General features: G+C 39.2%; 3 protein-coding genes across 3 annotated transcripts in view; 1 reads left to right on the top strand and 2 right to left on the bottom strand.

Moving 5' to 3' along the window:
- LOC126256592 (serine-rich adhesin for platelets-like) overlaps positions 1-22,810 on the top strand; it is a 529,214-nt gene extending 506,404 nt beyond the window's left edge. The window contains exons 11-14 of the mRNA XM_049955534.1: positions 8,012-9,276; positions 17,134-17,161; positions 19,633-19,651; positions 19,735-22,810. Of these exons, the coding sequence (XP_049811491.1) occupies positions 8,012-9,276; positions 17,134-17,161; positions 19,633-19,651; positions 19,735-21,671 (3,249 nt within the window). The 3' untranslated portion in view covers positions 21,672-22,810. The remainder of the gene's footprint in view (positions 1-8,011; positions 9,277-17,133; positions 17,162-19,632; positions 19,652-19,734) is intronic.
- A 558-nt stretch (positions 22,811-23,368) lies between these two features.
- Positions 23,369-43,451, bottom strand: LOC126242006 (ribosomal RNA-processing protein 7 homolog A). Its single transcript, XM_049948054.1, has 6 exons — positions 43,297-43,451; positions 43,026-43,165; positions 39,763-39,888; positions 39,522-39,645; positions 29,246-29,408; positions 23,369-26,288 (listed from the first exon to the last, which is right to left on the bottom strand). Exons 1-6 carry the CDS (start codon positions 43,328-43,330, stop codon positions 26,072-26,074), a joined length of 804 nt encoding a protein of 267 aa, XP_049804011.1. The 5' UTR covers positions 43,331-43,451; the 3' UTR covers positions 23,369-26,071.
- Positions 43,452-81,356: 37,905 nt separating this feature from the next.
- Positions 81,357-134,648, bottom strand: LOC126255036 (protoheme IX farnesyltransferase, mitochondrial). The gene is made up of 8 exons (XM_049955404.1): positions 134,516-134,648; positions 128,568-128,674; positions 124,143-124,413; positions 108,376-108,571; positions 104,573-104,748; positions 91,751-91,930; positions 83,392-83,526; positions 81,357-81,850 (listed from the first exon to the last, which is right to left on the bottom strand). The coding sequence occupies exons 1-8, from the start codon at positions 134,646-134,648 to the stop codon at positions 81,657-81,659; spliced, it is 1,392 nt and encodes a 463-aa protein (XP_049811361.1). The 3' UTR covers positions 81,357-81,656.
- Between the last annotated feature and the right edge of the window lie 9,531 nt (positions 134,649-144,179).

Here is a 144,179-nt window from a genome sequence, read left to right as displayed (position 1 = left end):
CCCTTAAGATCAGGAGAAACAGAACTGGCATTCTATGAGTTGGAGCATGGAATGTTAGATCCCTTAACCCTCGTCTATGTATCAAGCTTGCCAAGCACAAGTAACACTGTTTTGTACTGTTCCATTGTTGTTTTCAGTTGGGAGTCCATCTCTATTCCTTCATTTTTGTTTCATCTAACACTGTGATAAGTTGTGTTGTCATACACACAAGTGAGCAGCAGTAATATGAGATAAACAGCAAACTAGGTAAGAAAAAAATTATGATCTGTGTAAAAAAAATTACCCACATTCTGAGCTAGCAGCACAATCCCTCTTTCAGGCAATTTACTATGAGATAATTAGTAATCGAATATTTGGTTGGCTGGGATATAATGCAACTGTGCTGTTTAATCCTATGAGTGAGTAATTACTGTGTCGTGACACTTGGACACAGCAACAGAGTGATACAATGAAAGTTTATTTTATTGTTGTTTAGTTAAACAGTGATTAGCTCATATAATGTAAGTTTATTTTTATCATTATTTAATTAAACTAAGATTAAATTGTGATACTGGTCACAAATGTTTCCCTTGGTAACATAGAGACAGCTGTTCTTGGCATGTGTACAAAGTACGCCATGTGCCCAGTCGTGTTATAAAAAACAGCGCACCCTCTCAAGGGTTAATGTGGCCTTAAGGATAGAAATTTAAAAAAGGGAATGGATAGATTGAAGTTAGATGTAATGTAGTTCAGTTGCAGGAGAAAGAGAACTTTTGGTCAGGTGAGTACAGGGTTCTATATACAAAATCAAATTAGGGGTAGTACAGAAGTAGGTTTCATAAATATTAAGAAAACAGGAATGCCAGTAAGCTACTATGAACACCACAGTTAACACACCACCGTAGCCAAGATACACAATAAGCCCACACCCACCACAGTAGTACAAGTTTATATGTCAGCTACCTCCACACCTGATGACGAAATTGAGGAGATGTGTGATGACACAGTTAAAGGAGATGAAAATTTAATTGTGATGGGGGACTGTAATTTGATAGTAGGAAAAGTAAGAGAAGGGAGAAATAGAAGGTGAATGTGAAATGGGTAAAGGAATGAAAGAAGAAGCTGCTTAGTAGAGTTTTGCACAGAGTGTAATTTAATCATTGTTAACACTTGGTTTAACAGTCATAAAAGAAGGTTGTGTACATGGAAGAGACATGGAGACACCAGAAGGTTCCAAATTGATTATATAATGGTAAGACCAAGATTTCAGAACCAGATTAAATTGCAACATATTTCCACGGGGGCAAATGTAGACTCTGACCACAATGTATTTATTATGAACTTTAGATTAAAACTGAAGAAACTGCCCAAAGGTATGAAATTAAGGAAATGGGACCTGGGTAAGTTGAAATAACAAGAGGATGTTGGGAATTTCACAGGGTGTGATATGCAACGATTCACTAGAACAATGGACAGGAAAACAGCAGATGATGAATGGGTAACTTTGAGAGATGAAATAGTGAAGGCAGCGGAGGACCGAGTAGGTAAAAAGACAAGACATACTAGAAATCCTTGCATATTACAGGTGATATTGAATTTAATTGATGAAAGTAGAAAATATAAAAATGGGGTTGATATGGAGAGAACAATGGCTAAACAGGAATGGCTAGTGGACAAATTAAGGATTTAGAAGCATATTTCACTAGTTAAAAGAGAGATACTGCCTACAGGAAAATTAAAGGGGCGTTTGGAGAAAAGAAAAGCAGCTGTATGGACGTCAAGAGCTCAGGGGGAAAATTAGTCCTAAGCAAAGAGGTGAAAGCTGAAATATAGGAGAGTATGTATAAGGAAGCCTGCCAGGTTAGCCGTGCGGTCTAATGTACTGCTTTCCGGGCGGGAAGGCGTGCCAGTCCCCAGCACGAATCCGCCCGGTGGATTAGTGTCGAGGTCCAGTGCGCCAGCCAGTCTGTGGACGGTTTTTAAGGTGGTTTTCCATCTGCCTTGGTGAATGCGGACTGGTTCCCGTTATTCTGCCTCAGTTACACTATGTCAGCAATTGCTGCTCAAACACTTTCTCCATGTATGCGTACACCATAATTAAATTACTCTACCATGCAAACATGGCGTTACATTCGTCTGGTGTGAGACGTTCCAGGGGGGGGGGGGGGGTCCACTGGGGCCGAACCGCACAATAATGCTGGGTTCAGTGTGGGGTGGCGGTGGGGTGAGTGGACTGCTTTAGCCTGTTGTGGGCTTGCGAACCACTGAGGGCTACGGTGGGGACGAAGCCTCTCCATCATTTCTAGGTCCCCAGTTCTGTACAATACAATACAATATATAAGGAAGATGAACTTGAAAGTAATATTATAGAAAGGGAAGAGGACACAGAAGAAAATGAGGTGGGGGATATGATACTGCAAGAAAAAATTGACAGAGCACTGAAAGACTTAGTCAAAACAGGTCCCTAGGAGTAGTTGACATTCCATTAGAACAATATCCTTGGGAGAGCCAGCCATGACTTCTATGCAGTGTGCAAGATGTATGAGACAGAAGACATGAAGAAGAATGTAATAGTTAAAATTCCAAAGAAAGAAGGTGCTGACAAATGTGAATATTACTAATCTATCAGTTTAATAAGTCATGGTTGCAAAATACTGACACAAATTCTTAAAAGAAGAGTGGAAAAACTGGTGGAACCCAAGCTTGGGAAAAATCAGTTTGTATTCTGGAGTAATGAATGAACATACAAGGCAGTACTGACCCTACAACTTCTGTTAGAAGACAAGTTAGGTAAAGGCAAACCTATGTTTCTAGCATTTTTAAACTTTGAGAAAGCTTTTGACAATGTTGACTGGAATACATTCTTTGAAGTTCTGAAGGTTGTTGTTGTTGTGGTCTTCAGTCCTGAGACTGGTTTCATGCAGCTCTCCATGCTACTCTATCCTGTGCAAGCTTTTTCATCTCCCAGTACCTACTGCAACCTACATCCTTCTGAATCTGCTTGGTGTATTCATCTCTTGGTCTCCCTCTACGATTTTTACCCTCCAATACTAAATTGGTGATCCCTTGATGCATCAGAACACGTCCTACCAACCGATCCCTTCTTCTGGTCAAGTTGTGCCACAAACTTCTCTTCTCCCCAATCCTATTCAATACTTCCTCATTAGTTATGTGATCTACCCATCTAATCTTCAGCATTCTTCTGTAGCACCACATTTCGAAAGCTTCTATTCTCTTCTTGTCCAAACTATTTATCGTCCATGTTTCACTTCCATACATGGCTACACTCCATACAAATACTTTCAGAAATGACTTCCTGACACTTAAATCTATACTCGATGTTAACAAATTTCTCTTCTTCAGAAACGCTTTCCTTGCCATTGGCAGTCTACATTTTATATCCTCTCTACTTCGACTATCATCAGTTATTTTGCTCCCCAAATAGCAAAACTCCTTTACTACTTTAAGTGTCTCATTTCCTAATCTAATTCCCTCAGCATCACCCGACTTCATTAGACTACATTCCATTATCCTTGTTTTGCTTTTGTTGATGTTCATCTTATATCCTCCTTTCAAGACACTGTCCATTCCATTCAACTGCTCTTCCAAGTCCTTTGCTGTCTTTGACAGAATTACAATGTTCTGAAGGTAGCAGAGGTAAAAATGCAGGGAGTGATAGGCTATTTAAAACTTGTACAGACACCAGATGGCAGTTGGTTGAGAAGGGAGTGAGACAAAGTTGTACATATCCCCAATGTTATTCAGTCTGTATTATAGGAAACCAAAGAAAAACAGGAACTAGGAATTAAAGTTCAGGGAGAAGAAATAAAACTCTAAGGTTTGCTGATGACATTGTAATTCTGTCAGAGGCAGCAAAAGGCTTGGAAGTGCAGTTGAATGAACTGGAAGCAAGTTAGATGAACATCAACAAAAGCAAAACAAGGAAAATGAAATCAGGACATGCTGAGCGAATGAAACGAGGCACTAAAAGTAGTAGATGAATTCTGCTATTTGGGCAGCAAAATAACTCACGATGACCAAAGTAGAGGGGATATAAAATGTAGACTGGCAGAAGAAGAAAAGCATTTCTGAAGAAGAGACATTTGTTGACATCAAACATTGATTTCAGTGTTAACAAGTCCTTTCTGAACATATCTGTCTGGAGTGTTGCCACGTATGGAAGTGAAATGTGGACAGTAAACAGTTTAGACGAGAAGAGAATAGAGGCTTTTAAAATGTGGTGCTGCAGAAGAATGCTGAAGATTAGATGGGTTGATTCCACAACTGAGGGGGAGGCACTTAAGAGAATTGGGGAGACAACAAATTTGTGGCTCAAGTTGACTAAAATATGGGATCAGTTGACAGGACACATTTCAAGACAGCAAGAGATCACCAATTTAGTGCTGGAGGGATGTGTGTGTGTGTGTGTGTGGGGGGGGGGGGGCAAATTGGAGAGGGAGATCAAGAGGGTAATACATTAAGCACATTCAGGATGTAAGTTGCAGTTATTCAGAAATGAAGAGGCTTGCAGTGGGTAGAGTAACATGGAAGCTGCCTCAAACCAGTCTTCAGACCACAACAAAAACAACATTTCTCTGAACTCCAATTTCTTGGAAGTTATGCTAAAGCAATATACTACATGCTGTAGTAAACAAATTATTATTATTATTACTATTATTATTATATGAGTGCCATCCATGACGTAAGTTCCATTTCTATCTGCGGCAGCACTACCATCACAGTTCCGAGCATGCGCGGCAGTTACTCTGACTCAAGGAGAAGACATGTACGCCATTTTCAGATCACTGCTGCCGACATGTGCTTTGTGGTGCTTCTTTATAATATCTGCCATAATTGAAAATGCTGCCGCATGTGAAATCAGATCTGTGATTTGTTTCCTAAATGCAAAGAAAGTTAAATCAAAGGAAATTCATCGGCAAATCTGCGAGGTTTACAGACAAAAGCTATGAGTAATTCAATGGTTAGAAGATGGATCAGACTGTTTGACTGTTCAATGAAGGATGTGATCAAGTGCACGATGAAGAATAAAGTGAACACCCATCTGTGGTTACTGATGAACTGGTTCACACAATTGAAGAAAAGATTAAGCACAACTGTAAGTTTACGCTTAGTGCCCTTGCTATGGAAGTTCCGCAGATCTCATGATCACTAATTCGTGAAATTGTTACTAAAAAACTGAAATTTTGAAAACTTTACTCATGTGGGTACCCAAAATTCTTACTGAACAACACAAAAACAACGAATGGGCAATGCACTTCAGTTTTTGACATGCTACAATGAAGAAGGTGATGCGTTTTCTTTCTCGGATAATCATGGGGGATGAAACTTGGGTATCGTACGACACCCCTGAAACAAAACAGCAATCAATGGAATGGAGGCACACTTCATCCCCAACGAAGGTTAAGCCTAAGCAAATCTTGACACCTTGAAAAGTCATGTGCACCATTTTTTGGGACAGAAAAGGCATTTTGCTGATTGTTTTCTTACCACGGGGGCAAACAATCAATGAACGTTTACTGCGAGACCATTAAGAAATTGTGCTGTGCAATACAGAACAAGTGCCAAGGATTACTGTCAAAAGGTGGTGGTTTTTTTTCTACAATAATGCCTGACCTCACTTGGTGAATGTGACCACACAACTCTTACAGGAATTTTACTGGGATGCGTTTGATCATCCTTTGTACAGCCCAGACCTCGCTCCTAGTGACTTTCATCTCTTTTTGCACCTAAAATCTGTCCTTAGTGGTCAAAACTTCATCAGTGATGATGAGCTCATGTTACCACATGGTCGAATACACAGACGGCAACCTTCTATGAAGAAGGCATACAAAAACTTGGGCCACGCTGTGACAAGTGCCTACAAAATTTCAGACACTATGTAGAAAAGTAGTTTAACAGTTGTAGATTTTTGTACAATAAATATTTTTTTCTGTATCTGTACACATTTGTTTTATGTAACCGAACGGAACTTACTTTGTGGACAAACCTCGTATTAAACATTTGAATATTCTATTGATTTTATTATAATAATTGTAGGCTTACGTGACACATTAAAACTGAGACCCCCAAAACTCCAGCTGGTTCTTGAGCATTGCTTATCAGTCTGAGAGGGGTAAGAAGTTTGGTATATATATATATATATATATATATATATATATATATATATATATATAACAGAGGGAAACATTCCACGTGGAAAAAATATATCTAAAAAGAAAGATGATGAGACTTACCAAACAAAAGCGCTGGCAGGTCGATAGACACACAAACAAACACAAATATACACACAAAATTCAAGCTTTCGCAACAAACTTGCCTCATCAGGAAAGAGGGAAGGAGAGGGAAAGACGAAAGGATGTGGGTTTTAAGGGAGAGGGTAAGGAGTCATTCCAATCCCGGGAGCGGAAAGACTTACCTTCGGGGGAAAAAAGGACAGGTATACACTCGCACACACACACATATCCATCCACACATACAGACACAAGCAGACATATTTAGAGACTCTGTCTCTAAATATGTCTGCTTGTGTCTGTATGTGTGGATGGATATGTGTGTGTGTGCGAGTGTATACCTGTCCTTTTTTCCCCCGAAGGTAAGTCTTTCCGCTCCCGGGATTGGAATGACTCCTTACCCTCTCCCTTAAAACCCACATCCTTTCGTCTTTCCCTCTCCTTCCCTCTTTCCTGATGAGGCAACAGTTTGTTGCGAAAGCTTGAATTTTGTGTGTATATTTGTGTTTGTTTGTGTGTCTATCGACCTGCCAGCGCTTTTGTTTGGTAAGTCTCATCATCTTTCTTTATATATATATATATATATATATATATATATATAATATAGAGGGAAACATTCCACGTGGGAAAAATATATCTAAAAAGAAAGATGATGAGACTTACCAAACGAAAGCGCTGGCACGTCGATAGACACACAAACATACACACAAAATTCAAGCTTTTGCAACAAACTGTTGCCTCATCAGGAAAGAGGGAAGGAGAGGGAAAGACGAAACGATGTGGGTTTTAAGGGAGAGGGTAAGGAGTCATTCCAATCCCAGGAGGGGAAAGACTTACCTCAGGGGGAAAAAAGGACGGGTATACACTCGCGCACACACACACATATCCATCCACACATGTACAGACACAAGGAGACATATTTAAAGACCAGTTTCAGTTAACGTGAAGGAGAATTGCTGTGTTGGTTGTAATGGTTGATGAGATGTGATTAACTGTCACATGAAATCAGTTTGCTGGTTCACATATAGTTTAAATAGGGAAAAAGTGTGACAGAAATATCCTACTGTTATTCCGTCACATGCACTCTACAGATTATCTTAAACATGTATTTAGTGAAGATGGCTGGGGCATGATCCATGAAGGACAAGTGTTTAAAACGCCACTTCCTTTATGATTGCACTGTTTCCTCTTCCCCAAGCAATCCCACCCTGGGTATCTGCTTTTCATTTGATTTAGGCAATGATTCCATTTTAGGTCACTCTGGATGGTATTGTAATCTCTCATGTTCAGTAATTTTTCATCAGTAGGGTAATCGAATAGTGGGAATCAGTTAACATGTAAGATCTTCGAATGAAATCACATTTTACCTATTGTCTGTCTGTTAACTGAAGAGCAAACAGAGCTTGTGGTGGATGGAAATGGCCATTCCCAGAAGAATGCTACAAGGATATGAGATAACTAAGAATAAGTTTCCCGTCAACGATTGGCATTACAGGGATTCAGGGAGATTCTGGTGGTCTAATGTTCTTCCGTATTTGACATTAGCTATTAATTCTGTGAATTGTTAACCCATTTCTTAGAAAATAAACACTCTTCTGATAAGTTTGTACATTGCATTGTCAGTGGTTTAAGATGCACTGCAGAAGGTTCAGCATAACTGAAGTTCCTCCTTGGGATGTAGTGGAATAGAGAGAGTAGGGACTTGTCTGCTTGCTCTTGAGTTTAGAGGCAGACTATATGCGGATTGCCTACAACATAACAGAAGTTATGGCTCTGTGCAGGTTAAGGACGCCTTCACGGGAAAGAAGTCGCCCGAGTCGCAGCCTGCTCCAGCTCACACGCCGGCACCAACAACGGCCACGGCCACGGCCCAACAGGACGCGGGCGACTATGTGACCATTGCTGACGTGCGGCCTCACACCAATTACAAGCCAAGCTCGCCGCGTTTCTACTCGAACACAGCAGTGGTGGCAGCGTGCCGACCGACGGAGTACGTCTCACTGAACGAGCTGCCACCACCTGAGACGACGAGGTCCGGTGCCCCTCTGGCTGCCTCTCCACCGCCAGGCGATTCCCTGGAGCGACGGCGCCGTCAGGGTGCCCGAGTCACGCTCGACTCTGAAGGCCGTGTCGTTTACTCCTCAGACAGCCTTCGGCGGCGTGGCAAGACGGGACACACGACCTTCGAGCCGGGCCCGTATGTCAAGGAGCCGTCAGCAGCGGGCAGCCCCATGATGGGCCACCGCACTGCTGCGACCACCAGCCACCCGCCACCCACCTCTCCGCAGCTGGGCAAGGTGATCATCAGAGCAGCCACACCCGCCACTTGCGTCTCTGCACAGCGTCCGCTGTCACCGCCACCTGCGCAGCAGCAACAACAGCAGCAGCAGCCACAGCAGCAGAGGCCTGGGGCCTACGTTAATGTGCAGTCTCCTACGCGCAGTGCACCAGACAATCGTGACACCGAGGAAGGTAAGGTCCCTCCCCTGCCATCAGACCCCAAACTCCCACCCTTCCTGCGCCACGCAGATCCAGCACTGTACGACCGCATCAGCGGTAGCGCCCCGGGCAGCTCGAGGGTTAAGCGCAGTGACAGCTACCGTCTGGCCAACTCGCCCATCCTGCTGCCTGCCAGAAAGGTAAATCGCGATATTCTTCTGAATTCCACATTCGAGGCTGGAACCCGGAAAGAACAGGCTGGCAATGGCCGCCTACCTAGCAGCAGGGAACAGTCGACCACCCTGGAAATGACACCACACAAGAGCCAGCAGCACGAGTTCTCCCGGGCACGACAGCAGGTAGCTAGAGTCCAGGACTCGCCGACCCTGTCGAGTGGTCGGTCCTCTCCAGCAGATGTCGACGTCAGGCAGGTATCAAATCCCAACTTGTTGGGGCGCAGGTTCTATGGTGCTCAGGTCCGTGTCGATCCTGAGTTGCTCTCAGGTGTGCGAGCTGCAGGAAAGCGGTCAGTCGTTCCTGTGCCAGCTGACACGGAGCGTGCAAAGGTGCTTTCGAATAAAGGTAATGACCATGACACTGAGATATGGTAGAGGCACCCCACACTTGACACCAGCAGCTCTTACAAACCTTGTGCTTGTCTGACAACAGGTGAGAACAGTTCTTCTGCTGCCCCCCACCCTTACTTCACATTGCTCTTGCTTCATATAATATTGCTTCTCATCTCAAACGAAGTCATTTTATTCACTTCCTAGAACTTCTTTGCTTTTGCAAATATTTTCTTCAGCTTTGCTTTTGCATTCTGACAGGAAAAGGTTCCCACATGATCAAAAACAAAATTTTAAATAAGTCTCTTAAAGAATTTTCTCTGTTCGAATATTATGAGCCTGCACAGCTGGTTAATGTACAGTGATGGCAAACAGCTAAAAAACAGAACGCTGCAAAATTGCCACAATGTACACAAAAACAATTTTGTAGCAGTGTGTGGCACAGAAAAAACAAGTGTCTTCTGTACCATGTTTAAGATTTTATGTATAAGCTTTCCCTCTTCTTCGGTCTTCGTTAAATGTGAAATATCTTAACAAAACTTCTCTCAGGCTTTGCTCTCTTTCCAGACGCTACTGGAATTGGTTTCATATGTACCAGAAGCTGTAAATTAATGTCACAAATGCTAGAGGACTATAACTAGTGGATGAATGCACAAGCTTAAAATATGTGATTGAATGGCTTGGGTCCTTCATGTAAATCATGTTGCTTACACATTTCTGTTTAATTCTTCAAATGATGTGGATATTGTTAAAACAAGTACATGCTTATAATCATACGTTAAAATTCCCCAAGCTTAATTTCTTATTAATTTCAGATTACCTTTCACTAGATGATGCTAATTCTTTCGCATTTTATCTATAAAAATGTGGGGGGGAGAGAAATTGGTGACAACACAGCACTCGTTTATCCATACATAGATTACATAAAATATTCAAACTGCTGAATATAATGAATAAGCAGTCTTTCATGAATAAGCAACTCACCAGATTTGCTTCAGTACTGTCTAGGTTGCTTTCAAGAGCTTCCTGCAATGTAGGTTCTGTAAATCCCCCAAAAAATACACTTTTCAAAAGAGGTAGAAGGCTCCTAGCTAGTAGAAATAAGCATGCATATTAGAAGAAATTTCTCCTTTTGCATTTTTACATATTAAAATCTGAATGTATGCATGTTGAGAGTAGTCTGGTCATAAATGTGCCAAATAAGCAAATACTTTTAGAGTAATGGTAATAACTGAGTCATAGATTTCATGTTTATGCTAAACAAAATGGAATAGCCATTTTTGTGATCAAATATCATTCCAGTCATCACATTTCACCACATTACTTAATAAATATGGCACAAATAAGTAGTAGACAATGCTTAAAGAGTAGATGTGATTGTACAGTAACAAGGTGCTTAATTTGAAAACACAGCTATTTAATTTTTAAAGCCTGGTATATTTTATTAGTTAGTATTTCTCCCAGACTCTAGTTTGAATATATTTCATATATGGTAACTGACCACCAAGTATCAATGTAGTATCAATTATTACACTGCTGAACAGCAGGCACACTTACTCTTTACTAAATCAGTGAGAAGTTTCTCTTCTTATCCGATGTCATTACCCAAATTTTTCTTTGAGATCCTTACATTGCTACTGATTTGTACAGAAATTTGATTTGATTTGTTTGCTGTGTTATAACGCACATTGCTTTTTCACAAGGTTCCATTGCATGGCTGTATATAAAATCCCCTCTGCTTATTTTTTCCTCTGCTCTCTTTCTCAACTTTTTTCTGTTTATTGTTACATTTGACTTACTTTCACTGTAAATGTTCAGTGTATTTATCATCATGATTGTTTTAATGCACATAATATCAATACTGATTTTTGTTCACTGCCATAACTGCAGGTAGTTGCAATGTACATTTTAAGTGTAATTATGATGACTGTCTGTATATTTTCAACTTCTGTTTATAGCACAGTTTGTAAACCTTCATAGCTTGCACTTGTGTGTTCTTTTTGCAACTTTCACCATTTTATTTGAATCTTGCTCATAGAACTTTGTATGAAAAAACAGTTGTTTTCATTTAATTACTTTGTGTTGAATGTGATAACATTTTGTGTTGTAGTATGTAAACTGTTGCTGTTGATATAATTACCAAACATATACCTCATACAGATTGTGTATCTATGAATATATCTCTGGCACGAGACTGCTGTAACTGTCCAGTGTGAAATAACTACATGAAAAAAGTTTGTATATAGTACATTAGGAAGTTTCTTCAGCATGATATCATTGTCACTGTTTATACATTTCCCTTTAATATAAGGTAGCAAAGACAATTTCAGATAAATAAATTTTTGACAGGAAATTAAATACAAATACTTCCACAGAGCCACAAAGACACTAAAAGTTTTGAATGTTGATAAGTTCTCACGTGTTTAAATGAGGCGCACTAAAACCAGGAAGATGTTTATAAACTTTCTGAATAAAACCATCTTTCTCATGAAAATTTAAAGTTAAGAGTAATGAAATACATTTCACGTACCCTAAGCCACTAAAAAAAAAGATGATCTGTTCACAGACAGTTTTTGTTTGTTTCTTTAGTCACATCAAAGAAACACATACATTAAGTAGTCATATATTACAAATTCCCATAAAATATATGGCTAATTATAATCATGGCTAATTATAATCATCAAATACTCATATTTTTATTCATTAATTACTGGAAGAACAAAGGCTCAAATTAACAGTACATATCACATAAGGACGAGGAAGAGGAGGGAATATGGGTGAGGAATAGTGGATGTGGGATAGTATATCACTTCTCAATATATAGCCGTTTCATTTAGAGTGATGATCGTGAGTACTTACAGAACTGAATGTAATTCAAATTAGATCATCAGAGTAATAGAATCAGGTCAGAGGAAAACTAATGACAATAACCAGACACATGTCCCACACATAGCTGTTTATAAAAAGAAACATTTTCGTTGTATCCAAATAGAGCAAGTGTGTGTTGCATGGAACGCCTAAAAACATTCACTTTCTGATACACATTTAACTATTAGTGTGTGTGTGTGTGTGTGTAAGTAATAAATTCCTTTAGTATCAGTCTGCTTGTTGCATCACACTAATTATGGGCACAATGAAAAGACAGGAGTGCTAACTTCCATATTTTGAATTTACTTTTGGCTTTTTGGTTTTGATTCTGCTGTTACCAGTAGTATTTTTGCACGTAGTGTTGTCAGTACTTTCACCTTCCGTAACTACGGACCCCAAGGCAGAATGCGTGTTTATTTTTTATTTTAATTCATTATTGCAGTATGCATACATTTCCTGTGCACATTTGGTATACTGAATTTTTGAAAGGTTTCTTTATTTGCACCCATTATATAAATTTTCTGTGAAAATTTAATTAATCAGCTGCAAGTAATATGAAAAAAAAAAAAAAAAAAAAAATGTCGAGAACTTGAAAAACATGCCTTAGTTAATCTGTTGATTCTTGGAGACAAATTACTTTTCTCATTACCCCCCAATCATCACCCCGTTTCAGAGCTTTATCATCCACATCAGAATTGTACTCTTTTGGATGTATTCTGAAATTATTCAGCAAAAGCCACAAGAAGGTTTCTTAAAAGTTCAAGCTGTGAACTTATCACACTGAACAGTACATGGCCTTAAATACAAACAAATGAATAAGAATACATCCCTAATAATATTTACAATGAGTTACATGCCTTTTTACGACCTATCACTTAAATGCCTTCATTCAATATTTATTCTCATCAGAAAGTTTAATAGAAACTCTTCACCTTCATCAACAACAGGTTTATAGCAACAAGAGTTTCAAGAGACTATTCACTATTGTGATGTAAAATAACTTCCTCGTAAGGACGTTCTTCATGGCATGAAATGAAATGGCAGCTCCAACTCAAGATTTATGAACCTGCATTCTTAAATCTTCAGTTCTGAGGGTTCATTTACAAGGGCTGTTGAAAATGCACCCGAACTTATTTTTTATGGTTGAAGTCAACATTGGTACCAGGCTGCACATGCTCTTTACCGGTTTGTTTGCAGGCACACATAGTGTCCATGCTGGATTTTTTTTCATGACTATGGAAACAACCAGTCACTGTCTAGCCATTGACAAGTGAATACGTGTAAGAGGCAGTCATCGGATTTTGTTTGGTGGTAAAAGGGGAACAACATTGGAAATGAAGTCCCATGCTTCTTGACAGAGCATAGGGGAACGATGTGGGAGACCTGCACCGCCATACTAGGCAAGGTCCTAATGGAGGTGATTTGCTGTTGCCTTACTCAGACCATAATGGGGATGAATGAATGATGATGAAGACTCAACAACACCCAGTCATCTCAGGGCAGGTGAAAATCCCCGACCCCACCAAGAATAGAACCCGGGACACTGTGCTCAGGAAGCAAGAACACTACTTTGAGACCACGAGCTGCAGACGGAGCAACATTATTGCATAAAATTTTGTTTTAAGCGTGGTGATTCTCAAGTCAAAGCAATCTGCAAGATTTGACAATGTTTGGAGACAAGACCGTATCTGAAAGAGATTTAAGGAACCTGTTGATGCAGAATAGACGAATCATGATCAGAGAACTTGCAGATAATGTTAAAATTAGTATTGGATACATTCATTCCATTGTAATGGAAAATTTGGACCTCAGGAGGATCTTAGCAAAATTTGTGCAAAGTTGCTAACAACTGAGCAGAAGAGACTTCATTCAGATTGCACAGCACTTGCTGGATACTGTGAACCATAATTGCAACTTTCTAAACACAGTGATAACTGTGATGAGTCCTCGGATTATGGGTATGGCCCAGAAACAAAGTTCCAGTCATCGCAATGGAAGTTTCCAGCATCCCTGGGACCTGTGTCACCTTTGTGAAGCAGTGATATGCAAATGGCCAGACTTGGGGACAGACGGCAGTTGGCACCTTCACCATAGTAACTCATTTGCTCATCATTCTCAATTAATTCAGTTTTTTGCCCAAATACAACATGGTTGTGGTTTGTCAGTCTCCCTATTCCCCTGACCCAGCACTAGGTGACTTCTGGCTTTTCCCTAAACTGAAAACGGCTCTGGAAGGGACCAGATTTTAGGGCAGGGAACACATTATGCAGAATTCAATGCAGCAGCTGTGTACTGTACCAAAAGAGGCGTTCTAGCTATGCTTCCAGCATTGGGATAGGTGTGTAGAAGCTGAAGTTGACTGGAGTCAAACAACTGTATCTTAATAAAGATTGATTTTATAAATAGACGTTGGATACTTTATCAAGAGCCCTTGTAAATATATGGGTAAACTTCTTAAAGGACTAATGGGAAAAGCACAACAGGGGCCGAGAGAGAGAGAGAGAGAGAGAGAGAGAGAGAGAGAGAGAGAGAGAGAGCAGGGCAGGAGACAAATCTGAAATAAACACTTGAGTTATAACGAATATTATTAATAAATGTGTGAGTTTAGCCTGGTACTGAATCAGAGAAGTAACAGCTGAGAACCTTGACTGGTATTCCATCGTTATTAATGTCTATTTTTACTAACCTGCTGTTCTCTTATTTCCCTTTCCCAGTAGCTCTCTGTTTAACCCATTAAAAAATTATGCTCATGAAGGAAGCACTGATCTTTGACACTTAATGTTCTGACAGACCTGTGTGACACTATGGATGAGCTGCTGTCTTTCATTTTTACCTAACTTCATTTGGCAAAAAGTTCAAGTTTCCTGTAATTCTGTAACTATTTACTGCAAATATTCCCACAAATAAAGAAAATATGAAGCTTTTAAGTGCTATCTTGGTTTAGCATATGATGGTACTGCATTTATGAAGTCAGTATCAGCATGTCCATAATCTCCAAACAATGTTCATATATCCTACCGGTTGGATAGTTGATAACAAGAATAGAGTCCAGGTTTTATTTCAGCAGTGACCCATGTTATATACAGTACAATATTCCAGTAAGAAATTATAATGTAGTGAAAATGGAAAGTTGAGATACAAAAAGGGAGAGATGTAGGACTTGGGCCAATTAATGTAGCCAAAAAAATTCAAATCAGTCAACCACTGTAGTATCTGTATGTCATTTCTTACTATGAGAGATAAAAGGGAGAATAACACAAAGACAAAGCACACAACTCTTTCTTATGCCTTTATCTTAATTGTTCTTCCCTATTCACTTGTCTTCTGTTTCAGGAATAAATTTTCAGTATTCGTAAGCACACAGTAAGTTTTCATTGCCTGCATTTCTTACCATTTTAATGAAAAACAGTAGTCAACATACAGCCTCGCAGCTCATAAATTTGATAAAAGTCAAGCCATGAACATATATAAGTTGCAGTTATTGTTAATGTTGGTCATCTAATGTATTCACTACATTGCTACACTAATTTTCGGCTATGATCTACATTTGGGTATCTTATTATCTGGCTTTTGGTTGGTTGCACCTGTGGGCTTTGGAATCCTGGGCTGTCACAGAAAAAATACACTTCACATTATGCAAAACTAACTACAGTGCACAATAGTAAACTGATTCCCTTTACACTGTGTTCCAGCACTTTGGTAGTTTTTATAAACAATCAGTGTTCTCATACAGTTACAAAATATTAAAGGACAGACTCTGCAAAACCGTTAAGAAGCAGTACATCAGAAAAGGTAAGGCATCACTGCTGCAAAGGACAGTGGAAACTAATAATCACACCTTAAGAACAGCCATAAATATCTGAAGTTGTAGAGTTTTACATTGAAATATGAAAATTCAAAGGTAAGTGTTATAATGATTATTTTACTTAACTCAAATCCTCCAAGCTTGGTAGAGCATAATGGTTATAAAAAGAAATACTTTCTTAATTTTCACAATATTTTATTTATTCACTGTGTCCTGTCAGACAAACAAAGCTTTTCCATTACTTGACTTTCTCAAGGCAGACAAGTAATGTGTTCCATTTGTATTAGGTTAAGCAGATGATGTTACTGAATTAAAATGAAATTTAAAGAGCATGCAATATGACACTACAACTAATCAAAAACAGTAATGATGAGACACATAATATTATATTTTTTAAGCCTGAGTGAAAACAATCTGTGACTAGAAATACTGTACACCCACAGATAGCATACATAGCTGTGTTACAAGAACTAAGCATCAGAATAACTATTTCACGAAATATTTATTACTGATCGAGTGCAATGAGCTGGTATTATCCATGATTTTAAAACAGGGCACTAAACATTTGTAAGTTAAACAGCAGAAATGAAAAGTCTATGATGACAAACAGAAAATGTTCCCACGAACAAGAAACATCACTGCTGACCACTTTTAAGAACTTCAGAAAAAAATATTTTTTTATCAAAAATATGTTCAGGTACAAATGTTCCACTGTAAAATTGCAGTTTAAGGTTTGTTCAACAATATTTATCATTTCAAACAATGGAAAATCAAGAATAATGACAATATTATGAAAAGGATAGATTGCTACTCACCATACAGTGGAGATGCTGACTTGCAGACAGGCACAATAAAAAGACTACTAAACAGGTAGCTTTAGCCAAAAGGCCTTCTTCTGACACACACACACACACACACACACACACACACACACACACACGCAGTCTCTGACCACGGAGGCCAGACTGTAAGCAACTGTGCATAATGAGGTAAGCAATCTTGGTAGTGGGGCTAAGGAAGCAGCTAGGGTGAGGAGGGAAAGGGATAGAGGGTGGGGGTGGGGGATGGCAAAGTCTGCTTGTGGGAGCATAGAAGGACATTGTGGGGAGAGGATAGGGCAGCTAGGTACAGACAGGAAGTTAGTGGGAGGGGGTGGGGGCAGGGAGTGTAAAAGGGGATAAGTAAAAAGACAGTGAATGTTATGGTGAATTTTTTTTTTTTTAAGGGCATTTGGTGCTGGAGTGGGAACATGGGTAAGTATGAGGCTCCGTACTTGTCCCCTTTTCCACTCTCTGTTCTCTCTCCCCCCCCCCCCCCCCCCCTTACTCTGACCAACCTCCTTTCTGGAACTAGCTGCCCTACCCTCTTCCCATCAAGTCCCTGTATGCTCCCACAAGCAGCACTTCACCCTCCCCCACCTCCACCCTGCTATCCCTTCCCCTCCCTGCCCCGGCCTTCTCCTTATCCCCATGGCCAGAAACAGTTTCTCTCTCTCTGTGTATGTTAGTGGGGGGGGGGGGGTGCACATGTGTGCGTTGTTAATTCAGAAAGCCTTTTGGCCGAAAGCTTACATGTTTGGCAATTTTGTTGTTGTGCCAGCCTGCAACTTAACGTCTCCACTATATGGTGAGTAGCAATCTATCCTTTTCGTAACATTGTCAGTATTTACCATTTGTGAAATTTGAACCACCTTGACTTTAGAGAGAGAGAAGGACCAATGACTAAAAATTTTTATAAACTGATATCGCAGGTACTTCACATTCTGACATACGAAAAGCATATGCTTCCTCTATGAAATTAGTGGTCAAAACAGGTAAACTATAAACAGGGCTGTTCGTAAAACAGTGATACTGATTAAGAAACACTGTTTCCTTTTGGACACATATTACCCAGTGAATATGGATGTATACATCCATTGAGTAAGTGAATATAATGACCTGAAGTAACAGAACAGAAACTTCTTTTTAATAATTCGTTTTGGGACACTTGATGTTCATGTTATATATTAATGACCTGTCAGAGAGTATTAATAGTAACTGCAGACTTTTCATTGATGCAGTTGTGTATAATGAAGTACTGTTTGAAAGGACTGCACAAATATTCAGTCAGATCTTGATAAAATCTCAAACTGGCGCAGAGATTGGAAACTTGCCTTAAATGTTCAGATATGTAAAATTGTGCATTTCCACAAAAAAGCTATAATCAATATCAATGAGTCATAATTGGGATCAGAAAACTCATACAAGTATGTGGATATAACAATTTGTATGGAAGAGAAATGAAATGGTATAATCACATATGCTCAGCCACAGTTGAAGGTGATGAAGACTGTAGTTCATTAGCAGGGTTTTGGAAAAATTCAATTAGTTTACAATTAAGATTGCTCATATAATACTCATATGACCATCCTACAATGTTGCTGAAGTGTGTGAGACCCACACCAAAAACGGCTACAGGGATACTGTATGTACACTAAGAAGAACATCACGTACTTACAGTCATAAGTTTGTTTGACCCTTGCGAAAGCGTTCAGAGATGCTAAAATCCCCGTATAAGCGGTGGCTTGAAGATAGATGCTAACTATTCTGCAAAAGCCTAATTACAAAGTTTCAAGAACTTGCATTAAATGAGTAGTCAAGCAATACACAACACATTGCTCTTGTAGAGACCACAAAAAGAAGCTAATATTACTTACAGTGTGCACAAATGCACTTCGGCATTCATTCTTCCCATGCTGCAATGGGAAGTACCCTCTGCCACACTCTTCACAAAGTCAAATGTCAGAGTATGTAGATAAGAACAAAAGAGGAAGGGACAGATCTGTCTCAGTAACAAAGGAAATGGTCTCTGTTGTTCCCATATCAATGAATTTATCTGTTTTACAGAGTTTAGACAGTTATTAACTGCGTCTAGGAACACAATTTCACAGTTTTATCAAATTTAATGTGAGCAATAAAATTATTTGTAAAAACAGTGTACAGGTGATGTAAAAAATGGCAGCTTTCTGAAGCCTAGCCACTGCCCTGAGCCATCACATTGTTCACTGTGACAGGCAATCTGCCATTGCCTTTCTTCCATATTTTCTTGCCGAATTGCTGCAATAGCTGGAAAGCACAAAAGTGACCAGTCTATATGTGCCTCTAGTCTGCAGACATTTCCCATAATTAAATGTTGCCTGCTAAATTATTTTTTCAATAGTACTACTGCCTCATAATAACCCTACAATTGTACATTTCAGATAACCAATAATGCGTAAAACAACACAACAGTTCCCTGAAAGCAAGTATAATGAAACCTGAGACAGCCAAATATTTTATTGTCCATAACATAACACAATCACTGCTACAACTCCCTTATGCAATGAAAGATCTGGAACACTGCAATATTGATGTTCTGGAGCTAGGGACCTTTTGCCTATTGCCTGATGGAGTTCCTAGAATTTGAATTCTCAGAAAATAGGGAGTCAGTGATTCCTCAAAGTGGAAGATGTCATACGATATTCCAAATTACCCTGTGTGCATAATAATCTTACTACTAGAAGTCAATATAGCTTAATCACATCAATATTTGTATAATAAGCTAAAAATTCTACCTCACATTCTACATACTGGAATAAAACAAGAAATGAAGACAGTGATTTTTTCAAAAATAAATTAGTTACACTCTCATTTAGTCACAAATATTACAAGTGGTTCCATTTTTGTGACTTTTATTTATTCTGCAGCCTAACAAAACTAAAGAAAGTACACATTATCTATAAGTGGCAGGGGGATTTTATCATCAACATAGCTTTTTAAAATGTTAATTTTGTTGTTTCTGTTACTAGGACGAAATCCAACTTATGGTAAGGAACCACCAAGGTACGGCTATTCTCCACATGCAGTGTGGTCTAATACCACTGATCACACACAGCATGTTCCATATTCAGCTCCTCCTTACTGGACACTACCTGCCAGAAGATCACAAGATAAACTGGACATGGAGAGTTCAGGAAAACAAATCAATCCAATGCAGCAAGATCCAGGCAGCAGACGTTTCAACACTATAGCTACCAGTAGCTGCAGGAATTACGTAGACAGTCAAAGAAGTAATGAACACAAAAACACGATGCCATATCAGTACAATGTGTGTGCAACGCAACTTTACTCAAATATACACAGAGTGCCAGTGGCAACAACAAATACACATTCTGCATGTGGCATGCCAGCTTCTGTTCCTAAAGTGCCTGAAACAATGCCACAAAATTCTCACCTTGCTCTGTCTAATCAACAACGGCAACAAACAGAGAACACAAGGCAAGCATTCTTCTCTTCTACGCCAACTAAGAGTGGAACAATGTCCATGGACATGAGTACAAATTTCTCGCCAATTCCAAAGCAAAGTTTGCAAAATGACAATGGAAACACATTCAAGGCATACAGCAACACACATTTGCAAGTAAACCAGGTGAGAGTTGGGTCTCCACGCCTTATATCACCACCTCGAACATCCATGACATCAGAAGAGATCTTTGCTGCAATTCACAAATCAAAAAAGCGTTTAAATATAAAAACAGATTCAGACAGTTATAGCAGGAGTGCTTCCCCATCTTGCTCCTCTGCAACTAGTCTCTCACCTGGAAGTTCAGAATCCTCTCTCTGTGGACTTCAGGGAAGAGCTGCAAATAGGTACACACCTGAAACAGGGACATTCAACAACAGAAATGAAAATGGTAGAAATCGCCACAGCTGGTCACCAAATGCGAGTGAAGAAGAAGTTCTGCGTCAATCGCTGAACTCGAGATCACCTGTGCAACTTCCTGGGTCTCGACAGAGTTGGGCCTGTGACCGGTTGGCTTCTATCCAGCAAACATCTAGAAATGATTTTAAGAGACTCTTACTGCAGCAAAGCAGCAAATCAAATATTTCCAGCATAACAGGCTACCCTGGGACCAAACTATCTGCTGTGGAACAGCTGAGGTTGTCTCGTCAGAAGATGGTTTCTGCAACAATCAACACTAATGGCTGCTACTCATCCAGAAGTCCTGTGGAGAAGCGTAATGGTGGACCCAAGTTGTTATCTTCCCCTAGGACATTAGCAACATGGAAGTTCTCTTCACCAAGAACAGACGTCCTCTCCTCTACAATACCAGAAGATTGTGCAGAGGACGAGGACACGTCAAATTCACCACAAAATAGTCCCTCAAGGCAACAGCAGTCAAAGTTAGCAAGCACTGCAACAAGCAGTCGTGGGACTACTTTGATGAATCCCTCAGTGCGGAGGCCTTTGAGTGACTCTTTTGGCACAGACAGATTTACTCAACCATCAAATGTGGAAGCCAATAAGACTGGAACATTGAGGTACCAAACTAGTATACAACAAAAATCAAATCTTCCAGGACAGAGTGTATTGAACACTAATGCAAAAAATTCCACAGCAAGTAATAGGCTTTTATTTTGCAACTCAAAAGTTCCTCCAGTGAGATCACCAGAAATGTTTTCAAAACAAAATATTAAGGAAAATGTGAATTCAAACCAGGTAAATAATGTAAGGACTTACGCTAATAATCAGATAAAAACAGATAACCATAATCGCATGTTAAATACCGAGTTCAAATCACCACAACTTATTATGCAGCAACAAAGCCTGTTGAATGCCTGCACCCCAAAGAGCAAATCCAATGACAAAACAAAAACAAATTATTATAATGGTTCGCCAGGCAGGTACATTTTAGGAACTCTTGAATCAAAGAGCCCCTCACCGACTCTGGAAACTGCCCTGTAAGCATTTTCCAGTGTTATACTGAGTCTTACTACCTACAAAACTATGGTGAATGCACATGACAATTCTGGTTAGTAGTTAATCCTCCTGTGGAAATGAAATTAGGTATGCGACCACCATATTTATGAACTTAAAGCTGTTGCTCAGATGAACCATGCCTTGTAACATTGCTGCTGTATAAAGTGTAGGATAATCAGACCCGGTTTGGAAATGTATGATACTTAGCACTGACCTACATTATATTGCAAACACTGTGTGCTGGTGATTTAATTATGTGATATGAATATCTCTCTTAAGAGTGTTAAGTCATTTAAGCAGTCAAATTTACAGAAGAAAAAAATTGCTGGACTGTGCCGAACTTGTAAAACAAGTTCACCATTATGGTAATAATTATATTTGTGTATAAGTAAAACTTAGTCTAGTCCAGAATTTAAAATCAATTCTGCACATTACCATGCACAGTTTTCTTTTAAATTATTTTGTACAATGAGAATATTGTATTTCCTATTTTTAATGTACAGAGAAGCAGCAAAATTTACTTGAAATCATTTTTTATATTTAAACTGGACAATGTCAATTTTTAACAATAAATGTTATCCACAATATTGTAATATCGACTGTGCCTGAAAAAAAAAAAAACTGCAAACACTTTGAAAGTGCACAACAAATACAAAATATAACTTTTATGTTACAACAGAAACAATGTATTTTCATAGTAAAAGTCTCAAGAATGCAGTGATTTCCAAAAATGTGAAACAAGTTAATATGGCACTGTTTTAGTTTTAACACCGTGCAATAATTGCAAATATATAATCAATTCATCTTCAAGAATACATTAGTCATACAGCATTGATGAACATCAAAAACTTTTATCACATTAATTAATTTGTATTGTATACTAAAAAAACTTCAGTACAGAACAAACAGTGCCTATTATCACTTTTTTGTACTATGCAAGAGAAGTAATTTGTGAATTCAGCAAAGAGTATGTAACTTCTAAATTAAGATGAATTTACTGCTTCATCTGTGCTCAGAGAACAGAGTAATATATTATATAAAAATTTTAATATATACATGATACTGTAATGATGATGTAAAGAGAACTGACTAGAAGAATTTAATTTTCAATGGGTCATGGCTTAAATACAAACAAAAGAAATATAACAAAATAGTTATTAATTTGATGCCCTGGATTTCTAAGCTCCCTCTGCAGTGGATTCTACTGTGCTTATAAACTCAATAAACTGAACAACATGTGCCCCTCAGCATAATGTCCCTTTCTAATGGGGCCTTAGAGGTACTGATGTATGTCAAAATTTTGACAGCAATATCCTTATAAATAGCATAAAATGAGTTCACATCACTTGAGAAGCGGCTTTTGTGTAACATACCTTCAGCTGTTATATGTTTCTAGAACTATAGATACTTGTACATGTAAGCAATACCCTGCTAATGTTATTAGTTGTACAATGAAGTAAGCTCCTGTGGTTATGAGCTACAAGTAAAACATTTTTAAACCCGTAATGCAGAATGAAATATAAATGAATACCAAGAAAACTACTACGCACATTGACAAAATGGTAAGAAAGTGTTGACAAATATATAGGCACATGAACAACATGCTAAATATTGTAACTCATGGTGTGAACTTGTTTTCTTCAGCATACAGACTCAGCAGCTACATTCTTCTGATGCTGTAATGTGTGTGTGTGTGTGTGTGTGTGTGTGTGTGTGTGGTTTGTAGTGACTACAGTTATCGAGTTCAGCTTCTATAGCTAAGACCGTCTATTATACGGTTTGAGGCTATCTTGATTATCTGGATCCATTCAATTATTTTATTAAATGAGAACTAGCAAAACTAGGAAGGACATGGAGATTTTTACTTGCCAGCTGAAACAAGAGCAGGGCTGAATGTTGAGTCTTTCCGTGCTAGTAACTAGATATAAAAATTGGGACAGGCAAACAATAACATACTACTGAACAGTGAGTGACAAATGGCACATGCACAAAAGCATACATGCATGCAAAGAGGGAGAGGGAGAGAGAGGGAGAGAGAGAGAGAGAGAGAGAGAGCGAGAGAGATTATACTAAAACCAGAAAAAAAATTTAAGTTAGAAAGCTAGTGTATTTACATCTCACTCAGCAATATTTTCAAGTGAGGGGGTTGTCTGTCTGCAATTTTTTGTATGATTTCCAAATGGAAAAAAGAAAAATGACTTGATGGAGGAAAGAAGTTATACAAATCATTGAATTATGACTGAAATATGGGATGGCAAAAGTGAAATCAGAACTTCTCATTATTCAAATCCATCCTACATTGCACAATTTTTTGACTTCACATTCATATGAGTCATGTGATTAGCTGTTGTGGACTTGACCACTTCTGGCACTAAATTGAGTACAATTCCATGATTTGAAATTTTTTATTTCAAAATGGCTCTTATTATCACTGTTCCAACTTTTTCATTTGTCACGAAGTATAAATAAAAGTATTTTCACATCATCTAAATTTAATAATTATAGACACAGATACACAAAAATGAGTCATACTCAGCAATATACAGTTGCAATATTTGCATTAAAAAGGTAAAAAAGTTGCAAAATTAATACCACCATGAAGTACTGACTAATGAAATATAAACATCCGTAGGTAGTTATACAATCCTATAATGATACAAATCAGACCAAGTATTTACGTGTGCATGTTCAGAACTAGGCATCATTTGAGAGGAATTTTGATTAGAATATTCTCTCTTTATGTGCAGCATTAGAAAATGGAGACACTAAAATTGCAAACACTTCATCATAGCAAGACATCACTGGTCAGCTGAGTGAACACATGATAAACTAGGTACCAGTGATATTATAAATTCGGCTTGCAATACATATTAATTTACAAAATTATTATTTTATATAACTGAATTAATATTGCCTTAAAAATATCTGGGAAGAACTGATCCACTAAAAAGAAATCCTTCAAAAAATATATCTACTGCACCACAATTCGGCTATTTGCATCCCACTTTGATTTTTTTTTTGCTCAGATATTATGGAGCAATGGTCAAATGTTTTCTAGCGATATCTCTTACAGGCACAGGATGCACTGGACATTATAAAGCAGTGAAAATACAGAAGCTGTTTTATGGGAAGACGAAAGCAGTAATCTATACATAAAAAAAATTCTTTGTTAGTCCCACACTGGCCAAAGCAGTCTTTCATCAAGAACTTGCAGGTCATGACTCTCTGAGCAGCCACCTCCAGCTTCATCTGTGAAAGATCACACTAACTACTGAAGCTAACACAAGTATTGTAATTTCTGGAATCAATTACTGTGTAAGTATTTTGATATTCTACATTTAGTATCACAGTGGCCAAGCAAATACAACCACAATACTGTATATACAAAGTGAAGAATATTCTACAACAGATAATCAGTGATTGCAGACTTATAATACACAGGAAAATATTCTGAGACTTATCAGAATTATTTGCTGTGACTTGGCAACTTACACACCTACACAAGCGTAGCCAGAATCTGACAGGAGGAGGAGGAGGACAATTTCGTCAATTTCTTACAAAATGAAACTTAAAACTATTAAAAAAATTGTGTTCATTAATCACCAAATTTGCTAACGCTATCACTTTAATATATGTACCTCCTATCTACAATGTTCGTAAACAAGGGTTTATAGTTTGTATGAGATCTGGACACAGTATTAAGCTGTCACAAATGGAGAAACAGTTTTGAGAGTTCACAACAAATGGCTCTTGGAGCACTTCCTACAATTCAGTATTGATTACATGACTTTTTTGAACACCAGTCTAAAAAGCCTATAAAGTAGCCAACCCATTGTGCAATGGGGGTACAAAAAGTTGCTTCTCCTAAAAAACCTGTCAATGATATTTGAGTCATCAGTTAAAATACTGTCTGTTAACGTGGAATATTGAACTTTCCTGGACACCTCTAAATATACCATCTAAACATGAAAAGAATGCAATAAAAAATTAAGGCATAGGGACTGGAATATGAATGCATCATCATTTTTACAGGATGTTAAGGTTGATGTTGATGGAAATCATCACATCAGTCTGTCTAATTACTTCAAAGTAACTGCAGTTTCAAATAACAATACATATAATAGAGTCTTCACAGCCATATCAGAGAACATGCATCATAACAGCTCTAATATTAAACAACTTCCTGTAATTAGCATTTCACTTCCTTGGGAAATGCAAACTGAAAATTGTTATTTAAAGCGAGAGGTATAGTGCGTGCACAAGGTGCAGATAATCGTAGAATGAAACTGAAGTTATTTTCCACCACTGCAATCTACAAAAATATCCCTGTAACTCTCAAAAATTATATTCTAAATTCACAATTTTCACAAAATAATTTTTGAACATCAGAAAGGTTTAAATCTTCTTGACTGTTTTAACACATTAATTCGCTTCTTATCTTCTTCAAATTTTTGTCTCAATTTTGCTAAGTGTTTCATCTTTGACTCTCGTATCTGAAACGTATAAAAATTTAAGAGTTCCTTTTTCGAACGTTTTTGCTTTTCTTTGCTCATAATTTTCTTTTCTATACTTTCTTTTCTCGCAAATCCTGGTTTCTTTCCCCTGCAAAGAAATTGGTAATATTCATAAATTATGCACAAAACATACATGTCAAGAATACACAAATGATGAATCAGAAAACAAGGCTAGTTTTTAGGACAATAGATAGCCATGGTAATCACTTCACTCTATTCAACAACATGCCACATTGTGATGACGAGGTAAAAAACCTCTACAAACAATATGGAAAGGATATATTGCTACTCACTGCACAGTGGAGGTGCTGACTCACAGACAGGCACAATGAAAAAGAATGCTACAAATATTTCAGTTTCTGGACAAAGTTCTTCTTTAGAAGTAGAAAAAAAATGCACATTAACACAACCACAACTCACATACATGTGGTATCTGTCTCTGGGCATTAAGGTTTGACTCTGGCTGTGATTACATACAGTTACAGAAGTTGATAAATGACAGCAAATCCCATTACAAGGTGATCATAATGGATTTTAAAGCGAAAGTAGGAAAAAACCTAAAGAATGATTCCTTGGTGAAGACTTTCGGATATACACTGATGTGCCAAAGAAACTGGTGTAGGCATGTGTATGAAAATACACAGATGTAAACAGGCAGAATATGGCGTTGTGGTTGGAAAAGCCTATATAAGACGACAAGTGACTGGCGCAGTTGTTAGATTGGTTACTGCTGCTACAATGGCGGTTATCAAGATTTAAGTGAGTTTGAACATGGTGTTATTGTTGGCACACGAGTGATGGAACACAGAGTCTTTGAGGTAGGGATGAAGTGGGAATTTTCCTTTATGACCATTTCACTAGTCTACCGTAAATACCAGGAATCCGGTAAAACATCATCAAATATCCGACATCGCTACAGCCAGAAAAAGATCCTACAAGAATGGGACCAACAATGACTGAAGAGAATCATTCAACGTGACAGAAGTGCAACCACTCTGCAAATTGCTGCAGATTTCAACCCTGTACCATTAAGTGTCAGTGTGCGAACCATTCAACGAAACACCATCGATATGGGCTTTCAAAGCCAAAGGCCCACTCATGTACCCTTGATGACTGCACAACACAAAGCTTTACATCTCACTTGGGCCCGTCAACACCAACATTGGAATGTTGATGACTGGAGACATGTTGCCTGGTCGGACAAGTCTCATTTCAAATTGTATCGAGCAGATGGATGTGTATGGGTATGGTAAAAACCTCATGAATCCATGGACCCTGCGTGTCAGCAGGGGACTGTTCAAGTTCGTGGAGGCTCTGTAATAGTGTGGGGCATGTACATTGGAGTGATATGGGACCACTGATACATCTAGATACAACTCTGATGGGTGACACATACGTAAGCATGTCTGATCACCTGCATCCATTCACGTTCATTGTGCATACCGACCGACTTGGGCAATTCCAGCAGGAAAATGCGACACCCCACATGTCCAAAATTGGTGCAGACTGGCTCCAGAAACCCTCTTCTGAGTTTAAACACTTCTGCTGGCCACCATACTCCCCAGACATGAACATTATTGAGCATATCTGGGATGCCTTGTGATATGCTGTTTAGAAGAGATCTCCCACCTCCACTTATTCTTACAGATTTATGGACAGCCATGCAGGATTCCTGGTGTCAGTTTCCTCTAGCACTACTTCAGACATTAGTCAAGTTCATGCCACGTCGTTCTGTGGCACTTCTCCGTGCTTGTGGGGGCCCCACACGATATTAACTCCTCGGTGTAATACCAGTAATAAGAGCCCACATGCAAGTAGTATTTAACAAGAACATTTTTTGTGCTTTACATGTTCTTTCGAAAGAAAACTAATAGAAAATAGTCTAGGAAAATTCCAAATGGAATTAAAAATGAAACTGTTACAAGATGTGAAAATCTTAAACTACTTCTGAATTACAAGTGATCACAGACCCATAAGCTACTGATCAAAACCAGACACAAAGCCAGGAAGAAACTGTCATCAGATAGAAAGTCAAAAATGCAAACTGTGAGAATTTATTTAAGAACAAGACCGATTAAATTAAGTAAACAGCTTAACAGCTTAGAAAAGAGAATTATAGAAACACAGATGAAAGATACTAATAATAACAGTAAAAGGTATTGTAAGTATGAAGAGAATACAAGAAAATAGTCTCAAATCGAACAAGGGAGCTATTAAACAGAAGGCAAGAATTTAGCACAAATGATAATCGAAACATGATAGACTAATTAAACAAATTCAGAAATATCTTCCTGAGAATATGAAAAGAGAATAAAAATTTTATAAGATAAACTATTAAAAAAATATGAGTATAAGGACAATAGAGAAACTTATATTGGGTAGACATATTTCATCAGTGCAAACGGCAGGGCTCAGAGAAGAAATAGTACAAGCATTCTACAATTTCTGTAAATATTTGTATAGCTCAGGTGGTGTATTTGGAAAGCAGGCAATTAACAATGAAAATAAGTGATTCTGGAAGTCGTGTTAGATGAACTGTATAAAATTGTTACAGGTGATTGAAAATTGTTGTGTGGGGGCAAACACAAAAACAAAAGTGTTTACAGGATGCGTGTGGAAGAAGAAAATTGGAACAAATTAATTATTTGATTTAAGAAGAAAGGAACCAGGTTAAACATGGATCTATGAGCCTCCTAGTTGTAATGTATAAAACATTCACTAAAATTGTTACCAACCATACAGGAAGAAAACATAACATTTTTACCAGGCAAGGGAATGAGCTGCTTGTAGAAGTGGGTACAGCAAAATGGACAACTGGTTGTGAAAAAAGTTAACAAATAGAGGAATGAGTATGAATTACCACTTTGTACGCCTGAAAATTACATACAATCTGACTCTCTAGAGATTGAAAATGCCCACACATGACTATTACTACAACTAACACAGAAAGAAAAAACTGAACAGAAATGAATGTAAGCCATTACGTTTGCTGCTACAGAAAAACCTAAGTATGCATACAGAAGAAAATAATAACAACTATCTTACTTCCTTGTAACAGTAATCCATCCTTCATCATCTTCCTCCATTGCTTGCTTTTCCAACCTAGCATTTTCAGCCATCTTGTGGTCAAATTTTTCCATAAAATCATCTATTTCCTTCTGCATTGCATCGACATCAGGAATTCTCATGTTGTACTCCGAACACCACTCTAAAACAATGTGTGAATCACAACTTCTGCATTTAAAAAATCCCAAATATCAGATTTTCTTCACAGGTAAACAAAAGAGTAACAAATAAATAATCTCTCTCTCTCTCTCTCTCTCTCTCTCACACACACACACACACACACACACACACACACAAAACTACTTTTGAATGAAATTCTGCACTGCTGATAATCGTCAAATAGTCCATTCTGGCAGGACTAGCACCCACTCGATCTAAGGCTCGTTTTGTCTCCATCAAATACATAACCAATTCTCCATAAAGCTCTTCATGGAAAAAAATAATAATAATAAAACCTGACAAGACAGTACCAATTAACTGCTTAGTAAATTTAAATCCATCCAAATACTTTGCGCTTTTTGCCCTCAGTTTGCACAAAAATGATGTGGTTTCGAAATCTTGATTATATTGAGTTTACCAAAGAGGACTTTACAACTTTGAAAACTCACACTGACCTATTCATTTAACTTAGAGGTACAGTTTTGGTGTCATTTTATACCATAATACATCAAGTCATTTTACCTTGTACTTCAACAGGTTCAATGTGACTTCCATTGGTTATTCAGCACATGTCCCACCTGAAGTCAATTTCTTGACAAATTCACTGCAGCATGTCGGGTGTGACTTGTTAGACTGCAAGATAGATTTTAGCTTTGAGTTCTGGTAGAGAAGCCAGTAAGGGTGAGACTCATACAGTATCCTTAATGAATGCCCCAAAAAAAAAAGTCAAGAGGTGTCAGATCCGGTGAACATGGGGGCCATGCAATTGGTTCACCTCGGCCCATACACTTAACTGTAGGCAGACATTTAGCAAATCCTGGACATCGGAGGTAGTGTGGTGCTGCATCATCTTGCATAAACTGTACACTGTGTTCTTTGTCCTCAACACCAATTTGGAGGATTAAAAAGTTATCCAGCAATCTACATACCGTCAAACCGTCAAATGGGGTGATTTCAGACACCGGGGTGAATTCGGACAGTATGGCTTATTTGCTCTTTGCCGCTGCATAGAAACAAAGAGTTACTAATTTTAACGCCAGTGCGCCATTTATTTTAAGCGCACGATTGCATTTATTGCTATCCACAACTTTTATTTCACGTCAATTGTTTCCCTAGGTGAATAATTGATGAACAGTCTCAGTGTTAAAAATCCATGCATTATCGTAAAGTGGAAACTTTCTATTGTTGCACCGAGCGGGAAGGTATTGTAACCGTAATTGTCAACGCGCTCAGTAGCTAACAGCATTGAGACAATTTCTGTACAAGTTTGTCGAGTTTCTTGTGCAAGGTTATAAAATAATGATGGTTTTTGTAAAACTGTGTACTGTTTGGGGTGATTTCAGACAATGGCGAGAACATACAAAAGCAGGAGAGGTGCTACACACGGTGTAATTGAGACCCAGAACTTTTAGATAAAGCTGTTCATGATATTCAGAGTGGTAAATTATCGTACAGAAAAGCATGTGATTTGTATGATATACCTAAATCAACCCTACAAAATAAAGTGCAGGAAGCACATCCGAAAATAAAGAAGAAATGTTGAAGCAAGGTATCTTGAGGGCTACACACAGGGGATTTCCCTTCACTAAATTGGATATTAGATATTTAGTTAAAGGCTACCTCGATAAATCTGGCCGAAAAGAGAAGAAATTTCGTAATAATTTGGCAGGAGAAGCATGGGTGCATTTATTCCTCAAACGACAGTCAGAAGATCTTTCCGTTCACTTAAGCGAAAATATTAAACGAGCTCGTGCAGAAGTGAACAAAGAGACTGTTAAGATGTTTTTTTTCCAATATCAAGGCAAAGCTGGAAAATCTCCCACCTAGCAACATGATCAATGTGTAAAATGTCAGCAAAATTAAATAAAAAGCATGTTGTTGTTGTTGTTGTCTTCAGTCCTGAGACTGGTTTGATGCAGCTCTCCATGCTACTCTATCCTGTGCAAGCTTCTTCATCTCCCAGTACTTACTGCAACCTACATCCTTCTGAATCTGCTTGGTGTATTCATCTCTTGGTCTACCTCTACGATTTTTACCCTCCACGCTGCCCTCCAACGCTAAATTTGTGATCCCTTGATGCCTCAGAACATGTCCTACCAACCGGTCCCTTCTTCTTGTCAAGTTGTGCCACAAACTCCTCTTCTCCCCAATTCTATTCAATACTTCATCATTAGTTATGTGATCTACCCATCTAATCTTCAGCATTCTTCTGTAGCACCACATTTCAAAAGCTTCTATTCTCTTCTTGTCCAAACTATTTATCGTCCATGTTTCACTTCCATACATGGCTACACTCCATACAAATACTTTCAGAAACGACTTCCTTACACTTAAATCTATACTCGATGTTAACAAATTTCTCTTCTTCAGAAACGCTTTCCTTGCCATTGCCAGGCTACTTTTGATATCCTCTCTACTTCGACCATCATCAGTTATTTTGCTCCCCAAATAGCAAAACTCCTTTACTACTTTAAGTGTCTCATTTCCTTATCTAATTCCCTCAGCATCACCCGACTCCATTCGACTACATTCCATTATCCTCGTTTTGCTTTTGTTGATGTACATCTTATATCCTCCTTTCAAGACACTGTCCATTCCGTTCAACTGCTCTTCCAAGTCCTTTGCCGTCTCTGACGGAATTACAATGTCATCGGCGAACCTCAACGTTTTTATTTCTTCTCCATGGACTTTAAGACCTACTCCGAATTTTTCTTTTGTTTCCTTTACTGTTTGCTCATTATACAGATTGAATAACATCGGGGACAGGCTACAACCCTGTCTCACTCCTTTCCCAACCACTGCTTCCCTTTCATGCCCCTCGACTCTTATAACTGCCATCTGGTTTCTGTACAAATTTTAAATAGCCTTTCGCTCCCTGTATTTTACCACTGCCACCTTTAGAATTTGAAAGAGAGTATTCCAGTCAACATTGTCAAAAGCTTTCTCTAAGTCTACAAACGCCAGAAATGTAGGTTTGCCTTTCCTTAATCTATTTTCTAAGATAAGTCGTAGGGTCAGTATTGCCTCACGTGTTCCAACATTTCTGCGGAATCCAAACTGATCTTCGCCAAGGTCGGCTTCTACCAGTTTTTCCATTTGTCTGTAAAGAATTCATGTTAGTATTTTGCAGCTGTGACTTATTAAACTGATAGTTCGGTAATTTTCACATCTGTCAACACCTGCTTTCTTTGAGATTGGAATTATTATATTCTTCTTGAAGTCTGAGGGTATTTCGCCTGTCTCATACATCTTGCTCACCAGATGATAGAGTTTTGTCAGGACCGGCTCTCCCAAGGCCGTCAGTAGTTCCAATGGAATGTTGTCTACTCCCGGGGCCTTGGTTCGACTCAGGTCTTTCAGTGCTCTGTCAAACTCTTCAGCTGTATCGTATTTCCCATTTCATCTTCATCTACATCCTCTTCCATTTCCATAATATTGTCCTCAAGTACATCGCCCTTGTATAGACCCTCTATATACTCCTTCCACCTTTCTGCTTTCCCTTCTTTGCTTAGAACTGGCTTTCCATCTGAGCTCTTGATATTCATACAAGTGGCTCTCTTTTCTCCAAAGGTCTCTTTAATTTTCCTGTAGGCAGTATCTATCTTACCCCTAGTGAGATAAGCCTATATATCCTTACATTTGTCCTCTAGCCATCCCTGCTTAGCCATTTTGCACTTCCTGTTGATCTCATTTTCGAGACTTCTCAGAGCTACCCTTCTTCTTCTACTGTATTTCTTTCCCCCATTCCTGTCAGTTTTTCCCTTATGCTCTCCCTGAAACTCTGTCTTACAATTTAAAATCTGGTTCCTAAATCTCTGTCTTATCATTATATAATGTAGGAAGTACCTTCTAGTATCTCCAGGATTCTTCCATGTATACAACCTTCTTTTATGATTCTTGAACCAAGTGTTAGCTATGATTAAGTTATGCTCTGTGCAAAATTCTAGCAGGTGGCTTCCTCTTTCATTTCTTAGCCCCAATCCATATTCACCTACTATGTTTCCTTCTCTTCCTTTTCCTACTGTCGAATTCCAGTCACCCCTGACTATTAAATTTTCGTCTCCCTTCACTATCTGAATAATTTCTTTTATCTCATCATACATTTCATCAATTTCTTCATCATCTGCAGAGCTAGTTGGCATATAAACTTGTACTACTGTAGTAGGCATGGGCTTTGTGTCTATCTTGGCCACAATAATGCGTTCACTATGCTGTTGGCAGTAGCTTACCCGCACTCCTATTTTTTTATTCATTATTAAACCTACTCCTGCATTACCCCTATTTGATTTTGTATTTATAACCCTGTATTCATCTGACCAAAAGTCTTGTTCCTCTTGCCACCGAACTTCACCAATTCCCACTATATCTAACTTCAACCTATCCATTTCCCTTTTTAAATTTTCTAACCTACCTGCCTGATTAAGGGATCTGACATTCCACGCTCCGATCCGTAGAACGCCACTTTTCTTTCTCCTGATAACGACGTCCTCTTGAGTAGTCCCCGCACGGAGATCCGAATGGGGACTATTTTACCTCCGGAATATTTTACCCAAGAGGACGCCATCATCATTTAACCATACAGTAAAGTTGCATGCCCTCAAGAAAAATTACGGCTGTAGTTTCCCCTTGCTTCCAGCCGTTCGCAGTACCAGCACAGCAAGGCCGTTTTGGTTAGTGTTACAAGGCCAGGTTAGTCAATCATCCAGACTGTTGCCCCTGCAACTACTGAAAAGGCTGCTGCCCCTCTTCAGGAACCACACATTTGTCTGGCCTCTCAACAGATACCCCTCCGTTGTGGTTGCACCTATGGTACGGCTATCTGTATTGCTGAGGCACGCAAGCCTCCCCACCAACGGCAAGGTCCATGGTTCATGGGGGTAGGAAAAAAAAAAAAAAAAGCACGTAGACTTTTTAAAAAGGGCGGTAAATGTCCGAATTCGCCCTCTATATACCGTAACTTCAGACAGAGATTTAAATAACACATGTGTCCGAAATCACACCAATCCATGGAGTGACTTCGGACACTTTATTTAACTGCCTCAGATAAATATACCTACACATACACTTTCTAGTTCTGGGATACTTTATTCGTTACACATATAACCTACAATTTCCATAACAATCAATTTAATCTAACAATATACACGAAAGTTACAATCAAAATAACGATAAAACTGTCTGAAATCACCCCATTTGACAGTACACTAGTCTGTTGATAGTTTTCTCTTGGAAACATATAGGTCCATAAACTTTGCTCTTGTACAATGAAGAAAAAACACACATTCAATATTGGCCTACCATGTTCATGTTCCAAGGATTTTTCACAGATTTTCAAATCTTCCAGTTGTGTTTATTGACTTTAACCTCTTAACTGAAAAGTCGACTCATCAATAAAGACAATATTTTCAATGAAATCTTCATGTTCACCCCATACACACACAAAAATCCTTACAAGCAATCCTATCAGCATCTTCTAGTTTTTGTACCATTGTGAACTTGGATGGTTTGAGATGCAACGACAAACAGTCATAGGTGGGGGATGACCTGAGGATTTTTTTTATGTCTTACTGAACATCCAGTTTCAATACAACATTTATGCCATTCATAAATAGTAGGCCAACTGGGAGGATCTTTACCATATTCTGTATGAAATTATGTTGCAGGCTTCGACTCTTGAAACCCAAACACACAGCAAGCATGCTCATGCAGCTATCTTTATTGCAAGTGCTGCTAGTGTTTATGGTGGCACAATTCTCTATTAGCATACCAAGTGAGTCAAAACTTGATCTATTTTCCTTCAAGATTCCACCAAGGCTAAGTCTGTAAGTCACATGAATAAGTTGCACGAATTTTCAAAGTTGGAAAGTCATTTTTGATATACCCTGTACGTGTAATCTGTTTATCATTCCTATGACACTTTGACTTCCTCATGGAGAATATACTCATTTTAACTGATGTTTTCCCAGTGATATCTGCTTTTGCATTACATTCAGTATACAACTTAGTGAGAAATGATTCAAGGGTTCACTGAGCGACAAAGGAAAGTTTGAATTTAGCACTTTAAGGATACAGCCACAAAAATGATAGGATGCAACTTTCACTCTTAACAGTTACTGACATCTGCTTATGTAACATGCATATGCAATTTAGAACATCTACACTACATGAGGGAAATCTGAAAACTTCTTGGCCTTATGATAGTTTATACTTTCAAAGAACTTTTGTTTTTCAAAATAAGCTCTAATTTCAATACATTTCATCCAGTAGTGTTCCAATGCCATTATCTCCTTCTGTAACGTTCCCTGAGAAGTGTTGCAAAGTACCTATCTACAGCCACAATGGCTTCTTGACTGGACGAAAAGTGCTAACCAGTGAGGAATTTCTTCAGTTTTGAAAACAGATGGAAGTCCAAGGGACCCAAATCTGGGGAATAAGGTGAATGCTGCAGCACTTCATAGAGCAAATCCCTCATTTTCCTCATTGGCAAGACACTTTTGCGGGCAGGTGCATTGTCCTGATGCACGACGATCTGTTTTTTCTTCTTTAAGCCGGGTCTGTTTTCATGAATGCTTACTTCTAGTTTTGTTGGAAGCTGAGAGTAGTATTCTCCAGTTATGTTTTACATTTTCCAAAATAGTCAATCAACAAATTTCCTTTTGTGCACCAAAATACAGATACCAAAATCTTCCCTGATCGTGGCATCATCCTGGCCTTCTTGGGAGCTGTTTGGATTTGGGTGCGTAGTGGTGAATCCACGTTCTATCCACTGTCAAGTATTGACGCAGTGTTGTGTGAATGTGTTTTGTGATCCACAGTGAGCACATGCGGCATGCAAGCTTTCTCATGTTCAATTCTTGGTGCAAGATGGAACCAACATATTCTTTTCATATCCCTAGAGCATTAACAATTTCATGCGTGTTTATGTACCAATTCCAAAATCATATTGTGCACTTTGTCGATGATTTCCGGTATGTTAATGTGTATCATCTTGGATGCTTTCATGGCAACATTTAAAATCAGTCGCCCATTTCTTCGTGGTGAAAAATGAAGGCGAAAAGCCACCATGCACATTTACAGTCCCCAAATGAATATCAGTTGGTATTAAATATTACATTACTAACAATTTAATCAGTGCATGATACTCGATTTTTCCATTTTCAACACCACATGCAACACAACTGCTTCAAACGACTGCCTACAGTCAACTGCTTACTCATGAGAAATGGCTTCACAAAATTAAGCAAATCAATAATGCATTGGTCCAAATCAATAATGCATTGGTCCATCTCTGGCCCTTATGCTAGCAGTTATTTGGTTTGGCAATGATTGATAAGAGTTGTTGGTGTCCTGCTGAGGGGTATCATGCCAAATTTTGCTCACTTGGTGCATTAAATCATCAAAATCCCAAGCTGATTAGAGGACCCTGAGCATAATGCTCCTAACATTCTCAATTGGGGAGAGATCTGGTGACCTTGCTGGTCAAGATGGGGTTTGGTAAGTGTGATGCCAAGAACTAGAAACTCTTGCCCCACATGGATGCCATCTGTGGCACCCTTACAGCACAGCAGTATATAAATAATATTTTATGTCCCATTTTGTTGCTCTTCATGGCAAGCCAGCCTGGGCTTACATTTCAACAAGATAATGCCCTTCCGCTCACAGTGAGAGTTTCGATTGCTTGCCTTCATGCTCGCTAAACCCTACCTTCATCAGCAAGGTCGTCGGATCTATTCCCAATTGAGAACATTTGGACTGTTGTGGACAGGGCCCTCTGACCAGCTCAGGAATTTGACGATCCAATGCACCAGTTGGACAGAATTTGGCATGACATCCCTCAGGTAGGCATCCAACAACTCTATCAATCAGTGCTAAGATGAATAACTGCTTGCATAAGGGCCAGAGTAGACCAATACACTACTGTCTTGCTCAATTTGTGAAGCTCTTTCTCTTGAATAAATCATCTAATTTTTCTAAAATTGTAATCATTTGTTTGTCTCTACATGTGCATCAGAGCTAGTGACTTCTGCATCACTCAGATAATTCCTTCATGATGTGTCTTTTTTTTCTGAGAATGTATATTCCTATAGTCACTAAATGACGACACCTTCCCATAAACCGCAGCACCATCAGCAAACGGCCATAAACTGCTGCTCACCCTGTCTGTCAGGTCAATTATCTAGATACAGAATAACAGTGGTCCTATCATACTTCTCTACAGCCCTTCTGATGATACCTGACTCTAATAAAGAATCGTTGAAGAGGACCATGTACTGGGGTTTGCTCAAATCGTCTTCGACCCACTCACATACCTGGGAAACTACAGCGTACCTTCATCAACAGTCTGCTGTGGACCACCGTGTCAAATGCCTTCAAAAATCTATGAATCTTCCTGTTGCCCTCCATCCTTCATTTGTAGGGTATCTGGTTTTGTAGGATATCATCTGAGAAAAGGGCAAACTTGAGTTTAGCATGAGTGTTGCTTTCTACATCCGTGCTGATTTGTGGACAGAAACTTTTCTGTCTGAAGGAAATGTATTATATCCAAACTCAGAATATCTTCACAAATTCTGCAGCAAGGATATTGGTCTGTAATTATGCGGATCAGTTCTTTTACCTTTCTTATATAAAGGAGTCATCTGTACTTTTTTCCATTTGTTTAGGGCTTTTTGCTGGGCGAGAGATTTGCGATAAATGCAGGCTAAGTAAGGAGCCAATGTCACAGAGTATTCTCTGTAAAACTGAAGTGGAATTAAATCTGGTCCTGGTGACTTATTTGTTTTCAGCTCTTTCAACTGCCTCTCTATGCCACAACAGAAGCCTATTTCTACTCATATGTCCTCCACGAGGAAGTCTTCATGAGAGTGAAACAGTAGTATGTTTGTACGGTCTTCTGACACAAATGATTTCTTAAATGAGAGGTTTAAAACTTCGGCTTTCCTCTCGCTATCTTCTACTGCCACCACAGACAGGTCAACAAATGACTTTGACACACTTAGTGATTTTACAAATGATCAGAACTGCCATGAATCACGTCCAGTTCTGGTTCATAGATGATATCTTCATGACCTCTAGCAAGGGCCAAGAAAACCTACCCTTATTCTTCCACAATCTCAACACCTTCTCTCCCATCTGCTCTACCTGGTCCTCCTCAGCCGAATGTGCCACCTTCCTGGATGTTGACCTCCACCTCTCTGATGGAACCATCCATACCTCTTGTCCATATTAAGCCCACTAACCACCATGAGTACCTGCCTTTTGGGAATTTTCACCCCCTTCCACACTAACAAATTGCTTCCATATAACCTGGCAACCTGTGGATGACATACAGGGTGGTCAGAAAATGTCTGAAAGGCTTGTAGTGATGTTGTAGGGAAAGTTGTACTGAGACATAAATGTTAAGAAAAAAATTCGATACGTTGCGCCGTTTCCGAGTTATTTAGCATTGAAGTTAGCCAATCAGATCGTCGCACGCGTAAATTCAAGTTTCAGCTAATGAGACAAAGCACTCGTTGGGCAACACTGCCCCTGGCAGGCCGCTTGAATGTGAGCGCGCGACGCCCCGATTGGCTAAATTCTATGCTAAATAACTCAGAACGGGCCAACATATCGAATTTCTTTCTTAACATTTATGTCACAGTACAACCTGCCCTGTAACATCCCTACAAGCATTTCACACATTTTCTGACCGCCCTGTATATACAGTGAAGAGAATTCCACTGCCTCCTCATGCCTCCTAAAGTGGTATTTAGTTGCCCATCCAACCCACACAAAATCCTTGTTTATCCCTATGCCACTCCCACTCCAAACTCCTTGCCAAAGAGGTCATGTTGCTGTGGAAGAACCAGGTGCAAGACCTGCTCAATGCACCCAGGACATGTAACTGCTTCTTCACTTATGCAAACAAAAGGACAACCTATCAAACTATCTCACTGGAACACAAGGTTTCCAGTACAATTCAGATACACACTAGCTTTTGTCAATATGGTACTGGTACAAGGAGAGCCCAAAAATATGCAGATGCAGCAAAAATCAGAAACCCTAGTTAAAATTGTACTTCTAACTGACTATACATGCATAAATATTTGAATTAACTTACTCTTAATTCCACAAGTCAGAGGCGCATCCTTTCTTGATAATATAAGTGGCTCTGTGGCATCCCAAGATAATGCTTCCTGAAGACCAACTGCTGTCTCAAAAACAACATAAGCTACCTTGAAACCCTAACAAGAAAGAAAAATAACTTTAGATTATCATCATTATTAATGCAATTGTTCACGTTTTATACAATTAGTCAATTTTATACAATGAAAACTAATCAAAGGTTAATTTATACACACCTTAATCTCATCATGTTTGTGGAAAAACTGAGAGGCCTCTCTAGGTGGTAAGCCAGCATTCGGGCTCTTATGAAAAAATACTGTGACAACATGACCAAAGATTCCCAACACTTTCTTGAAGTTATCCTGTGGAAAATGAAACTGCCTTATTTGATACAGCAATTTCAAATTGCTTAAGCAAAGTAGAAGAAGAGAAAATTACATCACCATTTATATATAGTTTTATGGACTTTATCACTCAAATATGAAGTATATATGGCCCTTTAAAAAAAAATTAAAATAAAAAAAAGTGCCTGCATAAGAGGCATTGAGGATAAAAACTGAAGTCTGGAAACCTCACTTGATAAAATAAAGGGAATATTCTAAAATCACTCAAAACGTATATGGAGCCAACTATGCTCCACTTAAAAGAAAACCAATCATTTGCTAATGATAAACCAACAATGGAGATGCTTCTTCTCTACAAGTGAACAAGAAAAATTTTGCACATATAGGCATCTGTCAACACTTGCCATTTGTGCCCATGGCAAGAAAATTATATCCATACTGTGCAGATCTTTCGAATGATGCCTAATGTACATGAAGCCACTCCCTGAATTAAAAATCAGTTTGGATTCAATATGCAAAATATGTTTATCTACATCTTTTGTCAATCATTTGTTCTGTGATATTTATAAAGAATGTAGGATGTGTACAGCATTATGCAAGAAATCATTTCATGTGATTTGATCTTACTGATTTAAGAAACACATAACAATACATACTAGGGCAAAGGAAACTGTCATATGACACATCCACTTGTACTTACTTACTAAACCTCCAACCACAATTTTACGTAGCTTGATACAAAATATATCCTTGGCTTCACTTAAATTCTCAAACGAAATGCTAATAAGGAAATGGTGAACATTCTGACAAAACATGAACTGCATATTCTAATTGATCTGGCAAGTGAAGAGTGGCAATTTAAGAAAACAAGTGCATCCTTGAAACCTTTGACAATGGCATTTCTGTATTAAAGATGTAATAAAGCCTACTGCTAATTAAATCCAGGCTAGTGTACACAAGTCAGTTTTATCCTCAACTGGCTGACTGTATGCCAAAAAGCTTTTATAAATGACATTCCTTCACTGACCCATTTTTATTTCAAATTGTGAAGTATTTCAGATAATTCTTCTAAGTTCTGTAATCATAAGGTTCTTCCTTTATTCACCTTGACTTTCTCACAAGTTTGTACACTTAAGATCTACTCAGGAGGAAATCACAAAAAATTACTGCTGCTACTATGGCTCCACTAACCCTAGCAATACAACTTATGATGGAGGGCGGTGAGGGTGGGGGAAGAGTAGAGTACTTTATGCCCAACTTCTGTAAACACTATAATTTAGTTGTGTACTTTATACTTTAAAATTTGGAAGGGAAGAAAAGCCCGTCGGTATTAATGAATTCTCCTACCTGATTCTGTAGCATTTTAAATGTTTACAACTGCACTTACCCAAAAATTTAAGTCTAATTGAGGTTGTCATAAAGTCTCCTACCCCCTTAGTATGAAGCAATTAAAATAACTTTCTGGTTGACATTTAAGTGATTCGAATAGTAGGAATCAGCAGACAGGCAATCATACTTCTTTCTCACCTGCTCACTGTGTTGCCTGCTTTGTAGGTCCAAGCAGACCTTGCCCAGCATGAGTGATTGCACACTGGCAACACAGCTCCCTGCCAATACAATCTGTCAACCACAAAGTTATTTTAATCAGAGAATAGTAGGCACAACTTTTCACAGCAGATTTAATATTCAGTACTTTCAGATTCTGGACCCCACTTACATATCACCATCCCTTTAAGAAATATGTTGTTGATAAAAGTTGACAACAATTAAGGAAATTATAATTTTTTAAATTTCGTTTGTGGTGGTCATACGGCAATGAATTCCTCTTGCTGAAGTGAAGAGTTATACACAACCAGATTCTTACTGCAAATGTTGTTCAAGACTTCGTAACAATGTTCAGATACTCTGGCTTCTGGAGAACAATGTAATAACCAAATCCCAATGGACAATTTACTACAGCACATTGTAAAATTACAAGGAGGAAGAATGCTTGGCCAATACTTGCCTGCTTTGACCTCTCTTATGCACCCATTTCATCTTTGTCTCTTTTTGCTCTCAAAGCAGTTGATTCACCCTCAATCTAGGGTCTTCCTTCTTGTTTCTAAACCACCTACCCCCCCCCCCCCCCAAGGAACAGCGTTTTTTCAATTTTTAATGGGTCTGTCAAGAGTACAGGGACTTCACCTCCTGAAGGTATGAACTTTAGTAATGTTTCTGATATTATTCGCTAAGCAGTACATGTCCACCATACATGCTGCCATCAGACCACAACACCTTGGTACATTTTAGCTATATCCCACAATATTCATTGTGCCTAATTATGTGACACTATGTGATAATCTCAGAGCTCTCCTAAGAATTGGCAAACAAATTATCTTCCCCTGATGCTCTACATATGAAATACATCATGGTTTCAGTATATGTAACAATTAAGCCTACTGTTTACTTTGTATACAAGCACCTGGATGTTATGTTTAATCAAACCAACCATTCCAGACAATCAAGATATATGTAAGCTAGAAGAATTTTGCCTCGTTTCAGTTTTCCACATGTAGCCTAAATTTTCATCATCTGAAGTGTGCATAAAACACTTGCAAAATTTCAGCTGTGCTAATAAAAATATTAATTTCATTAATTAAACTTGTTTCGTGGAACAGAGTGCAAAGACAGTATTTCTCCATGCACCACTCACAACAAGAGACTGGATGCTCTTGTTAAAAACAGTTACAAGTTGGGACAACTAAAAGACAACAAATAGTTCGCAACTAATACAAAAACCCCACAATTTCAATTAAAATTACTTGAGCACAAAGTTTCTTTTCCCCAACAACATATCACAAACTTACGGCAAAACGATGAGGAATCTGTGGCTTCTGGTTTTCAAAGAACATGTATTGCCATCTAAGATCATTTGCCTACATTTTACTACCAAAAATAAATTGCTCATGTGCTGCCAATGTCACAAATTTAAAGTAACTGCACTATGTACGGATGACAAAATCCACAGATACAATGATATGAAAGTTGTCATTCACGCAACCAATAAACTAAGAGCACCAGGAAACTTCCTGAAGTAACGAAATGTTCTACAGTCGTAACTGAACTCAATTCCCGAAACGGTTTTCAGAGTACCTTTACGGGAAAATTATGCTCACCTCCGTGCAATAAGGGGGTACGTTGATGATAAAAAGTGTTCGATCTGCTGGCTTTTCGTCACATTTCTCTCTGATTGAATGCTGTTTCCAGAAAATGCAATGCGATGCTGAAGATTCTTCACTATACTTAACTGGAATGGCTGAAAGAAATGTTATCGCACAATGATTGACATACCAATATACGTTCTACAATTTTACAAAATTATAATACAACAAAACTTGATTAAACAGCCATAAAAATGAATATAAGAGTGCAAACTAACCACATTACCTGTGAATCCCTGGAGTGTTTGTTTATTCATCATGCTCCAAATATTTACAAACACTCACAACGTGAACAACCGCAAGAAACCTCAATCTCAAAGATTGTCAGTACCGCAGTGATTCCTTCATCGTAACTTGCAGAAATTCGTCAGTTACATGCACTTAACATTGACGACAGTTCTCATACGAATGAAAATATAGCTGGCGATAGCCGGATCGCACGACGATTTCAGAAGTTAACAAAAACTCACAAGTGAGGACACTCCGTCTTGATTTACTACCCACTGCAATAGCAGCGCGCCAAGCGGCCAGCAAGTTATACTGTTAAGTTCGTCGGGATCTTGTGAAAACGCATGCGAACCGCAATTATTTATGTTGTTTTGTAGAACGACTTTTACAAACGGGAGCATCTGTAGGGCAATAAAATGCAGCAACAGCAAAAAGACAATACCACAGTTGTCCTTCTTCAGGTTTCCTAAGGGCCCTGAGAGGTATGAAACGGTACATCACAGGACAGTTTATTTACGATCCACTTGTAACCTACAAATATTTACTAAAGAAAGCATGGTTTACAGTTTTGTGTCTTCCGTGGTCAAGAGAACCTTTCTTGGTTTGTCTGAAGGCCAGTGTTGCTAGTTCATTTAGCATTAGCCAGCATGCACCACGTGGAGGCGAACTATGTGTGCACCTTAATGCAATGAACCACAAAGCAGAGTAACGAAATTCCAAGCATTGCCGAAAAGCCTCCGAGTTTTGGGTTACCACGTAAAACCTAGCTAACTCTGAACAGAATACGGACCCAGCATGGTAGATGTGCATATTTTCTGCACAAATGGGGCAAGAAATCCACGCCCTTCGGCGATTGTGGTGAAATCCAAACTATAAAACATTTCACTGAAGAATGCCCTCGGGCAGCTTATGAAGGGAATCCTGAAGATTTCCCGATGGCGACTCCAGAAGCAATAGCCTATATAAATATGCTAGATGGTTGTTTATAACTATAATTATTTCAATTTTAACTAATTGTATTGTCATTATGTCTTACTGCCACACACTAAATAAATTTACTTAAGAATATCGTTTTCTTTTAAGAACAAAAAATGGTTAGTAAACAGTAGAAGACCTGATTTTTTGCACAAACCACAAAGACACCGTGTCGTTATGACGTGTAGACGCTGTGTAGTGGACGATAGAGGTCGTGTATCGACATTTGTGATCGTCCGAGGCATTAAATTGCGGTAGCCATTCTTGAAGATAAATTAAAAGAGCAGCTCATTATATCTTCAGTTGGTATATTCACTGCAGTACTGGAAACTATTGAGGCCATTATTTTCTTTGTAACTGTGAATCCTCCAAGTTTTGGGAAAATGACCTCACAATACGACGTTTATACAGTAGAATTAGAGGGTTTTGAAATAACATCACTATGGCAGAGTCAATTAAATGCTGTTATGCGATGACAGAGGTTCCAAGTTCGAAAGTAGTGAGAAGGTGTCTGTCCTCAAATAACAAGAAACAAAATTTTTAAGAGTTAATTGTTCTCTGTAATTAATAAAAAAAAATCCTGAGGAAAGGGATCAACGATGCACTTCAGCGGGTGTCATTTGACGTCTGTCTCAACTAAATGCAACGAACAAAATTAAAGGCTGCCTGGTAGCTCAGCGTGTTAGGCCAGAGGATTAGCTGCCCTCTGTAATTAAAAAAAACTGAGTGAATGGGTCAACTTGAACGTGTGTCTTAGGACTTCACTTGCAGCTCGCGGGATCCGAGGAATCAACGAGCATCTCGCGGGCCCCGAGGAATCACTTCATGACGTCATCAGAAAGACGGAAAGCGTGACAGACCTGATTAGATTAGATTAGATTAGTTTTTCGTTCCATAGATCCGTGCTGAGGAGATTCTCGTGGATGTGGAACATGCCATTTTTTTAAGCTGAAATAACAAAACTAATAGTATGAGTATATACAATACATCTTTTGTTTCTATTAAAAATTTCGTCAATGGATTAGAAGGAGTTGGGCACTAGTAAGTCTTTCAGGATCCTTTTAAACTGATCTTTATTTGTAACCAAATTTTTTATGTTTGCTGGCAAATTATTGAAGATGAGTGTTCCTGAGTAGTGGATCCCTTTTTGAACTAAAGTAAGTGCTTTTAAGTCCTTGTGCAGATCATTTTTGTTCCTGCTATTGTGTGTATGAACTGAGCTGTTCGTTGGAAAAAAGAGATTTATTATTTAGGGCAAATTTGATTAAGGAGTAAATATACTTAGAGGTAGTAGTTAGTATATCCAGTTCTTTGAAGAGGTTACTACAGGACGTCCGTTAATTTACTCCACAAATAATACGTATTACACGCTTTTCGACTCTGAAAACCTTTGTTTTACTTGAAGAGTTACCCCAAAATATTATACCATATGACATTATGGTATGAAAGTAGGCTAACTATGCATGCTTTTTCATATTTATGTCGCCTATGACTGCGAACACTCGAATTGTAAATACAGATTTGTTAAGGCGTTTCTGCAGTTCTGTGGTGTGCTCCTCCCAACTGAATTTATCATCAAGTTGTAATCCCAGGAATTGAAGACTGTCAACCTCTTCTATCTGCTCTTCTTCATACTTTATGCATATGCTGGGTGGAAACCTCTTACAGGTTCTGAATTTCATATAGTGAGTCTTTTCGAAGTTTAATGTCAGTGAGTTGGCTTTAAACCATTTATTAATATCCATGAAAATATCATTAGCAGATCTTTCTAGAACTACACTATTTATTGCAATACTTGTGTCATCTGCAAACAAAACGAATTCTGCTTCTGGCAGTGTAACTGATGAGAGATCATTAATGTACACTGGAAAAAGCAAGGGCCCTAAAATGGATCCTTGTGGGACACCACATGTAATTTCTTCCGATTCTGATGATGACTTAATTCACTAGTTCCTTGCACTGACACCCTTTTTATTTCCTGTTAGCGAGGTATGAGTTGAACCATTTTGCAGCACTGCCCGTGACACCGTAGAATTTTAATTTATTTAGAAGGATATTTTGGTTCACACAGTCAAATGCCTTTAACAAATCACAGAAAATACCTGCTGCTTGTAATTTGTTATATAATGAATTAAGTACATTTTCACTGCAGGTGTAAATAGCCTTCTCGATATCCGAACCCTTCAGAAATCCAAACTGTGTTCTTGATAATATGTTATTTGTGGTCAGATGGTTGAGAAGCTGCCTGTACATTACTTTTTCTAAAATTTTTGAGAATGCTGGCAAAAGTGAAATCGGTCTGTAGTTTGATGATATCTCTTTATCCCCTTTCTGAAATAGAGACTTAGCATCTGCATATTTTAGCCAGTCAGGAAATGCCCTAGTTATAATTGACTGGTTACACAAGTATCTTAGAATTGTACTAAACTCACAAGACATGCCTTAATTAATTTTGTTGATATTTCATCGTAACCACTAGAATGTTTTGTTTTTAAAGATTTTATTATGGAAGTTATTTCTTTTGGTTAAGTGAGTGACATATTCATGTACCTGAAGCTATTTGTAAAGGATAGTTTCAGATATTCAAGGGCATTATTTACTGTTGCTGGCAATCCCATTCTATCAGTAACCGATATAAAGTACTTGTTAAATAGATTTGCCACACTATGCCCATCAGTTACTAATGTGTCATCTACCCTTAATGCTATTTGCTCCTGTCCCTTTCTGGTTCTACCAGTCTCCTCTTTCACTATACCCCTATTGTTTTTATTTTGTTCCCTGACATTGCTGTCTTCTTCTTGTAGTGCATTTGTTTAGATGTCTGAATTACTTTTTTTTAATATTTTACAGTATTCCTTGTATTTAGCTGAATCATCAGCATTGGAGCTATTCTTGGTCGACAGATACATTTTCCTTTTTGTCTGAAAGGAAATATTTATTCCTTGTGTAATCCATGGTTTTATTTATAGACTTCTGTTTAATTTGAGTAACTTTTAGAGGAAAACAGTTTTCAAACATGGTACTGACATTGTTCATGAATGTGTTATATTTTTCATTCATGTCCTAAGCATTATAAACATCTTACCAGTTCATATCTTTGAGCAGTTTTCTAAAACACTCAATTTTTGGTTGATTGACTACTCTCCTGTACTCAGATTTAGCAGTGTAGATAATATGCTTAAAATTTACAACTAAAACAAGGAGCTGCATATCGTGCATGATCTGATAGTCTATTTACTACATGTTTTATGATATGATTTTGTTCCTTTGATTTGTCTGTAAAAATGTTATCAATGGCTGTCCTTGAGGATTTACTGATCCTAGTTGGAAAGTTTACAGTGCAAGTTAGATTGAAAGACAACATTACTAACTGCAGTAAATGTTTACTGGAAGATTGCATTAGAAAATCTGTATTAAAGTCACCAGCAATCAAAATTTCTTTGTTTCTTCCTGTTAAATAACCCAAAAGAGCTTCTAGATGATTTATGAATAGATTATAATTTCCTGCAGGTGCTCGCTAAATAGTTACTATTATATAGGATTGTTGTGGAACTCTACTTCTGTTGCACATGCTTCTATACGCTGCTCTAAACAGAATTTATTAATGTCAATGTTCTTGAATTTATGGCAGTTTTTAATAAATGTGGTAGCTCCTCCTCCATCCATATCTACTCTGCAGAAGTAGGAAGCTAGCTTAAATCCTGAAATGTCTAACATATCTATACCAGTGGTCACTTGATGATCAGAGAGGCGGATTATGTCAATTTGGTTAGATGAATTCATTTCATCAATAAAAATGAGTAGTTCATCAACTTTATTTCTGAGTCCCGGAATATTCTGGTGTAATAAAGATAACTGATACTGCATACTAATGGGATTATAACTGCTTTGGCGAAGATGAACTGGCAGTTTCTGATTACTTTCTGTTAACATTGTTTAAGTGGAGGCTCTATGCTTAAATCTGACTCCAGTTCATCTGTTTTTTCAAACTGAGTGTGTCTGCCAATCTCTCTTAGAACTCGTTTTCTTTCCCCCTTCCCTATCCTAAAAAAGGCATCCCTCTGACGCCTGTGACCACTGGTATTTTACCATTTGTGACAGTGACGACCCTTAAGTTTTCTGCAATCAACCCAGACAGTTTTCCCTTCCCTTTCATATTGAGGTGAAGGTCATGCCTAGTGTAGTCCCACCTATCGATAGCATCCACATGAATCAAACCAATATGGGACCCTATACCCGTGATATAAGCAGCCACTCCAACTTCAGGTTCACCCTCCCGACGGAAGAGTTCACATGAAACCGATCATGGCGTCTCAGCACAGACACAAATCCCACACTCGTATGCTTCGTTGCTGATGCTATCTACACCAGGTCACTTTCTATGGAATATTCAGTGTCTCTGTAAGCACTAAGCAGCTCTGTTGAGATAAGTGTCATCGTATGTTGGCCACAGCGTTTATACAGACTTGCCATCAGCTTTCGTTTTGGAACGACAAGTCAATCCAGATTGTTTGAATTAAGCTTCCGTTAAGAGAATTAAATGTAGAAACAAGGTTCGAAAGCGAATAATCTCGATTATGGTGACGTAATAATCCGCAGCATAGTCAGAGCTACAGATTATAGTCTTACGTGATTGATTGAAGCTAACTGCTTAGAATTGTTGAATGGCAGAGTGATTTATAGCATAACACATATTACGCATTCAGGACAGCGTCCCTAAATGTTTTTTAACATACTAAGTGCAGCTTACCATTGTAACTAACACTGAAACGTTTGCAGTACGAATTTGTCTGTGCACCTAGATCAGCTGTAGCAAATGCTGAAAAACAGATCAAATATGGTAGAGGATATGCAGTGGAACACCCCTTGCATTTTTCCAGCTTGTGTACGATATCTGTACATATTATGCATCAAAACACAGGTCGGATGCTTGTTCATTTTCTAGTATATGTATTTGGGCATGATCTAGTAGTTTTATTTTTGTTGTGAAAAATGCGTTAAATATGGGAAAGTGCATTTAAATATGCCGCAAACAAAATATTAGGCAAAGCCACACATCCGTCTGGTACCACAACCTTTATTTCTTATTCGCTGAGTTCCACAACTCTTAACAAAATTATCGCTTTACTACTTAATGTAGACCTCAGTCTATGTTACAAATAAACTTGTTACTCCAGCCGAGGTTTTTAGGGAAAAAGGGGGAGGGGCCAAGTCCAGTATAGTACACTAGCCCAGATATGTGCTCTTTCCCAAACCGTGTTACCGATATGCTTAAATTTTGATCGTTGTTGTTCTGTAAACAAAACAGCTATATGCCAATCACATCTTCCTATACATAGTTTCTCAAAAATCGAGTTCATTTTTATGTGATCTTTTGATAAAAAGAGCTGAATGAGGGATTATTAATAGATCTAAGCAATACTGACACCTTCAAATTGTAAGACTGTTATAGATGCAAGTCACTGATTGTTAGAGTGCATCAGGTACAGATAAATGTCGAAAAAACATTCGAAATAAATCATGAAGCTTTAAGTTACTTTTAACTAATATTTTTTAATGTAGTAGACAGTCATAAATTTCATCCGTATGAAGATTATCTCCCCACTGGGAAAGCAATTACTAGAGAACACTATGCTAACCTTCTGGACAAATTGCATCAGAAGATAAACGGCAAAAGGCCAGGTTTGGCAAGGAAAAAAGTCATCTTCCATCAAGACAATATGCACCCACACGCTTGTGTCAGTGTCATGGCAAAATTGCATTAACTAAGGTATAAATTGTTGCCACGTCCACCTTATTCAGCTGATACGGCACTGTCAGACTTCCATCTCTTGCCAAAACTGAAAATTTTCTTGTTGGACGAAGATTCACTTCAAACGAAGAATTGATAGCTGGAGTTCACAACTATTTTGCAGGCCTGGAGGAAACTCATTTTCGAAATGGCAACAAGGAACATTGTTGGACCAAGTGCAGTGATCTACAAGGAGACTAATATTGAAAAATAAATAAAGTTTCAGTGATGTAAGAACTTCTTTTCAAACCACCTTCATAAAAAAATGCCTAAAATAGCTTCAACTGAAACAGTTAGTAAAGAAACTGAACCAGTGACAACTACAATGAAAAATAAATGGATTCTTTGCCTGGGACATTTGATGAGGACAGCAAAAAATAGGACTAACAAGAGAATAATAGAGAAGTTATGGAATACTAAGAGCAGCATTAGATGGATCACAGTGTTCAAAGAGCACATGATGAAATTATAGATTATGATGGAGGTGTGGCAGAACTGCCAGAAAATGTTAATATCTTTGCTTTTTTGTACTTCGTTTTACTTACTTTGGTTGTTGACTTTTTGGTGTGAGACATTCGTCATGACTGTTACCGTGATTGTCGAAAACTATTTCTTTGTGTTTTGATTTATCTTGTGCCAATAAAAATATTACATAGTGAAAGTAAATGATGTTTTCTATGTTATAAGTATAACACTCGCCATACTGGTAACCTCCGATGCGCAACATAGTCCGATTCGACAATGTGGCCGTTTACTTCGACATCTCCACATCGCTCACCTTCCCCTCCTTTCGGACTACAACATGATACTAATGGTGCCTCTACACTGCCTTTCCATGGTTTCCTACGAACAACGTCACCAACAAGTAGGATAAAATTGGAAGATAAGTACAACGCCGTGGAGTTTTCTTCGTCATCAACATTTCCGTTGTGGATTAGTTCAACATCGTCAGTGATGTCACCTGCTATGAAATCTTTTTCTACGTTCGTCTGTAACAAACCAATCATGAGTGCTGTGCCTAAATTTGTGACTCATAGTGCGTCGTATGTACAACCTCCTGTGACATGTAGTGTACAACAGTGCCCCAACACTACAAACCTCACAGGCTTTTCGAGCCCACAGATCACTTGGAGCTCCCCACATATTGCTGATAAATCGGTTTTGGACACATTCTCTCCCAACCCACTACAAGACTCACTATAAAAACAGATGGGTACAATTTTCAGTGACAACAATTACTGGTTGGACAGTCGTCCCACCCAGATTGTTCCCGCAGCCCCGGCTGCGCCTCCCGCGCCAGCCATGTTTAAACCAGCCGCCGTGAACGCTGCGAGTGACAGCTTCATAAACACTCCGCCACTCCCGTCCGCTGTGCTATCAAATCTGTTACATCCACAACACAAGAGCGAGAAAATTCCTAAATTACCAAGGTTCACGATGGACAATCCGCATACGTGGTTTATTTTGGCAGAGACTATATTCACTGCCCTAAACATTGATTCAGACAGTGTTAAATTTATTGCGCTTATTAATGCCGTAGAGGACCACGCTGAGTGGGTACAGGACTTAGTGCTGCCGGCGGCCCCCACAAATCGTTACACACTGGCAAAACAACAGATCTGCGAACGTCTAGCTAAGACTACGCAAGTCTGTTTTATACATACTGCAAGATGTACATCTCAAAGGCTGTGGCGACGTATCAGCGCAGTCTTCGATAGCAAAACTATGCCAGATGAAGCTTTACTTTCTTTCTAGGTTGCAAAGCTGCCGCAAGCTATCCAACTGCAGCTCCTATCACACGACCAGGAACCTCTACAAGCGAAATTATTGCTGGCCGACGCCGCATACAAGGTAATCAACAGAAGAAAGTTATCTACGTGTGTCCCCCTCGATATTACGCCTCCCCCGCGTGGAAGAGGCCGATCTTTCCCAAACAACAGACAGAGTACACTGGCTGAGCACCAGATTCCACACCGTCCTTCACCATCCCATACCACAGTTTCAAGTGACGTCCTTCACCCGGTAACAACACAGGATCAGCAAGTTTATCCTCTCTGCTGGTATCATCCATTTTACGGTAATACAGCCAGGAATTGCCGCTCATCCTGTGCAATGCGCCCAAACACGCACGGCGGGCCACTATAGGCGCACCGGTCCGCATTGTGACGTCAAGTCGCCTAACAGATCACAGGCTAGTACTTCCGAATTATTCTCTCGGACGTTTGTATATCCAGGGTATAGCTTCTCAGAAATGGTGTTTAGTGGACACTGGTGCCGATGTGAGCGTCATTCCACGTTCAATGGTCACTTCTACAATAAAGCATTCGCCTCACCAAATCAGAGCAGCCAACAATTCCTCATTAAAGGTTTATGGTGTAACGCAACTTCGCATTTCCTTCGATGATACACACAATTATGAATGGACATTTTCGGTAGTAGAAATCGACACTCCAGTATTAGGATTGGACTTCTTAACTGCTCATAACTTTTCTTTGGACTTAATTACACCTGCCCTCTGCTCAGTGGATTTTAAACAAAAATTTTCGGCGAGATTTTCCCCATTCACGCCGACAGAATGCAGCTCGAATGCGTCCTGTCAACAAGACAAAGAGAGTTCCTATTCTATCTGAGGAGGTCAAAGCTGCCATAGTGAACTTAGTTACGCAACGCCTTGAAATCGACCAACTGTCCAAAGACAACGCAAGGCTACTTCAACTTTGTGATGCCCTGACTGATGAATTGCGCGGGTTTAGAGAGGAGATCAAGATTAAAAGTAATAACACGCACGAAACTACACGGGACCTGCGTACCGCACCGCTGCTTATACGCAGCCACAGCAGCACCTGCCACGACCCGGACAGCGAAGACGTCAACCCGTCCAGCAACCCCCCACCCTGCGCTTCACCGTCCGCCTTTCATCAAAACACAGACGACAGCTGTTACAGGCGACGCCGCGCATGCGCGCGCAACGATTCCTTCGTGCAGTAACACCATAGTCAATGGAACCCCGCCGGCTGTCGCACACGATTTTTCACAATCCATGTTCGGTGTCAATTTTTTCTTTGTGTTAGACTGCAAAAAGGCATACCATCAGATTCCGATGCACCCAGAAGATATCCCCAAAACCGCTATCATCACCCCATTTGGACTATATGAATATTTGTTTATGCCTTATGGATTGAAGAATGCCGTTCAGACCTGGCAAAGATTCATTGACACCATTCTACGCGGCCTTAATTTTTGCTATGCCTACCTATACGACATTATTATTTTCTTCACAACTGAAGAGGAACACAAACAACACCTCCAACAGGTTTTTGATAGATTGGCACGACACGGAATTGAGATTAATCATGACAAATCCCAACTGGAGAAGCCAGAGGTTATTTTCCTGGGACATTTGGTCAATAATGAGGGCATTCGTCCCACCTCAGATAGAGTACAACAAATACTTGACCTTCCCCTCCCTCAAACCTATAAAGAGTTACGTAGATACCTCGGAATGGTAAATTTTTTTAGACTCCACATTCCACATGCGGCGTCTCTTCAAGCCCCTCTCACTGAGGCCTTAAAGGGAAAGAATACCACAGGTGACAGACACATAGTATGGGATCAGACCATGCAGCGAGCCTTCGACTCGCTTAAGTACGCATTGGTGAACGCTATTACCCTGTCTCATGCTCACCCTGACAATAACCACAGACGCTAGCAATAATGCCATTGGCGCAGTTTTGCAACAGACCCTACCAACAGATACTACACCCCTGCGTTTCTTTTCAAAAAAGCCCACCGAAACGCAAAGAAAGTGGTCCGCATTTGATCGTGAACTTTACGCCATTTATGAGGCCGTAAAGTACTTTCGGACAGATATTGAAGCCCGACTTGTGACAGTTTACACAGATCACAAGCCCTTGTCGAGGCTCTCCGCAAACCAGCATTAGACGTACTACCCAGAAGGTTCCGCCATATGGATTTGGTATTACAATATGTTTCAGACTTTCAATATATCACGGGTAATGACAATGTTGCAGCAGACTACCTGTCACGCCTGTCCTCCCTGAAGACAGCTATTGATCCTCACCGCTTACACGAGCTCCAGCTATCTGACACAGAGATACAGCACCTTCTCTCTGACTCTGATACTTCCTTACAAATTGCTCTACTTCCCTTCCCGAATGATGATTGCTCTTTGTATTGTGACATTAAAACAGGCCATCCTCGTCCTATCGTCCCTAAAGCTCTTAGGAAAGACATTTTCGACACAATCCACAATCTCGCTCACCCGAGCATTCGCGCAACTACGCGCCTCATTACAGAGAGATACATTTGGCCTACTGTAAAAAGAGACTGTAATCGGTGGGCGAGAGCATGCATACCTTGCTAGAGAGCCAAAATACACAAACATACTAAGCCCCTATTAGGCAAATTTACTGTGCCCTCAGGTAGATTCCGTCACGTCCATTTGGACATCGTCGGTCCGTTACCGATATCTAACAATTTCTGTTACTTACTGACCATGATAGATCGTACCACACGTTGGGCCGAGGCTATCCCCATCGCGGACGTTACAGCCGACACTGTAGCTAACGCTTTTGTCCACCATTGGCTTTCTTGTTTGGTTGCCCTGCTTCACTTACCACAGACCAGGGGAGACAGTTTGAATCTAATCTGTTTAATCGCCTCTGTCAACTGTGTGGTATCAACAAATTCAGAACTACAGCCTATCACCCGCAATCTAACAGCCAATAGAACGATGGCACCATACCCTGAAGGTCGCTCTCATGTGTCATTCTTCCTCTTGGACTGAGGCACTCCCCTGGGTCCTTTTAAGTTTGAGGATGGTTTTCAAAGAAGACCTTAAAGCGTCAGTTGCTGAGATAGTATACGGAGAAAACCTCGCACTTCCGGCAGATTTTCTTGTTGATCCTCCTCTACTTCCTGAGGATCAACTTTTTTTGGATTTGGTACGACAGGTTCGACAGCATATCACCAAGTTATGTTTTCCGCAACCTCGATCGCATGCTACCCTTCCGGTTTGCATTCACCCACACCTCAGTTCTTGTAACTATGTGATGCTTACAAGGGAACCTCCCCATCTCACCCCCCTCAGATTTAGTTATAAGTTGGCACAGTGGATAGGCCTTGAAAAACTGAACACATATAAATCGAGAAAACAGGAAGAAGTTGTGTGGAACTATGAAAAAACAAGCAAAATATACAAACTGAAGTAGTCCATGTGCAAAATAAGCAATGTCAAGAAGAGTGTGAGCTCAGGAGTGCCGTGGTCACGTGGTTAGTGTGAGTAACTGCCGAACGAGAGGTCCTTGGTTCAAGTCTTCCCTCGACTGAAAAGTTTACTTTTTTTTATTTTCGCAATGTTATGATCTGTCCATTCGTTCATTGACGTCTCTGTTCACTGTAATAAGTTTAGTGTCTGTGTTTTGTGACCGCACCGCAAAACCGTGCCTCTCCAATGGGAACCGAAAACATTTGATCGCAAGGTCATAGGTCAGCCGATTCCTCTACAGATAAACACGTCTGATATATTCTATACGACACTGGTGACGGCATGTGCGTCACATGACAGGAATATGTTGTCGACCCACATAACTTGTACACTTGGCGAGTGGGTAAAAAGATTTTTCTACTTTGCCCGATTTAGGTTTTCTTGTGGATGTGATAATCACTCCCAAAAAAGTAATGAAAACATAAGAGTTTGTCAGATAATAATTGTCTGAAAATAAAAAATTAAAATTTTCACTCGAGGGAAGACTGGAACCTAGGACCTCTCATTCAGCATCTACTCACGCTAACCATGGGACCACGGCACTTCCGACCTTACGCTTTCCTTGATGTTGCCTATGTTGCCATAGACTACTCAGTTTGTATATTTTGCTTATTTTTTTCATAGTCCACGCAACTTCTTCCTGTTTTCTCGATTGATCTGTGTTCAGTTTTTCAAGGCCTATCTACTGTGCCAACTTATAACTAAATCTGAGGGGGGTGCGATGGGGAGGTTCCCTTGTTAGAGAAGACGCTGTGCGTCCACCCCTTGCTCCATCCTACACTGGCCCATACCGGGTCCTGTCATGCTCTGAAAATACCTATACGATCCTCTTCAAGAACAAACGATCTGTCGTGTCCATAGAGCGCTTGAAACCAGCATGGATCCTTAACAACACCGACATACATGATAATGACTTTGTTTGGCAAGAAACTTCAGAGGCCTGTCCTAACCCTTCTCCACAAGCTAATCAAACACTCTCTGCAAGTCAAGGCCCCCCTCTTCTGTACTTCACGCCTCTGAGTGCCAGCAGTAATGAACTAGTGTTTCACGTGAACTTGAGTGACTATGATGTGGACTCTATAAAAATACAACTTGTGGACACTTTTATTTTTTTATTTGAAATTCAAAACAATTCTGTGCCATCTGACCAGAAAGACATTAAGCTATTACAGTGCTTCAATGTGGCTCCTGGTACTTCACAAAATGACATTTCAGCCTATATAGACTCCAATAATGTTTTATTTATGAGTAACTCCCCTTCTCCTTTGTCTTTCCCGAATCTTCCTACCCTTATTGCCATCACCCGTGCTGGCCGCACTGTACGGCCACCTCTCAGACTTCAAGATTACTTCATGCTTAAATGTTTACCTTCACTTTACCACTTACTCCTCATCACTCCTCCTATGCGCTCCATGCTCCTCGGGCTCAGGGTGGGGGGCCTCTGCGGCAGAACTGCCACAAAATATTAATATCTTTGCTTTTTTGTACTTCGTTTTACTTACTTTGGTTGTTGACTTTTTTGTGTGAGACATTCGTCATGACTGTTACCGTGATTGTTGAAAACTATTTCTTTGTGTTTTGATTTATCTTGTGCCAATAAAAATATTACATAGTGAAAGTAAATGCTGTTTTCTGTGTTATAAGTATAACACTCGCCATAGAGGATTTGAAAGGCAAGACAGGCACACTCTTGATACAAACATGTCACACTACCAACAAAAATTAGCAAACAGAGAATGGGGAGAGGATTTCGGGTGAGGATAGAGAGGCATGATTTGAAAGAATGAAAAGTATTGGGCCAACAAAAAACAGAAAAACCTAATTCATAATACTGAATAAAGTGATCCAATGTAGGCCATAAAATAAAAAAAAAAATGAAAAATAGTATCAAGGGTGCAACAACAATGTTTTGATCTAAAATCAAAAATAGACACTGGATGACACAATGAAGAATATAAGAATATCCCATACCTAGCTAGATACAAATATTATCTGACAAGAAATACAAATGTTAATACAAGAAAATTGTCATACAGGTTGTTGTAAAAACCTTGTTAACAGTGTGCTTGGTCAAGGACAGTTTAAAGAATTTGACTAATATAAACAATTACATCCTGTGGATTTCATGAAACAATTTAAAGTTATCTTTGCTTTTTTGTACTTCGTTTTACTTACTTTGGTTGTTGACTTTTTTGTGTGAGACATTCGTCATGACTGTTACCGCGAAAGGCAAAGGTCCCGAGTTCGAGTCTCGGTCGGGCACACAGTTTTAATCTGCCAGGAAGTTTCAATTTAAAGTTATATTTGACCGAGTTCAAAATGAATCACAAAAAAATGATATCTTTGTAAGATACATGAATGCAGGTGCTAGGAGTGGGGAAACCATGTATCTGATCAGTATATTACATTTGTTGAGTTTGAAAGTGCGTTTCACCACAAATTTTGGTTGCACGAGAAGCAGCAAAGTATAAAAGAGAAATTATTTGCCATGCATAATTATGATCAGCAAAAGGGGTCAATGCGTGACTTTCTTCAAAACCGTCGGGAGCTCAACAGTTATCTGGATGATCCTACTAGTGATGATGATTTGGCCACAATATTGATAAAAATTCTCCATGGAAAGTAAGGAAACAGTTAGCATCATGAACATTTGATGATTTTGCCGATTTTTTACAAGTTGTTCATCATTTAGAAGTAGATGATGAAGGAATGCCAAGGGGATCAGAACAAAATTTGACATCGTAATCAACAGTCTCAACAAAATGATGCACCATGACGAGATAATTACAGACGTCAATCATGGGACCAACAATGTGACAATCAACAGTGACACAATGACATGCGAGAAGACAAATGTTCGAGAAATTACCAGCACAATGATGACCATATTTGAAACTGTGAGAGATGAGAAAATGATTGTGATAGATGTAGCCAGCAGACAGTAAATGATGGAAGAGTCTGAGATCATTGGCCATACAGATGACAGTCACTGACAACACACACGATCTCCAGTAAACTAGAAGTAGTTTTGGATGAGACCCCTCTCTGGAACGTCTGAACATTCGAATGGGTCAAATAGGAAAACCAAATGACTAAATATGAAACTGAAGATGCAAGGGTTATTCGAAAAGTAAATTCTGATTGGTCGCAAAATGAAAACCACTGTGAAAATCAAAAATGTTTTGTTTGCAATAGTAATCTACACATTACAGATACTTGTCTACATAGCTGCCATTCCAACTTACACATCTGTCATAGTGCTGCCAGCTTTCCTACCAGTGTCACAGAAGGCAGCCACCTGTGCTTACTGCCAGTTCTCTACACTCATCTTCAGCTCATTGTTTGTGCCAAAATGTCATCTTCATAGCCAGTGGTTCATGTGAGCAGAGATGAAACTCAGGACGAGCCAATTCCAGGCTGCATTGTGGGTGGTCAAACCCTTCCCATCGAAAATGCTGCAGGAGTATCTTCATTGCTCGTGAAGAATGAAGTGTATGGCAGTTACGTTATGCGAGCTGCACTACATCAGGCAAAATCTCTCACTACACCCTCATATTCGATGGGAGACACTATTTTCTAGATATTTTTACATGTTCATTGCGCACTCAGAATTGAAAAGATCGATGTGCTGCAATCGACGGGCATACTAGAGACACTGCCCAGCACATCTGTACAAAAATTTATCGAATTTTCACAGTGGTTTTCATTTTGTGACCAATCGGGACTTGCTTTCTGAACAGCCCTCATATTAGAGCTGAACTACTGAGGGAAGACACACATGATGTAGATGAAGTGTTGAATCCAATGATTGAACTGAGTGCAAGTGGTCAGAAAATTACAGCAATTTTAGATTCTGGTAGTGATACTATAGCGATCTCTAAAAGTTTGTATGAACTGCTTTATGAAATAGAAGAGGTACTTGTTTTCCCTGTCAATAGTGTGCATATCATTACAGAAACTGAGCACAGAAGTCATGCTGTTACTGGACACACACTCACTAGATGCAAAATTTTAGACAGACATTTCGATGAGGTGGAATTGATTCTCAGTTCTTTGACTGTGGTTGGATTTTTGGCAATGACTGACTGGTAGAAAGAAGACTGGTTATGGAAGAGGATGTTTAAGTATTTCTGATGAGGATGATGATCTGGAGGAGGAAAGGAGAACATGTCTACAGGATTAAGAATTAGAATGATTCAGAAGAAATCAGATGATGGAATTGAAGTGTCAGTACATACGAAAGGTAATGTGTCCAGATAAAAAGTAGTAGTAGTTCGAGATGTCATATTAAAAATTTGCCTTCTTCTTATCAAGAAGAATTACAAGAAGTTTTACATGCGCGTGCCAAAGCATTTTCAAGTAAAGCAAGACTTACAAAGGGATTTAAATGTCATATTAACCAATTAAAATTAAATTGTATTTGATAGCACTAGCTAGAAGAGAGGCCTAGGAGAGGAGATTAAAAGCATTGTGAACAATGATATAATTGAGAGACCAGATAGTGAATACTGCAATCTGATACATCCAGTCATTAAGAAAGATGAATCCATCAGACTTGTGCTTGACGCTCAAGCTATACTTCACATTATTTTGCCCCAGAGGGATCAGCCCGAAAACATTGAGGAGATTTTGCAGAAGGCTGCTGGAACTTGCTACCTAAGTAATCTTGACATGACAACTAGCCATTAGCAACTGGAACTGGAGGAAGGAAGCCAAAAGTATACTGTGTTTTTGCCCAATAGACAGTGTTATCATTTCAAACAGATGCCATTGGGTTTAAACATTTCATCAGCACCATTTGTAAGAGCTCTGGGTGAGATTCTTGAAGAAGAATTCTGTTGTTGATGAATTTTTAACTGTCTCTCCATTGTGGGAAAAACATGTGTATATTCTTGATCCAGTTTTGAATATATTCCAGTCAACTGCAGTTTGCAAAAGTTGGAATTCCCTTGAAAGAAAATCCAATTTTTAGGACATATTACCTCATAAGCAGGGATTTAGCTAGATCCACAGAAATTAGAAGATGTAAGAAATTTTACTGTCTAATATGTAAGAAACAACTTCAATTTTTTCTTGGGTTCTGTGGGTGTTATAATCAATTTCTGAAAGTACATTGTCTGTCATTGCCTGTGTTACTGTCATTAATCAGGAAGAATTCTGTTTGGAACTGGGGGACCAAACAACAAGAAGCATTTTATGAGATAAAGAAATAACTTTTGGAAGCTCCACCATCACTCCCGCCCGACCTTAATGAACCATTTTATCTTGGAACGAATGTCAGTGAGTTTGGACTTGGTGTTCATCTATATCAAATAATCATTGAAGATGATCAAGAACAGCATCATACAATTGCATTTGCAAGTTGTGTTATGTCAGTCGAACGTCAAGGTGCTAAAGTACCTAAATTACAATGTGAAGGACTTGGGCACAACATTTTACCGCAGAGGACAGGTCCGAGTTTTGGGTTAGTACTTCTTGGACATCTTCCCAAGTCTTGTGCGAATTTCACACAGATTTTAGTCATTGTTGAATTATTTTCAAAATTTGTTTGCTTCTTCCCACTAAGGAAAGCTAATAGTAAGATAATCATTAAAAAACTGAAAGAAGATTAGTGCCTAAAAACCATTTGATCATGTAATATTTTGACAGATAATGGTTTGCAATTTCGTTCTAAGAGATGGAAATCAATTATTGAAGAGGAAAAGATTCGCCACATCACTACATCAACATATAGAGCTGCTTCTCGCCATACAGAATGTATGACACACAAACTTGGATGACAGTTTAGAGCATACTGCAGAAGGAAACCGAAGAACTGGATCGATAAGTTGTCTGACTTTGAAGAGGTAGTGAATAGTTTAACCCATGATAGTACTGGTGTGTCACCTTGTACTGTTTTGCATAATAAAGAACCTGACAGTATCTTTGGTGAATTTGTTGATTTTCCATCTTTAAGTGAATTGATTGCTGAAGGAAAACAACAGATAGCCCAGAAGCAAATGGAAAATATGGCATTGGCAAGAAAAGAAATACATGACTGTTTGGTGAAACCTATTGTGTACAAGATCAGAGTTTAAAAAGGGATTGTACTGATAAGTACAATCCCTTTTTAAACTGTTGGCAGCAAAGGAAGAAATTAATAAGTTTTTACATTACTATTTGGGACCATTTAGAATTCAGAGAATAGTACAACTCAATGCTGTTGAACTAGAAAAACCTAATGGTGAAAATAATTTTGGACTGCATCATGTCAGAAACATTGAAATATGTCACAAGAGGATGGAGGAAAATGAAGAAGAATAGTGTGATACTCCTGCTGTACCATTTGAGATGAGAGCAGTGTAGTGAGTTAGGATAAGAAACTGGTTGAGTTTTCTCCCTGCAACCCACTAGTAAGATGTTAATAACAGTGAATTTTTGAATAGTTTGATTTTCTGCAAGTGCTAAGAGGTGATAACTCGTGTGATCGGTTTCAAACTTAATTTGTTCAGGCATTATTACAATGTGAATGTACTTCAAGTTCATCATTGCACCATTTTGAATTGTACTGCATGCCTGTGAGGATTATATTTATCCTTTGCTACAGCATGATCTGTTAAAATGAAGTAATCCTAGCATGTGTTTTCTTTCTGTGATTATGAAGTACCATAACCTGGCGACACTATGTCACGGCTACCTCAGAGCGTGCAAGCTGCTGGCTCACAGGAAGCAACCAGCATCACAACACATGACATCCAACATGAATAAAACATGCTCGGTTTTCAAGCCATGTCAATTCGAATAAAATCCTCGAGCTTTCAATGACCATCTCCGCCATTGTCGCCAGAAGTTCACTGACTGCCAGGGCTGCTACGGTTTCTCGCTTATATAGGCATGATGACATCATCAGCAGCCAATCAGATAGACCCACGGTGGCGTGCGCGCATACGTCGACCTGGGCAGCTAGCGGAGCTATCGCCCGTGGCAGCACCGGTGACGTCAGGTGGCGCCATGGGCAGGCGCCAAGTTTGAAACTGCCACTCCTGCATTGTGCATTTGTCTTTGCTTTCTTTCGATGTCAAACACTCGCCCCCATGCCCTGCTGAGTCTGTTGAAATTGTTGTTGTTTAAACGAATCTCGCCCACTTCCTTTATAACAAAGTCCCAAAATGTAGATGCATGAGCCAGCACTTTCGTATTTTCAAACTGCAGATAGAAAGTAAAAACATTTAGTCTCTTTTGCAATAAATGCCATCACAACTCAGCCTGTAGCAATTTGGAACATTTTACTTCCTTAGTTATTCCTACCAAATACGGTTCAGTCGACAATGTGAATAACGAATGTTTAGGATTCACTTATCTGCAGATAGCCCACATGTATGTAACAGGGCCCAATGGCGCAAGGAGACTTATACACTTGCTTTTAGATGGTGGCAGCCAATCTAGCTTCATCAACAGATCGCTAATCAGCAATCTAAAACTGGAAGTAGTTGTGAATTGGTAGTCGATGTCTTTGAGTCTTGATATCATACATACTCTTATCATACATACTCTTGTCACCAGTCCACCTGACTTTGAGAAGTAGATGGAACAATTCTCACGTTAAAGTTATGGCATTTGAGAGCTTTCACACATTTTTGAGACATCTGTCCGTACCTCAAGAGTTCAAAAGGCAACACATTAGTAATATGCAACTGGCTGATCCCACAGACGGTTACAATGATCTTCCCATTGAGCTACTATTTGGAGCAGATCACTAATGGAAAATTGTGAAGGACACTGTGCCGACATGCCTATCCCCATCACTGGCTTTAATGTCTTCACAGTTCAGATGGACGCTTAACAGGAGGTGCCCGAAGATTTCCGTAAATCGAGCCGTCATTAACCTGCTGTTTATTCAAGCACTTAACAATGTAGTCCAAAACTTCTGGGAGACATAGGAATATGCGACAGTTAGGACTGGTCAATGAGTGTGAAGGACCAGCACTTCTTGAGGAATTTCTCACTTCCTGTTCTATCAAGCTTCAATGAAGAGTAGTCTATCTCCCATGAAAATCAGGTCTGTTCTCCCAAATAACATCTGCAATGCTGGAAAATGTTTCCTCATTTTCCAGAGGCATCTAGAGAAGAACGACATCAGTGCCGCATATGAGACACAGGTGTCAAGTTACATCTGAACTGAATACGTCGAACGTGCTCCATCACAAAATTCAGCCAATGCCTTTTATTTGTCAATGCCTTTCATTTGTCTCATTGAATAGTGATGAGAGAAAGGTATGGAAGCACTATGCTGCAAATTGTATTTGACTAGTCATTGTACAAAAAACAATCTCCCTGGCACAATGATGTCTAGGAAACAGAGCCTAATCTATTTCCTGAAATAACTACATTACTCATGAGTTTTCAAATGCAGCATTTTGTTGTTGTTGCAGATATTACCCAGGTCTTTTTGCAGTTAGTTCTCCATCTGGACGACAAAGACTGATAAGATTTTGCTGGTATAGAAACCATAATCATGGAGCAAGTGAAGAAAATCTCATGTGAAGATGATGAGTTCCCTTTGGGCTTAAATGTAGTCCGTTCCTATTTTCAGCTACACTGACAGGATTGACAGGCACATACCAATCACAGTTTCCTACTGCAAGTGACTTATTAGACAACAAAACTTACATGGATGACTTTTCAGTGAACGTTGAAGACAAAATTGGAGCAATAAATCTTTACTACGAACTAATCTCACTACTGAATCAAACAAAGCAACCTGTGTTGAAGTGGGTAATAAACTCTTAGCAGATGGTAGAAATATGTAAATCAGAAGGACGAGAGATCACAAGAACTTTGTATGTGTTTGGTGTTCATTGGAATACAGATGATATATTTTGTGTGGATCAGCATGAAGTCATCAATAAAATATCATAGGAGGTTACAACCATAATAATCTTACTACAAGCAACCATTAGTTTTTATGAGCCACTGGGCTTAGTAACCCCAGCATCCATAGTAGGAAACATTTTGTTTCCAGATATTTAGTTACTTGGACTTGGGTGGGACCAACTTCTGCTTCAGTATCCTGCTACTTGGTGGCACACTTGGATGTGAGCCCTCCCAACCCTATCACACATTTTGTAACACGATGGATCAAAAACTTTGAAGAGGAAGCGTGTGCACCCATGTTTTCTGTAATGCTTCAAAGCAAGCATATGGTGTGGTCCAGTATATCAAGTGCATTGTAAATAATAAGCCTCACATCAAATTGCTGTGTAGCAAAACTAGACCAGCACTCATGAAGAGGGCTATGATGTCATGACTGGATATGATTGTTGCTTTAATGGGGATGAGACTTCTACATTACTCCTGCAAGGCTACACCACAGACATAAGTAGAGCAACTCTTTAGACTGGCTCCACTGTGACATTTGCTTGGTTGAATGATAATCCCAATACCTTGAAAACCTTTGTATGCAACAGGGTCACAGAAATTCACAAGTACATCTTGCCATCCCAGAAGAGAGAATCCTGCCAATAACCTGTCAAGAAGAAGAATGGCTCAAACCTTATATACAATGCACATCTCGTAGCATGGCCCATCTTGGCTTTCATAACAGCCTGTCACTGGCCAAATAAATATCTCATACCTGCTTCTTTAATGGAAACTAAAGAAAAGAAGAGTAACACTTCGATCCACAGGTCCTCCTTGCGGAGACACCCCAGCCACCGATAGATAATGAAAGGTTTAGTTCATACTGGAAGCTAATGCTAGTTACAGTCCACTCTCTCCACTTGAAAACAAGAGTTATTGACAAGGAAAAGTTGCACAGTGAATTTGTGGTGCAAGAAATGGAAGTAGATTGACGTTATTGGGTCAATTCTGTACAACTATTCTTTTTCAAGAAAACAATGCTCTGAAGAAAAACACACCGTGACCAAATGGATTCCGCCTGGGGTCAGTTGCCTTGCAACAGCCACTGCTGGTCCCAAGCCCAGATAAAGGAGGAGGTTTGGGCATTGGGCTAACAACCCAATCCTGAAAAACATCTCTTTGTTACAAAAAACAAACTTGCCTTGGACAAAGATGGATAGAATGGAATATGAAAACTGCAAAGGACTAACGGAATAGTCCTGGGAATCTAAGACACCTGGAGGAACCGGGCACAAAACAGGAAGGAATGGAGGCAGTTTGTGGAAGCAGCACATGGTCTGCAGGTCCTGTGATCACTGAATATCTATCTATCTAACCCATTTTTGGATGAGGATTTGTTACCTCTGTGTGATCATCTGCATTATGTTAAATTAACTATAGAAGAATAACATAAAGTTATCCTGGACAGGAACCATCACTTAATGTTTTTAATCTTACATGCATTTGTTTACATCATCTTGGAGTTAGAATAATGTTTTCAGAGCTTTGTTCCTCCCTCTAGATTCTACACACTTGACTTGTGACAAAGGTGGTTATTCATTATAAAGGCTGTTACTCATTGCTGCCTCCCATGCAAAATACAGTGCAGTGTTGCCAGTCAAGAAATAGAAGCTCCACAACCAGTCAACTGGGCAACAACACACAGACCCATACAAGTGACTGGTGCTGATTTTGCAGAACTGTTGTATGCCAAAGAAGGAAGAATCAAAAGCAAATGTTAAACTGTACTGTTTACCTGTGCTGTGACTAGAGCCTTTCACATTGTCCACAATGCACAAATGGATCGATTCTTATTGGCACTACAAAAATTTGTTGACAGATGTGGCAGTCCATGCACCACTTACAGTGACAATGGTCAAACATTCCATTCAGTCAACAAAGAGAAAACAGAACCATGGACACCATCTCTGCCAATAAGATCCAACAATAACTTGCTCAACATGGCAAGATCATTAAAACAAAGGCATTTTTTGTTGTAGTAGGATCTTTTCATGAAATTTCAGTCACCAAGAGCAATGAACACACTCACAGGAACTTCTGACTGTGTTTCTCTTTGACTGTTAGCTATAAAGAAGTGAATGCTTCGTAAAATAAAATCTGATTAAAGCAATGGTGTTAACATTTTCTTTACAGTTAAAGGTCACTGATATTTCTCATATTACTATAGTTGACTGACTGAGTACAAAGAGATACTGTACTGGCCAGCCATGGCTTTGCACCATATACTTCAAAGATTTCTACTCTAGTAGACAATTTTGGTGAATATGTATACCTCATGAGTTATGTGATCCAGTCGCCTTCTGTCACTGACAAATTTAATACAGAATAGGCTACTTTGACCCAAATCTTATCCAAAGCACTGAAACAACAAAACAGTGAGTGACGTAAATGGAGAAGTTGGGCGATAGAAGCCCTCAAAATTTTGGAGACGTGAGTTAAAAGATCCAATACAGATGCCTGATGAAATGCTTTTGGTTACATGGTTAAGTAGGCTGCCTCAGCAGATACAAGCTCTGACGATTTCATTTGTAAATGATACATGGGAAAGACAATTACACAACACAGCTAGAGTTTTTGCACTCCAACAACACTGACAGTACTATACCAGAGGCAGCAACAGCTTATGGTGGCAGCAATCCCTAACACCTCTGCCACAGGAATGAGTTGCCGAAGGGTGGTGGGCCCTCACAGACACACATGCTGCTACAGGTAGACAACAGGCTACAGCTAACGGGAATTCCAGACACAAGTGGACATGCTCCCAGCCAACAAGGACAAGAATAAAAACTATGACTCACAACAGAAATCTTGGCCTTGGTTTCACACAAATTTTGGGACTTGTGCTTGTGAACGTTCTGCACCATGCAACTATCCAAACTCTAGGTGCGACCTACAACAGCCGTTACAGGTCACAGCACATTTCAAGACTGCCAGCAATACAATAAGGTTAGCCAAACCAGTTTTGTTCCCCCTACTCAAGACAGCTGTAGGCTGTACGTCTTAGACAAGATGATGAACCAATATTTCTTATCAACACAGGTTCAGAAGTGAGCACTGTTCTAAAAACAGCACCTCATACAGAAGCTTTGGATTCTTTCCTTCAGCTGTGAGCCACAAATGAAACACCTATCAAGCCAAACGGCACTGCCACTTGCACTGTGGACTGTGGATTACATTTATCTTTCACCTGGGAGTTCACAATTGTTGATGCTGATGAATCATTATTGGGAGCAAATTTTTTACGGAAGTTCCATCTCTCTCCCCACTTGATCAATGGTGAACTTAAGCACACTAGCAACATTGACTCAGTGCCTGACATAACACGCAGGCTACTCGTGTCCACAAATCAAATTGACAGTTTCGAGCACAACGGGGACCAAGTAGTTAATGAATACTTCACGTTCCTTGAAGTCGAACCTGACTACCGTGAACAAGAAGTACGAAGGAGTAGTCAAGGCAGAATGAGCGAATTTATGTGAAGAAAATAAGGTTTTACAACCAACACTGGCTACCAAGAGAAGACAGTTGGACAAGACTAGGGAGCAACTAGTGTTAACTGAGGGAGGATACTACAAATCATGAGGAACAACAAAATGTTCCGACTCATCGCTTCCTGGCAACTTTGAAGGAAGTGGTCTCCAGATGCTAATCCTCCAGGAACAGCAACCAGTTTATTTATTTGTTTGAGTTGCTACCTAGGAGTTTATCGAAGTTAGACAAGATCGACATGGAGGGCACGGAGAATGTGTGACAAGCACTCAAGGTTGCAATTGGATATCTTCAGGAATGTGTCAGTAACATGGAGTCGTCAGTGGCAGCAACAGTGGGTGAGAATATTTGCAGTTTGTCCCAGCGTGATTCATATGCACTTTGTGAGGAGTTTACGAGACAATGTAGGTTACTACTGCCTACATTAATGCCCAAACCCCAAGCTAAAGTGCCAGTGCTCTGTCTGCCTATAACGTTCCTTAGGCAACAAGAGACTTCAAAGACAACACAGTTCATTTGATCAATAGTTTGCCTAGGTTCCTTGTTTCCTACAAGGCTCACCGACTAGGTCTGGATAGCTTAAGTGCTAAAAATGGAGCCATTGGTGATTTATTGCAATCAGGGATAGTACACCCCTCAGACAGTGCATGGGCTTCCAACAATCATTTAGAGAAGAAAAAAATTGCTCATACCAGTTATGTGGCAGATTACTGTGCCCTCAAGATACTCACTATACAAGGTTTTGCTCATGCATTATCCGGTACCTCTGTATTCAGTGTACTGGTCTGCCGAGAAGCGTATGTGCAAATTCCAATGGCTCTAGAAGAGACACCTGAATCTGCCATAATTATGCCATTTGGGCTTTTGGTGAATTTCTTTTTATGCCTTTTTGGACTACAAAATGCTGCTCAAACTTGGCAATGCTTCTCCATACATTTCTTTCTCACTTTTCCTATTTGGATGACATTCTCATGTTTTCGTCATCTCCATAGGATCACAAGTGTCACCTCCGACAAATATTTGACTCTTTGGAACAATTTAGATTAGACATTAATGAAGAAAATTGTCAACTGTGCAAACATGAAGTAATCTTCCTATGTCACTCAGCAACGCAGACAGATATTGGACCTAAACAACAACAAACGGACCTCATAAGCCACATACCTTGGCTAATAACTTTCCACGAATTGCACCATTTCCTCAGCATGCTAAATTTCCACAGGCAGCTGGAAAACAAGCAGCGTAAACTGAAACTTTGATTGTGAAGAATGCTCATGGCAAATGGATGATGTCATGAACTGATCAGATGCAACACACCTTTGATAAAATGAAGGATTGTTTACCCTGAATTGTTACCTTGGTGCATCGCGGTCTTGTGCATTCCCGTACAATAGACTCCAGTGAAATCAGCACTGGTGCTGTTTTACAGCCAACCAGCGCCAGCCATTATGTTTTTTCCTTGTAGAAACTCATGGTGTTACAGTGCAAATAATACAAGTCATCTGCTTGTGACCGGGAATTTCTGGCTCCATACGAAACAGTCAGGCAACTTTGCAAAGACATAGAAAGCAGACCTCACACCATATCAGCAGCTTCTGGAGCACTTTATTCCCAACCCAGACAGGGACTGGACCCCCTCACTGCTTTTTTCATCTCAACTTTATCGGACAATTTACTACAGATGTGCAACATTTCCAGGAATCTGGCAGCATCAGGGCCAATTTCCTTCTGTGTATCAATACAATGACTGCCAATACAGATTAGATGAGGCACAATGGCAGGATCCACATACCATGACTACTGCAACACGCCACCACTGGCCTTAAATTAGAATGGACAATTATCCTGGTAACAGATCTTATGCTGTGACAGCTCCTGAAAAAGTTCTACTGGAAAAGTTCCCTTTAGCAATTTTTGGTAGCCACCATACCAAGTTCCAACCTAGGATACAATCAACCACAAAGATGCTTATATGTTTTGTTTGGTCTAAACTGAAAGCAGTTTACAAAACATGAAGACAAGCATGCATCAGCTGCCAGTGTAGCAAAATGTTGGACGTCACATATACCCGAACAGTGGAAATGTTCAGTATCGAAAGAAAATCTGCAACATATGCATCTTGACTTTTTAGGACCACTACGAGTACAATGGCTATCGCTACTTCCTCTCAGCAATAGATCATGTTACATCCTGGGTAGAGGTGGTGCCATTGGTCTATATAGCAGCTGAAACTATAACTAAGGCATTTCTACAAACGTCGATTTGGAACTGTGCAGACTTTGTAGGGTCTATTTCAATTGATGGCTTATCACACTCAGTTGAGTGTTGGCTCCATATCCTTAAAGTGACATTCAGGTCAAATGAACAGTGAATGGAAGCATTGCTTTGGGTGCTTCTGGGGGTTCAATCGCCGGGTACACTTAAAAGCATCCTTAGCACAAATTTTATATGGTGAAAGGCTCACTCTGTCAGTGGAATTGATGGCCCCTGGTCCACTGCCAAATGACACAGAATTACCGGCTTTTGTTAGGTGGGTCAAACAACGCATTTCCTGTATCCACATACTGCCTCCATGACCGCATGGCAAACAGCATGTGTTCATACATTAGGCTATGGTGAATTGTGAATAAGTGTTGCTCAGAGACAACACAGTCCCTATGGCTCTGCAACATCCTTACACATGACCACATTGGATACTTCGGTGCAAAAAGCAGATATTCAACATACTGCCCTATGGGGAATCATTCCCGACTTCTGTACACAACCTGAAACCAGCCTGGGCACTACAATAATGGGCATGGCACTCCACCAGAGGGTCTACATTTGCAAGAAGGGGATGGACATCACCAAATTCCAACACCGAGCTTCACCCACAGAGACTATCAATGATGCACCGAAACACAGACAGCACAATGATGCAAACTGTGCCCAGTGCTTCTGCTATGGGCAGGTTCTTAAAGTTATTCACTACCTTAGTCATTACGTATGGGATTCAGGATAAAACTACAGAACCTATCACGTGATAAAAGCCCCAGTTGCTGTGCTCCAAAGATGACATACCATCACAACAATTAGTCAGAACAGGACACTGTAGGAACAATCCAGTCATACTCTGCCTTGCAGCCTGCCACGTCATGAGTGATCACGCCAAAACAGCTGACTGCAGTGTAACACCACTACCGTCAACCTTGTCTCCTGGTGCTCTGCACTGAAGGATGAGCAGTGGGGTTCGGTGGTATCTTCACACCCAAACAGTGCATTATGCACAACAATATTGAGTGACTAGTTTCTTTGAGTGTGTTTTACCTCTCTAGTGTAGCAGGTAGATAGTTGGTTCTTTGTATTCTTCTTTTGTGAACACCTCTATTATATAATATCCTCTTCAACCACATGAGTGTTATTTTGAGTGTCAGTTCACACATCCAACAGCTGAACTGTCATCTTCCAACCTAACATAGACCTTTGGCTAAACTACAAATTAGCCAGTCACCACAATAATGTTTTTTGCTTTCACATTGATTCGTTTTCACAAATGTGTTTTTTGCTTTAACATTTGTTGGCTTTGACAATTCGCAACCAAATAGTTATTCAGCTTCCGACTGAACCTAGACCCTGGGATACGCTACAGATAAGTTTGTCACCACAACCAGGTTTATGGCTTTCACATTCATTGGCTTCACCAACTCACAAAAAAACTATCACCTTCCATCCTAAACTAAAGCTGGTTTCCTCCAATCATAGTATTTAACATTACAACCGAACTGTTCGCTGTTGCCAAACTGCCACAACAAATGGTCAGTTCACTTCTATTGTTTGGCTAATGTTGTACATGAAAGTGCGTATTTTGTTACCACTGTTTTGTGTGTGTGTGTAGTTACCATGTCTGATGAAATGCGAAATAAAAGGAGCAGACCTAGGATTTGGGATTCGAACAAATCATGAAAGAAAGCCAGAGATGGAACTGCATTTAATGGACAGTCGTGGCAACTTGTATACATTGTATGGGAATATTTCGAGAGGAGGGAAGACAATGGGGACCCCTTCTTATCAGTTTCCAAAGTAGTTGCAAGAACTGCAGCCATAGTTTATGTTACTGAAATGACCTAACTTCATACTGGTTGAGACATAACAGTTCATTAAAACCGATTTAAAAAATATTTATGACCATAAACAGAAAATTTCTGATGTAAATACTATAGGGGTGTAGATAAACATGTACCTGTGGAATAGTTACTAATAAGATAATTAGTACACTGAAATTGTATTGAAGAGTGTAGGTCCAGTAATTGGTAGGAATTTTCACTTCAGTATGAATCTTCTGTATTTAATAAAAACATCCAAAGTATTGTTAATATTTCACATTTATAAAATATCAAATGATTAAAGTTCGTTATATGTATTCGTTCTGTAAGTGCCAATGCAACTGATGGAATTAGACAATATTTAGATAACAGTTTTAATTGTAATTTTATTAAAAAACCCTTTATAACACTTCAAGTGTTTAGCAAAGATAATGATGCATGAGAAAGTACTTCTCATAATCTGAGCATTATAACACTTGGATGATCCGCCCAAAGAGGCATATCACTTTGTTTATTTATCGACATGGGATATGCAGTAATTCAATATGATATTTGTGTACCTTATTTCTATATTTTCATGTTTATATACAAATTATGTTTGAGCTGCAACAGACATCAGAGGAACACAGTAATTTTGTACCTCGGTTTAGTTTTTCCATGTTTATGTTTCAGTTATGTCACAGGTTTCTATATTTTCATATGTATGTGATTAATTATGTTAGATCAAAACCAGATATTAAAGAGACAGTTAGTAAGTCAGCTGGTTATATCCAGCATTTGTTACTTGAATTAATCAACACAGTGTTATATATGTCAATTACTCTGTCTTGCACTCCGAATCTTCTATTTCATTTCTTACTTCTCAACAGAGTACCAAACTATCCATCCCTCTATCCATACGCATATATCTCTATTGCTGAGACCCTTTTCATTTACGGTGTCAGCTTTATGAAGTGACTAAAGCCTATTTTATAGGAGGATCCGGGGAACAAGTTAGCATTCCTGCGTTATTAAATGTAACTATGCTCTGTCATACTATATTATTTATTCATATCTGATTTTGTTGTATGTTGTCACCCAAGTGGTAAACATTTACCTTTTTTTTCCTATATACCAGCACTCATATAGCACTCCCCCCCCTCCAATGAACCATGGACCTCGCCATTGGTGGGGAGGCTTGCGTGCCTCAACGATACAGATAGCCGTACCGTAGGTGCAACCACAATGGAGGTGTATCTGTTTTGAGAGGCCAGACAAATGAGTGGTTCCTGAAGAGGGGCAGCAGCCTTTCCAGTAGTTGCAGGGGCAACAGTCTGGATGATTGACTGATCTGGCCCTGTAACACTAACCAAAACAGCCTTGCTGTTATGGTACTGCAAACGGCTGAAAGCAAGGGGAAACTACAGCCATTATTTTTCCCAAGGGCATGCAGCTTTACTGTATGATTAAATGATGATGCGTCCTCTTGGGTAAAATGTTCCGGAGGTAAAATAGTCCCCCACTCGGATCTCCGGGCGGGGACTACAAAGAGGACGTCGTTATCAGGAGAAAGAAAACTGGCATTCTACAGATCGGAGTGTGGAATGTCAGATCCCTTAATCGCGCAGGTAGGTTAGAAAATTTAAAAAGGGAAATGCATAGGTTAAAGTTAGATATACTGGGAATTAGTAAAGTTCGGTGGCAGGAGGAACAAGACTTTCAGTCAGGTGAATACAAGGTTATAAATACAAAATCAAATAGGGGTAATGCAGAAGTAGGTTTAATAATGAATAAAAAAATAGAAGTGCGGGTAAGCTACTACAAACAGCATAGTGAACGCATTATTGTGGCCAAGATAGACACGAAGACCACACCTACTACAATAGTACAAGTTTATATACCAACTAGCTCTGCAGATGATGAAGAAATTGATGAAATGTATGATGAGATAAAAGAAATTATTCAGGTAGTGAAGGGAGACGAAAATTTAATAGTCATGGGTGACTGGAATTCGACAGTAGGAAAAGGAAGAGAAGGAAACATAGTAGGTGAATATGGATTGGGGCTAAGAAATGAAAGAGGAAGCCACCTGCTAGAATTTTGCACAGAGCATAACTTAATCATAGCTAACACTTGGTTCAAGAATCATGAAAGAAGGTTGTATACATGGAAGAACCCTGGAGATACTAAAAGGTTTCAGATAGATTATATAATGGTAAGACAGAGATTTAGGAACCAGATTTTAAATTGTAAGACTTTTCCAGGGGCAGATGTGGACTCTGACCACAACCTATTGGTTGTGAACTGTAGATTAAAACTGAAGAAACTGCAAAAAGGTGGGAATTTAAGGAGGTGGGACCTGGATAAACTGAAAGAACCAGAGGTTGTACAGAGTTTCAGAGAGAGCATAAGGGAACAATTGACAGGAATGGGGGGAAAAAATACAGTAGAAGAAGAATGGGTAGCTTTGAGGAATGAAATAGTGAAGCCAGCAGAGGATGAAGTAGGTAAAAAGACAAGGGCTAGTAGAAATCCTTGGGTAACAGAAGAAATATTGAATTTAATTGATGAAAGGAGAAAATATAAAAATGCAGTAAGTTAAGCAGGCGAAAAGGAATACAAACGTCTCAAAAATGAGATCGACAGGAAGTGCAAAATGGCTAAGCAGGGATGGTTAGAGGACAAATGTAAGGATGTAGAGGCTTATCGCACGAGGGGTAAGATAGATACTGCCTACAGGAAAATTAAAGAGACCTTTGGAGAAAAGAGAACCACTTGCATGAATATCAAGAGCTCAGATGGAAACCCAGTTCTAAGCAAAGAAGGGAAAGCAGAAAGGTGGAAGGAGTATATAGAGGGTCTATACAGGGGCGATGTTCTTGAGGACCATATTATGGAAATGGAAGAAGAGGTATATGAAGATGAAATGGGAGATATGATATTGCGTGAAGAGTTTGACAGAGCACTGAAAGATCTAAGTTGAAACAAGGCCCCGGGAGTAGACAACATTCCATTAGAACTACTGACAGCTTTGGGAGAGCCAGTCCAGACAAAACTCTACCATCTGGTGAGCAACATGTATGAGGCAGGCGAAACACCCTCACACTTCAAGAAGAATATAATAATTCCAATCCCAAAGAAAGCAGGTGTTGGCAGATGTGAAAATTACTGAACTATCAGTTTAATAAGCCACAGCTGCAAAATACTAACGCGAATTCTTTACAGACGAATGGAAAAACTGGTAGAAGCTGACCTCGGGGAAGATTCCGTAGAACTGTTGGAACACGTGAGGCAATACTGACACTACAACTTATCTTAGAAGAAAGATTAAGGAAAGGCAAACCTACGTTTCTAGCATTTGTAGACTTAGAGAAAGCTTTTGACAATGTTGACTGAAGGTGGCAGGGGTAAAATACAGGGAGCGAGGATAATGGAATGTAGTCGAATTAAATCGGGTGATGCTGAGGGAATTAGATTAGGAAATGAGACACTTAAAGTAGTAAAGGAGTTTTGCTATTTGGGGAGCAAAATAACTGATGATGGTCGAAGTAGAGAGGATATAAAATGTAGACTGGCAATGGCAAGAAAAGCGTTTCTGAAGAAGAGAAATTTGTTAACATCGAGTATTGATTTAAGTGTCAGGAAGTCGTTTATGAAAGTATTTGTATGGAGTGTAGCCATGTATGGAAGTGAAACATGGACGATAAACAGTTTAGACAAGAAGAGAATAGAAGCTTTCGAAATGTGGTGTCACAGAAGAATGCTGAAGATTAGCTGGGTAGATCACATAACTAATGAGGAGGTATTGAATAGAATTGGGGAGGAGTTTGTGGCACAACTTGACAAGAAGAAGGGATCGGTTGGTAGGACACGTTCTGAGGCACCAAGGGAATCACCAATTTGGTACTGGAGGGCAGTGTGGAGGGTAAAAATCGTAGGGGGAGACCAAGAGATGAATACACTAAGCAGATTCAGAAGGATGTAAGCTGCAGTAGGTACTTGGAGATGAAGAAGCTTGCACAGGCTACAGTAGCATGGAGAGCTGCATCAAACCAGTCTCAGGACTGAAGACCACAACAACAACAACCAGCACTCGAAGTTGTGAACACTTACATATATATGCAAATATGCTCTGTCAAGTCACTACATTATCGTGAGGAATGGTTCACTTAGAATATTAGCAATATGCAACCACAGTCTTGATACCACCACTATATGTTAACACTTACAGTAAAGGAAGAAGGAATGACTGTATTGCCTAGATATTCATGAAAGTAATTGTTATATATTTGTAAGGACGGAAGTGAAACATCGGAAGTGTCTGGAGAAATGAAAAATAGTAAGATTGGTCAGACATTTCATTCTACAAGGCAGTCTGTGTACTGCAAACCTCAAGATTTTCTATAAAGCAGTCTGCGTACTGCAAACATCAAGACTATCTACAACACAGTCAGTGTACTAAATTCCAAATATTTTATGTGAAGTACAGAGATTGTTGCATTTACACTTAGGAATTTTGTACTAGTTTTGAGACTCAAAGTTACATGTTAGCTCAGACAGTTAAGAAATAACTTGTTCTTTCCTTGTACCACTGAGTAATGATTTTTGCATAATGCTTCACATTAATTTACATATTTAATCAAACACAGGATTTATCTCATACCATAAGCAAAATGCTTGTTTCTCTAATTTATTGTAAAATGTGTACTGTTCATAGATCTGTCAGAAAAGGTTTTGTTCAACTTTTAGTCGCACAAATTCTTTTGGGGGTTGTTGAGACAAAACAGTCCGTTAAAACTGATCTAAAAAATATTTTTGACCATAAACAGAAAATTTCTGACGTAAATACTATAGGGGTGTAAATAAACATGTAATTGTGGAATAGTTACTAATAAGATAATTAGTACACTGAAATTGTATTGAAGAATGTAGGTCCAGTAATTGTTAGGAATGTTCACTTCAGTATGAATCTTCTGTAATTAATAAAAACATCCAAAGTATTGTTAATATTTCATATTTGAGTATTTTCACATTTATAAAATATCAAATGGTTAAAGTTCTTTATATGTATTCATTCTATAAGTGCCAATGCAACTGATGGAATTAGACATTAATATTTTGATAACAGTTTTAATTGTAATTTTATTAAAAAAAACCTTTATAACAATGCCAAGGATGGTTCGGGATTGTTTAGAAGATATATATAGGGTCAGCCATGTTGACATGGGGAGTCAGTACTTTGTAAGTATTTGGACAGAAAGCATGTAGCTTGTTGAGTAGGATTCATTTCATTATTATAAGTATATTACTACTTATTTCAGTTTTGTCAAGATGCTTTGATTTACTTTGAGGTCGTAATAAATACTCTGCTGAAACATTATACTGGATTAAATATTCATTTAACTTTATAGTTAAATTTTACAGTAGCTGTGTAAGAAACCAAGACTACGGCTGCGACAGATCATCTGCAACAATGAGTACACGACCTTAAATCAAACTTATTCATAGTAACGTTTTATGGTAAAGTAAAATGTAAGAAGGAAGGGAGTGAATTATTCAGAACTGCGTAATAAGTATGGATCCTTGCGTACAAGATGCAATTCAGCATCACATATACAGTCATCACCACCACAGAGATTGACTGAAATTAGATAAGCTTCAAATGACATTGCTTGCAGCAAATCACCATTGTGACTAGTTACAGAGAGCCTTCGCTTTAAATTTAAATATTTCAGGCAGTGAAATGTTGGGATGCACAGGTGTAGCCACATGGCACTGCATATTTTTGTGTGAAGCAAAAGACATTAATTTCAAGGAGATGGACACGCCCATGGATCGATGAAACTTGGGTGAATGCTGGTCATTTTGTTACGAGAGGTTGGAGTGACAGGAAACGAGAAGGTATGGAACTTCTCCACTGGCAAAGGTTGTAGAATTATCCTTTTGCATGCTGGTACCTCCCATGGCTTTATTTCCAGTTGTAAACTGTCAAGTCAAAGAAAATGTCAGAGTATCATGAAGAAAAGAATAATTAAACATTTTTAATTGTTTCAGCTGATGAACAGCTGCATCAAAATGATTTACTTAAAACAACTAGTTTCATGACATTACAGCCACATCTTCAGGTGACAAACTGTTGACCTTAAGAAGATACACAAATCGTAATTAGAACTATCTTAAACCAGAATGAACCAAATTGGTACTGTATTGATTAGTGTGGCGTCTTCTGTCATCGTCCAGCGCCATTACATGCTTGGGTGTTTGAAAGTACAGTGCTACGAAACTTTCCCGCTGGACGCCAGAGACGCTATACACAAGCAACATTTGTTCTGTGTTTTATTCTTTGATTGTTGATTTCTGTTTCCACGTTCTACTCCGTGGTGAAAGCGTGAATACAAGTGTGTTTGGTACGGAATAATTTACCGTACTGAACTTTTCTCACGCCTTTGCATGAGTTATCGGTTGCAGTGTAATATTGTCTGTTCCGACCGCAGGGTTTCGTAAATAAATTATTCCATCAAGGTGAGACAAGCGTACTTCTCTTATTCAGCCTACAAGCACACACAGATGTTAAACCGTAGATCGCGGTAATTCAAACCGGTACCGACAATTAGCAAGTGAGGAATACAGATCTTTCAATACATACTGGTCCTTAAAATCTTTGTAAGTGAATGCTGTAATGATATTTATGGTCTGCAGATGAGTTATGGTGAAAGCCAGTCACCAAGAATTATTCAAGAGATAATGTGACCGCAACAAACAAATAAGAAATTAATTTACTTGGTTAGATCCAGCCTGTTGTTCTATATGGCTGTGAGACATGGAGTATCCGGAAACAGGACTTCCATAAGCTCCTTGTTTTTGAGAGAAAAGTGCTTCGGAAGATCTTCGGTCCGGTTCTGGATGCAGATACAGGGGAATGGAGGATCAGATACAACCAAGAGCTTGAGGAACTATACCAGCAGCCCAACATAGCAGGAACTGTCAAAGCCAAACGAATGCAGTGGGCTGGCCATGTGGCCCGGATGGAGCATCACAGATGGCCTCGGAAGCTCCTGGATTTCACACCTACAGGAAAGAGACCGCCAGGGAGACCCAAGAAGCGTTGGAGGGATGGACTCCATGAAGATTTAAAACAAATGTCAATAGATGTGGACAAATGGCGGATAGCAGCAATGGACAGAATACAGTGGAGGAGGAAACCTGTAGATGCGTGAGGTCCACTGGGCCTGATCACGTAGTAGTAGTAGTAGTAGATATAGTAGATATTTGGTTTTACCGGGTGAAAATGCAATTTCAAATTCTTCAGGGTCTCTGAGCACCTTGCGCAACAATGAAATGCTGTCAACACCATTTGCACCTTCCAGCCATTGTGCAGCTGAGAGAGAAAGGATTGGGCTGTGGAGGTAAAATGTTTCTTTCTCCCAAGAAGAAAGCAAGGAGGAATATATTTTCTACATCTTCATCAGAACCTGAGGAAGAACCATATGCTACCTTAAAAGCACCAGCTACAAGGAATAAATGTTAACCCTCCGCCACACACCGTCAGGTGGCTTGTGGAGTATGGATGTAGATAGATAGATATGGTGAGCAAGTTGTAAATAAGCTATGGCCTTTGACGCATAGGGGACAAACTATAGTGAAACATTACTTCCAGACTAAAAGTCTCATGACATTATTTAATGCTGGGGAGGGTGTTTTATAAAACTGCAGTGGTTGTCAGTCGAGGCTTGTGGTTCCATTCTAAGAATATGTGAGAACTGCTGCCACACACAACACAGAGTGACAGGAGAGACCACACAGCATTCAGAGGCTTTGTTTCGGCTTACAGGTGTCAAGGAGTCACCAGACATGGCTCACAGAACTCCCCTCCCAATCAAGCTAAGACGGGGTTTGTGGTATTTGGCACGGTTTGGCTCTGTAGAAGGTTGACACAGCATTAGCCTCAAGTGTTGTCTGCCATGTAATGATTTATGGGAAGAAATCACCAGTCTTGGAATGTTTGGGCACAAGGGGTGGGAAGAGAAGCCTCATGGAGTTCCTGTTATGTTGATCAGGCTTCTGGAAATTCAGATGAATGAAAAAATGCTCTGATTTACCTGTCACCTACCAATGTCAGACAGAAATTTCTAGAGAAAACTGGCGAAGAAGATGTGCCCTGATTGGCCAATGTCTGGAGACATCCTGTGGTGGGAATTTATTAAATGTGGCAGTTTTCAAGCCACTGGTGGAAACAGTAACATATTTCCTAATTGGCAGTTGCAGTCAGAATGGTGCAACCAGCAGAGTCAGGAGAAAGGACACGTGAAAACTGTAACTCTTGGTTTGGATGTGAAAGATCGCTGGTTTTAGACGTGGACAACTCTTGAGTCATGAAGGATGAAATTCTGGTTTTTCATATGCGACCATGCATGGCTGACTTACCGCCACAGCATACTGGTGAGGGTATGCATCAGCACCAGCAATAGGTGGGCACTGATGTTTGCAGAAGGACATACATTTGCCACAGTACTGTTAATTCAATTTCCAGTAACAGTATTGTTTTCATTTATTATTCAATCACTGGAGTAACTAAAACATTTGGTGGGTTGTATTGACATTAGTCACTGAATGAGCAGCTAGGATACGGCAGTGCGCCCTCCCCCTCCCCCAATTGCTTCATACTTTTATTGCAGTCATTTTTTCTAATATTCATGACTTATGCTATGACATTGCTTTTACAGTAATGAAACATCGATTTAATTTTATTAGTATTTCATTTGAAGTAATATAATAAATATTATTATTATTCGTTGACTGAATAAAACTAGTCATTCAGTAGGATTTTATAGCAACTCCCTACCTTAGGATTCCATGCAAGGGTCATTTTTGAGATAGCAATACTGCTGGGCAATTAAGATTTAACATTGGGTCTTAGGGCTGTTTGATGGAGTCTTGGCAATTCCATCATTCTGGTACTATTTCACATCATGAACTCAGTAAATTCAAATATGCTACAGTTTAATTTGAATAATATTACAAAATTAGAAACTATTAAACTAATGCATTTTGATATCAAAAGTGTACTACATATGAGCAAGTCATGGCACTATTTTCCTACTTACTTGCACAAACTCATTCAGAACATGTACTATAGCTCTGCATACTTGGGGATACCAGTAACTCTTGAAATATTTCATCGTGTAGTCTAAAACACGTACATCAATGAAGGAGAGCTATCACTTGCAGCTAAATATCTCAGAATCATTAGCAAACTTACGTCAGCCGATATTTCCTTACAATATCTGGCATATTATTTTCTTATCACTGGTATGATTTTATGCAGCTGGTTCCTAAAACCTTCTAAACTAATTAACATGAAATTTTTAAACGAAGTTTCATTGTTGCCCTCCAATTTCCTAGATAGCAGGCCAGATGTAAAAAACCATCAATAAATAAAATGTCCATCACGTAACTAAAACTGACTTTTGATACTTACAATGTCCTCTCACTGGTGCAACTGGTAAAAGCCACATATATGTATACACAATGAGAAATAAAGAGGGAGAAGAGAAATATATATTTTGACATAGTTTTTATTTTTGAAAAATATTTACTGAAATAAATAAAACATTGGCTAAAAAACGAACTGTACAAATGACTCGTGCTCCAGACGGGAGCAGTGTATGTGCTTGCACATTAAGTACAGATAAAATATAATTTCAGATATCTGATAATTTGTCACATTTTCAACAATGGAAGATGAAATAACCTTGGGTTAAAACAGTCTTCCATTCAACATCAATGAAGCATTAACAACAAGACTCGCTTCAACATGCGAGTATAAACTATACCTCTACAACTACAGCACATCACTGTCACGTGTTAGTCCTCTCTTCATTTGTTACTTCCACCAATGGTGTTTCCGCAAGTTCATCACTTTTACTTTCACTAGTCGCCCAAGTTTTCTTGTTGATTAGCATTAGCAACATAAGCGCAGGAAGATGAATGAGGGAAAATCGAAACAGCTTGCGTGATGTTTTGGTGTCGGATTCCTTGTAGAACTTCCAAGCTAAATAAGTAAGAAACAATTATTTATAATCAGACAAATATATTTCTCCAAATACAGAAAATACACACTTACAAAAACAATAGCATGGACGACTGGTAACAGATCAACTAAATTATTGCTGCAGGAGGAGTGTCTGCTTATTAGCTGCCTGAACAGATACACAAACTAGACGGTCAAATCTCAAAACATTTAGTCCTTCAGAAAAATCTGGCTATGATCAGAAAACAAAATATACAAGATTTAGACTATAAGAAGTGAGGTACACCAGCCAATTTAGTGTTTTTTTTCTTTTTTAGTGGTGTGCAATTGAAAACTTACTTTGTTATTCTTCTCTCATTCATCCTTGTAATTTCATTTCAAGATGCTTTTCTTTATTACACCAGTATTCTATGTGCCTGCTCTTTTTTATAAGAGATGTTGGGTCCTATTTTCCTACATGTATTTCTCCAATAATTTCTGTGTGCAGTCTATTTATCCATTACCTCCCTTTCTGTGAAGCCACGTGCATCCCCAACGCATAAGCACTGTATATTTTACACAATAAATCAGCATTAGGGGGTGCACATTTCCTATGGTAGTTGATGCAGGAAGCAGTGGATGTACGACAACAGAAAACTCAATTACGTACATGAGTAATTTGATTAAGAAGAAGAGAAAATTATTATGTGAAACAGAGTCAACGTGCACTTAAACTGGAAAAAAGTGATATCAAAAAAGCTAATGAAGTTTCCAGTGCTTTTACAGGTGTCCATTATGTAACCACACATTAATCTGCCACATGTGCATGCTTTTCTTTGCTCATTTCTTAAGGAAACAATTTTATGAAACTATGGTTGCTGTTGGAAATTTTTTTCCAATTTTTGTAAAAGCTTAACTAAACAACAATGCCTTGAAATGCTTAATTCAGCTTTACATAATAGTCATCTTTATAACAGACTGTTTATAATTGGTGTGCAGTACATCACCTAGGCTCATCTCCTGTCAGCCGTTAATTTCACAAGGATTGTCCACAATTGGTAGTCGTTTTCAAAAAACATTGATGCTGTAGGCAACATGTCTGAAGTGGATTGGTATGTAACTTATTGCAAGACAGGGGCATGCTTAGATATACCAAAGACTGCATTACATTTTATTTTACATGAACATTTCTATGAAAAGTATTAGCTTTTGCACAATTTGACTGAAGCTCAAAAACAGGCTGGTGCCAACAGTTGTAAGGAAATGGCCGAAATTTCGACCGAGGAAATGTAAAATCCATTTATGCCTTCATCTACAATTTAATGCAGAGCAATGGTAACCAAAACAATGATCGGAGATTACCCGGTACTTCCCTTGCTAATACTATTTTGGGGATGAAAATTCCATACACTGCCAGGATTTGAATTGGCTAATTTTGACTTGTGTACCGCTGCATTACTGTGATGCAATAATATAATGCTTGCATTCTCTCTACAGAGTCAGGATCTCTTGAAGGAAAAAATTCTTCAGGAATATAAAAATGTAATGCCTTTTCTTTAACACATTTAGATCAAAACACTTACCTAAGTACAGGAAATAACCATTCAGAGGTATCGATTCAAGAGCAAAGTACCAGTTGGTAATATCCATTACTGGTGCTAGGCAAGATAGGATCAATATGCCTCCTGTGTACCGCAGTGACGTCTTCCGGCACAGATCTGAAACAATTGACAGAGAAATATTTTTAAACAACATACACAGTGTTTCAGAAAGTATGCTAAAAATTTAATGCATTGATAATATAGTGTATCATTTAATCATACAACGCCTGCTGAAGACTAATGTCTAACACTATATTATTCCTTTTGATGAGCACTAGGAGGTCAATCACTAGTAAGGATACAAAAAAAGAAAAACAAATACCGTATTCACCCGATTATAAAACGACCCTGAATATAAGACGACTCCTCCACCCCACCTTTTCTTAAGAGGCTCATTGAGGAAAATTAATTTTTTAATGTGTTCTGACTAATCAAAATCTCCAACTATTTCCGCATAAACAATTAACATGTACCTATTCCAAACTTATGCCATTTATTGACTACCTACCTTTCCATAATACAAGGAGAAATAAAATAAATAAAAAGAAACAGTTTACATTAATTTTTATCTTCACGGCCATTTTTTGTTTACTTCGTCTGTTGTCTGTGGAATCGCTATTTTTCACCACCATCGCCATCACCATCACCGTAACAGGACAGCTGTGAATCTTATATCTTCACTGTCACAAATATTTGGCCGTTTCTTCTGAATATGTTGTGATTCTGGTGGGACCAGAGAAAACAGCTGCCCCCCCCCCCCCCCAAAAAAAAAAAACACCAACATTGAAACATTGTGAATTTCACTTTTAAACTGACTTGAGAATGTTACAATGTCTCTTCAGGGTGTCTACGTGGACAAGGAAAAAAAAAATTCCCGGATTTCCCAGTTAAAAATACACTTTCTCCCAGGCAAAAATATACTTTTTCCGTATTAAGTGACCGTACACTATTCCTTGGCACTGTAAGACTCATCAATCCTTTGAATGTTTATGGTTTTATATACCGACGTAGTATTTCCTGCCACTCTAGAAAACGAAATTCAGGGGGGAAAAAAACACGTTTTGAAACACCTTTGATGTGCAACAATATGTACGCTGCATATTTTCGTATTATGAAGGTATAAATTCAAATTCCACCAAATACCACATTTTACTTTCCGAAGCATTGAAATTGAGATTGCGAAGCGCTTTTGTAAACCAGTCATAGCTCATGTCACTTGATCTTGCCTGCTGATGACAGCATAGGACAAGTGATGTAGTCAGCCAATAGCAAGATCACTCTTAAATAGCGTGAACACACAAATAAGAAAAGTTAATGGTTTAAACTAATATACATAGCATTCATATATAATATTGGTCTCCAAGATTAATAAGCTCAAAGCGAAGCTAACCTCCCACATATAATGTTGACCTTTATTGCGCGTGATTCACTTCAAGATACATCACACAAATGTGCCAGTCAAATTTTTAATAACGACGTACATGTGTGATCTTCTGAGCTCTAAATTCTTCTAAATGGCCGTCCTCAAAGAGTTGATTTTTTAAATGAGAGTCAAACCCTTTGTTATTTAATGTATGTAACGCTTTTCAATCCACCGTTCGCAATATTTTCCCTCTACCTGTTAGAAATAGGTTCGTTTCAGCAGTTGCAAGAGAGCGCCAGATAACAGTCGTCACTGCGCGACGATGCAGGAAGCCCATATGTTTGTACGTGTAAAACATTAAAAGATCTTACATTATGTCATAAAAGAAACAAGACATCAAAGGATACTTCAAGAGCATCGGAATTTCCTGAACCATACTAAAATGCATAATTCAGCTTAAAGTGCACATTCGTATGTCCAGATTCGGATGTAAATTTTCTTGGAGTACCAGTATTGTATTATCTCATGTTTGGTTCTTTATTACGACGTAATGTCATATGTGCACTTGAAATCAGTGAACAGTTGAAACCAGCCAACAGTGTGAAATCAAACAGTTCGTTTCAAATAAACTGACTGCCTCAGCAGAAAAGATTAATAAAAGCCGAATCTCTTTAGCAAACCGACAAAGATAACTTCATTGTTCTGCAAAGCGATTAATGCTTGACTGTCAGAAAGGTGGAAATAAAATCTGAAACTAATGACATATTTTAGCCGTCTGTAATTATGCGAATCTATTTTAATTCATTTGATATCGCCCAGTCACAAAAATCCGTATTATCATTTAACGTGAGAGCAATAAACGAACACGAAACAACAAAATCACTAAACGTAAACACTGGTCATGTGGAGACGTCCCACCTCCCCACCACAACTCAGACTGCTCTGTGCATCAGGCCCGGATTTACTATATGTCCGAACCGGGGCAATGTTAGGTAGTGGCGCCAAGCCACACTTCTGTAACAAGAAGCGGGAGACGGTACTACTCATACGCGACTCGACTACGCATGCACAAGAACCCGCCCGCAAATGCTCAGAGGAATCTAATTTAAACAGTTGTCACGTCACGCTCATCAGAGGCAATTTGTTGTTATGAAGCACTGCATAGTCTTTCAAAAGCCTTTGACAAATTTTTACTGTTGGCAGACACTTGTATGAGCACTGTGTTTTGTTGTTGTATACGGCCCATTTCCTTTGCAACTTAAGTTCTTAAGTTTTTTTTTTAATTTTTTATTCTGCAGTAGCAGGGTACAGTAATATCCTTTATTAGAGTATTCGTTCTTACCACTCACAATGACAAAAATTTAACTGAAAACTAAGACAATGAAAAATTCCCGGAATTGTAAATAATTCCCGGGATTTTCCCGGTTTTCTCCCGGATGAAAAAATTCCCGGGTTTTTCCCAGATCTCCCGGGTCGTATACACCCTGCTCTTGTTCCAAACTTAACATCTACATGCCACTATCTCATTTGCTATGTAAAACTGCAGCTAATACACTCCCAATTGTTCCCGTCATACCTCATGGTGAGTGGCAAGAATACTGCTGAATGAAACATGTAGATACAGCAATGGCCCCAATCTAGATTTTTAGTGCCTCCCACGGAAATGTATGCTATTGTTGAGTATTTGTCCAATTTTAAAGTCAGTTTGATTCCAAATGCAAATGGATTCAGGCAAACTGCAGTTTAAATGTGGTAGATGTTGATAAAAAGCCAAAGTATGCTGTTTACATTCCCATGGTTGGAAACAGGACATAATTTCTGCTCGCCTACAGCCAAGCTTGTTTCACTGTATCACACCCTATGTTCTGTAGGGCTATTCTGAGCAAAAGTGAAATTTGGATGGCAATATCTTCCAGAGTGCACATCATATGTAACAGCAGCAACTAATAAATAAATAAAAGATCACAATCACAATTCAATCCAGTTCTCAAACCTGCGATGTAGTAACGTCTGTTGACATTATCTCCAAAACAGGTCTTTCTGCTGTAATTTATTCTTGCGGTAAAAGCTGCAGTCAGTTTAATGTGATGACGGAATTTCTCGTTTGCAACCCAAGGGACTAACCATTACAGGTTCTCATAGACAAATAAAATACAGACTTGGGTTCAGCATCAAGTAATGGTTTTTGAAGGAGAAGATTTTTGCATCTGAATGTTACCTTTACTTGAAAACCTGCATAAATACGTGTCTATTGTATCCATATGTATGAAAACTTTTATTACAAACGTATTAAAATACAACAAAAGTTTGTAAGATGATAGAGTTTAACATTACTTCCTCCGCTGTTCCACAAAACTATCAATTTTTAAGCAGAACATTAGATTGTTAGAGTTGTAATACATAAGTTTCTTGTGTATCCCTCGTGCTAGCACTGATGCATCAGGAAATCTCAAGGCTATTTGAACACAAGCATTGTTTGCTATGCCCTACGCATCGGGATTGTTCATAATAAATTTGTATGAAACCTCAGTAGCCAAAGTTTTATCTGTAAATGTAAGATGATCCCTACATTAATCTATTAAACAATGTAAAAATATTGACCTCAGCAGCAACTGCATAATCTGCGAATGTAAGAAAACTCCGTATTTTTCTAATGATGAATCTAGGAAAATCCTCATCTTATGATGGGGTAAATATGCTGATAATGTTTTGAACTTTACTTTTACTAAATCTGAAAACTGTTACAAGAGCTTAGCTCATAAATGTTTTGTGTCATGGAATATTTAGAATTAGATTACATTGTAACTTGCTCCACATTAAAAGATATGGTATCATAAGAAGTATTAAGAACTTTATACTATATGATTTGAGCTGCTTCTCATGAACATTACAGAAGTTGCTATATACAGGAGCTTTTTTATCAATAACATATAGAAGAGAACCTGTCACTGATGTGAAAAAATTTATTAGCTGTAATGTACCACTGCTGCATGTACATCAAGAATACAATTGCATAAGAAAGAAAACGAAGTTTGACCCTTCTCATTAAGCAAAGCTGAGAAGAAAAGTTCATTATCTCAAAATCTAGGTGGCAAGACCAAGAAAGAAGACATACAACACTGTTGCTATAAAAGACATCTGAAGAATTTTCCTCATGCATGAAATAAAATCACAGCACAATGGCTTCGTAAGAAAATACAAGAAACTGTACACACCTTTAATGAAATATGCGGATTCCAAAAACTGACTCAGAAATCAATTGTAATGAATTTTGTAATGTATATCTAGCTTTCTGAGGTCAGTCGGACCACTGTATCATTACTAGACCAATCATCATGAACAGCAACACCGAGTGGTAGATATAAACTAAAGACCTAGAACATGATAGCTTAGCTTCTGTACTCTTGTTCTTCAGGGTATACGCATGCACACGCTTCTGTTGCTTCAGTCTAGCACCATGTAGCTGTACAAATTCATGAGTATGTATGTGATCTTTAGAAGAACATGACTATTCAATGGTTTAAAATGTTTGCATGGCAAGCAAGAAAGGAGTGTTAGCGTTTAAAAGTTGGTGACAATGCCTTAACGGACAGAGCACGCGTGAGGGAGGAAACTGACCATGTTGTTTTTAAAGGAATCATTTTGGAAATCACTTTAACCAATTTAGGAAAGCCATGGAAAATCTAAATCACAATGGTTGGAAGGAGGTCTGAACTCTGCACCTCCCAAATGCGATTCCTCTATCTCAAACTTTGAGCCAAAAAACTGTGATGTTGCATACCAAGAAGAAAAAAAAAAACTTTTGCCTATGTCTCCTATGTCTAATGACCACATTTTTCATATAGCTGTTGTACCATTGGGCTGTGCTGATAATCCTGCCATTTGAGATTTCTGTGAATATCTGTTCTATGTCTATAATGCTGTAAGAAAGTAGGAGAAAGCCCAAACTTCAGCATTTTGCAATGCTTTCTGGGAATACTCTAAATGAGGGAGAAAAATGGAGGACCCGACCCTTGCTGCTCCAGAACAGTGATATACAAAACTGCAGATAGTTAATACTTCACAAAACTGCTGTCGTAAGAAAGGGCAGAAGAAATATGAAACAGAATAAAATAAATTTCAAACTGAAAAACAGTCTGGGTTGCATAGTTATCTAACCCCAATAACACTTTTCACCCTTTTGGGGCATCACCAGATTGTCTAAAAAACAAGGAAACAACCCATTCAAATCAAATGAGAGGAAGAGGGCATGGTCTTATCTCGTACGACTACGCGAATAAATAAACTAAAACATATACTAAAACTATGTAAAAGTAACTGGATATAAAACCCATCTTTCATAGAGCTACACAGAACGAGAGGTGGATCTCATTAAAAGAAAAGGAACTATGACAATAATGCACTATGTGTATGAAGGAGACAGGACAGCATCAAAAAAGTTTCAAAAAACTGTATGTAACTTGAAGCACACCAAGAGATACTGCCATAGCAGCACAGCATACAACCACACTTCCATAAGTATAAATGCAGTATCTGCTGTGCATGGCACAATACGTCTGTTTAGCGTTCACACAAATGTGACTATGATTGACTAGAAAGCACTTATGATTCCATTAGGGATGTGTTTTATATCAAGTTACTTTTGCATAAGTTTTAATATATGTTTTAGTTTATTTATTCATATAGCTGTACAAGATAGGACCATGCCATCCTTCTACTTGTTTTTAATGGATTTTTTTCTTTTAGTGTAGACAATCTGATGATGCCCCAAAAGGGTGAAACACATTATTGAGGTTAAATAACTTCAACCCAGACTGTTTTTCAATTTGAAATAATTCAGAATGGTTCTGTGTCAGCTGGCAAGAATGGAATGAAGTAAACTTTTGAATAAAATAAAGCTGGAATACCTCGAAGCAGAGACATATGGAAAAGTGCACCAAAAATGTTGACTTTTGCAGGAAAATGCAATTCAGTGACACTTTTATGCATGTATACTACTTAGGAAAAAATAGCCCAACAGTTGACAAACTGGAGTTTTCTATAGAAGAAGTGGATATGATGAACAGTCAAGACCACAATAATATTATTGCTATCTTGACTGTTCATTTTAACCTAAATATAGCATTAGGTTGCTGCTCTACATAGTCTATGTTGACAAAATTTATGAAAGACAGAAGATTATCTGTGAAAAATGTAATACATGACAGAGTTCCAGTAAAAAAAGATTAACAGGAGAAGGGGCATAAAGCTGGCAGCTGACATTTTAGAACTGTGGTGTCAATTTTTTAAATCAATATTTTACTTATACTTTCACAATGTTTGGTTAAACACACCATGTGTAAGTAAAGGTAATAATGGGCCAATTCATGTCTGGCCTAAGTGCCTGAAAAAAAAAAGTGTCCATGGGTATAGAACTTGAAAGTGTATGAATGCTTGTGTTTTTCTGACTCTGACAAAGGACACTGTCCAATAGCTTAATCAACTCTTAAAAGTGCCTGTCTGCTGTGCACCAATTTTGTTATTCCATCCCAGATTTTCCATTGTTTAACTGATGATATAGCAGCTAGTACCATGCCAGTATCCATGGGAAAAGGAATACAACGCTGGTGAGCTTCATACTAATTTTATTCGACAATTCTTGATGAGATCTGTAGCTGCTTACAAAAAACACAGGAATTTAAAGGGAGGATGAAATGAAATAATATTTCTGTAACAGACAAATGTAGAAAAGGTTAACTGTTTGATCTACTGATTTACAGTAAATCTGAGTTGCCTCTTCTTCTTGTAGATGAACTGGCACAGAAATATTAGAATACAGTTTTGAAACTGTAATATAATTGTAATGTTAATAGCATATAACTTACAACTACGTTGTAAGCACAAGAGAACAATTTACAACAGCAGAAGTAGCATGAGCAACAAGGGCACTATAAATGAAGCTTTGTCAGAGTGGCATTATAATGGAAAACAAATGGAGTAAATAATTTTAACAGCACAAGAGAGTGATTTCATGTCTGAAAATAATGTTACTTCATTAAATTCACACAGATGATCTAAATACCACATATTCAATAGTGCAAGTGATCCAGAATCTGGTACAGTTGTTAGCAACTGTTAATTGTAATGTGTTCACATATAAAATTTTCTTGCATTAATTTATTGCTTCTCAACATTTAATGCATGTGACTAAACACTCATCATGTGGCTGTTATTCAGCTTTGAAAGACATTATTATGACATACTGGGGCTCCCACTCACTTTGGCAGGCACTGACAAACATCGATGCCACTATGCCAATGCTGGTGGACAGTTACCATCTGCTTATCTCTGAACCCACTACTGCAGGTATCTGTTGCTCTGTCGCCAGAGGGAAGCATATCCCCCACCACCACACACACACACACACACACACACACACACACACACACACACCACCCGCAGCCCCTTTTGTCTTCGCTCACAGTACTGTGCACATCTCTTCTCTATGTAAGAAACTATTTACTGTTATACTCGATTATACTTGTGGTTTGTTCTTTGGAATGTGTACTGCACTTGTGACACTGCACAGAACTTGGACTGTAAAATACAATGACTGACTAACGTGTTGTACTATTTTTATGTTGAAAGTCACAACACTTACCTATTCATGCATTGTGGCTACTGCTGCCACTACCCATCCACTTCTGCTATCGCCCACCCCTCCTACCAACAACAAAAACTGATGCCAACTAGATATTTTTCTTTTCTCTGCAGTTCAATTCAACTGTCAAATGCATGAACAAGTAGTATGCAGCACCTCTGTCCTCCTGTCAACCACTATTTTATTTTAAACAGGCTACACAACACTTTGCAGTATACTAAAATGCTTACTGATGTACTGTGGTGGGACCTGCAGAGAGAGAGAGAGAGAGAGAGAGAGAGAGAGAGAGAGGAGGGGGGTTGAGAGAGAGGAAAAGGCAATGTAATCCTTATACTTACCAGGATCAGTTACCGACATCATTCGATAACCAGCACGAGAGTAGTCTGGCCGCAGGTTCCATGAGAGTGCGTTGAAATGTGGGAATTGCCATGCATACAGTATTCCTGCCATTATCCAAGCACCTGCTCCTAGGCTGTCCATGCAGCTAGCCCATCCCATGAGTGGCGGTATAGCGCCAACTGCGAAAGAGAGTTACAACTATTTTAATGCCCTGAAATTTGTGAAGAACAGAGCTGGAAGCCTGTATTCCAATAAACTTCCCCTCCTGGTGCCAGTCAACATATGTAGTGAACTTAGCACATCAGAGAAACATGATTATGAATGAATAATCATCTGTAAATAACATTGTGCGATACCTTTAAGCACAGTGATTATTTCATGCATTTTGTGCCAAAAATAATTTTCTTGTTATCAAAAATGACAACATACATCATATAGTTGTAAGTATTAGTTTAAAAAATTAATGCGCTTAAAACTGAGAATGTACTCATACACATAAAAACTGATAGTTTTTTTTTTAATTTTTTATAGCTTTTGCTAAGTTTGGAGGCAAAGTCAAAGATTATCAGTAGCTCGAAATACATGCAACTGTACAATGAAAGCTTACATCCTTATTCAGTATTTAACAAGTAACAAGTACGTCACTGAGTTCTGGAAATAATCACCAATGGTCTAATGTAATGTTTATTTATTATTAGTTTTACCAGTGTCATCACAAACTAATTTGACTTAGGTGGGCCTTTCAAGTTTCTTTTAGACTCTGGCGAGACTTTACCGTGAATCATCTGACCATCAGTGATCACTTTCACTGCCTGAGTCTACTTCACTTTGTCGTCGTTGTGGTTTCGGCCTGAAGACTGGTTTGATACAGCTGTCCATGCTACTCTATTCTATGTAAGTCTCTTCATCTCCGAGTAACTACTGCAACCTATATCCTTCTGGATCAGCTTGCTGTCTTCATCTCTTGGTCTCACTATACGATTCTTTATGACGGGCTGCTTGTGCCCGCCAAAGAGAAGCAATGTCCCAGTGTGAGGGAAGTGAATGGGAAGCATGTATGAGAGACATTCATACAGCAAAGAGTCCAAAGAAATCTGTGCGTCGTGTATCCCGTGAACTCAAAATGGCTCCAATGACAGTGAGGAAAGTCCTGCGACAGAAGCTGTCTATGAAACCATTCAAATTGGAGCTAGTGCAGAAGCTCAATGATGACGACAGAGACAAGCATTTTGAGTTTTGTTCACACTTGCAACAACAGAATAAGAATGGTTATGGTATAGTTGATCACTTAATTTTTAGCGACGAAGCCACTTTTCACACAAACGGGAAAGTGAACAGGCATAATCATCGAAACTGGGGTACAAAGCATCTACAGGAATGCAATGAATTTGAGTGTGATTCCCCAAAGGTAAATGTTTTTTGCGCTTTATAATGCCGAAAACTGTACGGGCCATTCTTCTTCGCCGAGAGCACTGTAACTGGGTATTCCTAATTGGACATGTTGCAGCAACCCCTGATGCCTCAAATGCAATCGGACACTCTGTTCATCTTTCAGCAGGATGGGGCTCCATCTCAGTTTCATCATGAAGTTTGTGGGTACCTGAACACGGAGCTGCCACATCGATGGATCGGCCGTGCTACAGAAGGGGGCAGCTGTTTCCTGAAATGGTCTTCACAATCACAAGATCTTATTCCATGTGACTTTTTTCTGTGGAGACACATTAAAGATCTGGTGTGTGTACCATCTCTACCATGTGGTGTAGCAGAGCTCCGGGAGAGAATATGGGAAGCGACTGCCAAAGTCGACGGTGCCATGCTGGGACGGGTATGGGCAAGAATTCGATTACTGTATTGACGCCTGCCGGGTCACTCATTCAGGGTTTGCATATCGAATGTTTGTAAAAAAAACCACACACACACACACACACACACACACACACACACACACACACACACACACACACACACTCTTTCAGTGTTTCTCTTCAAAATGCAATATGTATGAGATCTGTACAATGTTTAGTTCTTGTGCAATAAATAATTGGAAGTGTTCTCAGACAGAATATGTTGGAAATGTTCTGATTTCTCCACTTGGAGCTCCATTTTCTGGTGTCCACAGCTCCACTCACTAACACCCTGTATTATCTTTTGTGGATGTGCACAGGTCTTTGTACGGGGAGGTGCTGCTTTGTTTGGGCTAAATGAGACTTTCTTTTCCTCATTTTAGCAAAAAGACATGATTTGTGATCACCAGTCACAGTACAGGATAGAAAAGGTCGGTGCTGTTCATGAGGCAATTGATGACAAGCACACAGAAAGGCACATATGGCCACCTGCTGATTTTTGTGATTTTGGCTTAGAGCATGCGGTACCCATACACCCGATTTCTGAACCTTTCTCATTGCATGCAAATGTCATACGATGGTAGAATTATCACAGTTCATCACATTTGTCAGTTCTTGAGTACTACGATGTCGATCATGGTGGATTAATGCGTTTAAATGATCTTCATCAAACCCTGAAGGTCTTCCTGAACGTGGAGAGTCACTAATGTCAAAACAATCTACCTTAATACAAGTAAACCATTTCCTTGCCATGCTCTGTACAATGGCATGGTGAAAAGGTTTCTGGCTGCTCTGCTGCTGTCACCCCTACACGGAACTCAAAGAGAAGAATATGTTGGAAATGTTCTGATTTCTCCACTTGGAGCTCCATTTTCTGGCATCCACAGCTCCACTTACTAACAAATAAAAACTAACAATCAAAAAATATGCCCACAGAAATCGGTATAAAAATGCTATGAACTTATGCACCAACATAATAGCAGCTGTCTGGTTTCCGTGCAAGTTGTAAATAGCTTTTCACTCCTTGTATTTTACCCTTGCTACCTTCAGAATGAATATTCCAGTCAACATTATCAGAAGCTTCTTTCAAGTCTACAAACACTATAAATATAGGTTTGCCTTTCCTTAACCTATCTACTAAGAAAAGTTGTAGGGTCAGTACTGCTCACATGTTCCTACATTTCTCTGGAATCCAAAATGATCTTCCCCCTAAGTCAACTTCAACCAGTTTTTCTATTGGTCTGTAAAGAATTCGTATTAGTATTTTGTAACCCTGACTTATTAAACTGACTGTTACGTAATATTCACACATGGTAGCACCTGCTTTCTTTGGGATTGGAACTATTACATTCTTCTTGAAGTCCGAAGGTATTTTTCCTGTCTCATACATCTCACTCACCAGACAGAATAGTTTTGTCATGGCTAGAGCTCCCAAGGCTATCAGCAGGTCTGACTGAATGTCTTCTACTCCTGGGCGTTGTTTCGGCTTACGTCTTTCAGAGCTCTGCCAAATTCTTCATGTACTATCATATCACCCATCTCATCTTCATCGCCGTCCTCTTCTCTTTCTATAAATTGCCTTCAAATTCATCTCCTTTGTACAGATTCTTTATACAGTCCTTCCACCTTTCCCTTCTATGTATAGTATTGATTTCCCATCTGATCTATTGATATTCATTCAGCTGTTTCTCTTTTCTCCAGGCCTGTAGGCATCTAAATCCTTACATTTGTCCTCTAGCCATTCCTGCTTAATCCCTTTGCACTTCCTGTCAATCTCATTTTTTAGACATTTGTATTTTCTTTCGCCTGCTTCATTTTTATATTTTCTCCTTTCATCAATTAAATCCAATATATCCTGTGATACCCAAGGATTTCTACTAGGTCTTGTCTTTCTATATATTTGATCCTCTGCAACCTACTCTATTCCATCTCTCAAAGCTACCCCATTCATCATCTACAGTATTCCTTTTCCTCTATTCTAGTCAATTATTGTTTAATGTTTCCTCTGAAACTCCCGATAATCTCTGGTTAGTTCCAGATCTCATTTATTCAGTTTTAATCTAAAGTTCATAAACAATAAGTTGTGGTCATTGTTAACACTTGTACCTGGAAACCCATTTAGTGATGACTAAATTATCCACTGTGCAAAATTCTACAAGGTGTCTGCCTCTATCATTCCTTCCACCAGTCCTTATTCACCTACTATTTTTCCTTCTCTTCCTTTTCCTACTACTGCATTCACTTTATGAACCACTAAATCCAGTAACAATATCTTCAAAAGGTATCTATTTTCAAATACACTAAAGTATAACTCCACTTTTATGTCCCCAGAATTAACATTTTCTCTTGTTACAATGTTATTTTTATCACGCCATCAAATTTCTTGTGTTCATAATGTTAATTTACACCTGCACTTTTATTCATGTATCCGTAAATATCCTGTGATTTACATTTAATGAAATGAAATTCATGAAAAAAAGTACTTGTATCCCTATTCTCTGCATCTGCATTGGTATTAATAATGACAAGTTGGAATAATTTGGTGCTAGTGCTTTGTCTCTAGCCGCTGGTAACCTAACAATATTGTGATATCTCCGCCAGTGGCTACTTTCACAACTTCCACAACCTACAGTACAGGACAAGTATAAAGTTGGACCCCATTCAGCAGCTGGGACACATGCAGACATGGGGCCTTTCTGGAGTCGTGCAGGTAGTAGGTTGGTGAATGTCCTTACCTTGCTTAAGAAAGGACACCATGCAAAGAGTCTGGCAGACAATTATAATGGTGCAGGTAACTGTGGACCCCTGATGGCACCAAGACAGAGCATAGAGAGAAAAGTAACAGAAATACACACTTGGAGGCATGTGGAATTTTTGCCTAAAAGCAGCCATTTTCGCCTGCTTTAAAATGCAGATTCTTAGACGAAGCACAAACATGAGAGTATCCAGGCCTCACGCAGAGATAGCTATTATGAAGTCGAAGTGTTGTGTGGCTGCTTTCACAACAACTTAAAAATGCAGAAAAACTTCGCAACAATGTGCGACCAGTGCCAGGAGTGGCCTTGACTGTGAAAATGCATGAAGGACACCAGTTTCTAAGTCACACACCAATCCATGCAAGACACAAAAGGCTCACCCTGCACTGGGAGGTGTCCACATGGAACAGCGGTCAGTCATCAGATGGCACTGCAAATTTTGTTTTCCAATGACAATATAGAGAGCAGGAAAAATTCATGTAGTCGGCGAACTTAACAGAGTAACTAGAAGGGAAGAGGGGTCAGTGAGACGGAATGGAAGCAAGAGGGCATGAATGCTCTTCCATCCATCACTTACTTACAAGGTGAGAGCCTGGGAATTGTCTCATCGATTTGGCACGAATTGTGTGTGTTGGTTGGTTGGCTGGCTGATCTGGGGGAAGGGACCAAACAGGGGGTCATTGGTCCCATCGGATAATGGAAGAATGGGAAAGGAAGACTGCTGTGCCCTTTCAAAGAAACTGTCCCAGCAATTGCCTGATGAAATTTAGCAAAATCACAGAAAGCCTAAATTGGGATGGCCGGATGAGGGTTTCGAATGGCCGTCCTCCCGCATGCGAGTCCAGTGCATTAATCACTAAGCCACCTTGCTCAGTAACTGTGCGAGTAGAAGCACGTATATGACCCTTTGAAGTTACTAAAATATATCATCTGAATGTGCTGCAGGAAAAGAGAAAATGCTCTCAAAAAAAGTTTTTTGATTACACTATGAGCTATGTTTGAATAACAACTGTGCAGTTAGTGGTGTGGCATAATCGGTATATGTATGGAATCATAATTTGGCAGCTCGAGTTTGATTACTGCTGTTACCCAATTTTTTTATTTCTTATTAAAAAAATTTCAGCAGTGCTCTTCATTACGCTTATTCAATTTATAAAGAAAGAGACAATATTCCCCATCTGTGGATCCTTTAGCAATAGCTTTAGGTTAAGCAACTGCAGAGCAGGTTATTGAAATTATGACTGGCAATTTCATAGTAAAAGTTATTTATTACACACTGAACCTGATGAAAAAAATCTTTATGAAGAAGTGTGTGGCTTTTCTCATTCTCTCTTTCCCTCCATGCCCACAAACAAATTTCCTGTATGCAGTACTATTTATTTGTAACAGGTTCCTTCTTCAAGCACAGAGGTGAACAATGTTGATTATGATCCAGACAAATATTCTTTTTGTACTTTATTGCTGATGGCTGATAACAAAAAAGTGATCAATTTTGCTGATGCTATGGAAGCTCTCATCACTAAAAACAAGATTCACAATTGGGGGGGGGGGGGATTATCTTTAGATTTGGAGGAAAGAAACAGAACAAAGTGGCACTAAAAATGGCAAGATATCAGTCATCAACTGAAATATGTCAGAAAGATTTCAGGATGCATGAGGCTGTTATGAACAAGAAATGATGAGAACATTACAACAATGAGCAGTGGCAGCCGCATTCCCATATTTAGCAACAGCAGTCACATTCCCATATTTGTCAGAATAAAATCAGTTTATTACTAGTGATACCCAGATAAAAACCTCTAAACATAAGCATTCAACACAACAGCATAAAATCACCAAATTCGTCAGCTAAAACAATGTTGCAAATTTGGAATACACAGTGGAAGCTGCAGAGAAGTTTTATATACAGACAAGACATATAACTTCATCCTTGATTATGTTTTTAACACTGATTATACTGGATGCCAGTATGAATCAACATATGACATGAACCAGATTATAAGAGTGCGAAGACCATTTTTGGGAAAAAACTCAATCTTTTCAAAACCACTCACTCTTGTACAGTGCAGTATAGTTTAACTGCTTTAGGGAATCTATTGCCCCTCACATTTTTATGTACGGAAGAGCCTGGCAGGAAGTTTGATCCTTGCGTTGCTGGTACCGTGAAGAAAATATAAGACGAATGCAAGAACGCTGCTGTTATTTGCTTCACATCAGGAAAACTAACAAAAGTAACAATTTTCTTCCACACTTAGTGTTTAGTGACAAGGCAACAATCCATTTAAATGGAAAGGTGAACGACCATAATGTCAAAATATGGGGTATGGAACAACCACATGAAACTGTACAACATGAGAGAGACTCTCCAAACTTTAAAGCATTTGGTGCAGTATCATGGGAAAAGGTGTATGGTCCATTTTTCTAGGCCAAGAACACTGTTACAGGGAACACATATCTTGATATGCTCGAGAACTTTATTTTCCCACAGTTGGAGACTGATTCGAACGACTTCATTTACCAACAGGATGGGCCACTGCCACACTGGCATATGGAAGTGTGCGGATTTTTAAATCAAAGGGTTACTGAATGATAGATTGGTCACAATAGACCAAATGATTCAGCCTTACATTACTGGCCTCCAAGGTCACTGGACCTGACTGTAAGTGATTATTTCTTGTGGGGGTTTAGGGCAAAAGACTGTTTATGTGCAGCTGTTACCTACAACAACATCGCATAACAGCAGCTTGTAACTCAAGACATGCTCACCAGTGTGGAGACAATTTGAATACCATATGGACATATTCCGTGCATCTCAAGCGGGCACATTGAGAACCTATGAAAAGGTATGAAAAAAACTTTTTGAGTTTCCTGTTCATCAAAATACAAAATTCATTGTATATGTTTATTAGCTTCAGAAATATAGATGTGTCAAAATGGATGATTTTTCCTAATACACCCTGTATTATTAAAAGATTAAAAAGTGCCCCTGATTTGTTACAACAATAGCGAGAACTATAAAGAGAAGATGCAATTAAAATACATTTGATCGTGCAGCATTAATTCAGTGCTTGTGTTTTCACTCAGACGATTCAATAGGCTTGGTAAACATCGGAACTGACAGTGGAAATACATTCATTTAAAAATGTGAATGAAGTATACTTTCCACTGAAGTATATTTTGGATAAATGTTCTTGCTCAAAAAATCCATTTATAAAATTTGCTTGGTGTGAACAATATTTATATTTTAAACATTTCTTTGAAGATTATGACCCAAACAAGTATTTTAATTTCCTGTAAAAAGAGGAAGATATCTCGTTGCTAGAATCTTTGAAAATATTACTTTCATTCGCAATTTTATCCATTATGAAAATTAACTGTTTAATTATATTCTTTATTCTAAGTAAAGTACTTGTAACTAATTGTAAATTGTATATATTAATTTTATGTACATAAATTGAACTCTTAAACCCTACTCATATTTTATAATTAATAGTTTAACATTGTGATTAAGAAAAAAACAATTGGGTGGCAGTGGTAATCAAACTCATGCTGTCAAATTATCACTCCACCGGCTTACTGACTGTGCTACGCCACTAACAATGCAACTGTTCTTCAAACATTATTCACAACATAATCAAGAAACTTTTAATAGCATTTTCTCTTCTCCTATGGCCCATTCAGATGAAATATTTTTTGATTTTCAAATTGTTGTATACTTGCTTCTACTAACACAGTTTGAGCCAAAATTGGTGAGAACCATCCGCACCCTAACCTAATGTTCGTTACTTTGTAACTCAGTCTTTCCTTGTTCCATGTTAAATAGATGGATGTTACAATCCAGTGCTTGGGAATGAAGCGCTCAACATTGCAATTTCCTTGCCTAACATCTGGCTTCCGACAGCAATAATGCTGCTTCAGTCACAAAACGCACTGCGACCTGTCAACTTGGGAGAGCAGTCCAGGCCCTTGCTGCATAGCCATAGAATACAGGAGGGCATCCGACTTGTTTCGTATATCTCCGAGGCGATGCACCGTACCTACCGTATTTACTCGAATCTAAGCTGCACTTTTTTTTCCGGTTGTTGTAATCCAAAAAACCGCCTGCGGCTTAGAATCGAGTGCAAAGTAAGCGGAAGTTCTGAAAAATGTTTGTAGGTGCCGCCACAACTAACTTCTGCCGTCGAATATATGTAGCGGTACATAGGCATGCTTTGCAGGCACAAAGATAAATACTGGCCCCAAAACCTCTGCGTCAGTAAATAAAAAAAAAAGGTGGAAGACGAGCTTTTTTTCTCCGCCCCGAGTTTCGACCACTGCATTTTCATACATTATGCAACGAAGTAAATACAAATTCCGTATCGTTCATCTTCGAATGTAGCAGCATTTCAATGTACTACGAAAATCCGACTGGCAGGACTGTTTAGGATGTTTGTCAATATGGCCAACTCTACATTCTGAATTTTTTCCTACCTGTGAGAAGAGATGGTAGCTAATAGGAACTTTTATGAATTGTGAATCACATGCAGTATTCTCTTCACCATAAGAATAATACGAATATAAACTTTATGTCATGTATTCTTTCGTGTTTGCTGCTATCTCATTTAAATCCTGTCTGCCTAATAAACTATGAAACTGGAATGAGACAACAGCAAACGCGGAAGAATATACATATAATCTCATGTTTATATTCGTATTATTCTTATGCCTAATAGTGATACAGTCAGAAATGAAGCATGGCAATTGACTAGATTTTTAAATCTAAGATGACTCTAATTTCTGTGCAGAATGTGATGTACAAAAGAGACGTCTGCAAAGATTTTCAAACAGAGAAAAATTTTTGCTAAACTCTCATTTAGAACATCTTCTATCATACACAGTCTATTATTTGGTTCTTGTTGATCATTATCAAAGAAAGCAGCAGTGTAAGTAACAACAAATAGCAGTCTCTTGCCATTGTTTCGCTAATGAGACAATTCCTCTCTTTTTTTGTATTGTAAGCGGTGGTAGCGCACGCAAAAGCAAGCCATGCCGCAAGCGGCGACAGGTCGTAAACACACATTATCAGAATGCGACGAACAATGCATGACACAGTACAATAATGCATTTTCAGCTTGGAGTGACGTAAACACCTATAACAAAGAGAACGGCACTTATCAGATCAAAGAAAAATAAGCAACTGATTCAAACCAGACGAAGCACGTGAAAAAGGAAGGGTACTCCTTTAAATACGGACGGAGCGCCTGACGCATAGCAATGGCTACATGGTAAAGCCTAAGCTTACGACCCGAACCAAACTACTATAGCTGTATCATCATTCATTCAACCTAAATTGTGTCTCATATTACAATGGACCAACTTTGTTTCGATTTGGAGGTACGGCCTAAAACTTTTCTCTCCCCTTGAATTTCGAGTCTCAAATTTCAGGTGCGGCTTAGATTCGGGAAATTATTTTTTTCCTTGATTTCAAGTCTCATTTTTCAGGTGCGGCTTAGATTCGAGGAAATACGGTAACCAGTACCTGCTGCCATCATCTTGACGCAACAAAATGTGTACAAAACATTGTGAGATGCTTCATCCCCATTTCCTTCCCCTTATTAACAATGTCTTCTCCACTACCAGTCAAATAAGCCCTGAGATTTGTAATTTATTTTATGTGTGCAAAAGGTATTGTAACAAATGCAAACATTTCATGTTTTAATACTCTAATTAATCCGTTCCATTTGTACATCAATCCCTAATTCTTGTAATCATTTGCTGTTGAAGTTCACTAAATTATTTATGTCAATTATTGGCTGCCAATGTGGGTCATTTCACGCAAGAGATCAAAGAATTCTCAATTCACTACAACATGTATTAATCATTTAAACCAATAAAACCCTCAGCATGGTGGTTGACGGGAATAACCATTTTGATACAGGTCAGATGATGTTGAATGACTTTGGACTGACAGTCTCTTGTTTACAGTTGTTATACCGACCTTAGCTATCAATACTGTGTGCTAGTACACTGACATTATTGTAGCAATATTACTTCTGTTTTAATTTTGGCTTATGATTATGATCATATACAAGCTGACATCCACTTCACAGTATTTGCAATTAATAATATAGTTTCAAAATCAAACAATGAAACTGCAGGTTGGAATGGCAACAATGTTAGGAAGAGAATAGACTGCTGCTTACCATAAAGATGACACACTGAGTTGCTGACAAGCACAATGGAAGGACCGTTACACATTCGGCTTTTGACCAAAGCTCCTTCAGAAAAGAAAACACACACACACACACACACACACACACACACACACACACACACCTGTATTCACACTGGATACCATCATGAAAAACAAAGACTATTTTGTAAAGTGCAAACAAAAGTGGACCAAATGAGAAAAGAAAACTGAAAATATGTGTAGGTGAAAGAAATTATGAAGGACTGCTTTCAGGCAGCATGTGGTCCAACACACCAGCGAACAGCCTGATGTTATATGAGATGGAACTGAAAGTAGCCAATATTCTAGGAACTGAGGATTTCCCCACATCTAATACGGGGATTGACAAATTTAAGAATATGTAGGGAAGGAAACCAGCGTGAACACAAAAACTGTTAGTGAGTGGCAGACTGATAAGTTAAAAGTATTACATAGCACTATGAACTGTAGGAGGTCTTCAATATCAACAAAACATGTCTCTACTTCAACTTTCTTCCAAACAAAACAGTTACCTTCAAAGGCCAAAACTGCCATGGAAGGAAACATATTAAAGCTCATCTCCTAGCAATGTTAAAATGATGGCTCTGAAAATCTGAAGTGCTTTGTGACTGACAAATTAAGTAAAACACATTGTCTTAAAAATGTCAAAACTTTGCACACAAACTACAGAGTCAATTATAAAGCATGAATGACCTCAGAACTCTTTGAAAATCAGTTGTGTAGTCTGGACTAAAAGACTGTAACACAGAAGAAAACAGCTTCTATTTGTCGACTGTTGGTGCGCACACCCAAACGTGTAAATATACAAAAGGTGCAGTTAAGAGTTTTTGCAACTGAACTGCTCCAACAAGTTGCAGCCCTTGAATTTGGGCATTATCCACGGTTTTAAAACACGCTATAGAAGATCTATTGTGCAGAATGCGTCAACTTCAATGGAAGCAGGAGATAATCCTGCCTCCTTTGAAGTGTCAATGCTAGATGCTCTGCATTACACACCAGCAGAATGGAAGGATGTTAAGGAGTCCATCATCTCCACCTACTTACAGCAAGCTCCGTCTTTTTTTTTTTTTTTTTAAAAAAAAACAGACAAACCAAATTTGTGTAGAGATGATGACTGTGGAAGTCTCACCATTACATTATGGGGAAAGCTGCTGTTGGGGCATCCAGTGCTACATTTCCTCCATGCTGGTGACACTGTAGTGACTGTTGAAAGTGTGTCAGTTGAAGATTTGGTCACTTCTCATATGCAAGAAACAAGTGGAAACGTGGGAAGTGACTACTAGTGATAGTGATTATGACAGCAGAGTGCCTTGTACTGCAAATGTATATGCACTGTTGAAGACAATAAAGAAATATATTTCTACGGCAGATGTGGTCAGTGAAGCTATCCACTGTACTTATGAAACTGAAAATCATACAGAAAAAATTTACCACAAGCAGTTAAAAACAGAATTCCGAATATTTTGGTGAAAAAAACTACAAATGTGTTCATATGTCAAATTTATGTAACACTATTGGTGCCAAATTGCTACAATTAATAAAATGGTTTATTAATGTTTATAAAATGTGTGTTTGTAAAGTAATATCCCACTTTTTAAATTTTCCCACTTCTTGAATTCCCCTGAGAAGTGTGAAAGAAGAGAGTGCCTGTAGGTAGCTAATACTATGTAGCTAAGAATCTACTGTTAGTGCTGACTGATGAGATAATACACACAGCAGGGATGGTCTCTCGTGGTAATAACTAAAACCAGAATGCAGGTAACAAGTGAAGAATACTGCACAGCATACTTTCTCTCAAAGAAACACTCAACTGTCAACCCAAAATGAATATGAGCTAAGTTTCAATTCTGTGCAGAGTTTTTGTTAGTTGAATGAGTATAAACCGTATTTTAAATGTTAGTTATAATGAGAGAAATAAAGTAACATGATTTTAAGTCAAAAGGTTTATAGCTGTCGACATATTTTTTCACAACATCAATTTGACACAGCTGTAGAGCAGTGAGTACTTACCTACACCTCCAACCCAAGTGTTGAGAATACTGATCCTCTTGAGAGGGGTGTATATCATAGTATAGAGAACAAGATTACCAGCTCCTAATGAAGCTGTGAGGGCATTTGTTCCCCAGTAGAGTGTCGATAACCCTGTCACAGCACAGACTGCAGCAAACGAAATAGCATGCAAGGGTCTGTAACAGAAAAGGATATTTACTTCCCTAAGAGTGTCCCTACAATTATATCATTAAATGTTTTAGTTTCTATTGAAAGCATTTGTTGGTGATACAATTTGTGACCTGTGACTATTAAGACAGTGGTTATGTCTTCCGCAACTGATTAATGAGATGCATCTTTCTCAGACACAACCTGGCAAAAGTATTCAAGTATGCACTATTTCTGCATGCTGTCCATCCCATAAGTGACTGTTCACTATGACAACATTCAGTTACAATCTAACATTGATTATGACTATTTACACTATGTGATTAAAAGTATCCAGACACGTGGCTGAAAGTGACTTACAAGTTCAGGGTGCACTCCATCGGTAATGCTGGAATTCAATATGGTGTTGGCCCACTCTTAGCCTTGAAGACAGTTTCCACTCACGCAGGCATCCAATCAATCAAGTGCTGGAAGGTCTCTTGGGGAATGGCAGTCCATTCTTCATGGAGGAGAGATATCGATGTCAGTCGGTGAGGCCTGGCATGAAGTCAGTGTTCCAAAACATCCCAAAGGTGTTCTATAGGATTCAGGTCAGGACCCTGTGCAGGCCAGTCCATTACAGAGATGTTATTGTCGTGTAATCACTCTGCCACAGGCCGTGCATTATGAACAGGTGCTCGACCATGTTGAAAGATGCAATCGCCATCTCCAAACTGCTCTTCAACAGTGGGAAACAATATGTTTTACATCAATGTAGGCCTGTGCTGTGATAGTGCCATGCAAAACAACAAGGGGTGCAAGCCCCCTCCACGAAAAACACGACCACATCATAATACCACTGCCTCCGTATTTTGCTGTTGGCACTACACACGCTGGCAGGTGACGTTCGCTGGGCATTTGCAATACACACACTCTGCCATCGGATCGCCACATTGTGTACCATGATTTGTCACTCCACACAAAATTTTTCCACTGTTCAACTGTCCAATATTTACACTCCTTACACCAAGTGAGGTATCATTTGGCATTTACTGGCTTGATGTGTGGCTTATGAGCAGCCGCTCGAGCGTGAAATCCAAGTTTTCTCACCTCTCGCCTAACAGTCACAGTACTTGCAGTGGATCCTGATGCAGTTCGGAATTTCTGTGTGATGGTCTGGATAGATGTCTGCCTATTGCACATTACAACCCTCTTCAACTGTCAGCGGTCTCTATCAGTCAACTGACGAGGTTGGCCTATACGCTTTTGTGCTGTACATGTCCCTTCACGTTTCCACTTCACTATCACATCGGAAACAGTGGATCTAGGGATGTTTAGAAGTGTGAAAATATCGCATACAGATTTATGACACAAGTGACATGCAATCACCTGACCATGTTCAAAGTCAGTGAATTCCACGGAGTGCCCTATTCTGCTCTGTCACGATGTCTAATGACTACTGGAGTCGCTGATATGAAGTACCTGGCAGCAGGTGGCAGAACAATGCACCTAATATGAAAAACGTATGTTATTGGATTTGTCCGGATAATTTTGATCACATAGTGTATGTAGTACCATGCATATGAACTGAACACAAAGCTGTTGTTCTGCACTAAAGAGATCCCTGACATGTATCCAGTAATAGAATTCATCATAAGTAATCCATCACAATTAGCATGAATATTAAAGTCCACAACCACAATCAAAAATGGCTTTCACTATTCACTCTAAGGCTGTCGGTGCAGCCACGAAAATATTTCGTCATTTATCCAATAACATAAAATATCTATGTGGGACACAGCAAGGAAAATTTTAAATATAAACTAAAATTATTTATTCTAGTAAACTATTTTTAATCAATCTGCTTGTGCACGACAATGCACGGTACCAAAATATTCCGAAATGCCACATGTGAAATTGCTATTTTGTGAGGGGTCATATCTTGGATTACATTGTTATACATTACACACTTCCTCGAGCCCAGGCAAACTGAGCAAATCAGTTGGTTCTTTTACATTAAATGTGCTCCACAGTGGGCCTTTGACAGCTTATAAAAGTGCCAGTTGTTCAACGGCATTCCTGAGAAAACCCTGAAACAACAAGATTTTTGGGGAATGGCCACTTCTATAATTCCTATTCATGGCAAATCATCAACATTTTAACCATAAATTCTTAAAATGACATCCTGGGGGAATCTTAAGCTTTTTGCATTATCACTATTGATTACCAAGATACAGAGGTTCAAAGTGACTGTATTTATGAGCAAATATCCAACCTGAGGTGTAAATATAGTTTTAATTCTTTTTGGACCAAATTGCTAAGCTCATCGGTCCCTAGGCTTACACAGTACTTAATCTAACTTAAACTAATGTACGCTATGGACAACACACACACCCACGCCCGAAGGAGGACTCAAACCTCTGACAGCGGCAGCCAGGTGAACTGTGGCAAGGCGCCTTAGACTGCATGGCTACCCCGCGCGGCTGTATCTTTAAATGACACAGTGAACACAAAGTAAGGGTTCTGCAATCATTTCAAGGGCTCTGAGGTCACAAGGCTATGTTTAGTCATGATTTTTCATCAATAAAACTTTGACACTACGGCTCTCTGTATAATGGGCAATTAACATCTATACATACTGTCTTGACCTGGAAATTATTCAGTGGTGCCACCTGATAGTATATTTTGTCATACAAAGTTCTTTTTACTTGCAAATCAAACACAGCATTTTTTGTGTGCTTTAGTCATAGACTAAAAATATTGTACATTTTTATGTAAAGTAGGGTGAAGCGAACTTGCATTGGTTGGGAGATGATTTTTTGTTAACTTTATATATGTGTACTTATTTGTTATTTATATATGTCAAAATATATAAATAAACTGTCACAACTTTACTGACCAACAGAATTTGTTTTTTATAAGCAGCACAACCTGCTGTAGTAGGGAAAAGAAGGGAACCAGCTGAAAAATGCCCCTGTCAGAGCACAAAAGAGGCGAATATGTGGCTCTTTAAAAGATTCTGACAGAAAAGTGGGGAACCAGCAATCTTAATCTCATATTCCGCCTTCTTCACCAAAAATCTCAGCATGTGAACATATTTACACTTTTTTGTGTTGAAAGAGAGAAGGTGTGTGTGTGTGTGTGTGTGTGTGTGTGTGTGTGTGTGTGTGTGTGAGAGAGAGAGAGAGAGAGAGAGAGAGAGAGAGAGAGGGGGGGGGAGGAGAGAGAGAGAGAGAGAGAGAGAGAGAGAGAGAGAGAGACAGGGGTGGAGGAGCAGATGAGGGGCAAGTGTTACATCAACTCCCATACAACTGAAAGAAAGCATTAAAACAAAAACGTTTGTGTTCTCTTAATACTCTATACATAAAAGTAATGCGAAATTTGAAGCTATATGAGCAGATCACCATTCACAGACAGACTACTAATTATGTCACGATAGTTTTGTGGTTGGTCGGTTTTTTTAATAATTCAAACGGCTTGTGTTATTAGTTCTTCAGAGGATCTGATGACAATAAGTTATCAAGTACTATATCAAAGCATTCTGTATTTTCCGCACTGATTAACAGTTGATATTCTCACTTATAATTACCAGCAAAGTTTTGTGTACTACTGATACATATGACAGAAATCCATAACTGTCACTAAATGCGTGAAAAACATTTTACTATTACACTTACGTCAGTGTACCACGAACCAAAACCCTGTTTCTCGTACGGGCCATCTGCGAGTCAAAAGGCACTTCAAAGAACTGATTAATGGAGTTTGCTGCACAGGATGTAAGCCCTGTTCCCACTGAGCTCAAAATGAATGTGCTAAGCTCAAAGGGAGCAGGAGCCAATGCATATCCTGCCATTGATGACATCACAACAAGTGCTGGAAGTACAGAAACAAAACAGTATGTGAATGTCTTGTTCATTATTACTGTACTAAAATAATTGGCATTACATAATCTGCTCTTTCAAAACAAAACTAAAAGTTTGTTTACAAAATACATTTTTTTACACAGTAATGGGGTACCTGAATTAAAACAGGTTACCCAATTTAAGAAGTACTGCATTAGAGCACACATAGAAATAATAATGAGCTGGAACTAAAAAACAAATGCAATTAGATTAAAAGATAATTCACTGACTATTATGTATGAAATTAATTTAAGCTGTTAATTTTTCAATGTGTTCAATAATGAAATAAATAAAAAAATAGAAAAGCCAGGATGGAATGTAAGAGTATCATGAGAAGGATAGTTGCTACTCACCATATAGCGGAGGTGCTGAGTCCAGATAGGCACAACAAAAAGACTGTCAGAAAGTGAGCTATCAACCAACAAGGCCTTTGTCAAAAATAGACAACACACACACACACACACACACACACACACACACACACACAAAAATCATAACAATTTCTGTGTCTGAAGTTGTGTTTGCATAAGTGTGTGTGTGTGTGTGTGTGTGTGTGTGTGTGTGTGTGTGTGTGTGTTGTCTATTTGCGACAAAGGCCTTGTTGGTCGAAAGCTCACTTTCTGACAGACTTTTTGTTGTACCTATCTGCAACTCAGCATCTCTGTTATATGGTGAGTAGTAACTATTCTTTTCATGATATTGGTACAATGTAAATTGTTTCACAAGTTAATAAAGAAATAAGTCAATCAAAATTCTCATACTGACATTTCTTTTTATGCAGTCATAGATTGAGGAACCACTTTTGGTATGCAACAGGTAGATACTATAATGAAATGAATTTATATTTTAAAATAACTTTTGTGAAACAAGATGGCTATTTGAACAACAGATGGGCTATTTTTCACCTTCATTGTCAGAGTAACAAATACTAAAGTCAGACTTAATTGTATTGAAGCAGTAATATGTTTGTGCTTGGAGGAACAATGCCACCATTTTTCATTCATAAACCAAACTTTAATATTAGATGTGTGGCTGGTTTTACAGCAAATGGGTTCTTGCCATACTTGATGATTGCAAAAATATGAGCCTCAATATGCATATCATTATAGAGGGCAAAACAGGTAAGACAGGCCACAACAAATATATCTAGAATGAGTAAATATACTGATGTGCGGTTTTACGCAAAGTTATAGCAGACAATGTAGCAAATTTTCTGATGTACACATATAAGTTTTGACAATTATAGCTAATGAATTATAAAGCCATAAAGTACCAAATATACGCAAATGTGTAACTTGGGTGTTTGCATGTGCACTTGAAACCTGTCAGCTTGTGTTCTGCTGTTATAGCAATCAGACAACTTGTTCATGAACCTATTCCAGACTTCCATAACGCACATGACAGCTGGGAAAGTGGATGTGGTTGCTGTTTGTGGTGAATGTTGCAAAACTGTTACAAGCAGTGATGTGGTTATACTCTGAAAGATTTACTCATTGTGGCAAATCTTAATGATCTGAATTTGCAAACTTTATAAGAGAAATCCAAGTAACTTCCTGGCAGATTAAAACTGTGTGCCGGACCGAGACTCGAACTCGGACCCACGTTCGAGTCTAGGTTCGGCACACAGTTTAAATCTGCCAGGAAGTTTCAAAATCAGCGCACACACTGCTGCAGAGTGAAAATTTCATTCTGAAATCAAAGTAATTTGTAGTGTGAACAGTGAAATATGGCAACAAAGAATAAAAGTTCCTGGTGAGAGAAATGCAACTAACATTTCAGCAGCAGTAGTAGTAGTGCCCAATCCAAATCTCTCTATGAGGCAGCTCATGCGAACGAGCTGGATCAGAAAAGGGAATGTTCTGTGAATACTACATTTCAATTTCACTCCATCAAATATGTTTCTGGAAATGACTTCCAAAACTGTTTAGAATTCTCTGTATGGTGTCTATTTGAAAGCTGCAAAGTGATGCATTTCAATGTAAGCTTTTTTTTTTTTTTTAAATGGATGGAACTACTGGCAAATCAATACTCAAAATATGCACTACTAGTCAGCTGAAAGTCCACACTGGGTGAAAGAAGTGGATAAGCAACCACCTTGGTCTGCCGTCATAAAATGTGAGGTTTTCAAGAATTGCATCGATGGGCCTTGTTATGGGCCTCTAAATAGACACAAATATTTACAGTTCCCAACAGATATGAAGCCACAGTTACTGGAAGACATAACACTGGGTTTAAGGTGGTCCATTTGGTATCAACACGATAACGCGATCGGTGTCCCACCCATTCTGGATATATAATACAGAACTTCTTAGCAGAATATTTGGAGGTAGTTGCATTGGTAATCCAGAAAACTCTAAATAGCCTGTGGGATCACTACATTTAACATATCTGGACTTTCGAAAAGACCACATTGCAATTGATTTTTTTTTTATCTTTATAGTATATGAAGTTCAGGGCTCACTTATCAATCCACCAAAGCTGTTCCACGCTACTCGCGAGAAGTCTCGAAATCATACATCTTTCATTTACTAATATGAGTACAATTTTTCTGTGGGCCACATAGCTCTATTTTAGAATGCTTGCCTGCCAATCTGTCCACCAGGATGAATGGCCACCACCAAACTGTGGTCAAAAGCAAAGTAGACCCCTGCAGCACAATATGCGTGCTTTTTAGTTCAATAGCTGCTTCACAACTTAGGCCATCTGGATCCTCCCCTCCACCACTAGCTTTTCTGAACTGCACAGATGAGAGTTATCTTTACAATACATTCTCCACTTCCAAAATTAACCCGGACTCAACCTACAGTAACTTACTGATTCCACACTCTTCACCGAACAGTTTCCACCACCTCTGTGTATTCATGTCCCCTTATCCTCATTGTATGCTGCCCATCATCACTGTATGCTGCCCTCTGCCAATGCACTAGCCTGTCTTACTCCTTTGCTGCTCTCTCCTTTTCCACTTTTCTACCACCCCCAGCTTCGTGCTTCACAGCCTCTTGACACTGCACCTGGTGGCAGTCCTGTGGTGTCTCCAGCTAGTTCCTGCAGGCTCTACCTCCATTTGTACCCTGCTTCTCCCTCCCTGCCCCCTCCAGATGACTGCTTTTGTTCATGTGACAGCTGCATCCCGGTCCAAGCTGCCGGAGATGGCGGACATCTGTGCGTGAGGTGTGAATGAACGTATGAAGAAAGTTTCGGCTGAAAGCTACATGTGTAACAGTATTTTCGCTGTGCCTGTCTTACAACTCAACATGTCATCTTTATGGTGAATAGCAATCTATCCCTTTCCTTATACTGTTGATATTCCAACCTGGAGTTTCCACTGTTTGACACACCTAATCAACATTTTTTTAATCAAAAGTGCACATCTTCTTACTATTCTTATACATATTGCACACAAAATTTCGGTTACCACCACAATTATAAATTCATAAAACTGATCTTTCATAAAAAAATGTTAAAGATTGTTTCAATTTAAAAAAATACAAATTAAATTTTTTTAGGGCAAAAATTAACTACTCTTTATTTGTACTATGTTCATTGTTTTAAATTACAGATGTTGTCTTACACGAGGCAGAGTGATAAGCATAATAAAACCACGAAAAACAGTAATTTTCATAGCACTGAGTACACTGTACAAATGCTGCATTACCATTGCATTTCCTCCTTAATTCACATGCAGTTTCCATAAAGATAATTATTCAATATGTGATGTGTGTTTTATATTTAAATAACACAGGTATTCAAACTGTATGTAAAAAAATGAAGAAGATTATGACCTAAGCACGACTCATAGCAATGATACTACTCACAAATGCTACCAACTGTTTTCTTCTTTATGTACTTCATGCTCCACAGAAATGGTCGTATAACATGCACCTTTGTTTAAAATTTGTGATGACTGGTAACTGAACGCAGATCATCCATGTGACAGGGGAGAATTCTACCACAGAGCCATATGGCCCATTGAAAAATTGTTCACATTTTAGTGAATTAAAGACACTCAGAAAACTTCAGAGTTGAATTTCTCAAGAATTTTTTAGAGTTGAATCAAACTGCTTTGGAGGAATGATGTTTGAGCTCTGATCTCCACATTCTATAAACATGCAAAATTATGAAATCCGATTGCCATGTGGTCTAATTGTAATTGAATCGCTAAAATAAGAGGTCTACACTGGTACACTGATGATTCCTTGAGAAATTCTGAGTAATACGGGCCTGCTGATCGGCATCACTCTGTAGCACATATCTGTGTTTCAGTGCCAACTTTTTGTCCTTTATATGACATTCACAGCAGTGAACACACCAACTGTACGTGAGTCACATGTATACTTGCATTTGGCTGTGTAGGGCAGATGTTAGTTTTAATCTAAATCTGCTTTTACTGTAAAATCTAGAGGCTAAATCAATGATAGCTCCTATCAAGTGATGAATAACTTTGTAATTCTTAATTGTATCACCACTTCACAAACTAGAAAATTAAATTTTTTCCAAATAATTTCCATTTTTTACATAAATCTATAACAATTTTTTGATTCACTTTCTGTTTATCTAATGGGTAATTTTTTGTGGAGCCATCGTAATTAATCCGGGCTTGGAAACTACAACTATTGGCATTTTAATCAAGAAATATTGCAGGTAGAGTTGTATCAATGTGAAGTCCAGCCAACGATTTCAAAGGCAAAAGAACAATATGAATTCTCACTACCAAAGAGCAGAAGAGCCACTGCAACATATCAGGTAGGGTGTTCTCTATCTTAGGGGCAGCTGTCACAGGCACCTGCTTCCCTATGTAACAGGTGGTATGAATTGAACTTCTGGGGCTAACAACCACAGTCGTATAACTGGACGGACAAAAGCCATCCTAACAAACGCTTTCTTTCAGGTCATGGACAGGTCACACAACAGAATCGAGATTACTCCAGGGTGACACTTCCCTGTCGATTAAGGTAGATAAAAGCAGGCATTTAGATTCGGGGTGAACAGAAAGTGCATAAGAGAAGAGCCAGGGCTCCCATGAACCTCGATAAACATTAAAATTGAAAGTGTTTTTGGAAGGGGGACCAGAAATGTGCAGACAATGACGAAGACTGGTACACTTAAATAGGTAATAGATGAGATGAAAGAGAGAAGCACTGAGATACTATGAAAAGGAAAGAAACACACCTAAGTGCTTCCATAAAGGATTTGTGGTAGACAAGAGACACAAAAACAGTGTAACTGAAGTGAAGAGTAGGTCAGAATGAATATCAACGCCAAGAATTCAAGCAGGGAACAAAAAGTATACAATATCAAATGGACATGCACCTTTTCATGACACGAACAGCAAAGCAAGAAAGTAGCAGACAGCTTCTCAGAGGAGACAGATGATACACTGAAAGGCATACCACTCAGACAAGTAAAGGTACTAAAGTGCGCGTCATTTATGTTGGCGGCCGAGTTTAGGTTCGTTCTGCGCATCTGGCGTCACAAAACACAGTCAGCCAATGAACAGGAACGACGTTGCCAGATCTCGACTGCAGTGCAGAGCATGGACAAGTGTCTTCAGTTTTAGAAACGTTCAGTCATAAATAAAGTAATAGAACAAAAGCAATGTCTTGATAGCAGACTTTCTTTTATAGAAAGTTTGGAAAAAGCATTCTTTATACCAATTGCTTCATATTCCATTAATTAATTAAACCAAACAAGCAATAAGACTTCTAATTCAGGCGATAGCAAGGAAAGGTGTTTGTATCAATCTCACGAACCGCTTTTTCGCAATAAAGAACAGCGGTAATTGTTTATTTCCTATTGTACTTCGACGAAGCGTGAGTAATTCATAGTCATACCAACAGTGTTTCAGTATTTTGCACGACGTGTTAGAGTCCTCATGGCGTGCTATAGTCAGACGAGTTGCGATAGCGTAATGGTTAAGGTGTTGGGCTTCTATGCGAAAGGTTATGAGTTCAATCCTTGTGCGGTGCTTAACATTTTCATTATTTAAAAACAATATCGAAGTGCCTTACTTCACGAATTATATTTGTTAGAATGCAATTTTTTGAAATTTCTAGTGCTTTGTCTCTTCATTAACCTTTTCGCTGCTGCAGACACGTGCTCCCCGCATTCCGCACTGTGCGCGATTTTGTTATCACTGCACTGCTCGCCTGTGCAGACACATCGTGTTCCCACTGCTTTGACACACTTATCATTCGATTTCACAAAAACTATTTGGCCCCAAAAATTGATTTTTATACGTCTTCTTGACTGATACCTTCCCCCCATAACTGACTTAATTTTGTTTCGAAGTCAACGCAGTTATTATGCAGCATTAAATGTAGTAAACCATTGCACGAAATTTTGACGAGTTTGCAGAGGTAAAAGTCCATAGCGTATACTTTTCGTATGGTTGATTTTAGTTGCCACAATGTTGAGAATGAAATGTGGACAAGATACCTAAATTTCATATAAAATTTACTGTATAACAATATCTCATTTAATTTAAGTACCACATAGGTGTTATGTAATATTGAGAAATATTCCGTCTTTCGCGACTGTAATAAAAGTTTTATTTACACCGGACGCGTCTGGCTTTATTTTAAAGCACTTCAATCAATGAAAGGTATGGCACATACACAATGGTACTCATGTTCTCTTTCTTGTTTTTGTTCCACAGTTGCAGTTTTACCAATGGTACTGAAATATATTCCTCTTCTGCAACTGTAATAAGCGACTTATTTAGACCAGACGCATTTCTCTCTTTTGAAGCATCTTCAGTGGACCGTATTTTGTCTCCTCCATTGCCAAGTCACCTTTCGTAGTTTTGTGCTGCGGTAACACAATATTCAACGTTTGTGTTGGCTGATCAGTGTTTTAGCAAATAAATGATGTTTGTGTGTGCCACACACAAAAATTATATTTGACATAGCTCAGAGCACTTCACTGATAGACGGTATATTCAAGTCCTAATGTTTTTGTAAGTCCACAGTTTTGTTTAATGTATTTTGTCTACTTCCTTTTGATTGATTGAAGTGCTTTAAAATAAAGCCAAACGTGCTCAGTGTAAATAAAACTTTTGTTACAGTCGCGAAAGACGGAATATTTCTCAATATTACATACGACACCTATTTGGTACTTAAATGAGATATTGTTATACAGTAAATTTTATATGAAATTTAGGTATCTTGTCCACATTTCATTCTCGACATTGTGGCAACTAAAATCGACCATACGGAAAGTATACTCTATGGACTTTTACCTTTGCAAACTCTTCAAAATTACGTGCAATGGTTTACTATATTTAATGCTGCATAATAACTGCGTTGAACATCATTTATGGGGGGAAGGTATCAGTCAAGAAGATGTGTAAAAATATAATTTTTGTGCCAAATAGTTTTTGTGGAATCGAATGATAAGAGTGTCAAAGCAGTCGGAACACGATGTGTCTGCACAGGCGAGCAGTGCAGTGACAAAATCGCGCACAGCGCGGAATGCAGGGAGCACGTCTTTGTAGCAGTGAAAGGGTTAATGCGGCCGTGGTGGCTTTACTTCATGAACTGCGCGCTCCCCCCTAAACGTAAGCTTGCGAACTATGCTATACTATGGCGCTGCTTCTATTGGCGCGTGCGTCGTGTGCAACTGGCAACGCAGCAATCTCCCGCATCTGGGCGGGCATGCGCGAGCCACCAAGATAAAAGAATTGAACTATAGTAGGTGATTAAAATGTACAGATTAGAAGGGAACAGTAGGCGAGTACTCAGCACACCAGAGTACAAATAAAACTGAGGAAATGTTAACTGAAATGTGTTGAGAATACAAAATGAAACTAATGACAACACACTTCAGGGCCATACAGGTACGAACAAAGACATGAGCAAGCCTCTGCACTTGTCTTGGAAAATTCCAGATTGACCAGTAGTAACGTTGGACAAACACTAAAGAGAACATGAACGCCAAGTTCAGGAAGAACACCAGAACAGATGTCATGTGCCATTGAATAAAGGATGTACACAGAAGAGAGTCACACTGTCCAACCAGAGACAAAGTGAAAGAGGCCATAACCAATGTAAATTAATAACAAGGCAAATGGAGATGATGAGTTAGAGGTTGGGATGATAAAATGGGGAGGCAATAAGACGGTAGACAACACAAGTTATCTTCCAGATCTGGAGGACAAAGAAGTTACCAGGATGGAAGAATGCCAATACATAATGTCAGTACATAAGAAGAGGGACAACAGGGGGGTGAACAACTACACCCAATTATCACTATTAGTGGCTACATAGGGCTTAGAACAAAATGATGGCAGTAACATTTGTGGACTTCATGAGGGCATTTGACTCCTTCAACAGACAGACTCTTAAATGGTTCCTAAAGAAAAAAGGACTACATGGTACTACACAAGAACCACAATGGAAATTCTGACCGACACAAAGGTGAAAATGAGATCCAAAGGACCAGTGTCAGAAGTAACTGAGGTCCAGACCAGTGTCAAACAGCGTGATCAATTGTCACCAATTTTGTTCAGCGTAGCATTGGATGAAGCGGTCAGACAGTGAAGATCAGTAAAAGAGAATATGCAAATACCAAAGATGTACATGGGGGACAAACAGGACAACATGGCCCAAGTAGACTTCGTAGCCAGATGAGTAAGCGAGATAGAAGGAGCCACAAAGTGACAACTTGGCAACCTAAACAAGATAGGCAGAAGAGTAGGACTGAGGATTGCCTACAACAATACAAAGGCACTGAATAACCCTTTGGATTGGGAAACATCTGAGAGCATCAGGCAAAGGGCGAACAAATGTAAATATCTGAGAGAATATATAACAGGAAGAAACAAATGTAATGCGCGAATAACATAGATGATGATGTCAGCCTTCTGTTGATCAAAGATACATACAATGAAAAGAATATATCTACAGAAACAAAGACCAGACACTACAAGGCAATGGTGAGGAATGCAGTACCATATATGATACAATATCACTAGGAAGTAATGGTACAGAATAACTAGAGAAATAAGAGAAAAATACCGATGAAAATAGCAAGCCCTAAAAGAGGTGAGAGATGCATGCAAAGACCTAGGGTTGAGCTGTGAGTATGTGGAAAGCATCAGGAGAAATGAGGCTGAAAATGGCACGGTCTGTGGTAATTGTCATCGGAACAAATATAGACAGAATGATGAAAAGTGTCAGGGAGGACAAGAGGAAAGAGAGGAACCAGCCCGCTTGTTGAACTCTGAATGGAACTATGGATCAGTGTGGAAGGAAAGGAAAATTTGAGAAGCATGTACACATCGACCAGAAGGATAGAGAGGAAAAGCATAGTGTGTTACCAATCGAGCAGAAAACGGAACATACTAAAGATCTTAGAAGCTGAGAGAGTAAGAAGAAGAGAAAAGGTGAAGATGTTCTGGGAAGAGAAGAGGAAAATGTAACTTTTGAAGGGGCAACCTGTAGTACTACAGTTCCATAACACTAGAAGAACAAGAAGATATCAGTGGAATGAAGTGGGGTTCACTTCTGTTGCCTAATGTATTCTGCACAAGACCTGTCAACAATGATGTATATCTGTAGGTGGAATAGACTTCTCTGCATGTTGTGTAGTAGAAAGAGGAAAGTGACTTCCATATGAACTACTACACCTTCTGTGATTCTTGAGGTTTCATAGTGTTGTCAACAAATGGTACAGTTTTTGATATTAATTTTTGACAATTCACGTTTTTGGCACAGTATCTTGAAGACTGAGCTGTTGAGGTGTTGCAAGTGATGCTTTAAGGTGAGCTCGGCTTTGATACGGCTGGAGCCTATGCTGTGAAATCTTCCAAGACATCAATCGCAGCATGTGATAAAAATACCTAGGTTGAACTTTGGAATAATGTACATATAAATGAATTTGTCAACTTAGCTGTACACCTGAAACAGCAAAGTTTTCTCTACTTTCTGACCATTACAAAAATGGAATTTTCCATGCTGCATTTAATGAGACTCAAGTAAATGCAAGCCGGCCGCGGTGGCCGTGCGGTTCTAGGCGCTGCAGTCCGGAACTGCGGGACTGCTACGGTCGCAGGTTCGAATCCTGCCTCGGGCATGGATGTGTGTGATGTCCTTAGGTTAGTTAGGTTTAAGTAGTTCTAAGTTCTAGGGGACTGATGACCTAAGATGTTAAGTCCCATAGTGCTCAAGCCATTTGAACCAAGTAAATGCAGATCACGTGCTGAGAGATACATACTGCAGCTGATATATTTCATGGCAATACAGAAGTCGTTCCCCTTTGGATGCACCTTCTCTGCAGTACAGATTTGTGACGTGATAGTATATGTCTGTTGTGTAGGCAAGCCCTTTGTTTTGTATTGGCAATAATAGAGTCACTTCTTTGACACTGCAGTCCCAGCACTCACAAGTGAGAAAATGGCCTTACCTACTACATTGTTGGTCTTACTGGCCACCTAGCACTATGGAATGCAGTTGTAGCCTCTGGGCTAATAACTAGCATGCCTTTCATTAATATATTTCTGCATTTGAACATATGCAGTTTTCTGATTTTTTTCATCAGCACACTTAAAACCCATTAGCATTACTGCAGCTCACTTATCATTGGCAAAGTCATTGCTTCCATGGTATTCAATCGCCGTGAACAAATTTATAAAGAAACATCACCTTCTACATAACAGATGCAAAACAAAACAAATGGCTATAACAGAAAGAGAGATGCTGAATGGAAGATTTTAGGCTGTCAAAAGGGCAATGTGCAAGGCTTTCAATGATTACTGTAGAAGAATGTTATCGAAATATCCCTCACAAAATCTAAAGGTATTCTGGCAATATGTAAAATCTGTCAGTGGCACCAAAGTTAGTGTCCAAACACTCCTGGATGACACAGGAACTGAAACCGGGTGTAGCAAAGCAAAAGCAGAAACGCTTAATTCTGTTTTCTAATGTCTCTTTACAGAGGAAGATGTAGGATTACTGTTCCAGTTTAATTCTCACACCCCGACAATGATGAGTGAACAAAAAACTGTGCAATGTAGTTGGAAAAAGCACAGGTCTCACTTGTCTACAGGAAACACAGGAAAGATCTACACACCATTCAGCATCACTGGCACCAATGTATTGTAGAATAACAGAATGTGATTTGTACTCAAATGTAATTAGGTATCTCTAACAGAATAATTTCCTCCATGCTAACCAGAATGATTCTGAAAACATTGGTCATATAAAATCCAACTTGCACTTATGCTCACATGTCGTCTCGAAAGCCAGAGGGACACTTTATTCCTTGACTTTCAAAAATCACTTGACTAAGTACCACAGCAACATGTATTATTGAAAACATGTTTATACAAGGTATAAAACAAAACATATAACTAACTTGAGGACTTCTTGGTAGGGAGAATGCTGCATGTTATCTCGGATAGAAAGTCATTGACTATAGGGAAGTGTACTAAGAACCCTTGCTGTTTATTTTATACATAGATGACCTGGCAGACAATATTAACAGTAATCTAACACTTTTTGCGGGTAATAAAATTATCTACAAATAAGTACTACATGAAAAAGTTCCGTAAATAATCAGTAAGAACCTGGTAAGTTTTTGAAGTAGGACAAAGACTGGGAGTTTGCTTAAATCTTCAAAAATGGACAAGTGTGCACTTCGCAAAGCACTACAATGTACTATCCTATGACTGCACTATTAATTATTCACAATTGGAGTCAGTCGGCTTATCTAAATACCTGGATGTAACAGTTTGTTGGTATATGAAATGAAATGACAATATATAGGCTCTGATGTATGCAAAGCAGGTGCTAGACTTCCATTTCATTGGTAGGATACTGGGATACTATAGTCAATATACAAATATAATTGCTTACAGACCACTGATGCGAACAATCCCAGAATATTGCTCAGGTATTTTGGAACTCATAGCTAAGTTCTAATCGGGATACTGCACGTATACAAAGAAGGGTAGAATGAATGGTGACAGTTTTTCACAACTCATATGAGTGTCGCAGAAATGCTTAAAAACTTGAACTGGTGAAAGCTTGAAGATAGGTACTAGCTACCCCATGAATGTTTACTTACAAAGTAATCAGTATCACGTGAGGAATGTACTATGCATCCTACATATGGCAACTGTATGGACTACGGGACAAGATTAGAGTAAACACTCAGTGTTGTTTCTTACTAATACACAACATAGTTACTTTGTAAGGCATAACTTTTTTCTACAACTGGTATTATCATCCTCACTGATGTGCTACAATCAGAACGGCTAGTTAGTATTTTTTAATTATTGAAAGTCTCTTGCCCCCATGCAAAGGCTTTTTGAGTCATCAGTCTTCTGACTGGTTTGATGTGGCCCACCATGATTTCTCTCCTGTGGCAACCTCTTCATCTCAGAGCAGCACTTGCAACCTAAGTCCTCAATTATTTGCTGGATGTATTCCAATCTCCATCTTCCTCTGCAGTTTTTGCCTTCTACAACTCCCCCTAGTACCACAGAAGTCATTCCCTGGTATCTTAATACATGTCCTATCATCCTGTCCCTTCTCCTTGTCAGTGCTTTCCACATATTACTTTACCCTCCAATTCCGCTCAGAACCTCTCATTCCTTATCTTATTAGTCCACCTAATTTTCAACATTTGTCTGTAGCACCACATCTCAGATGCTTCGATTCTCTTCCATTCTGGTTTTCCTACAATCCACATTTCACTACCATACAATGCTGTGCTCCAAACATACATTCTCAGAAATTTCTTCCTCAGGTTAAGACCTATATCTGATACTAGTAGACTTCTCTTGGCCAGGAATGGCCTTTTTGCCAGCGCTAGTCTGTGTTGGATGCCCTCCTTGCTCTGTCCATCATTGGTTTTTTTGCTGCCTATGTAGCACAATTCCTTAAATTCATTTACTTCATGACAGTCAATCCTGATGTTACGTTTCTCCCTGTTCTCATTTCTGCTACTTCTCATTACTTTCACCTTTCTTTGATTTATTCTTAGTTCACATTCTGTACTCATTAGACTGTTCATTCCATTCAGCAGATCGTGTAATTCTTCTTCACTTTCACTCAGGATAGCAATGTCATCAGCGAATCTTATCATTGGTAGCATTTCACTTTGAATTTTAATACCATTCCTCAACCTTTCTTTTATTTCCATCACTGCTTCTTTGATGTACAAATTGAACAGCAGGGACAAAAGACAACATCCTTGTCTTAAACTCTTTTTAATCTTGGTTGTCCACTCTTATTACTCCCTCTTGGCTCTTGTAGATACTGTATATTACCCATCTCTCCCTATAGTTTATTCCTATTTTTCTCAGAATCTCGTACATCTTGTACCATTTTACATTGCCAAACACTTTTTCCAGCTTGACAAATCTTATGAATGTAGCTTGATTTTTCTTCAGTCTTGCCTCCATTATCAACTGCAACATTCCGTTCTTCTGTATATTATTCTTGTTAACAGCTTGGACGCATGAGCTGCTAAGCTGATTGTAAAATAATACTCACACTTGGCAACTCGTGCCGTCTTTGGAACTGTGTGGATGATATTTTTCTGAAAGTCAGATGGTATGTCACCAGATTAATACATTCTATATACCAATGTGAATAGTCATTTTGTTGGCACTTCCCCCAATGATTTTAGAAATTCTGATGTAAGTTTATCTACCCATTCTGCCTCATTCGATATTAAGTTCTCCATAGCTCTCTTAAATTCTGACTGTAATACTGGATCCATTATCTCTTATAAATTGACTCCTGTTTCTTCTTCCATCACATCAGACAGATCTTCCCCTTTGTAGAGACCTTCAATGTATTCTTCCCACCTATCTGCTCTCTCCTCTACATTTAACAGTGAAATTCCTAATGCACTCTTAATGTTACCACCCTTGCTTCTGATTTCACTGAATGTCGTTTCGACTTTCCTATATGCTTCCAACAATCATTTATTTTTCGATTTATTCACATTTTTCCTGCTTTTGTCTTAGCTTCCCTGAACTTGCTATTTATTTCATTTCTCAGTGACCTGTATTCCTTAATTTCCCTAAACATTTTTGTACTTTCTTCTTTCAGTGATCAAGTATTTCTTCTGTTACCCATGGTTTTTCGCGGTTACCTTCTTTGCACCCATGATTTTCTTTCCAACTTCTGTGATTGCTCTTTTTAGAGAAGTCCATTCCTCTTCAACTGTACCACCTACTGAGCTGTTCCTTACTGCTGTATCTACAGCCTTTGAGAACTTCAAACATATCTAGTCTTTCCTTAGTGTTTGTGTATCCTACTTCTTTGCATACTGATTCTTCCTGACTAATCTCTTAAACTTCAGCCTACTCTTCATCACTACTAAATTGTGATCTGAGTCTATATCTGCTCTTGGATATGCTTTACAATCCTGTATCTGATTTCGGAATCTGCCCATGATGTAATCTATCTGAAATCTTCCCGTATCACTCGGCCTTTTCCATCATACCTCCTCCTCTCATCATTCCTGAACAGAGTATTTACTATTACTAGTTGAAATTTATGACAGAACTCAATTAGTTTTTCTCCCCTTTCATTCCTTGTCCCAAGCCCATTTTCTCCTGTAACATTTTCTTCTACTCCTTCCCCTGCAACTGCATCCCAGGCCCCTATGATTATTAGATTTTCATCTCCCTTTACATACTTGTATTACCCTTTCAATATTCTCATATACTTTCTGTCTTTATCTTCAGCTTGTGACGTCGGCATGTGTACCTGAACTATCACTCTCAGTGTTGGTTTGTCATTGATTCTGATAAGAACAATCCTATCAATGAACTGTTCACAGTAACACACTCTCTGCCCTACCTTCCTATTCATAATAAATCCTACTCCTGTTATACCATTTTCTGCGGCTGTTGATATTACCCTATACTCATCTGACCAGAAATCCTTGTCTTCTTTCAATTTCACTTCACTGACCCCTACTATATCTAGACTGAGTGTTTGCATTTCCCTTTTCAGATTTTCTAGCTTCCCTATCACATTCAAGCTTCTGACATTCCATGTCCCGACTTGTAGAAAGTTATCCTTTCGTTGGTTATTTAGTCTTTTTCTCAAGGTCACCTCCCCTTTGGCAGTCCCCTCCTGGAGATCCAAATGGAGAACTATTCCGGAGTTTTTTGCCAATGGAGATATCATCATGACACTTTTTCAGTTACATGCCACATGTCCTGTGGATACATTTTATATATCTTTAATGCAGTGGTTTCCATTGCCTTCTGCATACTCATGCCGTTGATCATTGCTGATTCTTCCACCTATAGGGGCAGTTTCCCATCCCAAGGACAAGAGAGTGCCCTGAACCTCTGTCCACTCCTCTGTCCTCTTAGATAAGGCTGTTGGCAGACTGAGGGTGACCTCTTGTGCTGATTATTAGTCAAAATTTAAGCAGTGGCAGGATATGAACCATGGACCAAGAACATTTTCAATACTAATCAAAGACACTACTCCTAGACCACAGATACGAGGCTTACAAATGGCTTAATATGGTATTTTTATGAGTATCTAAATCAGTTAGTTACTGTGTCTTACATGTAAGCCTGATCTTTGACAGCTTCAGATACTGTTGAGGCAGTGTTGAGTAATTAATAGTTATCTCCTGCCATTTGTTACTGTCAGCAACATTCTTCTTTTTCGTTGATGTCGATGATGTTGAAGTGTCAGAAGAGGGTGAAGACAGTGATGTTGCTTTTGGTAAGAGCTCTCTTTCCAACAGTGTGAACTCATTTTTTAATGAGAGCGATTCACGAGGCTGGGCAACAACTGGAGTTGTAGTTCTTCCTGATGAAACTTTACTAGAGTACTGAAACAAACAAGCAGTAAATTACCAACATGCATCAAAATTCCAACCTTTACAGTGTAATCATTGATGATATACATGCAGGTATAGCTCAAGTAACACAGATTTCAGAATGTATTGTGGCACTAAAATAGACCCCTAACACTAGATGCTGAAAGAGAAAGTGCCAAACATTCACACGAAAATCTAAAAAGAACTTAGAAGGTAAGAGACATTACAAAACCACACACAGAACTGGGACATCCAATGGCAGAAAAACAATGATGACAACAACAAAAATACCCCCCCCCCCCCACACACACACACACGCACATACATACATACACACATACATACATGGCTGGACTGAACTTTACAGTTTATTGTTAACATGAATTTGCTTGGATTTATTCATTCACTGCACCTGCTGCGTTTCTTGCGTTAGTTCATGGGTTAATTTTAGTTTAATAAATGTCTGCACAGACTAGGACACAAAAGTAGCAAAGAGTAACCCAAATGTCAACTGCAAAATTCCCATAAGCACATTACAGAATATTATGGACAATTATTAGAGTAGAAACAGAAGCAGCACGAACAGTAATTCCAAATATTACCAGAACAGCAGCAACAGCCACACCGATGAAAAAAATTACAGCAGGAGGTAGATGATATGTGACCTACCATTGCAACTGAACCATGAAGAAGCATAAGAAAAACAAGCTTAAGATGAGTCAAGGATAATTAGGACAGAATAACACTATTTCAGGCAACATTTTGTGGCTTTCACAGTAGGCGAAGTTAAGGGTTTTCCTCACCCTAAGTATGGGCCTGACCACCACAGTGTATTACTATGCCATTACAAGCATTGTGCTTTAGCTTCACTCTGACTTTGAATACATTTATAGAGGGATAATTTAGTGTGCACTGCAAACCATGATGCAACCTGGCATAAACACATACAAATAATGGCCAGAGGCAACAACAGTAGTAAATAACAGAAAAAGTTCTAGGATCTGGCAAAGATTGGACTCTGTACTTTTGGATTGGCAATTGATACTTAAGCTACATACTGAACCACATGCTTACACAATAGTACGTCTCAGTTTACAATGGGCCTTTTTCTTGCCCAGTATATATCCAGAAATCTTCCACTTCTTAAAGAGCTTATAACTGTTGGTAGATTTTACTATATTGCCATTTGGAGAGCTTTGTAAGATCATGAAAACTTATTCTACACATAAATCCTATAAGGTATAAGGAAGTTTGCATTTCCATCAATGTGGTGATCCTCCAGGAAAGTCATACCTAGCATTAGTGGTCAAACTATGGTATCTTACTCATGAATATAAATTCAAAGGAGTGAAAACGTAATAGTCTAATGTTGGACCACAAATTCATGACATAGGTGAGGATAAACTGGTATGAGAAAAGTACGGTAACTTTTGGACCTCACTCCAGAAGGTACAATATCAATAGCCCACAGATTTGAAACAACAGAATAAATGGATCAATACATTCAACTAATTGTGGGGCATTAAGTTTAAATATCAGTATAAATCATAATCAGCATCTTCAGATTCAACTTATCAATGCCACAACTTTCTTAGAGAGACTATAAACTGCAATTGTGTCATGACTGACTGTTTCTCCAATAAAAACCAGCTTAAGTGCCCATATTACTGTCCACATTATTCAGCATTTGATAAACAAGTCTGTCTTGCCTAGTCTGCCACACCGACCAGGTCAGGAACAGTTGCATGTTCCATGACTCATTTTGCATGATAAATCATGAAGATGTGGAATGAGTCACTTTAGATTCACATTGCAAACTAATTTGTAAACATGCTGAATATTTATAAGGTTTTTTATGTGAGTTAGTAATTTATACCCATCATCATTTAGACAATTTAATAATACAAATTCTTCAACAGAATAGGAGGAGTTGCAAAGGAGAAAAGTTTTCAGTTTGTTTTCAAAATTTACTTTGCTGTTTTTCAGACTTTTTTTTTTATTTTTTTTATCAAAGGGTAAGTGACCAAAAATTTTAGTTGCAATATTGTGTACCACTTTTAGTGCTGAAGACAAACTTAATGTGGAGTAGTGACTGTCATTTTTACTCCTGGTAAGGTACTTAAGTACATTGCTGTTCCTTTTGAATTTAGTAGATTATTTACAGAAAACTTCATGAGGGAATAAATATGCTGTGAAGCAGTAGTCAGAAAGTCCAATCTCAAACACAGATATCTACAAGATGATGATGGGTGAGCACCACATATCATTCTTACATCACATCTTTGAGCAATGAAGACTATCTTTCTTAAATATGAGTCATCCTAGAACATTATTCGGTATGACATTATGGAATGAAGACATGCAAATATGTCAAGTTATTGATTTCTCTCTCCCCAAGATTTGCAAAGATTCTAAGTACAAAGATGGCTGAACTAAGTTGTTTATGAATTCCAGAATGTGCTTTTTTCAGTTTAAATCTTCATCGATATGGACATCTAAGGATTTTGAAGCTTCTGCCCACCCTGTTGATTATTTCTTTTCTGTTTCTGTATATATGCTTGGATTGATTACAATACTAGTATAAAAAGAAACTAATTTTGCTTGTTGTATATTGGATGGAAGATTGTTTATACGTATGAGAAACAATAGTGGGCCTAAGATTAAGCCTTGGGAAATCCTCGTATGTGACTGATTTCTTCCCAGTCAGGATTACGCACCCAGACCATATTGGTTGAATTACTAAGCACAGCTTTCTGCATTCTTTTGTTAGATATGACACTACCCATTGGTTGGCTATATCATCACTCCCATACAACTTCAATTTATCTAGAAAAAGTCTGTGATTCACACAGTCAAATGCCATACATAGGTCACAGGACATACCAACCGACACTATTTTATTATTTAATGCTCGCAAAATCTGGTGACAGAACATGTAAATGGTATTCTCGCAAGGAGAAGTCCCCAGAGATGTGCTCAAGTCTGTGAAATCGTCTATATGGTGATGAAGGTTAGGGTCTCATGTACCACAGCCTGCAGCCATTCACCCCTGGTAGGCCTTCATTTGGAAGTAAACAATGAAAAAAAAAATGTAATTTTGCATAATGCTCTACAGCCTTAAAATAGACAGTTATATGTACTGAGCTGTTGTAGCAAAGTGGTTACCATATAAGCATGGCTTGCAGAATGTTGTGGGTTCAAATCTTGTCAGGTGCCTCAAAATCTTCTAATTTTTTAATCTTTATCAAAATGACCTTGATCACTATCTTCATTCAACTGACTGGTCTAATTGTATTTTTCTGGAATTTCTAACCCTTTGTCAACTCATTTTAATCATTGCATTAATTACATTATATTCTCCCACATTACTGCATATGTTACTTCTCTTCCCCATTTTGTGCATTTATTTATAATCCCTTCTTTCTTTGAAATCTTCAGCTGTATTATTTTGTCCATGGTGCAACAGGAATTTATGTTTTAAATATCTGTATGATCACTACCAACCAAAAAAATTTATCTATTGTACAAAAACATTTTTGACACCACTGCACAGTCAATGTATGTAGATTATCCTGTCTTTTGTTTTTTATCTTATAGACTGACATTTTCAAATGCTTAAATATTGAGATAATTAAATAAAAATAATTAAAATCACATGCAGAAAACGTAAGAGCAAATGAAAAAGTTAATGAGATGATTAGTGTGATGAGACAAAGGACTAGAAATTTAAAAAAATACATTTGAAGCAATTAACTGAATAAAAATAACGATTAAACTCATATTGACAACTGTTTAAAAATAAAAAAGACAAAATTCGAACCCATAACCTTCTGCATGTCATGCACATATGCTAACAACTACGCTACAACACCTTTGTAAGTCAACACCTTTGTAAGCAGGACTGTATTTTAAGGCTCTATAGTATACCACAAAATTATGAAATTCTTTTTGTCAATTACTTGGAAACAAGGGCTCATCAGGGTGAACAGCTTTAGGGTGAAATACCTGGGACCCTAATCTACATCATCATATAGGTGGTTTCATAAAGTTGATCCCATCCCAGGTGATCTCCCCATGTCAGTAGAGCAACTCTTCTGAAACCCAAACTGTAATTTGCTGAAGATATTACTGTTGCTAAGGTGAGATACTATTCTAGAATACATCACCTTTTCAAAAATTTCGGAAAATGATGTCAGCAGTGAAATAGGTTGGTACTTCTTGATATCTTTCCTAACACCTTTCTTTAACAGGGATTTGACAACGGCATATTTCAGTCTCTCTGAAAAAATGCCTTGAGTTAGTGATGCATTAGATATTTCAGATAAGACAGGCTTATTATATGGGAACAAATCTTTAGTACTCTATTGAAAACACCAACAATAAAGATGAGCTGTTATTTTTGAGAGAATGTATAATTTTCTTAATTTCAGAAGGAGAAGTTGGTGACACAAGATTGAATTTTGTGACATTTACTTTGTCAACATCATTCAGAATATATGCTAGTATTGCAGACACAATGTTGGTTATTAGATTATGCATATCAATTGAGTCTGGTATATGGTGTAGTCACCGCTGAAGCATAAATAGGAATGTTTCACAGGTACTCAACATCACAGTAGTCAACAAATCTAAAGCGGAAAATATATTTGGATTAGACATACAATGATGAGCCAAAACATTATGACACTGCCCACTGGAGACCGAATGCCGTCTCGTGCCACAGGGGAAAACGACGTGGTAAGAAAATTAGGTAAGTGAAACAGAGATGAATGGGGAGTGATTTTAGAGATAAAAATCTTGAATGCCTGGTGCTCTGTGGCTTTATGATGTTTATTAAAGATAACAGATTCTAGAGGCGATGTAAGCCACACATTGGGGCATTCATTGATATATTTGTCTTTCACAAAGGGCACATTGGTTGGTTTAAAGGGGGGGGGGGGGAGGGGAAGGGTCCAAACTACGAGGTCATCAGTCCCTTGTTTCTAAAAAAACCGTCCTGACATGGAGCCAGTAGGCCACGTTGACTCCAGGACCCAACTCAACCGCTGACACACCAAACGTTCCAGCAGCTTATACTGAATGTTGGTGAGGCTGATGGGCCGATAGCTATCCACATCAAGCAGGTTTTTACCGTGTTTGAGCATCGGAATGATGGTGCTCTCCCGCCATTGCAATGCGAAGACGTCATCGCACCAGATCCAGTTGAAGATGACGAGCTGTGTCGGGGCAATGTGCAAGGGCACTGAGGAGCTCCCACTCTGTAAATGGGGCATTATAGGATTCACTGTGGTGTGTAGTGAATAAGAGGACTTTCCCGTCCAGCTGCCGTTTGAGAGTGTGAAAGGCTGCGGGGTAATTCTCCGATGCAGAGGGTAGAGCAAAGTGCTCAGCAATCACTTTTGCGTTGATAGATAACAAGCCATTTATGGTAACACCGAGAGCGTGAAAGGCTGCGGGGTAATTCTCCGACACAGAGGGTAGAGCAAAGTGCTCGGCAATCGCTTTTGCGCCAATAGATAACAAGCCATTTATGATAACCCCAGGAACACTTGTTGGGGTCTGGTACCTGAAAAGATGTTTGATCTTTGCCCAAACTTGGGAAGGTGACGTATGGCACCCAATGGTCAAGACATATCTCTCCCAACACTCCTGCTTCCGTCGTTTGATAAGCTGGTGAATGTGGGTACGGTGCTGTTTAAAGGCTATGAGGTGCTCCAGGGAAGAGTGCCACTTATGCCACTGTAGAGCTCGCTGACACTCCTTAATTGCTTCAGCAACTTCCGGCAACCAACAAGGGACTGCCTCATGCCGGGGGCACCATAAAGAGCGAGGGATCACTTTTTCTGCCACAGAAACAATTGTTGTCACCTGCTCAACAGTCACATTGACATTACCGTGTAGGGGAGATTCAACGGTGACAGCAGAGGTGAAATTTTCCCAGTCTGCCTTATTTAAAGCCCATCTGGGCAGGTGTCTGTGGGCCTGATGCCAGGGCAGTGACAGGAAGATGGGGAAGTGCTCACTACTACATAGGTCATGATGTGCTTTCCAGTGGATACATGGGAGAAGTCCTGGGCTGCAAATTGATAAATCAATGGCCGAGTAACTACCATGAGCCACACTGAAATGTGTTGCGGCCCCCAGTATTTAAGAGACAGAGGTCGAACTAAGACAGTAAAGTTTCTACATCTTTGCCTTGGCCAGCAAGCATGGTGCCACCCCACAAGGGGTTAAGGGCCTTAAAATCTCCCAAACGTAGGAAAGGTTTAGGGAGTTGATCAATCTGTACAGCTAATACATTCACGGGTACTGCACCATCTGGAGGAAGATATACATTGCAGACAGTTATTTCCTGTGTCGTCCTTATTCTGATAGTCTCAGCTTCAAAAGGAGTTTGAAGGGGCACAGTGTCACTACAGACTGAGTTTAGGATAAACAAAAACTCCACCTGACACTCAATTACAGTCACTACAGTTCCTATAATATCCCTTACAGCCAGAGAGGGCAGGGGTCCACATTGCCGGAAACCATGTTTCCTGGAGGGCAATGCAGATAGCAGGTGTAAAGCTTAACAGTTGCCGTAGCTCAGCCAGGCGGTGGAAAAAAACCACCGCAATTCCACTGGAGGATGACGTCATCGTGAGACTGGGAAAGCATGGAACATTCAATGAGGCAGTTTACACCTCAGGGGCACATGCTGCCACCGATGTTTTGCCTGAGCAGTCTATATCCATTGCGTCTGAGGGTCTAGCGAGCTCTAGGTCCAGAATATCCACCCCATCCTCAGACACAGAGCTTGTAGGTAGCAGTGGTGTGGGTGCCATCGCAATTTCCTTGTTCTTAGGGGTCTTCTTTTTGGATTTTCTCACTGCTCCTTGGGATTCCCTGGCTGGGAGGACTTCACTAGCTCAGTCTCGGGGACTGAGGATGAGCGTGAAGCCCTATGACCAGCTGCTTTTGAGATCTTCAGCCACTGGTGGGTGTCATCTTTCCCACTAGCAGAAACTTGGGAAGGGAGTGACCCAAGGGACCTCTTCCTAGCAAGAGAAGCCGAAGAAGACTTATGCTTCTCCAGCTAACAAGTGGGGATGGGTGTCCCCGATAGTTGGGGGGCTGTTGCTTCTGAAGTAGGTGGTGTGGGAGCAACAGGGAGGTAAGTGCCCCCCACCATCAAGGGGCAGGTGTAGTCTTTCAGTTCTGAGAGGTGACATGTTGGCAGTGCTGATGGTGCCAGAACTGTTGTAGCGGCGGCACAAGACAATGTAATACGTACAAGGATGTAGGCGTTCAAATTTTCTCTTAGCCTCAGTGTAGGTCAGTCGGTCCAAGGTCTAGTACTCCATTAATTTCCTTTCTTTCTGGAGAATTCTGCAGTCAGGCGAGCAAGGCGAATGGTGCTCTCTGCAGTTGACACAGATGGTAAGAAGGGCACATGGAGTATTGTGATGGGCATCCACAATCTCGACATATGATGCTGGAAGTACAGTGGGAAGACATATGTCCGAACTTCCAGCACTTAAAGCACCGCATCGGGGGAGGGTATAGGGCTTTACATCACAGCAGTCGACCATCACCTGGACCTTCTCAGGCAATGTATCACCCTCGAAGGCGAAGATGAAGGCACTGGTGGCAACCTGGTTATCCCTCGGACCCTGGTGGACATGCCGGACGAAATGTACACCTCACCCCTCTAAATTGGTGCGCAGCTCATCACCAGACTGCAAAAGAAGGTCCCTGTGAAATATGATACCCTGGACCATAGTTAAGCTCTTACGGGGCATGATGGCTACAGAAACATCCCCCAGTTTGTCACAAGCGAGTAACGTCCGTGACTGGGCAGACGATGCTGTTTTGATCAAGACTGACCCAGATTTCATTTTGGACAGTCCCTCCACCTCCCCAAACATGTCCTCTAAATGATCAACAAAAAACTGAGGCTTCATCGCCTTGAAAGATTCCCCATCAGCTCTCGAACATACAAGGTACCGGGGCGAATAAGACCCACTGCCATCCTTAGTCTGACATTGCTGGTGTTTCATCACCAGCAATTGATGATGGACTACACTTCACCGCATGTCATCCGCCCTGATGCCACCCACTCTGACTAGGGGCCCTCCCCACAGGCGCCACCAGTCACAGAAAAGGCCACCTGGCAGGATGGCCATTGCCGGGAGTCTCAATGCCCCAGGGGGATGGGCATCTACCCCTTGGAATATGTGGGGAATTAACAGTGCAGGCATCAGCAGAGTGATCCCTGTGTGCTTAGGGGGCTACAACCAACAGGGTACATGGCGAACCCACCGCAACGGACTGGATATCAGGTGCAAAGAGGTCCACGGTCATCGTCGACGCAGAAGGCGACACTGCATAGTGCATGGTGAAAAACACACCCAGGAAGATGTCCTCGCTCAAGAGGTGGAGAATGAGTGGGACTGAAATGCAACAACGAGAAAGTGGGCTAAAGATCTCAATGCACAATGGACACGATGCACCATGTAAGGTGCCCTTCCCCAATTGACTCACTCTTCGGGAAAATTTTGAAGAATGGAGGTCAAACCCTATAGGGGACCATCACATAAAGGCCGAAACGTGTGAAACGCCTTTTAGCTGCCTCTTACGACAGGCAGGAATACCTCGGGTCTATTCTTACACCCGGACCCGAAGGAGGGAGGGCACCTTGTTATGGCCTGGAACCTGTGAATGATTATCTTAAAAATGGTGAAGCTGACAGGCTGTTTGCACGCTACTGCCATAAGCATCTACTGAAAGCGACTGAAGGACAGTGAAACCACAAGTAGTCGACAAGGTGTTGGATGCCCACCCATCGTCACAGGGCATGGAGGTCAGAGGCTTGCCTATTCTGTAAAGGAGAATAGGTGGCAATCTGAGGCAGATATGATAAAAGAGTACAATTCTGGTGCAGGCACAAGTGATTCAGAGCACACTGATCAGTGCACATTGTTGAATGTGGGATTCTGCAGTGTGTTGTGAATTAGCAATTCACAGAACAGTTGAATTCTGACCCCACCTGACAGATGGCACCAGTGCAGTACCTGAGTTCCTATCACTGAGAGGCATGTGTATCTATGAATTCGCAGATGCAGCAAGTCACCGAGGTAAGATGTGGACAAATGGGCAACAGTGGGCAGTGTGGCGATTTGAATAATAGTAGCAACATCATTTTGGAACCAGCATCCTGTGAGTGTGGCCAGTGACAAAGGTGCAACACTTGTGCCATGCAAGGCCTGTCAGTTGAGCTTGTTTGCTGTTATTTGTATGCATTATTTCATCCCCCTTTCACTGCAAGGCTGAATGAATTCAGTAGGTCTGATTTATTAAACTCTGCTCTACTATATTAGCTATTATACCGGACTGGTGAAATATGTCACTTGAAAGCTCGCATGTGGTTGGCTATATTGCGATTGCGAGATTGCAATAGCTTACAACTCCAAAGTACGTTTTCTAAATGTAAGCTACAATCAAAGTTTATATGTAAGTCAACAAAGTACGCTTTTCTAACAATGGAGAGAATGACAATGGAGGCTAAGCATTTGATAGTATATGAAACCGAGAAATAGAAACACCCAAAGTTAATGACAGTATCTATGAAAAGTCATTCCAAATTGTTACTGCAATAGCTGCACGTAAAAAGTCGTATAACAATGTATACCAAATAATACACCATCCACACTCGCAGAAAGAAATAAAGCAAAACATGCGTAGCCTACCCGATTGTAGAGAGAATGAATTAATTCTGTATACATTTACACTCGCCAATTTAAGATGTCAATGGCGCAATTCCATCCAGTTCTCCTTCGCTATCATCAGAATTGGAACCAAAACCATTGTCCTTGTTATCATCATTAAGAGAAATCATTAATTGTTCATTTTCATTTATAATGCCATCTATAGTTTGTGCTTCTCTTATCAGTTAAGCAACATAGTCTACTTTTTCCCTCCGTGAGGCATCTACAGTAGTAAGACCTTCATGTAGCAGTCTTTCCACTTCTGTTATCGTAAAAGTTACTTCTAATGTACGCCTTGACGTCACTCGGAACCAATTCAGTTGGATTAAAATGACAGTGATAAGATGGTAGCCTAATTACCAAGTAACCCTGTTCACTTGCAATTTCATCTACAATGTATTTAGGCATCACAGGCTCATTTTGTTTTATGAGCGAGTATAACAGCAGCTTTATCACGCTGATGTCTGCAGCAATGTCTCTGGCCTGCGACCACTGCACCATAATTTCTTTACGGTCACTAGTGGTGGGAGTTTTGTCTTAAATCACAGAATGGTATGGTGCATTGTCCATCACAAACACCGTCGGAATGCTAAACAAGTGTGACAAATTTTTAAACCACTGTAGAAACTGTGGGTGGTCCATATCCTTATGATAGTAATCTTTTTTTCCCCCCGATTGAAAAACTAAAGGTCCTTCAGGCACAAAGCCGTTTGAAGATCCTGCATGGGCCACAATTAATCGAGATCCGCTTCCTGTTGGCTGATGACCGCTGCTATTCAGAGTATCTTCTGTCCAGCATTTCTCAACTGATTCTCCAGCGCTGACCCAGGTTTTGTCTAACCATATGACTGAGTGTATGTCCTTTCCTACAATTTTGTGTAAGAAAATGGTACGAGCTGCGACATGAATGCTTTCAAGTAACAGTTTTCATTTGTCTAACTTTTTAAAACAGAAGTTCATACTTTTTAATATCATCTTAAATGACATCCCCCCCCCCCCCCCCCCCAAGAAAAGTTCACTTTCTTTTAAATAAATTAGCAACTTCGCTATTGTGGGGTATTCTTTCCTTTTATAGTATCCGTATATGTGCCGACGAATTGCATCAGATTGGAAAGAATCAATATCCGTAACAGGATGAGGCTGTTAAAAACACACTGTTTCTTCCTCAGGGGCTTTCTTCCACACTGTTCACCTTACTGTCTTGTAAGTCTTGAAGTAGCAGCCCTTTCCTTATAACTGCTCTTTCACCGAGTACTAGAGTTTTCGAGGTATGCTCTAAAACTTTATCAGCAGGAATCGACACATGCCCATGAACAGAAACGAATTATTTTTCTTGCTTGTAAAACTCATGCATCCTCCGTAGCAGTTCCAAAGCCTGACTATTTAATGGCACTCCACGGCGCAACGAATTGTCGCTTGGCGAAAGACATTGTTTTGGTGACATTGTGTTAACAAATAAGAAGTGACATGTTTCAGCAGCCCGAGTATAGTGGGTTGTTACTCTGGTACATTACTCTGCGCCCCCTTTAGTGTAAACCTGATTCATCCCAGTGGGGCAAGTTATCTAAAGGTGCTATCTCGTATTAGGTCTTTAAGTGATCTTGCTAATCTGAATGCTGAGTTCTTCGGTGGTTTCTTGCTCTGTATGTACTTTGGGTTGTTTACACTTATTAATAAATTGCACCCACATTCCATGCCCACCATTTCCTGTGCCATAGCAGCAAACAACCACAACATGTTCCTGTGTTTACCCAATGACATTGTCAATTACAACTACAGTGGACATGGGATCATCGAGACTGGACCATGGATCAACGGAAATGTGTTGCCTGATCAGAAGAATTATATTGCATGTTACACCAGGTTGATGGTAGTACCATAACAAGCTGTCATCCAGGTGAACGGCTGCACCACACCACAGAGGCAAGCTGGTGGGCGCAGTATTATGCTCTGGAGGATGCTGTCAGCTTCCTGAGCCACCAGTCTTCTGACTGGTTTGATGTGGTGCATCACAAATTCCTCTCCTATACTAACCCCTTCATTTCAGCATAGCACTTGCACCCCACATCCTCATTTATTTGCTGACTGTATGCCAATCTCTGTCTTCACCTACAGATTTTACCTTCTTTACATAGCTGTCAGCTATTTGAACATTATTGTGGGCCACTTGCACCCTTTCATACTTGATGTCTTCCCCAATGGCAATGGTACCTTCTAGAAGAATAAAGGTCCACGTCAAAAGATCAGAATGGTGATAAGTGGGTTTGAGGAGTGTGATACTGAACTCATGTTGATATCTTTGTAACCAGGTTCATCAGATCTGATACCTGATGGAACACACCTAGGGTGCAACAGGGCACCAGCTGTGTGTCCATGAACCACCAGCTCATAATTTAATGGAACTGTATGACCTGCTTGAAGACATCTGGTAGAACGTCCCTCTGGAAACCTACTTGTCAAACACATGCCACATGGACCAACACACTATTATTAAGCAGTTGGCCATAAAGTTCTGGCGCACCAATGTAAATACAGCATTTGGAATTTCCAAGCATGACAATGTCAATTTCAAATACTAGATGACATGTTTTTTCCATTGTATAGTCAGGAGACGAAACAGTGTGACCAACTTTATAGCTAATATTTGATTACATATGCTGATCTTTTGGGTAAGTTTTACCCGCCTATATCGTAAACTGGCTGTTGTCAGTGCAAACAAGTTTTATTTTTGGGGAAATATGTTATCTGCTCGTGGAAAATAATGCTCTGCCACTCATCACTTCATCATTACAACCTATATTTTGTACAACAACATCTGCTCTACACTGTGCATGGACAGCCTTCAACAAAGTTCAGCCCAAAATGTAATAAAGAAGCTGTCGGAGCCCCTGAAATTATTTTGAGTTATACCTTATCATCTGCCTTGATTGATGATGGAACGGTCAAATTCAGCAGATTACATGCTGAAAGAGTAATAGAATAAGTTTTGTTTGATTTGTAACACAATTTGTCTTCTTTTTTCTTTAAAGGGTGTAACAGGATACTTAACTAACGTAATTTTAAAACAACTATAAATGCCCAAGCAGTTCTGTGTGTTCCATCCTCTTCTTCCAATTCACTCCCTCACAACTTTTCTGGTGCACACAACTTGTCTGGTTGCACCAGAGTGAGCTCACCAGTGCTAGATTCCTATCATGTGTGCTTGCTGACTCTCCCTTTCAACTGGCCACCACTCTTCCCCCAACACTGCTTCCTGCTCCTCCTCCTCCTCACCCACTCCACCCAACACTACCCCTCACCCCATTCGAACTGCAGCCTCGTGACTATGTCTGTGTGTTTTTTCCACGAGCTCTGAAGAATGAAAGCAAAGCAACATTCTTGCTTATATGGCTATCAATAACTCAGTGCCTATGCTAGCTGTATGGTGAGCTTCCACTTTTAATCCTTTATTGTCACTACATAAATTCATCCATGAAATAAGTGTTGTTGCCGGCCGAAGTGGCCGTGCGGTTAAAGGCGCTGCAGTCTGGAACCGCAGGACCGCTACGGTCGCAGGTTCGAATCCTGCCTCGGGCATGGATGTTTGTGATGTCCTTAGGTTAGTTAGGTTTAACTAGTTCTAAGTTCTAGGGGACTAATGACCTCAGCAGTTGAGTCCCATAGTGCTCAGAGCCATTTGAACCATTTTTTGAAATAAGTGTTGACTGAAATGTTGATGACGTATCTCCCTTTCTGAATCTGTTCCAGAGAAAGGGTAAATGGCATGATAAGTGCTACATAATGACAGTAACTCTAAACAAATTGTACAAATTATTATATGCCAAATCAACACATGACAAATCAAATGATGCCAGTGGCACACAGAAGAACTAGACATATTTTAAGCAAAATATCCCAACATCATCATAAACTCATAACAAAAACATATCCTGGACGTCACCTACACAAAGAACACCACTTGTACAAAACATGACTTGGCAGAATTTAATAATTAACACCCTCTGTAATCTTAAAGAGTTGCCACTTTATGCCAAGAAAATAAATTACAATGCAAAATTCATGTTGTAAGCAGGAGCAACAAACAATACCAATTCAATACACTACACAAGATGATCATTATTTAATTTTCACAAAACTACCACTCTCTGGAAAGCGGGGAAATAAATCGCAGATGAGTTAAGACATGAACAATAATCTTTTCAAATCCTACTTGCTGGAACTAGGCATTAAATGACCACATCAAAAAGTTTCAGTGGGCAAACTCTTCAATTCGGCAATGTCAGGTGACACTAAAGAAGAATGTGAAAATTTGTCCAGCTATCCCAAAGAGTTGCTTATGTACATGTTGAAACAAAAAGCAAAAAAGTCTCTCATAATAAGTCAAAGAAGCGAATTGTATCAGCCTTTCTTAATAAAAAAAATTGTTGATAGCATTCACTGTCATACTGTGGCCTTCAAGCCACCAATTAATCACCTTCCACATTCAGAATGTGCAAACATCTTACTCACTGAAATGTTGAGTAATGGAAGAAAGTATTCAAGAGAGTGAGTCTATGTACCTGACTTTTAGTAGATGGGAGTGTTAAGTAACTGTCTAACATACTGCTAGTTATGTAGTTGAATGCATAAGGCCAACTGGTTTAGAATCGAATCGGCTGACTTGATGATAAAGTACAGCATAAAGCTCAATAAAGAAACAATCCTACATTTTATTGGGCATAAGAAGAGGAAATATTAACACTTTCCAATACCACACATCTGCTTTGTTTTGACTCACAATGTCGTGTGTGTGTGTGTGTGTGTGTGTGTGTTGGGGCTTACAGGTGCCCAACGTCGAGGTCATCAGCGCCCTGACACACATTTAAAGAAATAAATGTGGACAAATTTAGTAAAATGGAAGCATACACACAAAGAAAGCGGGAAAAGATGCAAAATGGTGTATAAGAAAACAAAATGTATAAGGAAAACGAGAAAGGAGCATTGTCATCAAATTGGCACACACACCTGCATATGACAGACTGGAAAACAATATGTGTAAACTAAGCATCATAACAAGGTATTTGTCTTGACTGTAGCCTGTATGGAAATGATATGCAGATGACAAACAATGTAAGCAGAAAGAGAGTAGAAGCTTTTGAAATTTGGTGCTACAGAAGAATGCTGAAGACCTGATGAGCACCCTGCCTGACTACTGAAGAGCTATTAAACCCATCGAGGGGAAAAAAGATTTATGGCACAACCTAACAAAGTGAAGAGATCAGTAGGTAAGACAGATCCAGAGGCATAAAGTAATTGCCAACAGAGCGAGATGAAGGCTTGAATACAGTAAGCAAGTTAAAATGGATGTAGTTGTGCAGAGATGAAGTCTTGCATTGGTATAAGTTGAGAGCTGCATCAAACTCATCTTTGGACGCAAGAATTACAGTTATTTTCATGAAAATGACATTTTGTGGTTTCAACTCAAAATGAACTGTCACCGTTCAACCAAACAGAGATCACAAACTATACCACAGATCCGCATGTTACCAAAACTAAAATTTCATATTCATATTTGTTGGCCTTCCCAACCCAACCAAACTGTACTCTTCTAGTGTCCCCCGCATCTCAGTCTATATCAATATGTCACATCAGTCTACATATCAAAAAGTAGTTTTTTTTTTGGTCATCAGTCTACTGACTGGTTTGATGCGGCCCGCCACGAATTCCTTTCCTGTGCTAACCTCTTCATCTCAGAGTAGCACTTGCAACCTACGTCCTCAATTATTTGCTTGACGTATTCCAATCTCTGTCTTCCTCTACAGTTTTTGCCCTCTACAGCTCCCTCTAGTACCATGGAAGTCATTCCCTCATGTCTTAGCAGATGTCCTATCATCCTGTCCCTTCTCCTTATCAGTGTTTTCCACATATTCCTTTCCTCTCCGATTCTGCGTAGAACCTCCTCATTCCTTACCTTATCAGTCCACCTAATTTTCAACATTCGTCTATAGCACCACATCTCAAATGCTTCGATTCTCTTCTCTTCCGGTTTTCCCACAGTCCATGTTTCACTATCATACAATGCTGTTCTCCAGAAGTACATCCTCAGAAATGTCTTCCTCAAATTAAGGCCGGTATTTGATATTAGTAGACTTCTCTTGGCCAGAAATGCCTTTTTTGCCATATCGAGTCTGCTTTTGATGTCCTCCTTGCTCCGTCCGTCATTGGTTATTTTACTGCCTAGGTAGCAGAATACCTTAACTTCACTGACTTCGTGACCATCAATCCTGATGTTAAGTTTCTCGCTGTTCTTATTTCTACTACTTCTCATTACCTTCGTCTTTCTCCGATTTACTCTCAAACCATACTGTGTACTCATTAGACTGTTCATTCCGTTCAGCAGATCATTTAATTCTTCTTCACTTTCACTCAGGATAGCAATGTCATCAGCGAATCGTATCATTGATATCCTTTCACCTTTTATTTTAATTCCACTCCTGAACCTTTCTTTTATTTCCATCATTGCTTCCTCGATGTACAGATTGAAGAGTAGGGGCGAAAGGCTGCAGCCTTGTCTTACACCCTTCTTACTACGAGCACTTCGTTCTTGATCGTCCACTCTTATTATTCCCTCTTGGTTGTTGTTGTACATATTGTATATGACCCGTCTCTCCCTATAGCTTACCCCTACTTTTTTCAGAATCTCGAACAGCTTGCACCATTTTATATTGTCGAACGCTTTTTCAAGGTCGACAAATCCTATGAAAGTGTCTTGATTTTTCTTTAGCCTTGCTTCCATTATTAACCGTAACGTCAGAATTGCCTCTCTCGTCCCTTTACTTTTCCTAAAGCCAAACTGATAGTCACCTAGCGCATTCTCAATTTTCTTTTCCATTCTTCTGTATATTATTCTTGTAAGCAGCTTCGATGCATGAGCTGTTAAGCTGATTGTGCGATAATTCTCGCACTTGTCAGCTCTTGCCATCTTCGGAATTGTGTGGATGATGCTTTTCCGAAAGTCAGATGGTATGTCGCCAGACTCATATATTCTACAAACCAACATGAATAGTCGTTTTGTTGCCACTTCCCCCAATGATTTTAGAAATTCTGATGGAATGTTATCTATCCCTTCTGCCTTATTTGACCGTAAGTCCTCCAAAGCTCTTTTAAATTCCGATTCTAATAAAAGCAACTCCTGTTTCTTTTTCTATCCAACTCCTGTTTCTTCTTCTATCACATCAGACAAATCTTCACCCTCATAGAGGCTTTCAATGTATCCTTTCCACCTATCTGCTCACTCCTCTGCATTTAACAGTGGAATTCCTGTTGCACTCTTAATGTTACCACCATTGCTTTTAATGTCACCAAAGGTTGTTTTGACTTTCCTGTATGCTGAGTCTGTCCTTCCGACAATCATATCTTTTTCGATGCCTTCACATTTTTCCTGCAGCCATTTCGTCTTAGCTTCCCTGTACTTCCTATTTATTTCATTCCTCAGCGACTTGTATTTCTGTATTCCTGATTTTCCCAGAACATGTTTGTACTTCCTCCTTTCATCAATCAACTGAAGTATTTCTTCTGTTACCCATGGTTTCTTCGCAGCTACCTTCTTTGTACCTATGTTTTCCTTCCCAACTTCTGTGATGGCCCTGTTTAGAGGTGTCCATTCCTCTTCAACTGTACTGCCTACTGCGCTATTCCTTATTGCTGTATCTATAGCGTTGGAGAACTTCAAACGTATCTCGTCATTCCTTAGTACTTCCGTATCCCACTTCTTTGCGTATTGATTCTTCCTGACTAATGTCTTCAACTTCAGCCTACTCTTCATCACTACTATATTGTGATCTGAGTCTATATCTGCTCCTGGGTACGCCTTACAATCCAGTATCTGATTTCGGAATCTCTGTCTGACCATGATGTAATCTAATAGAAATCTTCCCGTATCTCCCGGCCTTTTCCAAGTATACCTCCTCCTCTTGTGATTCTTGAACAGGGTATTCGCTATTACTAGCTGAAACTTGTTACAGAACTCAATTAGTCTTTCTCCTCTTTCATTCCTTGTCCCAAGCCCATATTCTCCTGTAACCTTTTCTTCTACTCCTTCCCCTACAACTGCATTCCAGTCGCCCATGACTATTAGATTTTCGTCCCCCTTTACATACTGCATTACCCTTTCAATATCCTCATACACTTTCTCTATCTGTTCATCTTCAGCTTGCGACGTCGGCATGTATACCTGAACTATCGTTGTCGGTGTTGGTCTGTTGTCGATTCTGATTAGAACAACCCGGTCACTGAACTGTTCACAGTAACACACCCTCTGCCCTACCTTCCTATTCATAACGAATCCTACACCTGTTATACCATTTTCTGCTGCTGTTGATATTACCCGATACTCATCTGACCAGAAATCCTTGTCTTCCTTCCACTTCACTTCACTGACCCCTATTATATCTAGATTGAGCCTTTGCATTTCCCTTTTCAGATTTTCTAATTTCCCTACCACGTTCAAGCTTCTGACATTCCACGCCCCGACTCATAGAACGTTATACTTTCATTGATTATTCAATCTTTTTCTCATGGTAACCTCCCCCTTGGCAGTCCCCTCCCAGAGATCCGAATGGGGGACTATTCCGGAATCTTTTGCCAATTGAGAGATCATCATGACACTTCTTCAATTACAGGCCACATGTCCTGTGGATACACGTTACGTGTCTTTAATGCAGTGGTTTCCATTGCCTTCTGCATCCTCATGTCGTTGATCATTGCTGATTCTTCCGCCTTTAGGGGCAATTTCCCACCCCCTAGGACAAGAGAGTGCCCTGAACCTCTATCCGCTCCTCCGCCATCTTTGACAAGGCCGTTGGCAGAATGAGGCTGACTTCTTATGCCAGAAGTCTTCGGCCGCCAATGCTGATTATTTACCAAAATTTAGGCAGTGACGGGGATCGAACCCGGGACCAAAGACGTTTTGATTATGAATCAAAGACGATACCCCTAGACCACGGGTACTACCAAAAAGTGGTACAGAGTCAAAATAAATGTTGTCAATGTTCTGTTCTATCTTGGTTTGTGCAAGCATGATGTCATGTCTTCGCATCATTGGCTAAAGGCAATGCACAGTATCAGAAGGTTCCACTAAACCCAACTAAAAGTGACAGGAAAAGACTCAATCATGTGTAAGCTGCAGATGTTTTCACATACACTTCTTTATTTAACAAAGCCAGAAATGGGCGAAACACAATAATAATAATAATAATAATAATGTGATAACATATGTATAAAAAAGAAATGTTATATACTCACAGATCTGACTAGTTTTGCAAACTTTTTCTTTGTACAAAATGACCAGCAATAAATTCTCCAGGCATTTGATGAGGAGACTACGTATAACATGATATTCCAATGAGCAAATAAAGGTTACTTTATGTCAGCCCTGAAAAAGAGCGAAAAATACAAATATTTAAGTCATTTCACGAAGTGAATGAATAAAATTTGACATATTCAATATCAATACCAATATCATAGAACAGTAGCACAGAATCCATGACAATGAACTGTATAAACTTGTGCTTCTTTGACAAGATTATTATGATTACTATCAGTGTTTACTTTAGTACTACCAGTCCATCTATGTCCCATTTGCAAGGTAGTATACAAAACATATCATCCTATGTGTGTTCTATATAATGGCAACATTTCTGAAATGTAACCATGGGAACTACAAAAATATCTGCACCAACTCGAATGGGTTCCCTCTACTGTGACAAAGAATATGACGACCACCTTAAAATAGTTGGGAGTATGTGATAGAAACACGTGAGGGTTCTCAACTTTTGCACTTCAGGAGTTGGGGATGTAATGGAATGTTCAGTGTGGAAACATTCCCAGCAACAGCAGACTTCCAAGATTTACAAATTACTGTTGAAAGTCCTTGAGGTGGTCGAACTCTTGACAGTACCTTGCTTTTCCATGCCAGAGGAAAGACCTAACAAATTTAGTTTATTAAACATATATGATGATACCGTATGGTTTTATACATGTCACTGTTTACAA

The sequence above is a fragment of the Schistocerca nitens genome, chromosome 1, assembly GCF_023898315.1.
Source record: "Schistocerca nitens isolate TAMUIC-IGC-003100 chromosome 1, iqSchNite1.1, whole genome shotgun sequence".
NCBI classification, from domain to species: Eukaryota; Metazoa; Arthropoda; class Insecta; order Orthoptera; family Acrididae; genus Schistocerca; species Schistocerca nitens.
This window is presented reverse-complemented; position numbering and strand designations above follow the sequence as displayed.

Coding starts and splice junctions, on each gene's coding strand:
- LOC126242006 (XM_049948054.1), bottom strand. CDS start 43,330: ATGATGAATAAACAAACACTCCAGGGATTCACAG. Junction 43,166..43,296: donor AACACTCCAGGGATTCACAG/GTAATGTGGTTA, acceptor CATTTCTTTCAG/CCATTCCAGTTAAGTATAGT. Junction 39,646..39,762: donor ACAAACATGATGAGATTAAG/GTGTGTATAAAT, acceptor CTTTCTTGTTAG/GGTTTCAAGGTAGCTTATGT.
- LOC126255036 (XM_049955404.1), bottom strand. CDS start 134,648: ATGGTGCAGTGGTCGCAGGCCAGAGACATTGCTGCAGACATCAGCGTG. Junction 128,675..134,515: donor TGAAATTGCAAGTGAACAGG/GTTACTTGGTAA, acceptor TTTCAGAGAGAC/TGAAATATGCCGTTGTCAAA. Junction 81,851..83,391: donor TGGTTATTTCCTGTACTTAG/GTAAGTGTTTTG, acceptor TTACTTATTTAG/CTTGGAAGTTCTACAAGGAA.